The 144179-nt window shown below is 38.9% G+C and overlaps 2 protein-coding genes, 1 long non-coding RNA gene and 1 other non-coding gene across 9 annotated transcripts; 3 read left to right on the top strand and 1 right to left on the bottom strand.

Moving 5' to 3' along the window:
• Positions 1 to 2620: 2620 nt before the first annotated feature.
• POC1B (POC1 centriolar protein B) lies at positions 2621 to 105323 on the top strand. 6 transcript variants are annotated; one of them, XM_032644331.1, is made up of 13 exons: positions 2621 to 2788; positions 3457 to 3541; positions 23625 to 23796; positions 28297 to 28476; positions 47836 to 47943; positions 48074 to 48189; positions 49548 to 49681; positions 51773 to 51841; positions 52579 to 52731; positions 65822 to 65902; positions 97974 to 98210; positions 100269 to 100487; positions 103798 to 105323. In XM_032644331.1, the coding sequence occupies exons 1-13, from the start codon at positions 2774 to 2776 to the stop codon at positions 103900 to 103902; spliced, it is 1674 nt and encodes a 557-aa protein (XP_032500222.1). In that variant the 5' UTR covers positions 2621 to 2773; the 3' UTR covers positions 103903 to 105323. The 6 variants fall into 6 exon arrangements, 5 of the variants coding, with proteins under 5 accessions (XP_032500222.1, XP_032500223.1, XP_032500225.1 ...); XR_004351639.1 differs by having other exon boundaries at positions 2638 to 2788; positions 98495 to 100487; XM_032644332.1 differs by lacking the exon at positions 97974 to 98210 and having other exon boundaries at positions 103798 to 104945.
• Positions 3875 to 8949, top strand: LOC116760068 (polypeptide N-acetylgalactosaminyltransferase 4). Its single transcript, XM_032644330.1, has one exon. The coding sequence runs from the start codon at positions 4129 to 4131 to the stop codon at positions 5875 to 5877; it is 1749 nt and encodes a 582-aa protein (XP_032500221.1). The 5' UTR covers positions 3875 to 4128; the 3' UTR covers positions 5878 to 8949.
• LOC116761388 lies at positions 80707 to 80808 on the top strand. Its single transcript, XR_004351961.1, has one exon. It is a non-coding gene; the product is annotated as a U6 spliceosomal RNA (small nuclear RNA).
• LOC116760072 lies at positions 100292 to 103773 on the bottom strand. Its single transcript, XR_004351641.1, has 4 exons — positions 103481 to 103773; positions 102604 to 102732; positions 101743 to 101941; positions 100292 to 100369 (listed from the first exon to the last, which is right to left on the bottom strand). It is a non-coding gene; the product is annotated as an uncharacterized LOC116760072 (long non-coding RNA).
• Positions 105324 to 144179: the final 38856 nt, after the last annotated feature.

The following is a 144179-nucleotide window of genomic DNA, read 5'->3' on the forward strand; positions in this document are numbered from 1 at the left end:
AATCTAAAGCTCTGCCACTTCCTTAGCTGCGTACCCTTTTATTTTGTATCTATATGAGATGATGGATGTTCACTAAACCTACTGTGATAATCATTTCATGATGTATGAAAGTCAACTCATTATGTTGTATACCTTAAACTTATACAGTGCTGTAATTCAGTTATATCTCAACAAAACTGGAGAACATCATCTCAAACAGAAACTCCACACCCGTTAAACAATAACTCTCCATTCTTATCCCCATCCCCTGGTAACCTCCATTCCACTATCTCTCTCTATGAATCCATGTATTTGAGGTACCTCATATAGGTGGAATCATACAATATATGTTCCTCTATGTCTGGCTTATTCACTTAGCTTAACGTTTTAAGGTTCACCCATGTTATAACATGTATCAAAATTTCTTTTTATGACTGAATAACAGTCCATTTTATGTAGGTATCACATTTTGTTTATTGATTCACGTGTTGGATACGTGAATTATTTCCACTTATTGGTTATTGTGAGTAATGCTGCTATGAATATTGGCGTACAAGTACCTGTTCCAGTCCCTGTTTTTAATACATTTGGGTATATACCTAGGGGTTAACTTTTTGAGGAACTGCCAAACTGTTTCCACAGTGCTATATCCTTTTACATTCCCACCAGCATCCAGCATTATTTTTAAATATATTGCTCTTTTTAAAAAAAAAAAAGTCAAACCTAGACTGGGAATAAGTAGCAAAGCTTAGAGTCCTGCCACAGTTTGCTGATAAATTGCTGGTATCAACAATCTGGACACATCACCTCCTAAACTAGAGCAATGTTTCCCAATGTACACAGCTGAGACTCCCATGGCAATCACCTAAGGGGCTTATTACATCTATAGGGTCCTCGATCCCACCCCCTACATGCTGATTCAGCATTTTGGGGAATGAGGTCCCCTAAATCAGCTGTCCCCAACTTTTTTGGCACCAGGGACCGGTTTTGTGGAAGACAGTTTTTCCACGGGGGGTGAGTGTGTGTATGTGTGGCAGGGGAGGTGGGGGGAAGGTCCAGGCGGTAATGCGAGCGAGGGAGCGATGGGGGGTGGCAGATGAAACTTTGCTGGCTCGCCTGCCACTCACCTCCTGCTGTATGGCCGGGTTCCTAACAGGCCGCAGACTTGCAGCGGTCCGCGGCCCAGAAGTTGGGGACCCCTGCCCTAAATCATCATTATGCATGTTAAAATATGAGACTCAGAAACCTAGATTGTTGAGTTCTTTTTTTTTTTTTTTTTTTTTTTTTTTTTTTTTTTTTCTTTTTTAGCGTTACGCGGGCCTCTCACTGCTGTGGCCTCTCCCGCTGCGGAGCACAGGCTCCGGACGCGCAGGCCCAGTGGCCATGGCTCACGGGCCCAGCCGCTCCGCGGCACATGGGATCCTCCCGGACCGGGGCACGAACCCGCGTCCCCTGCATCGGCAGGCGGACTCTCAACAACTGCGCCACCAGGGAAGCCCGATTGTTGAGTTCTTAAAGGCAGGGAAAATACCTCAGTCACCTTTGTACTCCTCAGAGCCAAATATACAGGAGATATTCAACAAACATATACTTGAACTAATGTTGCAGTCTAAAGCTATTTCCTACTTGCTTGATTGCTATGTATAGTACTCATTAAAACGAAATTCTATCACTAGACAACTAGTTCATCTGTAGTTTTGGTGTATAGTTTATCTTTCATTTGCATAGAATGTGTATCTTACCAGCCGTGGTCTGTTATGCCATCTTATGCTGCCAAGAATCTTCTGTATATAGTTTTCAGCTGAGTCCTTCAAGCGTTGAGGCAGGGTAAAAAAGGGTATGGACTTGGAACTGGAAGAGCTGTGTGTGATCGTTGATAATTAAATAAGAATCAAGTTTATAATTTGTAAAGGTTGGTAACATTTTGTAACTCTATTAACTTCATAGTGTTGCTGAAGCTCAATGATATTCTGTGCAAGAAAGCCTACTGTAGCAAAGGCTATTGTTACTCTGTTGCCCAATAATTTAAACAAAACAATATGTTCCTTTCTACGTCTTCCTAAAAAGTTTAAATATGCTGCTGTATCAATTTGCTGCTCTAAAGCATATGCAAATGAGATTGGAATAGAAAACGCACAGCAGAAAAACATTAAGTAGATTCACAACATTAATTCATTCATCACGTTTATACAGTATCTACATTTATAACAAGCCAGGCATTCTGTGAAAACTTGTGATTAAATAAATTCAAGCCTGTCCTCCAGAGGTTTAGTTCCTTTGGGTATATTAATAAATAGCAAGCGGCCCCATTTCGCATCAAACTCTCTTGTGCGTCATAAGCTGTCTGGGACCAGCTTGAAATTCGCGCGGGCTGTCTCTTTAACGTGTAATAGAACTCTGATTGCATCGATCACAGGCTCATTATCCTCTCCCACCCATCGGTCTCTTTTCTATCCCGGTTACTACCCTCCTACTTGTGTCAAGTCGTGGGGAGCGCAGGTGTTAGTAAACGTTGGCTTTGATGTGTGCCGGCACCTGACCCCGGGACTTCCCGCTTGCCAGGTGGCGGAGCCCAGGCTCTACGGCGCGGGCGGAGCCTCGGGGCTCTGCTGGCCATGCCTGGAGCGCGGGGTTTGAGTGGGCCGTTGTTGTAGTGACCGCGAGGCGCTGCCGCTCCAGGCAGACTGTTCCGGGCGTCGCAAGGTTCCCCTTCCTACCTCGCCCCCTCCCTTCCCCCGATTCCCCACACGGGCAGGGGGAAGGGGGCAGGAGCCAGGAGCCAACCGCTCCCCCCATGGCCTCCGCCCCGGTAAGGACGGGCTGGGGTGCGCCTCCCCGGAGCCGGTCCCGCCGGCCGGGGAGCCAGGTCGGGGCCGCGCCCGCACCTGGCGGGAGATGGAGGCAGACGTCCTCAGTTGGGTCCCGAGCCGCTAGCTCCTCGCCCCTCGCTCCGGGGCGCCGGTGACTCGTTCTCTGCCACTGGGACACCGGGAGCGCAGAGCCCTGGCCGAGCTCCCGGGCACTCCTCCCCGAGTCCCGGAGCTCCGACAGCCCCGGCAGCTCCGTGGACCCCAGAATTCTCTGAGGGTTTCCGTGGAAAGCCTGCGTCAGAATCACCTGGGAAGTTTTTGAAAAGTACCGAAGCCCGGGCCCCGCCTCGCACCTGTGACTGCGTGCCAGCGGGCGGGGTCCCGGAACGTGCATTTAAATGGAGCTGCCCAGGTGGTCCCTCGCGTGCGCTCGGTTCTGGGAAGCGCGAGTGGAGGATTCGGCCGGCTCTGCTGGGGAAGTTGGCGCTCGGCGTCCCCCTGTAGCGGTGGCCGCGTGTGCTCGCGCGGGGCGCTCCTGCTCTGCACACCCACCTTCGATGCGGCCGCTCCCGGGCCGGCCTCCGGGGGAGGGGACAGCGTTGATGCCCGACCCCCCCAAATTCGAGGTCAGCATCTGCTTTCAAAACTTGACAACTTTCCTTCCCAGGAGGACCCCGTTCTGCAGCGTTATTTTAAGGGCCACAAAGCGGCGATCACCTCCGCGGACTTTAGTCCCGACGGCAAACAACTTGGTAAGTTTTCTTTTTTTCTTTTTGTAATGAGACGCTCAACCGGTCAGAACCCTTGCCTCCTGTCCACGCCGGGCCCCCGCGAGAACCACTGAGGACGTATGGGTGGAGGTGGTGTTGAAAGCGGCCGAGATGCATTCGGAGCCAGAGTGGGCCCGAGCTGGGGCCACCTTGGTCATCCGGGGCCACCTTGGTCATCCCGGCCCACAGCCCGGCCCCGCAGGGTCGTCTGTAGGCCTGCGCCTGGCCGACGACTTTCGCGAACTAACCACCAGGAGGAGTAAGTGGGAAGGGGCGGAGTTTGTCCTCGGCCCCGGGAGGGAGGGGTGTTGGCTGGAGAGTTTGTGAAAAGTTGTGAGACCAGCAGGAGGAAGTGGGGAGAGAGGCGTTGGGGCTGTTCCGGAGGCCGAGCGCGGGGTGGTCTTAGGTGACCCCCGGGGAGCCCCCGCGGCTGGAAAGGAGCCGAGCGCCTGCATGAAAGGAGGAACCTGCTGGGAAGTTCGCTTCTACCTGAGCCCGGAATTCCAGCGTCGGGTCCCGCAGCCCTTCCCCTGCGTGGTGGCTCTGGTGGCCGCGTCCGCGCCCCAGCAATGAGGATCCGGATGGCCGTGAGGTGGACGTGGGCAGGCAAAGGCTGCCTGCTGCTGGCACTTTTAACAGTGACCTATCTCCTGGTGGAACTCTCCATCTCCACTCTCCATGCCTCCCCAGGAGCCGGCCTTACCAGGGAGCGGGGCCCAAGACAGCTCTCAGACTCCGGGAAGAAAGCAGTGGATTTGTCTCGACCGCTTTATGAGAAGCCCCCTGCAGATTCCCATGCACTTGGGGAGTGGGGGAAAGCCAGCATACTCCAGCTCAAGGCGGGTGAACTGAAGCAGCAAGAAGAACTCATTGAGAGATATGCCATTAATATTTACCTCAGTGACAGGATTTCCCTGCACCGCCACATAGAGGATAAAAGAATGTATGAGTGTAAATCCAAGAAATTTAACTATAGGAGACTTCCCACCACTTCTGTTATCGTTGCTTTCTATAACGAAGCCTGGTCGACTTTGCTCCGCACCATCCACAGTGTTTTAGAAACTTCTCCTGCAGTCCTTTTGAAGGAGATCATCTTAGTCGATGACTTGAGCGACAGAGTTTATTTGAAGACACAACTTGAAACTTATATCAGCAATCTCGATAGAGTCCGCTTGATTAGAACAAATAAGCGGGAGGGGCTGGTTAGGGCCCGTCTGATTGGGGCCACTTTTGCCACTGGGGATGTCCTCACTTTCCTGGATTGTCACTGTGAGTGTAATACTGGTTGGCTGGAGCCACTTTTGGAAAGGATTGCTAAAGATGAAACAGCAATTGTTTGTCCTGTTATAGACACCATTGATTGGAATACTTTTGAATTCTATATGCAGACTGGGGAGCCCATGATTGGTGGGTTTGACTGGCGTCTAACGTTCCAGTGGCATTCTGTCCCCAAACATGAAAGGGAGAGGAGGAAATCGAGAATTGACCCAATCAGATCACCCACCATGGCTGGAGGACTGTTTGCTGTCAGCAAAAAATATTTTCAGTACCTTGGAACTTATGACACTGGGATGGAAGTGTGGGGAGGTGAAAATCTGGAGCTGTCTTTTAGGGTGTGGCAGTGTGGAGGTAAACTGGAGATCCACCCCTGTTCTCACGTGGGCCACGTTTTCCCCAAGCGGGCGCCATATGCTCGGCCCAATTTCCTGCAGAATACTGCTCGCGCAGCGGAAGTGTGGATGGACGGGTACAAAGAGCATTTCTACAATCGAAACCCTCCAGCAAGGAAAGAAGCTTATGGCGATATTTCTGAAAGAAAATTACTACGAGAACGGCTGAGGTGCAAGAGCTTTGACTGGTATTTGAAAAATGTGTTTTCTAATTTACATGTTCCAGAGGATAGGCCAGGCTGGCACGGAGCTATTCGCAGTATTGGGATCTCTTCTGAATGTTTAGATTATAATTCTCCTGACAACAACCCCACAGGTGCTAACCTTTCACTGTTTGGATGCCACGGTCAAGGAGGCAATCAATTCTTTGAATATACTTCGAACAAAGAAATAAGGTTTAATTCAGTGACAGAGTTATGTGCAGAGGTTCCTGAGCAAAAAAGTCACGTGGGAATGCAAAATTGTCCCAGAGATGGGTTTCCTGTTCCAGCAAACATTATTTGGTATTTTAAAGAAGATGGAACCATTTTTCATCCCCACTCAGGACTGTGTCTTAGTGCTTACCGGACACCTGAGGGCCGACCTGATGTTCAAATGAGAACTTGTGATGCTCTAGATAAAAATCAAATCTGGAAGTTTGAGAAATAGAAGAGCATAACAGCACTTTCTCGTCCTGAGCTGACGATAGCTTGAGGAACGTCAAAGAGCCTTCAGAGAGCCTCAGTGAAGATTAAGTTTATCAGCATTCACCCAATGGTCATCTGCAAGAGCTCTGTAAAAGCTGTGGATCATTTTGGTAAAAACACTGAAACTGGGTACACAGAGAGCTGCTGTTTAATATTTCAAGTGCCTTACTTATGGGTTTTATTTAAGAGCTTTGTCAATATGGTCTCTTCTTAATGAATTTGACTTGAGATACACAAAACATTTAAGTGCCAGACTTAATGTTAAAGAACGTAAAAGTCCATGCAAAACGAGGGATGATTTATTTTGATGGGTAAGTTCACTGCACATCTCATCAAAAAAAAACAAGAAAACAACTCAGAAATGTGCAGTTTGAGCTATTGCTATTTTTATTGTACATAGAATTTGAATTTCTTTTAGCCAGCACATTAAATTTTAGGTTTTGTTTATTTTTTTAATTCTAATTTTCCTTTACTCAAATAGAAATCAAGGAAAGTTAATCTTAAGGAGAAAGACCTGGTTTAGACATATGTGTCATTAGATGTAAATTTGAATGTAAGTTTAGAGGTCTTTTTAACATACAGACATCTCAGAAAAATATACCCATATCTGAATGAAATGAGAGATACTTACATTCCAGACTGCAAACTTGAGCTATTGGACTTAACTGATCTATACTGATACCTCACATCACTCTGATTTTGTAAGCTGTGCTCTCTGTGAACTTGTTTGTGTGTGTAGGGCATTTTCTGATTGCACTTCCTTAAGTTATGAATGTATTGGAGAGGGACTCATTCGGAATACTGTGCTTCTCTTTGTTAATGCTTAATCACTTAAAGTAAATGCTTAATCACTTAAAATTAACACAATAGAGGACAGCTGCATTTACTGAAATGTGTGAAACTGAAAGTGGGCCCACATCTACAAAGGCTGCAGGACTCTCCTACAGGCTTCTTGCTGATTAGAACTTTTAAGGATCAATTTTAAGAGATCGAGGGGAAAAGATAGCCTTGGCAATGGTGGATGCTGCCTTCCAGGTTGTTTTCTGCACCTAACCCTGAGCCTGGTGCTTAGGCAGCTGTCAGTAGTTGTGGGTGAATGACTGACTGACTGAATGGCTCAGCTGATGATTGTGACTTTGGTCAAGTCATTTGATTGACTTAGTTTGGGCCTCAGTTTCTCATCTGTAAAATGTGGGTGCTGGAGCAGGTCTTGAAGATCCCTCCAGCTCTGAAATGTTATGCTTGTACAGTCAGTCACTGTGCAATCTTTACAACACCTTTATTTCCTCCCTGCTAACGTAGGTAATGTTGTTGAGCAACGTTCAGTCCAGTTATGAAGCTGGAAAAAAAGAAATGGTTTTAAAAATTAAGTGAGCTGAGCTCAACTGAAGTGGTTTATTTTGGATTGAATGGAAAGTTGTGGTCAGTGTTTGTATTCATTTTATTTTGACAATTGCTGAACCAATTTTTGTTTTTTATCTTTAATCTTTCAAACTCTAAAAGTTATCTTTTGGGTTAAGAATATGAATATTTTCCAAACTAAATTATGCAAGAAGTAAACATACTTAAAAAAATTATTTTTACTGGTTTTATTCCAATGTTGTATCCAGAATTCAATCACAGGCTGAATTCAGAATTAAATCTTAATTAGTTCATTGTGGTCTAGATTTGTGAAAAATGCATGCTCCATAAAGCATCAGTCCACAGTACTCGGAAGTTGTTTTCGGTGTCTACTTGATGACTTGGAGAGTAGGAACTTTGCAAAATCTAAATTTAAGAAAAGTTTGTAGGATAACCATTTCAAAAAGTAAAATTGCTATGTATTTTGAATATTTTGTTTCTCTTTTGTTTCTTAAAAATGTGTTAATAACTTTCTGTATGTTATGTAGCAAAGAATTGTCCAGATTCCATGTGCAGTGTGCATGGCCCTGGGTACAATTTAGGAGGGTTTGTAATCTGCTCTGATGTGGTTAATTGGCAGCAGATATGCTCCTAAACCCACCCTCACCCCTTGCTCAGTCTGCCTTTTTGTCTTTAAAATCACCCTTTCTCTTTTTATTTATTTTTGTTGTTCTTCTTAGCCCCCTGTCAAATGGGAAACTAAGATTGACATATTCTAAATGTACTTACTGGAATTATTTTTATTCTAGAATCTTGCTGCTCCCATCGAAAAAAAAGGGAGCATTGAAAAGTAAAGCGCTTCATACTTTATTTACCTTTTGCCTAAATTGCAGGGTGTGACCTGTTAATCTTTTTGGAAGAAATTTTAGGCTAGTGTTTTATTTATATCAGTAACTTGGAATCAGTGGGCTGTTCATTCCTCACAGTAATGTAGGTAACGGAAGAATGAGACCCAATTTTCACATGTAGGCATTTCCAATTTAATTCCTAAAATACACTGTAAAACTACAAAGTATATTTTGATTGCTTACTTCTAATTTATTGGTACCAAAGCTCTCTTTTGCAGTAGATAATTAAGAGTTGATCTTTTAATTTATATGCTTAAAAACAGTTTTATAAAAAATTTGGTAGACAAGAAGTTTCAACTTTAAATGGTCACTATGTTATTTAGTGTTCAGTTCTATGAATATGTTGACTAAATAGTCATTTTTAGCAGCCATTAAAAAAAATGATAATCTGGTCATCTACAGGATCTCTATAACTCAGAATAACTTGTTTGTAAACGAAAATGTGTCTGTGCACCCAGTAGTAGGCTCCTGAGTATTCATTAATTGTTGGCAAATCTCACTTTTCTAGGTTGATGATAGGAGGTTATTTTTCAGTTGTGTAATTTTAGTTGGTTTAGGGGCTCAATTTTAATTAATAAAATACTTAGTTTTGACTTGTTTGTCCTTTTCTATTGATGTTTTAATAATGTTTTAAAATGAGCACAAGGAATGTGGAGGTTCAGATTAATCTCTTTTGAACGATGAATTTTTTTGTGTGTGATGAGCGGTTTCCATCCTTTTTTCCTTTTGTTAATGGTATTTGCAATATTGATTAAGACATATAAAATAAAATGTGTGCCTAATTACTTTTGCAAATGGATTCTGATGATTTTAGTCCCTGGGGTCACTCTTCCTGTGTACACATTTATTGATGGTAATAGAAGTAAGTTAGCTTGTAATTATTTTACTTATTTGACAATGCAGGCAGTAGAATATTTTAAAAAGTTGAATTTCATGTATTATCTTGCCAAGTGTCATTAACCAGCAAGTATTCTGAAGTGGTGTTAACACTACTCATGCATTAACTACTCATAAACAAACTGGAAATGATCGGAGATCTCTGGGACAAATTGGGGACACTATAGAAGGAGGCAAGTGGCTACGTGGGCACCTTAGCACAAATTTCAGAACCCTGGGCCGGAAAGAAATATGTCTGTCCTGTAAACTGCATAGCTTCCCATTTCCCTCAACCTTCTCTCTGCATCACCCTGTCCCTAAGTGCAATTCCTGTCCACTAGTAGCATCTCTGTCCCTCTTTTAGTGATTCCTGCCAAACACCCTCCACCCCTGCCTCTCCCTGGCCTGAAACACTGCCTGAGCATCACCAGCCCAAGGACTCCGCTTTGTATTTCAGATGTCTTATAGCCACGTTTAGGATATGTGTAGTCAAGCTAAACATATTTTCACTGATCTTTTTTTTTTAATGTACAGTTTAAAACGTTACTATAAATATGTTATGATCTTCCTAATAATGAGTAATATAATCTTGCCAGTAAGTTTCTAAGTGACTGCAACCCTATGCAGATCATTTCATCTCTCTGTGTTTCAGTTTCATGAACGTTAGAAAACACTGGAAAATCCGTAGAGACAATATTAGTGGCTGCCAGGGCCTGGGGGAGGCAGGAATAGAGAATGATTGCGAATGAGGATGGGTCTTTTTGGAGGGTGTGGTGGTGGTGATGAGAATGTTCTGGAATTAGTGACAATGGTTGTACAACCTTGGGCAAAACACTGAATTGTACACTTTAAAAGGGTGAATTTGTGGTATGTGAATTGTATCTCAATTAAAAAAAAGTTCAGGGGAGAAAAAGAGGCTGGAGAATTTCATGTGTCTCAGAAAAGATTGCTCTTTTCTCTGTCCCTCTGTGCATACTAGACTTTAAAACAGGCCAGCAGTACTTATTGTTGATACTTGAGTCATGCTGTAATTCAGCAGAATTAAGGAAGTTAGATAAATATGTGAATCTCCCAGCTTCGTATGAGGGTGCAGGTGGAAGCCAGTTTGTATTGGAGTTTTTTCTTAAGATTTCAAAAAAACCTCAATCCTTTTGAACAGGAGGTAGAGATTATTATAAAAGGTGAAACGAGTTCCCAGAGTATATAATTGTCTGTGGCAGAACTGAAGACTAGAGAACTCCTTCTAACTTGCTAGTATTCGGATACTACTTTTCCTTTTGTGCCCAACTTGATCGTTTTCCAGGCTGGCTGGGGAGGGATGTCTGCTGCAGGCCAGCAGTGTCCTCAGCTGTCTGATCATCATTCTAACCCATTTATTTACACTTATCTAATCCTCTTCATAAAAGGAATAGGAGGTACTCTACTTAGTACTCTTTTTTTTTTTTTTTAAAGTTAATTCTGCTATGTGTCAGGTGCTGTCTTATGCTTGGGTGTACATACAGAGATGTACAAAACAGGTGTGCTTCTTATGATGGTATGAAGAATTCACAGTCCAGTGATAGAGACAGATATTAACAAGTAAACATACAAATCATGTGCAGATACAACTTGAAACTGGAAAACAACCAAATGCTGTGAAGAAAAGGAACAGGATTCTTTGAGGGATGAAAACTGGGGCAACGTACTTAAGTTTATGGGGTCAAAGAACACTTCTCCGTGGAAGTTAGATTTAACTCAAGACCTGAAGAAGGAGCTAGCTAGGCAAAGACTAGAGACAGAATAGAATAAGCAAAAATCAAGGGTGGGAAAGAGCTTGTCCTTGATCAAGGAAATAAAAGAAGGCCAGAATGGGTAGAGCCTGTAAACAAAGGGAGAAAGAGAGCTTTGGGAGGTGAAATTGCAGGGGGAGGCAGAGGCAGCTTGAGTTGTCTTTGGAGGCTATAGTGGGTTAAACGGCGACCCCCCAAAAGATATGTCCATGTCCTAATCCCTGGAAGTTGTAAATGTGACTTTATTTGAAAGAAAAGGTCTTTGCAGATGTAATCAAGGATCTTGAGCAGGGATCCTCCTGAACTACCTGGGTGGGCCCTAAAATGAGACATACAGAGGAGATAAGAGGAGAAGGCCACATGAAGTCAGAGATCGGAATGATAGAGCCGCTGGCCAAGGAGCTCCTGGAGGCACCAGAAGCTGGAAAAGGCAAGGAATAAAATCTCTAGAGCCTTTAGAGGGAGTGTGATCCTGCCAACACCTTGATTTTGGACTTCTGGCCTCCAGAACCGTGAGAGAATAAATTTCTGTTGCTTTAAGCCTCCAAGCTTTTGATAATTCGTTATGGCAGCCACAGGAAACTAAGAGGGCATGTTTTAGGCTTTTGTTCTGAGAGTCATGGAAATTTGTTGAAGGATTTTAAATGAGGGAATGATACAATCTGATTTATACCTCAAAAAGATCACTCTGGTTACTACGTGGAGATTGAACCACTGTGAGTAGAGAAATCAATTAGGAGCTATTATACTTATATCAGCAGGAGATGATGGTGGTTCAGACTAGGATGGTGGTCTTCAAACTCGGTGATAGCCTGGGCAAGAGAGAAATTTGGGAGTTACTAGCATACAAATGGTATTTAAAGTCATGGGAATAGATGAGGTCACCTGGGAAAAACATAGAACAATGAGGGCAAATGGTCCATTTCTGAGTCCTAAGGCTCTCCAACCTTTGGATCAGAAGAGGAAATGACAAAAGAATCAAAGAAGGAATAGTCGGAAAAATAGGAGGGGAACCCATTATAGTAAGGTATTATGAAAGCCAAGGTGTAGATAGAGTGGAGTAAAAATGTAGAAGAGAGAGAAGAAGATATTAAATAGTCATTAGAAAGAGTGGGGAAGGGAACTATTATAGAATTGAGCACCACTGGGCAGTGTGGAAGATCCATGTGCAATCAGCGATCATGAATTTATAGTATTTCCAGTCTTCCTGGGAGTGTGTCTAGCAATTCTCACTGGCACAGATATAGTCTCAGAAAAGGCAGAGCGACTGGGATTTTGCCAGGGGAATTTAAAGGAAGGAGGAAAAGTCAAAGGATTGAATATATGTATAAGAAGGGGTTTATAATTTGGATAAGGAGAGAAGTGAGGATTATAAATCAGATAGTGAAATGAAGATAGTGAAAGAGAGCCTCAGTGGAGAACATAGGTCAATGGATTGGAGTTCTGGATGAGTTAGAAGCTCATCCAGAAAAGAAGCTATAAGAAAAGCATGTTGTCAAAGGGTAGTGGGTTTCATTTAGCAATCAGGGAAGTGTTGGTTCTGCTGGCGACAAAATCCAGGGTTTGACCATGGAATGGGCTGCTGAGGAAGCATGGAAGAAAAGGTCTTTGGAGAGGCCTGGTTGTCCCTTTAGTCTGAAATATTCTTCACCACCTCACTCTGGTTAGCTGGCTCCTTCCTGTGCTTCACGCCTCCACTTAAAATGCCGCTGATTACTCCATCTGAATAAAGTATTCTATGCCCATGAAAAATTCTCATGTGACATCCTGCTTTATCGTTCATGTCTCTTAGCACAATTTAAAGTGATATGCTTGCCTGCTAATTGACTTGTTTCCCTCTTCTCTGCTTAAATTTAAGCCTATACCAGGGCTCCCTGTTTTACAAATAAAGTAGCTCAGCACAAAGAGGCACATGGAAAAGTGCTGGCAAGATAATCATTGGTGTTTGCTTTGGGTGTTATCATGGCTAAAGCAGATTTTGCTGGGAGAACGGTGATAGGTGTACTGTTGGCTTTGGAGAAAGATATTTTCTTCCATTAAGATCCTGTGTCTGAGATGCAATATAGATTTTAGCACTTGAAAATGCTGCCCGAGTCAAGAGCTCTCCTGCAATTTTCAGATAAGTTTGTGACCTGCCAGCATATTTGATTTTGCATTTATTGAAATGTTCATTAAAACAATGCATCTACTGAAACCCAAAGAAGTTACTTAAATGAAATAAAGCTTCACACAAACTTAAATTAAAAAAAAAAAATTAAGCTCCCTATTCAGAGATTTTTGCCTGTATTGTTACTTAGGACTCTCCCCACCCCGCCCACCATGCCTTACATGTGGTAGGGGTGAGATATCTGTTGAATGAACTAATAATACCAGGAGTTAGAATGGAGAGAAAGACGGTGACCTGAGGTAGGTGAAGTGTGAAAGAGAAAATGATTGTTGCTTGAAAGGGTTGCAGGGAACTTGATGTACCCAAGCACAGTCAAAGTGTAAGTAGGTTAGTAGGAGGAGGGACTTTCAGAGAGGAGGATGTGTACACAAGAGGGATCATGTAGTGGGTGTTTCTCTGGCCCGTGGTAGCTTTGGGGAAGGAGAGCAGGCATGGGTACCAGGGTCAGCTAAGGGGCTATCTGGAGCATTATGGGAGAGAGTGCAGGGTAATTGATGACCAGAGAGGCTGAAGGCTTAAATTCTGGTCATGACTGGAGGAAACAGCATGAAGCATGGTGGATTTATACTCAGTAGCCTCTTGGAAAGTGGTGGGCTCTTGGGTTTCACAGGATGAGTTGGAAGATGATCAGAGAGGAGACGATGGGAAAAAATGACCACCTGTGAAATACCATCCCTCTTTATGCAGACAGAAACTGGAAGTTGAGCAACTTTGCTGAGGCAGTATAGCTAGTAAGCAGCAGAGCTTGGCTGAGCCTGACTTCCAGTCGGCCTCTGGAGCCACACTTTTCCATTAGGGCAGTTTCCCAGAGGGGCACACTTAAGTTTATACAAATGTTAGAAGAGTTTAAGAGCATTTTCATGTGACGTGCACAATCTGAGCTGCACTTTAGAAGTTTCCATTTAAAACGATATATTTTAACATTGATGTTGTCACCTTTTCCTCTTTTTGTGTTCAAGGTTACCCTGTCATTGATTCATTCCCTATTTAATCTGTGGGATGTTTGTAGAGTAAATGACAGTATAGAACAAGTTTATATCTCCTTTTTCTTTCTGAATAGAGGCAGAATGAAATTGTGAATTTTTAAGTTATTTTCCTCACAGTGAAACTATAGTTAAAGTTTGCCAGAAATTCTTTTTCTATTCTGGTTCTTGATGGCAACCTGTGTAGCAGATTTACTTAAGTTCCTCCTACTGTTATAGTTTTAAAAATTGCTCCCAAGCACTAAAGTAAGCTCGGGTACACACTGAGAGGCAGTAGCAGAGTGCAGTATTTCTCAGATGTCCACATAGAATGGACTGAGAAAGTGATCAAAAGTTCAGATTCCTGGGTCTCATTTCAGAGAATGTAACTTACTAGAAATACACGTTTTTCACAAGGTCCCCAAGTAATTCCAATGGGGATAATCAGTAAATCCCCAGAGCTTCTCCAAGCACTGGGTTCTTGGTTAAATGCCCCGGCTGTGGAGTCTGATAGACCCGGTTAAACACGGAGCTCTACTCCTTTCCACCTGCGTGACTCTGGGCAAGTTACTTCACCTCACCAAGCCTCATTTCCTCATCTGTAAAAAAGGGATAATGATAGTCACCTACCTCGTTGTAAGGATTATGTAAAAGGATGTTTACCAAGTTCTTAAAAGTACTCGGCCCACAGTGACAACTGAGAAGGGTTTGTGTTAAGATTGTCACCTCTCATCGAGATACAGAATTTGAATACGTTAAATTTCTCCACGTTGTCATTACTAAAGATTATTCTTAAAGCAGTCACAGCTCCTTTGAGACTCTGCTTACACCAGCAAGCTAACTACTTAGTGTCAGCTAGCAAGAAAATTATTCCCTCATTCAGACAGGAATTTTAAGTCAGTGCCATCACTTAATTATACTATTACATAGTGCTTGGATTGTACAAACTGTTCTGAAAGTATTAGATAGGGTATTAAAGTTTATCTAGTTACGGTTAGAATATTATCTTTTTATTGTGCAACCGTCTCCCTTCTGTCTGGGTTTATGGGTGTGTATGCCTGGGGATTACATTTTATTTTTCTTTTCTTAAAAAATACTTATAGTGAACTCCTTCTCTTCGATTTCCTTAGAAGATTTCCTTGTTTATATTTTCCTGAAGAAGGTGGTCCAGTGTTTCTGTTGTGAACCAAAGACCAGCATGAACCTGGAAATGCAACAGAAAGTACAAAATCATGGTGCCCTCAAACTAGAGAGCTGAGTTTCATTCTGGTAGTGGGTTTTAAAGCAGAACATAATGAGGGTAGGAAATATATTGAGGGACTTCTGCAATAATTGAAAAATTCAAGAATTTCTGTATGGAGGTGATTGAGTTATTAGGACTCTCTTGATTATGGAATGAAAAGACCTAAGAGGAATATAATCCAAATTTATAAAGTTGTGAAAGATATTATATTATGAACATGGACCTTTTTAGTAAATTCTAAAATATGTACTCTTTGACCCATCAATAATTCTTTTGGGCATTTATCACAGTGTTATTTTGCATATGTCAGAAGTGACACATGTACATTGCAGCATCATTTGTAAGCAACCTAAACAGGGTAGACTGGTTAAATAAATTAAGGTACAGCTACACCATAGAATACTATGCAGCTATTAAAAAGACTAAGGCCAACTTCTGCCTCCAGACACGATAGTAACTGGTAAGCAAACTTGCCCTCCAGCTGAAAACAACTGTAAAACGAGACGGAATATATGAGGCAACTGTTTTCGGGCGTTGAGCAAACAGGGAATGTAAACCGGTGATCCTTGCAAGAAGGAAACACCTTCTTGCAAGGAAGGTGAGCTCCTCCCTACTTGGCTTTCTCCCCGGGGGCACTCTTCCTGCTGCACAGCAGAGGTAGAGCAAAGCGGAGCAGAGGTCTTAGTTCTTCTGGTTGTGTCCGGGCTGAATGCGTGTGGCAGGGTTCCTGAGAAGCTGCTGCTGAGTGGGGTACGTGGCCTCAGATGTCTGTGGGGCCTGCTGCAGTTTTGGCTGAGGTGCAAGTTGAGAGACTGTGAGGTCTAGCGGAGACCCCTTCCTGCTGGGCTGAGAGAGGAGTGGTGAGCCCAGTGACCATGCCGGGCTAGAGCGCTCCAGCTCTAGCTCAGGCAAAGGGGAGATCTTGCCCAGCACCTCAGGCAAGACACCAGGGAGGCCAGGCCTTAGGCATCAGGACCACATCTGAAATAAAGGGCATGCCCGAAAACTAAATTTAAAACTGAAGTAGATTTGCTCTAACAAAGAATAAAACCAAGCCTGGCAAGATCAAAAGGAGTAAAACTGCACCCTGAACTCTAGTTAATAGCACCGCTTTCTGCAGGGGTGTGGGTTAGTGATTCTGAAACCGTTGGCGTGCTCTAGACTTGAACAAAAATATATTGAGTGTAACGTGAGCCAGATTTTTTACTGTGGGGGAAGAGAGTTATAAATGTAAGAAGAGGGAGGGCTGGAATGTATTTGGTGCTGTTAGATTGAATTAGAGTTATCAATATGAACTCATGGTTTTTAATATCTTTATCTTCATTTCTACATATTGATAGATACAGCTTTCTATTTATATCTACTTTCTTAGTTCTGCCTGCTGAGATTTCTATTTATACCTTATTTCTTAGTTCTGTTAGCTGTCACAGCAGTAGCAATGAGCAAACAGTTTCCAGATCTTGGTTTCTAAATACCACTCTCTATTAAGAGGAATCAGAGCTTCTTAGGGAGAAAAGACCTATTCCAGGGCTGGAGCAGGGAAAGTACATCTTGGAACATCTTGTAATTCTAGAAGTAAGGAAGTATTCAAAATGATGGACACATATCAGAAGGACACAGAGGCCAGCTTTAAGGGGCTCTTACTAGCCAAATCTGGAAAAATATGAGTCAAAATAAATAATGATAGCTTTGAATTATAACCCACTGAGTAAAATAATCTGCGTTCACACTGATATGAACAAGTATCTGAATAAGTAGATAAGCGGAGAAAAAGGGAAGATTCTTCCTTAAAGTTAACAAATTAAACATTAGTTCATTAATTAAACATTAATTAGTAAACCATAGAAAGAATAATGGGTTGGAAAATCATTGAAGGATGCTAAAATTAGTGGGTGATGGACTTCCCTGGTGGCACAGTGGTTGAAAATCCGCCCACCAATGCAGGAGACACGGGTTCAAGCCCTGGTCCGGGAAGATCCCACATGCCGCAGAGCAGCTAAGCCCGTGCGCCACAACTGCTGAAGCCCACGTGCCTAGAGCCCATGCTCCGCAACACACAGGAGAAGCCACCGCAATGAGAAGCCCGCGTACTGCAACGAAGAGTAGCTCCTGGTCTCCACGACTAGAGAAAGCCCTCTCACAGCAACAAAGACCCTACGCAGCCAAAAATAAATAAATTAATTAATTAAAAAAAATAAAATTAGTGGGTGACAGTTTATTGAGGAAGAGGATATTTATATAGTTTACAGTATCTCCCGACAAAATACTAATTAATTACAAAGTGGAAAAATACTAACTTTACAAGGCAAAAACTGCCTAAGCCAAGTGGTCAAAGTTAATCTCACCAGTACTAGGACAGATATCAAGCATACCCTGATATGATGCACTGATAAGGGCACAACAAAATTTTTGTGGTGTTCTTGTCAAAAGTGTATATCCTGAATCTAATGGCAAGGAAACAACAGGAAGAAAACAAACTCATTAAAAAAGAGATCAGATTTGTGATTACCAGAGGCAGTGGTGGGGGAAGGGGGATTTGGATGGAGGTCGTCAGAAGGTACAAGCCTCCAGATGTAAGGTAAATAAGTACTAGGGGTGTATAATTATAATTGACACTGCTGTACATTGTATATAAAAGCTGTTAAGAGAGTAAACTCTTAAGAGTTCTCATCATGAGGAAAAATATTTTTTTCCCTATTTCATTACTGGATCTCTATGAGATGGTGGATGTTCACTAAACTTACTGTGGTCATCGTGACATTTGATGTGTGTAAGTCAAATCATTATGCTGTACACTTTAAACTTATACAGTGCTGTATGTCAATTATATTGCAATAAAAATGGAAGAAAAAAAATCCAGAAAAAAAAAGTGATTTGACACACATATTTGCTTAAACACAGGGGAGGATACTCAAGAAAATGAGTATCCTCTCTTCTATGTGCTTAAACAAATATGTTAACTATGCCTCTAGGAAGGGAAACCAGGTGGCCAAGGGCTGGAAGGAAATTTGGTAAATACTCTTGTTAATACTAGAATTCTGCGTCATATACATTTGTTACCGTTAGAAAAGATAATTTAACAACAAATGCAATAATTGGGAGGCAGTACCACCTCTTTCCAGAAAAAGGTATTCCTCGCAAAGCAAACCTCCAGTTAACTGTAGTTGATTTTGGTTAAATCAATGAGAGAGCTCGGGTTGAGGAAAAAAAGTTATTGCTACTTAAGGTGACGCAATAACTGTTGGCCTTTTGGACATTATGGAGAGCAAACCATTAGTATGCTCTTTGTTGTCACCTCCAGAGACCTGACACTGGCCTAGGTGACTGTGGACTTTGTTCTTTCTTTTGTCCTAATGAGGATTTCTTGAAACAATAGATTATTGTTATAAAATATAAATACTTTTGTTTTTAAATGGGTAGATTTACTAGTTAAATTTTTAACTTCCTCCCTTTGATAGTTTATCTTAAAATAGATGAGTCAGATGATGGTTAGGTACAAGCTTTGACATTTTAAATGATGTGGTAATGTTTATAGAGGGTGTGGTTCACTAGAAGTGTATGAAAGCAAATTCCAGGTTGACACTGTACAGCATTGACACCAATAATCAAGTACCTTTTATTATTGTGGTATTAGGGTTTGGTGGCGCAGGGTTAAGGAAGTAAGGAGGGAAATTCAGTGTTGGTTTTCATAGTTTCCAATAAGAATGCATTCATGGGCTTTTTGTAGATTGTTAGTCTTTTTTTCTGTTTCCTTGAAATTTGGAAGAAAATGTAGAGTGTACCCTGAGCCACACAGTTGTAATTGGGACATCCCTGCTTCTAGTGTTTCATAATTATTAGGGCTTGGAAATGCCACGTTGCTGTAAGGTTTTGCTGTCCTTTAAACCATGCGTTCATCCTGCCCTCTCATCACTTCTCTTTAGCGGGTCTCAGGCTGGTAATAGCCAAGTGTTGCTTTAATGTAGCCATCAACTCTAAATTTATGATTTTTGAGCATCTAGTCTGCTTAAGATGTCCTTTTCCTTTTCTGACAAAATATGTAAAGGCTCAAGTCCTGTGGCACCTTCTCAGTTAAGTGTCATGTTCTTATTCCTCTGGCTCTGCCCTCTGCCCCTCCCCCCCACCCAGCCCATGCCACCCCCAATCAATTGTTGCTTCACCATGATCCTATAATAACATTTTTTCTGGTCCTTGTCATATTGAATATTAGTGACCCTGTAAACCTTCAATGAGTTCATGGATCAATTGTGTATATTAACTCTCTCCACTGCCTCCCTCCCATTTTCTCCTCAACCCACACCATTCCAGCTTTGATCCCACCACTTCACTGAAACAAATCTTGTTGCCAAGCCAACGTTTGATCCTCGGGCCTAGGGCTGGCTTCTTGGGCAAATGACCTGTATCGTTGCGCAGGTCTCATACTTGGTTTAATGCTCTGCTATCATGGTCTTGAAATTCTTAATGATTTCCTACAAGGGCCTCCACATTTACACTGGAACCCCCAGATTATGTAGCTGGTGTGTTCAGGCCTGATCTTAACCAGGTCTCTTCAAAGCACTTCACACAGCCCGTCAGCCTCTTGGAACACATCCTGAATTCCTGGACACCACAGTCTCCTTGCCCCCTCCCCCTCCATTTATGGCTCCTTCCTGTCTCTCCCTTCTCTCCAGGTTAAGTATCTGCACCGTCTTCTTTATCTAGACTCACGGCCTGAGTGATCCCATCCAGTTTCCAGTCTTTAATGTATTATCTACACTGTTGCTGCTGACAGTAACACAAATTAAAACGACAGTGATAATAGCTACATTTGAGCATTTTCTATGTGCCAGGCATGTCTTCTGAGTATTATTTCACTTAATACTTTAAATGCCTTAATTTCATTAAATCTCTCTAAGATTTACCTGGGTGTGCACGCCAAAAGCTGGGCACCTTTGTTTCTTTTCTTTCTTTCCCCTTCACATCTAATGTGTTTGCAAGCCTTGTGGACTCCCGTCTTTATATCTTGGTTTTGACTGCTTCTACCATTTCCACAGCCTTCAGCCTAGTCCAAACCACCACCTTCTGGCGGGATTATTACAATAGCCTCCTGAGTGATTTCCTTCTTCCCGCTGTGCGTACTCCACACAACAGCCAGAGTGAGATTTTTTGTTCGTTTCGTCTAAACATTTTATTAAAGTGTAAGATATGTACCACAATTGGACAGCTTGCAGAATTTCCACAACCGTGACATGCCCATTTTGCCAACATCCAGAGTAAGAAGCCCTCTTGTGCTCCCTTCTAGCCACTATCCTCCCTCCCTACCACCCACATGCTCTCTATGCTGACTTCTAACTCCATAGATTAGTTTTGCTGCTTCTTGAACTTCGTATAAATGAAATTTCATTACATATTAGGTGCACGGTATGAATATACCACAGCTTTTGTATCCGTTTTACTTTGATGGACAGTTGGGTTTCTAGTTTTGGTCTTCTTTGAATAGTACTTCCACAACATTATTGTACATGTCTTCTGCTAAACATGCATAAGAATTTCTGTAGGTATATACCTAGGCGTCAAATTCTGAGTCAGATGGTAAGTGTACATTCAGCTTCAACAGATTTCAAAACAATTTTCCAAGGGTGCTTAAAACGGCCAGCATTATTTGAGAGCTCCACTTGTTACGCATACTCACCAAGATTTGGTACTATTTATCTCTTTTATTGTAGCCATTCTAATGAGAGTGTAGTGATATCTTATTGTGGTTTTAATTTGCACTTTCCTAGTGACTAATGGATTTGAGCACCTTTTCATATGTTTATCGGCCATTTGCATAGCCTCCTTTATGAAGTGCCTATTTAAGCCCTTTGCCTATGTATTTGCCTGTCGTATTTTACTGCCTTTCCTTATTGATTTGTAGGATTCTTTATATATTCTTTATTATATGTTGGATAAATGTATTGTAAATATCTTTTTCGTCTCTGTGGTTTGCGTTTTCACTTGCTTGGCGGTATCTTTCAATGAGCAAAATTTCTTAATTTTAGTGTAGTACAAATTATCATTCTTTTCTTTTAGTAATTTAGTCATTTTCAGGTATTATCTAAGCAATCGTTGCCTACCCCAATGGCCATGAAGATATTCCCCTAAGTTCTCTCCTAAAAGCTTATTGTTTTACCGATCACATTTAGATCCGCAATCCACGCGGAATTACTTTTGTGTACAGTATAAAGTGTAGAAGTCAAGGTACATTTTTTTTCCTTGTGAATACCCAGTGGACCCAACATCATTTTTGCAAAGATCATCCTTTTCTCACTGTCAGAGCGGCAGTTTTCTTAAATCAGATCACAAGGTCCTGCTGCTTATAATCCTTCAGTGGCTGAGAACTAAATACACACGTCTCACCATGGCTCCTTGCTGGCATCAGCTTCTCTCTGGGCTTCCATCCCTTGTTCTCTTTTTCTCCCCTCCCCTGTGGACATGCTGGTCTCCTTGCTGTTCCTCAGGTTGACAAGTGCATGGCTGTCTCAGGCCCTCGCATGTGGAGCCCTCCTGCCCAGAGTGCTCTTTCTTCACGTCTTAGCCTGGATCACTCCTCGTTTCACTCAAGTCTCTGCTCGCATGTCCCTTCCTTGGAAAGGACCACTAACTACCCCATATAACATTAAGAATATGGTCAAAAGGTTTAAGCTTCCACTTATAAGTACTAGGGATGTAATGTACAACATGATTAATATAATTCACACTGCTGTCTGTTATATGTGAAAGTTAAGAGAGTAAATCCTAAGAGTTCTCATCACAAGGAAAACAAATTTTTTTTTCTTTTTCTTTAATGAGAAATATGAAATGATGAATGTTCACTAAACCTATAGTGGTAATCATTTCATGATGTATATCTCAAACCTGGAAGAAAAAAAAATAATATATAAAAGTCCTCTGAACATGTATGATATTATAATCTAATGAAGCATCTCCTGCTCTGTTGTGATTCCCTGAGGGCGCGAGGTTGTGTCTTACTCCCTTTTGTAGCTCTTGTTTGTAGCATAATACCTTAGAACTCAGAGTCCCCAATATAATGTACATGATAATTCATTGTTTTCCCTATTTTGTCCACATTAGCCCCAGATAATTCAAACCCTGATTTATTTAATAATTTGATGAGCTGTAATGGAATGTCAGCTTTTTGTACTTTTCAGAAAAGGGGGTAGTATACAGCTTATAAACCCACTTTAACTATTTTACATGGAAACATTGCATAGGCCAAGTCCAAATGAATTTTATCTATGGCTAAGGAACTTAGAAGGTTTTCAGTGACTTTATATTTCTCTTCTAACAGTAATACTAATTGTATTTCAAGTTTATAAAGTTTTTTTTTTCTAAACATTCTACAATCTAGACTTAGTGATTCTCATTGACCTGGTTCTTCTCACTGGGGCTATTTTGGGGCTACATGAATATATAAAATTTGGTTTTAGGGCAAGAGTTAGATCTATCTTTCATTTGTTTACTTCTTCATTCCTTGTTTAAGGCATTTATTTCCACTGTTGATTTCATTTGTTTTCCTTTTCTTAAAGCCTTAAGTTAATGTCTGAAACACATGACTCTTTTATTAATTGTAGAATGTGATAACAGAGCAAAAAGTGTGTTTTAAGATTACCTTATCTAGCTATAAAAGACATTACTGGTCAGGTAACAAAACTGGAAAGCAGTAGGTTAAAGTACTGTCACGGGTAAATTTTCTGAAGTTGATTACAGTGCTATTGGTATGTAAAAGAATATCTTTATTCTTAGAAAAATACACTTAAGTATTTAGGAATAAAGGTGCCATGATGATGAATTTACTTACCCCAGAATCGCTTAGGAAGAAAAAATTGTGTGTTTGTATGTGTGCCCACACATACAATGCTTGTGTACAGGAAAAGAGTGCGCACAGGAGCAAATTATAAACCAAATGGGGCAAAATAGTAACAACAGGTGGATCTGGTAAAAGGTATATTAATGTTCTTTATACTATTTTTATGACTGTTCTGTAACTGTGAAGTTGTCTCTGCATAAACAGTTTTAAAAAATCATTCTCATCCAGCCGTCTCAGGAGAAGCATTCAGTCCTTATGACATGAAGATTAAGTTACTTTCTCAGTCAACCTGAGAGAGACAGAACTGACTCCTACTCCTGTGTCTCTGTTGTATCGTGCTGCCTTCTTCTAGTAAATAGTCATTGAGTTCTAACCAAATACAGGGACCAATAATCCTGCTCTGTGGCTACATAGGACACAGCGAAGCTTGCATATTAGTGATGTGGCTTTGGGTTTCTTTTACAAATGTTTTTGCCATTACTTGGTCTGTCTCACAACCTCCAGGCCCCTCTGTTACCTGGACATCTTGTTCTTAGATATGCTGCCCATTGTAATGAGACATGCCTACATTTGTGTTTTAATACACAGTGGTTTTGTTCTTCTATTTCTTAATAGCTACCGGTTCTTGGGATACGTTTCTCATGCTGTGGAGTTTCAAGCCGCAAGCTAGAGCTTTCAGATATGTGGGTCACAAGGACGTTGTAACCAGCGTGCAGTTTTCTCCACTTGGAAACTTACTGGCATCTGCTTCACGAGACAGGACCGTTAGACTCTGGATTCCTGATAAGTAAGAGAAACAAACACCTGTTATGCTCTGGATTTAGAAATGTGAAAGAGTACTGGAGGCAGGCTGTTCCCTGTGCGCTTCTTGGAATGCCCACACCCCCAGTTACCTGCACATCTTTAGTCTGAGTCACAAACAAGGTGTACTGCCCTTGTCCTAAAGTCAGACTATTTCATTACCGTTTTTTCCTCATCTTTAACTCATAATTGTGTCTTCTGTTTGAAAACTATTTCTAACCATGGAAATATGCTTAATATGTCCTAAGGTTTTCTTGGGGCGGGGGGGGGGCAGTGGTTAGGAAGGGTGATGGTTATCAATCCCTTTATAAATCTGATGTAAGCTTTAGATCGTCTCCCTAGAGAGATATACATCAGCCTATCTAATCAAGATTTTACAGTTTATTAACCTACTACCACCCATCGCGGATCCTTGAGGGGACTTTGAATCTCTATTAAAAACCCCAGGGCGGGCTTCCCTGGTGGCGCAGTGGTTGAGAGTCCGCCTGCCGATGCAGGGAACGCGGGTTCGTGCCCCGGTCCGGGAAGATCCCACATGCCGCGGAGCAGCTAGGCCCGTGAGCCATGGCCGCTGAGCCTGCGCGTCCGGAGCCTGTGCTCCGCAACGGGAGAGGCCACAACAGTGAGAGGCCCGCGTACCACCAAAAAAAAAAAAAAAAAAAAAAAAAAACCCCAGGGCTAGCTATTCTTTGATGCATATCATTCATTTGGGCTCCAGAATTTTCTTGTTAAAGAGAATTTCTGGCAAATGTATAAACCTCATTGCATTTGTGCACAGTCCTATCCTGTCATAGCAAACCTCTCTATAAGAGGTTTTTTAAATCCTAGCTGATAGCCCATCTATTTTAAGCAATTATCGAGCCTTGATTATTTTAAAAGTTTTTAAACTCTTAATTATAAAGAATTTCAAGCATACATGAAAATAGAATGGGTGATGTGACAACTCCCTCCCCACATAACCATCCCCCATATCCAGCAGTAATCAGTGTTCTGTCAGTCTTGTTTCATCTGTTCCCCCGTTGCCACACACCTTTTTTTTTCTTTTCTGGAATACGTATTATTAGAACAAATCTCACACATCATATCATTTCCTCCATAAATACTTAGGATAATAAGAAACGAGTGTTTTCCTTCACTCTGTTGTGGCAGGATTTGATCTGTGGTATGTGCCCGAACAGGCTCAGGCACTCGCAAATGAATGAAAGTTCCAGGGGCATTTCCCTGCCAGTGGGCACTTTTTTCCTGCCACTACCCAAAGGATCTCCATGCTGAGAAATCTGAACATTATCCCGAGGCAGCAAACACTACTGAGGAGAAGTGACATATTATGATACTGCAGATGGGAATGTAGAGGGAATCGTAAGGACAAGAGGCTGATTTGGGGTCCAAAAGTGAAAGCATTTTTTTAAATCCTTCACTTTAGGAATTTAGGACTAGTGGTTTGTTATTCTCAGCACAGCCTCAGTCTCCCATCGCTAATTGAGGGAAATCTCAGTAAACTGCACAAGGGTAGATGAGGTAAAAGCACACTGAATCATTAACTTGTACTGGCTGATCTAAGTACAACAATTAGGCTTGTGTAGACACGTCTAGTTCCTCTTCCTAAATCAGATCATAGTGGGGCCAGGGCAATAGTGGGTCATGGCAAGGAGAAGGAAACTGATTAACCAGTTACCTATTGCTGCATAACAGTCCTCAAAACTTAGTAGCTTAATACAATAACTATCATTTCTCACAATTTTCTGGGTTGCCTGGATGACTCCTCTGCCCCATTGATGTTGGCTCTTACTCACGCAGCTTCATTAAGCTGGCAGCTGGGCTGGCAGGTCCAATGCCTCCCTCATACACCTGTGGCCTTAGTGCCGGCTATTGGCTGGGGCACCGTGGTCCTCCAGCACTACAAGGACTTCCTTACAGCATGGCAGCTGGATTCTAGGATGGTAAAGGCCAGAGCTGCTAGACTTTTTAAAGGCTGGTCCTGAAACTTGCACAGTATGTATCCCTTCTGCCACATTCTGTTGGTCAAAGTAAGTCACAGCACCAGCCGAGATTCAAAGGGAGGAGAAATTGATGGATTCCACCTCCCATGGGGAGGAGTGGCGTGTGTGCACAGGGATGAGGGGAATTGTGGGCAGCCAGATGAGCAAACACCAGAGCTGGTGACGGGAAGGCTAAGAAAGCATAGTAGGAACGAGTTCGGAGGCAGGTCTGGCCTGGCGTTCATCACAGTCGGCAGTCAAGAGAATTTGGGCGGAAAGGGCAGGTGAACGTGTGGGAGGTGGAAAGTCCGGGTGAAGGCAATGTAAGGAACTAGAAACCAGTTAAGCACCAGCACAACAAACACTAGGCACTCTTATCTCGGTTTCCTAGATGCTTCCTGTTGAGACCGGACCTGGATCTGGCCGTTGGGCCAGCCTGTAGCCGAGAGGAGCGGCTTTTAGAAAGAATGCAAGCAGGAAAGCCTCCTGCAGTATGGAGTGCAGAAGAAAGATCAGGGCAGACTTTGATGATACCAGCTGTCTCTTGACTTCCTGGCCATAGCAGATGCCAAGTCTTTTCTTTGTTTTCTCTAGGCTTTATACTTAAAATCAGGCCGTGCTGTACTCCTGACTTCTACTCAAAGAACTTTCCCTTGAAACCTCACTGACCTAGTAGTCCCTGAATGCTCCCTCCTATTTTTCTTTAAAATATTGATTTTAATTATTCTTGGTATGTCATATATCAGGTGATGGAGATTTATGACAAAGTCACCTCTGCCTTCTACAGGCCACTGGAAGGGAAAGCCAGGATGGATCTAAGAACCATTAAGTATTGACTCTTCCCAGCAGAATTCAGCAAAATGTACTGAGTTCTTTTTCCGTGCCTGACATTGTGCTAGATGCTGGTCTTTTAGAGATGAATAAGTCAACTTTCCTGTCCTCAAAAAATTACTGCCTAATAGGAGAGAAACAGGACTATTTTAAAAGAAAAATTGCTGTATAATGTAATAAGCAAAATAGCTATAATAAAAAGGGAACAATTAAGCCTGTCTGGGTTGGTCAAGGGGGCTTTGCTGGTAGGGGAAAGTAGTCAGGCTAAGAAAGCTGTAAGTACAAAGCCAGAGATGTGTTTGAAGCAGTGAGACTGTTGTAAGAGTACAAAGGTCAGTGCAGTGGCAGGATGTCTCGCCAAAGAGCTTGGGCGTTTTACTTTTTCTTGGAGAGCAGCCCATGACACGTTTACACTGCGATTTACACGCTTAGAATTATACATTTAGCAAGGCTGTAAGCACAGTATGTAGGTGACTGGAGGGAGATGAAAGATTAGAGCAGGGAGACCAGTTAAGAGGCTTTTGCAGTAATCTAGGTGAAGGATATTGAGGGTATGTATATCTACCTTAATGCAAGCATAGCTGGGATGGAAAGAAGAGGAGGGATTCAAAAGATATTTAGGAGGTGATAGCAGTCTCACTATCACATTAAATAGGTTGCTGACCTATCGGATGTTGGGGAGGAGCTGAGTGTAACTTCCAGGCTTCTGCAAATTCTGCTGCCTGATCTTCTTCAAACACTTGTGGTGATTTTTCCCATAAGGCATTACCTGTATAAATATGACTTTCTGAATGGAAAAATTGCTAAGTCTAAATGTAGTATAAAGTGAAAGTACCTTGGGAACTTGGAAACGCTGACACAAAGTAGCATTTCCCAAATGTCACCATTTAACTCCAGCACTGTCTACCAGCCTACCCCTAATTATGTCAGCATTTTTCCTGCTGCTTCTCCTTAAATGCCACACATTATTTTCTCCACCTTTTTTTCCTATTCTCTTTTTCCCACCCTAGCCAAGGAAAAAAAAAGTATCTGAAATTTCAAGGTGTTGAGAACTGAAGGATCAATATGTTATTACCATTTATCTTTTGTTTTGCTTATGAATGTAAGATTGGGCTCAGGGGTGAGCAAGGCCTTAGGTATACCTCAGGATCTCAGTTCGCATTGCTGGTGGGTGAAAGCAGGAAAGTCAGATCACCCAGGGACATTCTGCATAGAGGCAAGTGACACAGGGGACGTCTCCTCCTTCCCAAGCCAGACTGCCAGTCCATACAATTTCCACGTGAGCCCAGTTTGAAAACCCTACCTTAGAGCTCTTCACTTAATGAATCTTAGGTTTTCTAGCTGGCAGTTTATTTAAACTGTATGTTGCTCTCTCTAGAGGAGCAACAGGAACTTAAGATGCATGGTAGAGATTTGTTCAAAATATTATTCCGTAGCTTCCAATTAAAGCAAAGTCAGCAAATGCATTTCAGGGTGGGGACCACTAGGCTCTCACTTGTTTAGTGTCAGCTGTGACTTTAACAAAACCAGCTTGGAACACTGTCAATGAAGAGTACGGTACAACACAGCCTTTTCACACTTCTGTCAGTTTTTACAACAAACTATTTTATATGTTTCAAAGTCTGTATACTGATAATTAAATCAAATGTTATAAATATTAAACTGTTTGTCTCCAGGAGAGGGAAATCCTCTGAATTTAAAGCTCACACAGCTCCAGTTAGAAGTGTGGACTTTTCAGCCGATGGCCAGTTTCTTGCTACAGCTTCTGAAGACAAATCTATCAAAGTATGGAACATGTATCGCCAGCGCTTCTTATATTCTTTGTACCGACACACACACTGGGTTCGCTGTGCCAAGTAAGTGCAAAGTTTCACAGTAAGGTTTCCACATTTTTTTTTTCCTGCTATAGTCCATGTTTTACACCCCCAACTCCCAGAAAAGGAGATTGAGGGCAAATTCATTCATTCATTTGTTCATTCATTCAGCAAATATTTATTGTGTGCTTGCTACGTGCCAGGAACAATAGTAAACAAAACGGTCGAAAACTGCTGCTCTCATGAAGCTTATATTCTGGGGAGGGGAGACAGACAATAAACAAATGGGAAACTGGATATGGTAGGTCAGATGGTGGTAAGTGCTACGGGGAGAAACAGAGCTAGATGGGAAGGGGGGCTGCCAGTTTAAACAGGGTGTTCAGCGACTGCTCCCAGAGAGGGTGGCCTTTGAGCAGAGGGAGGGCAGGGAGTGAGGGCTGAAGATGTTTGGGAAAGGAAAGTCCGCGTGGAGGAAGCAGGAGTGAAGGCCCTCAGGCGGGAGCTGGGTCGCTGTGTAAGGACAAGAAGGCAGGGGTGGCCAAGAGTGCGGGGAAGCCGGGGAACAGCCCTGACGGGCACGCTGAGTAGATGCGCCATTGGAGCATGTTCATCTCTCTGACTTACAGTTTAACGGGACCCCTCTGACCACTGTGTGGCGAATAGACTGTCAGAAGTCAGGGCAGAGCCCGGAGGTGCAGGCTGTTGCAGTGGTTCTCATCCCGATTTGGTCCAGGGTAGTGGCCGTGGAGATTTTGAGAAGCGGTTGGATTTTAGATAATCCATACAGTTGACCCTTGAACAACACAGGTTTGGGCTGCAGGGCTCCACTCATACGTGCATTTTTTTCAGTAGTGTCGATAAATACTAGTGTATCACTATCACATTAAATAGGTTGCTGACCTATCGGATGTTGGGGAGGAGCTGAGTGTAACTTCCAGGCTTCCTTCCCCTACGGCCTCCAAAGAGACTTTTGTGAAATGCAAATCTGATTGTGCTCTTCCTCAGGTTAAAGCCACTCGGTGACTCCTGTCCAGGCACACTTGTCCTGCCACATCTGCTCTGCCTTCCTGTTACAAGCTCACCTTTCTTTCCTTTTCACCATTCACCTTATTGCAGCTACACAAGGTTCCCCAAGTGTGCGATGCTCTGTTGTGTTCTGTGCCCCTTCACATGTTGCCTGCCATACCTGGAATGCCCCCAATTCCACCCTCCCTTCACCAGCCTGCTTTGCATCTCTTCCTCTAAGAAGTGTTTCCGACTCTCCCAGGCAGAGCCTCTTATGATTCTTTTATGCCACCACATTACCCTGTTAATGAGGTCTGTTTGCCAGTTTAGGCCTCACTTCCCCATTAGACTTTGAATTACAAGTATTTTATTCATTTTGTATTCTCATGCCAGGGACCATTCTAAATTCTGTAAATACCGCAGAAAGTGAAACAGACAAAATTCCTACTGTCGTGGAGCTCCTTCTATCAGAAGGAGACAGAGAATAACCAAATATACTAGTGATATGTGCTCTGCAGAAAAGTGCTGTAGCAGGTAACAGGACAGACAGTGACGGGGATGGGAGGTGCTCTTCTACATATGGTGGCCAGGGAAGGCAGCTCTATTAAGGTGACATTGACTGAAGTGGGAGAACTAATAAGGTAGGTATCGGGGGAGAGTGTTGAATTTAGAGTCAGATACAGTGTGAGAGACACTGCAGAGTGTTAGTTATAGGGTGAGGAAGGCTCAGAGGAGTTGTGTAAAAATGTGGGTTGAATGAATCCATGAAAGGTTGACCGCTAATGTGCAGGTGGCTTTGGTGGGAGTTTTCGTGGGCTTCTTCAGGGAAGAGTCATTTCTGTGGATTTTTTTATACCAAATTCAGGAGTACTATACATGCATGTTATACATGAGGAATATTTATGTGGCTTCACTACTTTTTCGTTTTGTTTTATTTTTGATCAGATTGATAATTTTTATACTCTGCACACCTGGTCTTAATGGAATGCCTTTATTTTGCTGGTACCTTGTGGATCTGAGGGATTGATTGGTTGATTGATTTTTCAATCAGTTGTTTTCTTACTGTTTGGAGTGAGTGATTCCTGTGGAATTCTGCAGAGGCCTCTCTGGAGGAATGTTCTTTGGTAACAAATTTGGCTAAATTTAATGAATAAAGATTTCCTCTTTGGGCCGGCTTTCCATAGATGTGCTTGACAACATGAGTTCTTTCTCACACATTTATTACCATCTTTTTTCTTGACTCCTCTTAATGCAGATGGAGTCCAAGAGAGTTGGGAGGGCCTAACTGACCACTCAGGCCCGGCCTCTCAGTGCTTGTGCAGCTTCCAGTGAGAGCTTCGCCTTGATGGGGTCCTTCTAGTCCAGGACTTTCTTCTAAATGTCTGAAGGATCAGAAGTTCTGTTTTGGCCCGAGGTGAGAAGGCTCAGGGGGGAACTAAGTCAGGCTTAATAAACATAGGAGAGTCTGAAACAGAAGCCAAATTTACAATTTATTGACAGTGACAGCGCTAACCTTCAGAGGGGCTAGGGCATTTGCGTGCCTCGGTCAGGGCCTTCTTCAACTCTGTCAACAAAGTCAGAATAAGGGCTCAGTGGGCCCTGGAACTAAGGCAAGAAAGTTTGTTGAAAAAAATCTTGATGGATAGTTTTTTCAGGTTAGGGTAGTAAGATGGGCTTATCTCCTCCACATATACATACCTGCCAAGGAAACTGCACAATCAGTTCTGCTTGTCAGGTACTCTCGTCCCTGCTGGTCAGGTACTCTCGTCCCTGCTGGTCAGGTACTCTCTTCCCTGCTGGTCAGGTACTCTCTTCCCTGCTGGTCAGGTACTCTCGTCCCTGCTGGTCAGGTACTCTCGTCCCTGCTGGTCAGGTACTCTCTTCCTGGTACCTGCTGCTCAGGTACTCTCGTCCCTGCTGCTCAGGTACTCTCTTCCTGGCACCTGCTGGTCAGGTACTCTCGTCCCTGGGCCAGGCTGGAGACACCCTGATGGATGATTGCTCTTGCTCTTGCCTCGGGTGGTTCCTGGGCACCTCCTCTCTGTTGACATAGTATCTTTTAGGTGGTGCAGTAGAGCTGATTGGTTTCACTAGCATGTGATCCTGCAAACGTGACATAACTCCTCTGGGCCTTAGTCTGCTCCCTTATAAAATGGATACAAAGGGGTGCCTTCCTCAGAGAGTCATCCTGAAAACTGAACAAGTTAATGAATGTAAATAATGTCAGCTATTAACTACCCTCACACTCCAGCCTTTTCTCCTTGGAATTCTACTGGAGTCACCTTTAGGTTGTGTTCCAAAGTCATTTCACACATTTGCACGTAGTGTTTGGGGTTGCTGCTATGGGTAACTACTATTAACCTTTGAATGCATTTTATGTACTTAACTATAGAGGGTAACTTTATTTTTAACTGCTTGTGTCTGAAAATCTCTGCCTTTTAATTGGAGTGCTTAGTCCACTTAAATTTATGTAACTAGTCCTACGGTTAGATTTATTTTAACACTACCATCTTGCTCTTTGTTTTCTATTTGTCTCATTTGTTTATTTCTTTTTACTCCTTTTCTTTTGGATCAATCAAGTATTTCTTAGTATCCCATTTTATCTCCTCTATTGTCTTTTAATTTATTTATTTAAAATATTTATTTATTTGGCTGCCTGGGGTCTTAGTTGTGGCAGGCGGGCTCCTCAGTTGCGGGTCGTGGGCTCCTTAGTTGTGGCATGCATGTGGGCTCTAGTTCCCTCATCAGGGACCGAACCTGGGCCCCCTGCATTGGGAGCATGGAGTCTTATCCACTATGCCACCAGGGAAGTCCCTCTATTGTCTTTTTAGCTTTACTTTTGGTCTTATATTTTTGTTTAGTGGTAACCTTAGCATATCATAGCCTAGAATTAATTTTATGCTATTCTATATATAATGTTAGAACTTATAAAAGTTCTAATGTTAGAACTTAAAAAAATACATCTCCATTCACCCACCTCTTGACAGTTTTACTTCTACATATCATATATACCCATAATACATTAAGCAACCATTTTCTTCTAAAGAAACAAAACAGGCTTTTATATTTACCTTTTCCTGCACTCTTTTCCTTTGTGTAGATCCAAGTTTCCATCTAATATCATTTCTCTTCACCCTAAAATCTTCATTTACTGTTTCTTGTATCCCAGGACTCCTGGTAATGAATTCTCTCAGCTTTTTGTTTTTCCTTTTTAAAGGATATTTTTGCTGAGATGTAGAATTTTATTTCAGTGGATAATTTTTCTTTCATCACTTTAAAGATATCATTCCATTGTCTTCTGGTTTGCATTTTTTTTAAAGTGAAAGCAAGTCGTTTTTATCGTTATTCTCCTGTATGTAATGTGTCTTTTTTTTCTCTGCTGCTCTAAGATTTTTTTTGCTTAATCTTCTGTTTTTAGTGATTTGACCATGATGAACCTGGTTATGGTTTTGTATATTTTTCTTGTGGTTCATTGAACTGCGTGGATCTGTGGATTGATCTTTTTTCATCATATTTAGAAAGTTTTTCTCTTTTCTTCATACATTATTTCTCTGCCCTAATTTTTTTCTCATCTTTTTCTGGAACTCCAAATTCACATTTGACCACTTGATATTGTCCCATCATTTATTGAGGCTTTGTTCATTTTCTCAAACTTCTCTTCGTGCTTCAGTTTGCATAGTTTCTATTGGCCTGTTTTCAAGTTCAGTGGTATTTTTTTCCCTGCACTGTCCAATCTATTGTAAGCTTATCCATTTCTCTGATGAGATTTTCCATTCGTTTGCTCATTATGCCCATCTTTTCTTTTAAATCCTTGAACATATTTATAATTGCAATTTTAAAGTCCTTGTCTGTTAATTCTAACATTTATGTCATATCTTGATCAAAATTTTTTGCTTCTCTGTATTTTTTAAGTTTTTTGTTGTATGCACAAACATTGCTCAGTGTTTGAGAGTATGAGTTACTCTATCATCTTCTGAAAAGTGTTGGGTTTTGTTTTGGTAAACAATTAACTTTCTCCTGGCCTGGCCAGATTGTGTTGGATTTAGACTTTTTAGGGTGGATCCAGAGTGGCCTTTACTCTTGGGCTATAGTACTAGTGGACTTTCTAGGGCCTCAGCTGAATGCCTGGAGTGTTCAGCCAAATCGGTTCAGAACTTGAACATCTCTCAGTACTGTGTAACCTCAGGAATCTTTCTTTGGCTCACAGTCTCCATTGTTCTCTGCCAAGCCTTCTTGTCCTGTGCATTATCAGGTTTGTATTTGACCAAGACTCAGTGAGACTCCTAGGTAGATTTTGGGGGATTTCTGCTCTTCACAGGTCCTCTCACCTACCCTGCCCACAAAATTCCAGCCCTTTAGCAGTTCTGAATTCTAATTGCTATTTCCTCTGCTCAGTGAGACTGCAGCTGTTTCCTTGGACGCTGCGTCCTTATGCCATGCCTGAAAATGCTCCTGGGTAGAAACCTGGGATGGATTTTATGTTTGTCTCACTTGTTTTCTGTCTGTCAAGTTTCATAGCCCTGTGCCGTCTCTTGTCCAGTGCCTAAAAACAATTGCTTCATGTATTTTGCTGAGTTGTATGATTGTTTATGGTAGGGAAGTAAGTCTGATAATCATTACTGCTCCTATCCAGAACGTGCAGTTTTGCCGAAGGAATTTAGTGGAAACTGCCAAGCCAGTTTCAAAATTTGTACAGATGAGTTAAATGTGTGAAAAAATGACCAGAAAAAATTGGAAGAAATTTGTTTAACCAGCTCTCAGAACACAGTATAAAGCTATAGAAATTAAAGTGTGGTGATCATGGTACCACGTTAGGAAAATAGGTTATAGAAAGCTCAGATGCAGATCCATATATGTTTTCTGATAAAGCTGGCATTTCCAATCAGTGGGGAAATGGATGAATAGTTATTTAAAATGTTAAGATAATATTAAAGAGTTATTAAGCTCTATTTACAATAGCCAGGACATGGAAGCAACCTAAGTGTCCATCGACAGATGAATGGATAAAGAAGATGTGACACATATATACAATGGAATATTACTCAGCCATAAAAAGAAACGAAATTGAGTTATTTGTAGTGAGGTGGATGGACCAAGAGTCTGTCATACAGAGTGAAGTAAGTCAGAAAGGGAAAAACAAATACCGTATGCTAACACATATATATGGAATCTAAAGAAAAATGGTTCTCAAGAACCTAGGGGCAGGACAGAAATAAAGATGCAGACGTAGAGAATGGACTTGAGGACACGGGGAGGGGGAAGGGGAAGCTGGGACGAAGTAAGAGAGTGGCATGGACATATGTACACTACCAGATGTAAAACAGGTAGCTAATGGGAGGCAGCCGCATAGCACAGGGAGATCATCTCGGTGCTTTGTGACCACCTAGAGGGGTGGGAGACGGAGGGTGGGAGGGAGACGCAAGAGGGAGGGGATATGGGGATATAGGTGTATGTATAGCTGATTCACTTTGTTATACAGCAGAGACTAACACAACACGTAAAGCAATTATACTTCAATAAAGATGTTAAAAAAAAGAGATAATATTAAATAGTTATTTAATATATTAAAATAGTTGTTTTAGATGTAGTTAAGATAATTATGTTTCTATTTGGAAAAATTTAAAGTCGGATCTATATTGCACACCACACATTAACAAAAATTGTAGATAAATTAAACAACTAAACATTAAAAATAGTCTAAGTGATACTGCTTTTCCTTCCAATGCATGGACAGCATATTTAAATGAATGTAGAGGGTCAACAGAGCAATTATTTCTCCCTTAAGTATTTGAATTTTAAATGTGCCATGCACTTGAGTAATTAAAATTCTGTGTCTCTCTGGGCCTAGTACTTATTATGAGTTTGTCCCTGGAGTCCAGACCTACTCCATGTGGCACAGAGATGGTGCCCATTGGTGTAAGAAGAGATGAGTAGCTATATTTTCTGGACTATCGTTTATGATCATACATCTTGATTCACAGAAATATTTCATATTTTTAAGATATATCATCTATTGGGAGATATATTCATGCTTTAAAAATATAAATTACTCTAGTCTTTTTAGAAATCAATTTGCAAAATATATCAGGAGTCTTTGTTGCAGTGAGTCCACAACTATAAATCTATCCTAAATAAATACTCTTTTGTATTTAAAGGAAAAGCTTTGTATTTAAAGATACTGCTTTCAGTTTAATTTATAATGATGAGAAACTGGAAATAACCAAGTTTTCCAAATAAAGAAAACTGGTTAAAAAAATTTAGATTATTATTTAGCCACTAAAAGGAGAATATATGTAAGTAGTGACATAAAAACATGTTTATGTGTGGGGTAAGAAGGGCAAAATTCAGAATTCATGATTATAATATAAAAGATCTGTACACGAACAAAAGATAAAGTACCTACATACATAAAATATTACATGATTTTGTTTGGGTGCTGCACCGTGGACTTTTTTTACTTACTATATTTCCCAGTTTTTTTAAACAAGCAATTTGTCTTTAACGAGTAATGAAGAAAACATGTATCGTTTGAAATATCTACATATGCGGGTTGAGAAATATTTATTTTTAGTGGCAGGTGAATTTTTCTAAAAGTTCAAATTGTTATAATCCTGTATTTTAAAAAATAATGTGTGTTGTGGTATAACTTATGTTTCTTTAGGTGTCCTCAGGCAAAAAAAAGTAGCGGCTGATGAACGACTTTTCCAACTTTGTCTTTCTAGCATTAATTTTAGGGGGAAAATCTGACCTTAGTTTTCAGTGTTTGGTAGTGTTACAAGTGACCTTTGATCATCTGAATTGCAAAGATTTTTCTTTATTGCAGTAAACTATATATAATATGAAATTTACCATTTAACCACTTTCAAGTATACAGTTCAATGGCATTAAGTACGTTTATGTTGTGCAAATAATTGCAAAGATTTTAAACATCAGCGTTCATTGGCTGATGAAAATCCCCTTGAAAAGTTTTTTAATGCCCTACATATTTACTGAGGACCTACTCAGTACCATATACTGTGCCTGGGGATACAGCAGTGAGTGAATAAGACAGATGTTGTTTCTCTCTTCTTGGAGTTTACATTCTCTTAGGGAAGCAAACAGAATAATTGGTTGTAAATGTGACTGTGAGCTACTCTAAGATGCATACTGGAGAGCAGATCTACTGGGGGGAGGAGTTCAGGAAAGCTTTTCCTGAGGAAGTGACCCTGAGCAGAGACTTGAAGGATGAGTAAAATCCCCTTAGGTATTTAAAACTAGACAAAGAGGGCTTCCCTGGTAGCGCAGTGGTTAAGAATCTGCCTGCCAATGCAGGGGACACGGGTTCGAGCCCTGGTCCCAGAAGATCCCACATGCCGCAGAGCAACTAAGCTCATGTGCCACAACTACTGAGCTTGTGCTCTAGAGTCTGTGAACCACAACTACTGAGCCCACATGCTGCAACTACTGAAGCCCATGCACCCTAGAACCCGCACTCCACAACAAGAGAAACCACCACAATGAGAAGGCCACGCACTGCAACGAAGAGTAGCCCCTGCTCGAGAACTAGAGAAAGCCCGCGCGCAGCAACGAAGACCCAATGCAGCCAAAAATAAGTAAATGAAATAAATTAAAAAAAAAACCAAAAACTAGATAAAGAGTAGGGAGCGGTGTTTGAAGCAAAGGGAACAGCATGTGAGGGAACACCTGAGGCAAGAGAAAGACCCGAGAGAAGAGGGGTGTGATGCCAGGAAGAGTAAGGTGATGGAGATGAAGAGACAGGAGGACAGATCCTGGAGGACCCGGGAAGCAGTGGTAAGGGTGTCACTTTTTCCCAAGGGAAATGTGAAACCACTGAAAGGTTTTAATCAGAAAAAATTTATTTAAGATTTAAAGATCACTTTTATTGATTGTGGAGAATGGAATGTCAGCAGGGCCTGTTATGGTTGGAAGAGGAAGGGCCTGATAATGGATTGGAACGTGGCAGCAAGTGGAGGAGAAAGGAATCAAACTTGACTCCTAGGTTTCTGTCTTGAGAAACCATCTACTGAGAAAAGAAACGCTGGAGGAGCAGTTCGGGGAGGAAGATAATGAGTTCAGATTTGGACAAGTTCAGAGTCAGAGGTGCCTGCAGGATATCCAAGAGGAAACGCTTAGTAGGCAGTTGTACTTATGGGTGGAAATCCCGGGAGAGGAGTCTGGGCGTGTCAATGGTAAATGACCCAGCAATAATTAGCATGTTTCATGGCATACTTAAATCTTCTTATGTCTCTTTCATCTGCTTTTTGTCTCTCAGCAGTTATAGGAATGAATCCTGTTACTGCGACCAAAAGACGGTTTCTCCTCTAATGCTGACCAACACTTAAAAAGCATAACCGTTTTGCTTATTGCCTTGAACTATGTAAACCCCAAATCCCATCAAAGCAAACTCTGAGACTGCCAATTTTTTTTTTTTTTTAATGTCTGTGAAAGTTTTAGGCCTGAATGCAAGCCAGAATTTCTCATTATCCAAATAGAAAATGGTGGCCAGGGTAGTTATGAGTTTCACAAGGTTACATAGCTGGGCAGTTGCAAAATTGGCTTTAGAATTCAGGACTCTGCACTGACTGGGTAGTCTTATTTTCACTGCTTTTTACTGCTTTCCCCTCCTATTGAATAGCTGCTGGCTTCAGAGTACCACTTACTAATGATTTGTTTCTTAAGGGACATGGAACAGTGCCTACTCTGGTCTCAGAGCCCTGAGGGCCAAAAATGTAGGGTTTTGTTTTTTTTCTTTCTGTATTTCCTTCATTTTTTCCTTCTCTCCCACTGTTCCCTTTCTATCCTCCCTTATTTTTAATTTCTTTTCTGTTTTTTACCCTGCCCCCCTCCCCCCCCCACCAGAGGTGGAGCTGGTGAGTGTGGCTGACATTGGATGCTAAATAGATATCCTTCAGCCCCTGGAGTCCAGGTTGGTCCTCAGGGACGATATCTAGTTCCTAAATGTGGTGTATATAACTCTCAAATTATTCTTCTGTGTCCTCCTCCTGTTTGGAGGGCTGACGGTTGAGTCACAAGCTCTCATCTCAGAAGGCTTAGCCCTTCCTCCATGCAGCTGAGTGTCTGGCAGGGATGGGGGCTGTGTGTCCTTGTTCCTCCCCCACCAGATTTATTAAGATATAATTGACATATAACTGTATGTAAGCGTAAGGTGTACAATGTGGTGATTTGATACATGCATGTATATGTTGTATTTTTGTAGACTATTTAGTCTAATGATAAAAAATAGCCAGATGAAATTTTTGATTTCTTACGAAAGCACTTTAAAACTTCTCAGGGTTCATGCACATGTTTGGCTCGCTAATGAACGAATAACTCAGTGACTGTACTTATGGACATATAATTTTATATATAGTTTCAGGAACTCCATAGATTCAAAGTTAAAGAACTCCTGTTACATAACTTGGGCTACTCTGAAGGACATGTGAACCAGTTTTTCCAGAAGAAAGTTCAAGAATTTCCTAATTTTCTCCAAAGAGTACCAGTACATTTTAAAGGCTTGAATAGGAAGTAGTTAACTTCGCAAATGCCTTACACACAGTTCACGTCTGCTGATCCATTAGTCACTGTTGACTAATGTGACATCCATCTTCTTGACACACTTGCTGGAAGTTTTAAAAGGTGGTTAGGTGGTACTGAATTAGTGTTAGAAATTTTTTTTATGTCTTGATAGAAATTTTATATCCTCTTAACATTCTTCAAATTAATAACCCCATCAGATATTGTTTGAGCCCTGACAAAAAAAGGACTATCCTTTCCTGATCAAAGTCAGGGCAAAGAGAAGCCTGTTTTATTGGCACGAACCTATATCTGATGTATCTAATTAAAAATAAATAAAAGGGAGGGGCTTCCCTGGTGGCGCAGTGGTTGAGAGTCCGCCTGCCGATGCAGGGGACACGGGTTTGTGCCCTGGTGCGGGAAGGTCCCACATGCCGCAGAGCGGCTGGGCCCGTGAGCCATGGCTGCTGAGCCTGCGTGTCCGGAGCCTGTGCTCCGCAATGGGAGAGGCCACAACAGTGAAAGGCCCGCGTACCGCAAAAAAAAAAAGTAAAAAAAAGGGAGAAGATACAAACCGCCATCCTCACTTTCAACCCCTCCAAAGGCGAAAAGAGCCAACAGAGTTTATGCGTGGATTATACACAGTGTCCAGAGCAAGTGAGAGGACCTAACCCTGACCCCCGCTTTGGTCGTGCAGAGGGGGGGGAGGTAGAAACGCCCCCCTCAGGCACCGCCTTCTTTCATCCCAGTGGGCTTCTCCACTCCCCACTTATCTGAGGTTCACATTCCCTTCATTTCTCTAGTGCTGGGGAAATTTCTCCCAGGCTATGGCCCCTCCTGCTTAGGATGAATTTCTGGCTGGTCAAGATACCTTCTTTTCCTTAATTCACAAGTTTCTTTAAAATCCTGTTTCTTCTGGTAACTAATTGGCACCTTTTTGTTACCAACTCTGTTCTTACCATTATCTAAAATTATATTATTTGTGTGCCCTCCCTCCTTCCTAGTATGAAAGCCTCATGAGAGTAGGGGTCTTAGCAGGCTCCTTCACTGTGGTATTCCTATTACCTAGGCCAGTGACCAGTGCCTGGATCTGGCGGGTGCTCAGTATATTCGAATGAGCCAGTGAATGACTATCTTCCCCATAAACTCCTCAAGGACACTGATCGGGTATGGCAGCAGACACAGAGATTTTTGTTAAAGGATTGTCTAGTGGTTAGCCTGTCAGGCGGAGCCCAGTGATATAGCCTCCTAAGAGCATCGCCTGTGGTTTTTCTCCACTTTAGAACTTTCTGTGGTTACACAAGCCACACAGAACTTCCTGTGCTCTACTTTGGCCGGTAAAAGAAACTTTCCTTTCTGTCAGAGACGTAAACAGAGTGGCTGAGAGATCTGGCTCTGGAGCCAGACTGACTAGTTCACATCTTCCTGGCTGTGTGACTGGCAGTTACTGACCCTTTATGTGCCTTGGTTTATTCATCTTTGAATGGAGGCCAGCAATAGCAATTGTTTTGTAGGGTTATTCTGAGGATTAAATGAGTTGCTACAGGTAAAGTGTTAAGAACCATTCTAGGACACAGATGCTCAGTAAATGTTGACAGGGTAATAATGATGATGATGGTAGTGGTGGTGGTATTTGGCCAATAATATCATAGAATGAGTATATTTGTACTTTGCTTTTAACCTAATCCTTCCATTCTATTACATTTTTTTCATCATTGATTTCTTAAAATGTCAGAATCAACTCATCTCCTAGAAATATTCTTATCATTTAGAATGCTCACATTAAATAATTTTTTAGAAGAGAGTTTATTAATAAACACAATTTGATTTCTTATATTAGTTGTTTACAATTACTATGTAAAGTTTATTTTCATGGGGATACTGAATAGGTTTTTCTTCCCCAGTGTCTATACAAAATAAGTTACATCTATTTGGAGCATTTCTGTAAAACTGTCTTTCATATTTGAATCTTCCTCACATATTTTCCTAAAGGAAAAGATTAATAAAATATTATGATAAAATCAAGCTGAACTGCCAAGTGTGGAAAATATTTCCTTGCAAGGTTATTTTCTTGAATTTTTAAAAACGATTTCACATAGAACTTAATTATGCATCTATGTTGCTTTTAAAATATGGTGAATTCATAAATTCCAGATTGAAAGCTTCTGTTAGGAAGAATTATTTGTCGGCCAACCTTAAGAATGGGAGGGGCAGGGGAGGGGACAGTGAGAAAACAAAAAGAAAAACCTTCACCTATAACCCACACCCTTAGTTAATCACTTTTATAGTAATCTGGGCAGAGAGGGAAACTACAAATAAAATTGAAACATAATCGGTCTGTGACCTAAATCTCTTTTTGGTTTTTGTTATTGCTAAAATATTAATAGCAAAATTACTGTTCACAGTTTCTTTGTTTTTTTTAATTTTTGAATTTTATTTAATTTATTTTTTTTATACGGCAGGTCCTTATTAGTCATCAATTTTATACACATCACTGTATACATGTCAGTCTCAATCGCCCAATTCATCACACCACCACGACCACCACCCCTCCCCCCCCCGCCGCTTCCCCCCCTTGGTGTCCATACATTTGTTTTCTACGTCTGTGTCTCAATTTCTGCCCTGCAAACCGGTTCATCTGTACCATTTTTCTAGGTTCCACATATATGCGTTAATATACGATATTCGTGTTTCTCTTTCTGACTTACTTCACTCTGTATGACAGTCTCTAGATCCATCCACGTCTCAACAAATGACCCAATTTCATTCCTTTTTATGGCTGAGTAATATTCCATTGTATATATGTACCACATCTTCTTTATCCATTTGTCTGTCGATGGGCATTTAGGTTGCTTCCATGTCCTGGCTACTGTAAGTAGTGCTGCAGTGAACGTTGGGGTGCATGTGTCTTTTTGAATGATGGTTTTTCTCTGGGTATATGCCCAGTAGTGGGATTGCTGGATCATATGGTAATTCTATGTTTAGTTTAAGGAACTAGTTTAAGTTAAGTTTAAGGAACCTCCCTACTGTTCTCCATAGTGGCTGTATCAATTTACATTCCCACCAACAGTGCAAGAGGGTTCCCTTTCCCCACACCTCTCCAGGATTTGCTGTTTGTAGATTTTCTGATGATGCCCATTCTAACTTGTGTGAGGTGATACCTCACTGTAGTTTTGATTTGCATTTCTCTAATAATTAGTGATGTGGAGCAGCTTTTCATGTACTTCTTGGCCATCTGTATGTCTTCTTTGGAGAAATGTCTATTTAGGTCTTCTGCCCATTTTTGGATTGGGTTGTTTGTTGTTTTAGTATTGAGCTTCATGAGCTGTTTATATATTTTGGAGATTAATCCTTTGTCCCTTGCTTCGTTTGCAAATATTTTCTCCCATTCTGAGGGTTGTCTTTTCGTCTTGTTTATGGTTTCCTTTGCTGTGCGAGAGCTTTGAAGTTTCATTAGGTCCCATTTGTTTATTTTTGTTTTTATTTCCATTACTCAAGGAGGTGGATCACAAAAGATCTTGCTGTGATTTATGCCAAAGAGTGTTCCTCCTATGTTTTCCTCTAAGAGTTTTATAGTGTCCAGTCTTACATTTAGGTCTCTAATCCATTTTGAGTTTATTTTTTTGTGTGGTATTAGGAAGTGTTCCAATTTCATTCTTTTACATGTAGCTGTCCAGTTTTCCCAGCACCATTTATTGAAGAGACTGTCTTTTCTCCATTGTATATCCTTGCCTCCTTTGTTGTAGATTCATTTACCATAGGTACGTGGGTTTATCTCTGGGCTTTCTATCTTGTTCCATTGATCTGTGTTTCTGATTTTGTGCCAGTACCATATTGTCTTGATTACTGTAGCTTTGTAACATAGTCTGAAGTCAGGGAGTCTGATTCCTCCGGCCGTCTTTTTTCCCTCAAGACTGCTTTCGCTTTTCAGGGTCTTTTGTGTCTCCATACAAATTTTAAGATTTTTTGTTCTAGTTCCCTAAAACATGCCATTGGTAATTTGATAGGGATTGCATTGAATCTGTAGATTGCTTTGGGTAGTAGAATCATTTTCACAATATTGATCCTTTCAATCCAAGAACATGGTATATTTCTCCATCTGTTGGTATCATCTTTAATTTCTCTCATCAGTGTCTTATCGTTTTCTGCATACAGGTCTTTTGTCTCCCTAGGTAGGTTTATTCCTAGGTATTTTATTCTTTTTGTTGCAGTGGTAAATGGGAGTGTTTCCTTAATTTCTCTTTCAGATTTTTCATCATTAGTGTATAGGAATGCAAGAGATTTCTGTGCATTAATTTTATATCCTGCAACTTTACCAAAGTCATTGATTAGCTCTAGTAGTTTTCTGGTGGGATCTTTAGGATTCTCTATGTATAGTATCATGTCATCTGCAAACAGTGACAGTTTGACTTCTTCTTTTCCAATTTGTATTCCTTTTATTTCTGTTTCTCCTCTGATTGCCGTGTCTAGGACTTCCAAAACTATGTTGAGTAATAGTGGTGAGAGCAGACATCCTTGTCATGTTCCTGATCTTAGAGGAAATGCTTTCAGGTTTTCACCATTGAGAATGATGTTTGCTGTGGGTTTGTCATATATGGCCTTTATTATGTTAAGGTAGGTTCCCTCTATGCCCACTTTCTGGAGAGTTTTTATCATAAATGGGTGTTGAATTTTGTCAAAAGCTTTTTCTGCATCTATTGAGATGATCATATGGTTTTTATTCTTCAATTTGTTAATATGGTGTATCACATTGATTGAATTACATATACTGAAGAATCCTTGCATCCCTGGGATAAGTCCCACTTGATCATGGTGTATGATCCTTTAAATGTGTTGTTGGATTCTGTTTGCTAGTATTTTGTTGAGGATTTTTGCATCTATATGCATCAATGATATTGGTCTGTAATTTTCTTTTTTTGTGGTACCTTTGTCTGGTTTTGGTATCAGGGTGATGGTGGCCTCATAGAATGAGTTTGGGAGTGTTCCTTCCTCCGCAATTTGTTGGAAGAGCTTGAGAAGGATGGGTGTTAGCTCTTCTCTAAATGTTTGACAGAATTCACCTGTGAAGCCATCTGGTCCTGGACTCTTGTTTGTTGGAAGATTTTTAATCACAGTTTGAATTTCATTACTTGTGATTGTTCTGTTCATATTTTCTATTTCTTCCTGGTTCAGTCTTGGAAGGTTATACCTTTCTAAGAATTTGTCCATTTCTTCCAGGTTGTCCCTTTTATTGGCATAGAGTTGCTTGTAGTAGTCTATTAAGGTGCTTTGTATTTCTGCGGTGTCTGTTGTAGCTTCCTCTTTTTCATTTCTAATATTATTGATGTGAGTCCTCTCCCTCTTTTTCTTGATGCGTCTGGCTAATGGTTTATCAATTTTGTTTATCTTCTCAAAGAATCAGCTTTTAGTTTTATTGATCTTTGCTATTGTTTTCTTTGTTTCCATTTCATTTATTTCTGCTCTGATCTTTATGATTTCTTTCCTTCTGCTAACTTTGGGTTTTGTTTGTTCTTCTTTCTCTAGTTCCTTTAGGTGTAAGGTTAGATCATTTATTTGAGATTTTTCTTGTTTCTTGAGGTAGGCTTGTATAGCTATAAACTTCCCTCTTAGACTGCTTTTGCTGCATCCCATAGGTTTTGGGTCATCATGTTTTCATTGTCATTTGTCTCTAGGTGTTTTTTTATTTTCTCTTTGATTTCTTCAGTGATCTCTTGGTTATTTAGTAACGTATTGTTTAGCCTCCATGTGTGTGTGTGTTTTACGTTTTTTCCCCTGTAATTGGTTTCTAATCTCATAGCGTTGTTGTCAGAAAAGATGCTTGATATGATTTCAATTTTCTTAAATTTACTGAGGCTTGATTTGTGACCCAAGATGTGATCTATCCTGGAGAATGTTCCGTGCGCACTTGAGAAGAAAGTGTAATCTGCTGTTTTTGGATGGAATGTCCTATAAATATCAATTAAATCTATCTGGTCTATTGTGTCATTTAAAGCTTCTGTTTCCTTGTTTATTTTCATTTTGGATGATCTGTCCATTGGTGTAAGTGAGATGTTAAAGTCCCCCACAATTACTGTGTTACTGTTGATTTCCTCTTTTATAGCTGTTAGCAGTTGCCTTATGTATTGAGGTGCTCCTATGTTGAGTGCATATATATTTATAATTGTTACATCTTCTTCTTGGATTGATCCCTTGATCATTATGTAGTGTCCTTCCTTGTCTCTTGTAACATTCTTTATTTTAAAGTCTATTTTATGTGATGAGTATTGCTACTCCAGCTTTCTTTGGATTTCCATTTGCATGGAATATCTTTTTCCATCCCCTCACTTTCAGTCTGTATGTGTCCCTAGGTCTGAAGTGGGTCTCTTGTAGACAGCACATAGATGGGTCTTGTGTTTCTATCCATTCAGCAAGCCTTTGTCTTTTGGTTGGAGCATTTAATCCATTCACGTTTAAGGTAATTATCGATATGTATGTTCCTATGACCATTTTCTTAATTGTTTTGGGTTTGCTTTTGTAGGTCCTTTTATTCTCTTGTGTTTCCTACTTGGAAGTTCCTTTAGCATTTTTTGTGGAGCTGGTTTGGTGGTGTTGAATTCTCTTAGCTTTTGCTTGTGTGTAAAGCTTTTGATTTTTCCATGGAATCTGAATGAGATCCTTGCAGGGCAGAGTAACTTGGTTGTAGGTTCTTCCCTTTCATCACTTAAAGTATATCATGCCACTCCTTTCTGGCTTGTAGAGTTTCTGCTGAGAAATCAGCTGTTAACCTTATGGGAGTTCCCTTCTATGGTATTTGTCATTTTTCCCTTGCTGCTTTCAATAAGTTTTCTTTGTCTTTAATTTTTGCCAGTTTGATTACTGTGTGTCTCAATGTGTTTCTCCTTGAGTTTATCCTGTATGGGACTCTCTGTGCTTCCTGGACTTGGGTGGCTATTTCCTTACCCGTGTTAAGGAAGTTTTTGACTGTAATCTCTTCAGATATTTTTTTGGGTCCTTTCTCTCTCTCTTCTCCTTCTGGGACCCCTGTATTGCCAATGTTGTTGAGTTTAATGTTGTCTCAGAGGTCTCTTAGGCTGTCTTCATTTCTTTTCATTCTTTTTTCTTTATTCTGTTCCGCAGCAGTGAATTCCACCATTCTGTCTTCCAGGTCACTCATCTGTTCTTCTGCCTCAGTTATTCTGCTATTGATTCCTTCTAGTGTAGTTTTCATTTCAGTTATTGTATTGTTCATCTCTGTTTGTTCTTTAATTCTTCTAGGTCTTTGTTAAACATTTCTTGCATCTTCTCGATCATTGCCTCCATTCTTTTTCCGATGTCCTGGATCATCTTCACTATCATTATTCTGAATTCTTTTTCTGGAAGGTTGCCTATCTCTGCTTCATTTAGTTGTTTTTCTGGGGTTTTATCTTGTTCCTTCATCTGGTACATAGCCCTGTGCCTTTTATCTTGTCTATCTTTCTGTGAATGTGGTTTTTGTTCCACAGGCTGCACAATTGTAGTTCTTTTTGCTTCTGCTCCATAGTTTCTTAATAGTCTAAAATTTTTCATTTTCTTTTCAGCCTTCTGCTCTTCTATCTCCATTCTAAAACGGCACTTAAGAGAGAAAAAGAACCTTGGAAAGGATTTTAAAGGGAAAGAGTATAAAAGCAGTAGACAAGATGTCTGAGAATTTTCTCATTTGTTTGTTTTTGTTTTGATGTTGGGGGTAGGAGTTTATTAATTAATTTATTTATTTTTGCTGTGTTGGGTCTTCATTTCTGTGCGAGGGCTTTCTCTAGTTGTGGCAAGCGGGGGCCACTCTTCATCGCGGTGTGCGGGCCTCTCACTATCGCGGCCTCTCTTGTTGCGGAGCACAGGCTCCAGACGCGCAGGCTCAGTAGTTGTGGCTCATGGGCCTAGTTGCTCTGTGGCATGTGGGATCCTCCCACACCAGGGCTCGAACCTGTGTCCCCTGCATTAGCAGGCAGATTCTCAACCACTGCGCCACCAGGGAAGCCCTCATTTGTTTTTTAATGGGGCATATGGATAATAGGTGTGTCTCTGAAGGGACTTCAGTTTTGTGTAAATGAGTTGTCCTCTTTTCAATCTGTTGGAGCTCTCTGGCCTCCCCAATCCAGGAAGTTACAGGCTTGAGGAGTTGGTTCTTTTGTTGATGATAGCATTCAATTTTAATTCTCAACACACCAGTTCTTTTCTTACAAAAAGCCTCACTGTAGAGTTGCTAGGATGAGTAATAGATGCTCTCTTGGGTCATATGGATACACCAGAAAATGACAGTAGAAAGAAATAGAGAATACTTTTAAAAAACAAAAGTATTTTTAAATACTTTTTAAAAACTTGGGGCTTCCCTGGTGGCACAGTGGTTGAGAGTCCGCCTGCTGATGCAGGGGATACGGGTTCATGCCCCGGTCCGGGAGGATCCCACGTGCCGCAGAGTGGCTGGGCCCATGAGCCATGGCTGCTGAGCCTGTGCGTCCGGAGCCTGTGCTCCACAAAGGGAGAGGCCACAACAGTGAGAGGCCCACATACCACAAAAAGAAAAAAAACAAAACAAAAAACAAGGTACTTGGCTTGGAAGCAGTGCAGACCTCAGACAGAAACTACCTTGAAACTAAATTATTTAAATATAAAAGAATAAAAGCTTAAAAGATTCTCAGTTAGTCTATATAGTATATTTTCATCTTTTTAATGGTCTATCAGTGTCTTTCGTTATGCTTATTTTTAGTTGGAAAAGGTGTTGGTAGCAGAATAGGAGTTTGCTGCATGGTGTGCCAACACTGGCCTAGGGTATTTAATATGTACATGCATGTCATGTGTATGTCATTGTGGGGGTGGGGGTGATTGTCAGGAGCCTTCCATAACAATTATCTTTCTTATGCTTTCCAGGTTTTCACCTGATGGAAGACTAATTGTATCATGTAGTGAGGATAAAACTATTAAAATCTGGGATACCACAAATAAGCAATGTGTTAATAACTTCTCAGATTTTGTAGGGTAAGTCCATTCTCTTTTTGCATTTATATGGGTTAGTTTGCTATGGAGACATTTAATTATTACAATTCAAATAAAGAAATGAGAGTAAAGAGAAATCAAAATGTTAGACCATCTTATTCTTTTCTCCTAGGTTTGCAAATTTTGTGGATTTTAACCCTAATGGTACATGCATAGCTTCAGCAGGTTCTGATCATACCGTGAAAATCTGGGATATAAGAGTGAACAAGTTACTCCAGCATTATCAAGGTAACAATTTCCATAACAAAATTCAGTTGTAAAATGGGCTCCTCTAGGAAGTTCTTACGCTGACAGACTATCCTTCTCAGTGTGGCTTAGCCCTCTTAATGAGAAAGATGGGCTGACTTTGAACTAACTAGAGAAGAGTTAGCCCCTATCAGCAGCATGGTCCAAGGAGCTGGAGTAGAGGCCAGCGTACAGAATGGGGTGGAGGGACCTTAAAAATGATGCTAGGGCTGTAAAAAAAAAAAAAAAAGAAGAAAAAAGGTTACTGTAAGATTTTCAAACTTTAGTTATCTGTTTAGTTTAGGCCCATGTACCGCAAAAAAAAAAAAGAATCCAGGATAGAAGTTGACTCAGAAGGAGATACCTGAGTACAGATAGGTGTTATAACTGGTAGAAAACAACATCCTACTGTGCCCATATATTGAAGTTAAAAGAGAAATGAATTGATTTTTTAGTGTATATTAGATTTATATTAAATCCACATTTCCCTTTCTTTTTTTTTTTTGGTTTTTTTGTTTGTTTGTTTTTTGCGGTACGTGGGCCTCTCACTGTTGTGGCCTCTCCCGTTGTGGAGCACAGGCTCCGGACGCGCAGGCTCAGCAGCCATGGCTCACGGGCCCAGCCGCTCTGCGGCATGTGGGATCCTCCCGGACCGGAGCATGAACCCTTGTCCCCTGCATTGGCAGGCGGACTCTCAACCACTGCGCCACCAGGGAAGCCCCACATTTCCCTGTCTTAATAACTATAATGTAGCAGACACTGTGCTAAATCCTCACAACAGCCCTAAGAGGTATTACTATTACCTCCACTTTAAAGATAAGGAAACTGAGGCTTAAAGGGGCTAAGTTACTTGCTAAAATATTGATAGAACTGACATGGGACTTTCTGTTTATAAAGTACATTTTTATAAAATACATTGATGAACAAACTTTTGATCGCTGTGTTATGCTGCCTCCTATTGGAAGGAGGTTGTCCAGAAATGAATTCTCAAGCTGGCAAGACTGCCCTTCTCCAAATATATCTCCATACTCTTCACCCCTTGACCCAAGCAACTAACTGGTAATTAAATTTAGTTTAAGGCTAAGATGTATACCTTATGTGAGCTGGTGGTAACCAATGGTTGCTTATATTGGTAATATATCTGAAGATTTTATAGTTACGTGTTTATTAAGATCATTCTTCCATGACACACTCTCATTTGTAAAGCTATTCTGTGTCATGAGCTATGTGGAATTTTGGTTGCTGTGGAGACATTGCCCCTAATTGATTCTTTCAGTCTGGTATTGCTAATAGGGTAAAGGGGCATCTCTAGAATTAAGAATTATTCTCTGAACATTTTGCTTTAATTTTCTACAAATCAGTTCACAGCGGTGGAGTTAATTGTGTGTCATTCCATCCTTCGGGTAACTATCTCATCACTGCTTCTTCAGATGGTATGCTTAAGATTCTGGACCTCTTAGAAGGAAGGCTTATATATACACTTCAAGGACATACGGTATGAACAGTAAGATTTTTACTTCTTAAATAATATATCTTTAAAAGTTTTGATCCATTTTATTATATGGCTTTATTATTTTTCCAAGTGTAGCACACATTGCTGCTACCACAATGTGTTTTTTTTTTTTTTGCTTCCAAGGCTATGTTTTTTATTTTAAAATAAATATTATTTCTCTTTAAATAAATATTATTTATTGTAATTCATGTCAAAATCAATGTGTATCTTTCAGTGGACATTAACTTAATCCTTTACTGCTATCTTCCTCAGTATGTAGTATAGGTTTGACTGGGTAAATAGTGATGGATACATGTTTTTCTTCTGATCTTTCCCCTCATGTGGAGGCTGTCCCACTAGCTTTGACCCTCTTAGCCTCCACACCCCCTCACTCTCTCCTTTCACTAATCTGATTGGCGAGTTTAGAAGGAGAAATTTGACAAGTCAAGCCCAATGCCTTCTACTCTTGGAAGCCTGTGCCTGTCTGTATGGTTTTCCTCTGATATTTCTTGTGGGGAGGCCTGCCCTTGTCCAGCCTTGCCTGTGACTGGGTACTCAAATCTGACTCATTCTGGGATTCAGTTCTAGAAAGCCCACTTGCCCACAGATAAAGCCACATTTTCTCTTTATAAGCCTTCATCAGTAAGAAAGGTAATATTTCTTTTGTCTTATTTTTCAATTGTTTTAGGAACCCAGTGGGGAAGTGGGGTGCTATCTATTGAGCCTGTTCAATCACACACACACACACACACAAACAAACACAAACACACATATACACTAGTATATAATGTACTAAAGAAAAACTTTTTAAGTGTAGAAACTATCTTTCCTTTCTGGGTAAATATTCAAACTTCTCTAAATTTTTTAGAATGCATCCTCTTTTTTTTTAAATAAGATGTACTATGTACTTCCTTTTAACCAAGTATAAGTTATTTATATCCAGAAATAGAATGGGTTTTGTGGTCTAAGGGAGAAGTTTTTTTTTTCTGCCTTCATGTATCCTGCCGGACTTCCTGCTTGCTTTATCATTTGTTCTGCAGCTGTGTTAGAGTGAAGCAGAAATAGACACTAACCAGCTCAGATATATGTGTACCCATGGATTTAGGCTGGATGAACAACAAATAAAAGTGGCCAAAGATTAAAATATCCATGGATGAAGGACAGAGTAATAGAAAAAAGATAAATAAAATAATTTAGGAGAAAAGCACTACACATGAAGATGGAATATTTCACAGTCTGGAGGTGAAGGTGTTTATGAGGCTATAATAACCTGAGTCTGTGGGATGGTCTACTTGAAAAATAGATGTTTTTCCCCCAAGATTTTCTTGCATAGATTAAGGACATATTAAAAACAAACAGTATACGCATATTTTTGAAATGAGGAAGATTTACTCTTATCTTGACTGAAAATTGACCTAGAGGTCATGTTGTGACTGTGCCGGGTATAGTCTTGTCCAGCTCCACAGCCATTGCTCCATTTCGTGTTCCTGTTACCTCTCACCCAGATAATTGCAGTAACTTCCTGACTGCCCTGCAACCATTTGTTCTGACTCCAACTCATCGTTCTCACAATCGTGATATCAATTTTCATCAATCACAGCTCTTCTATCCATGTCCTGCTCTTAAAACTTTGAGTGGCTCAATATTGCCCACATGAAGGGAGAGCTCAGCGAAGCCTGTTGTGGTCAGGAAATAAGCTTGGTTCGTGCAGCCTCATTCCCGTCACCTGCAGAATTGTCATTCAGTTTCTGCTAGTGATTTGTTGAATAAAGAATCCAAAGCCAGAAAATCTTAACAGAAATTCTTACTAACTTACCTATGCACAAGCTTTTCTTTAAAGGGGAGAAGAGTGTATTTTCTCATTTTTATTAGCATCTCTTTTTTCACTTAGTATCATTTATAGATGTTTTAATGTAATTGGGTTGACTCTTTGATTCTCTTTGCCTGCATAAGTTACTAACAGCTGGATATGTTCTCAAGACATTGCATAAATAGTCTGCACAAGTTAGGATGAAAAATTAATACTCACGGCCCTCTTGGCCATGAGAACACATTACCAAGTAAGTTTTTCTTTTATCTCCCTTTATTTCTTAGGGGCCTGTCTTCACTGTTACATTTTCAAAAGGTGGAGAGCTGTTTACATCAGGAGGTGCAGATGCACAGGTTTGTAAATCTCTCGGCTCCCTCTTTGATTTGGATAGGGGAATGGAATCTGAGACCTCACCTAAGATTTTTACAACCAGCTAGTTTGTATATGTTAAGATGATTATCAGTGAGTTTATATTTTAATTTAGTGCCAGGAAGTCTGCTATCTCATAGCTGAAATACTTCCAGTTCTGATAGTTTTTGGAACTCAAATAGCAGTTATTTTCTTTTGCTCATCTTTACACTTAATTATAATACATAAAACTGACACTTACTGAATACCTAATATTGGTGTGGCCCTTTCACTTGAATTATTGCCTAATCTATTGTCTGTATGCCTTGTTTTTCAAATGTTGATTAAGCTCCTTGAGGATGGTAAAATTAAATTGTTTGTATAGCAAATCTGCATTTATTTGAAATGACCAAAAGTCATTCAGAGCCAGATTTATTGAATAAGGTGGACAGTAAAGCCAGAAACATGATTTTGGGCTTTGGGAAAAATAAAAGAGGATTTTAAGGTAATAAGTTATTTTCTTAATATGAATTTTAAACTGGACATAAAGGCAATTTGAAATGCTAAATCTCTCCCTATCACCCTTTAAAAAAAAAAGTGTTGAGATGTAGTGTTGTCAGAATATATATCTAGCCTTCCTGACTATTTTGAGAGACAATTCTATATATTCATTTTTTTAAAAATTTACTTCTACTGCTTGTACATGCAAGTCAATAACTGCCAACCTGATGAATTTTTATAGGTCTTATTGTGGAGGACTAACTTTGATGAACTGAATTGTAAAGATGTTATTAAAAGAAACCTCAAAAGATTACACTTTGATTCACCACCACATCTTCTCGATATCTACCCAAGGACACCACATCCCCAGGAGGGGAAAATTGAAACTGTTGAAGTGAGTACTTTGTGCATATTTGCCCTACCATTTGTTAAGTGTACACTTTGGGGCTGTTGGTCAACTAGATGCTTGAAATTATACTTAATTAGATGAAACCTAGTCCTGCTTTAAAACAGCAGCACTTCAAGAAACAATTATTTTCACTAATAAAATAAAACTATAAATAAGGTAGTGTGTAATAGTACTAAAGCCTCTCATATTTGCTTCTTGAAGATTTAGAAATAAAACTTAAAAATTGTGTTAATAATAATGGAAATGAGGAATCAAATCTAAGACCTCTGATGACTGTAAAGTCTGAGCTGGCTTCATATTCTAGACATGTTTAGGGAGCTCATGTGATGGCTGTCATGAGAGCAGGGCTGAAGGGCAAGAATTTTTAGAGCAGTTATTGAAATAGGTATCTTGAAGCCCTTTTACAACAAAAAAATAAAATAAAAGGTCTTATGAACAGTAAAAAGAAGAGACTTAAGCATTAAACCTAATAGTTGAGGCCATTTTAGTGTTTGCCAACATATATTTTCAAGTATATAATTATCTGTTTAGCTGTAAATTTTTGTTGGCAAGTTCCCTTAGGTCCTATAGATTTAAATGTTCTACTCTCTTCAAAGAAAAGAGTTCTGTCTTTGCTGGGTACTTTGCTGGTATTAGTCTATTTCTTTCCATTTTGCATGATTCTTTTTTTTTTTTGGCTGGCTTGTGGGATCTTCGTTCCCCAACCAGGGATTGAACCCGGGTCCACAGCAGTGAAAGCGCCGAATCCTAACCACTGGACTGCCAGGGAATTCCCATTGCATGATTCTTCTTAAGTTGTTTTTTCTCTCAGAAAGAGCAGATATCCGGAATTACTATTATCTGTTCATCTGAATTTTTTTTCCAATCACTGGCAGAGTCTTTCTTTGCTTTTCAAGTAGATATTTAAAAATTCTTAAGATATTATTCCTGAGTGGCAGTTCACAGCCACCTCCTGCTTGTTATTCATGCTGTGGTTCCAGACCCCCTTCTGTGGTCTCTGGCTTCCTTACCCTGTGTCAGTTCTTTAATTTTGGTTTCCTTGGTCTTAGCCTTTTCTCTTACCTCAGGTATTTCTTTTAGTCTCAGGTTTTGTGTATGTGCGTGTGCATGTGCACGCATGCATAAATTTAAGTTTTTAAAACTTTTAATTCTTTTAGACTGTTTTTTAGATTTTGTTTAATCTAGCCACATTTGGGGGATTTCTGTCCTTGTTTTTCAATGGTAGTGTTTATTTTCAGTTCTTTGCTATAATTTTTGTCCTCTCCGACTTCCGACCATCTTTCCAGACCTTCTAACTAAAGTGTTTACCATTGTGCTTTACTACATCTTCATGCCACTTATTGTATTATCATTTCCCCCTCTTTCATTTCTTTGAAAGAAAGAATGTAATGTAATTTGTGGCTCACCACATTTTTGTTTCTGTTTCTGCAATTATGGATGCATTTGTTGATCCCCTGTGATCCCATGCATTCACATCAAATATATGTGAAATATATTTTAACTTGAGTTTTCTTGTTTTACCTAAGCTGGTTTTATTGACTCTTGGTGTTTTATATTCTAGTATTTCTGTAGCTTAGCTGGGCCTGATCAGCAACATTGCTGCTGCCCTCTCATCTGCTTAGCCACCTACCTTTCCAGTGTGGTAGGTGACAGAGCTGCAGGCTGGGCCCAGGTCTCTTTACTCCTAATTCAGTTATACTTCCATGACATCACACTGCCTCAGCACTGAGGATTCAAGCCATTTTCTCTGTGATTTACTCTCAGCCCCAGCTCACTTAAGAGTGCTAGACTTACTTTTTTTTTTTTTTTTTTTTTTTTACGGTACGTGGGTCTCTCACCGCTGTGGCCTCTCCCGTTGCAGAGCACAGGCTCCGGATGCGCAGGCCCAGCGGCCACGGCTCACAGGCCCAGCCGCTCCGCAGCATGTGGGATCCTCCCAGACTGGGGCACGAACCCATGTCCCCTGCATCGGCAGGCGGATTCTCAACCACTGCGCCACCAGGGAAGCCCTAGACTTTCTTTAAAGTGTCAACAAGTTCTCTAAGTAGCTCTTCTCTGACAGTGGAGCCAGAAAGCAGTAAAAGCAGCTGGGTTGCTTTCTATGGCTAGGTCAAGATGACCCAGGCCATGCAGAGCCACTCTCAACCCATATTTTTCACATATACCCTTAAAAAATCTATTAAAAACTGGCTTTTCATCTTGGAGTTACACCTCAGTTACACTATACAGAATCTTGAACACTGTGACTGAATTACGTTTGTTGCCTTAAGAAAGTCAGCCTCTGTGTACAGTTTAAATTAGCTGTACACACTCATACATACTCACTGAATGGGGACTGAAATAAACTTATAGTAGCAACTGTAGTATCTATCATTTATCTACCACAAAAATTTTAGAAAATGGCACTTCTGAGAAAGTGAATGTCAGTTTCTAATCCTAGGGGATCAGAGACCAATTCATAAAGAGTCATTATCCATTTCTTTCCCTTATCTTAGTTACAGAAGATGATTGGGGGAACCAATGCTCTGTCTCCCTAAGCGTAAACAAGTAATTATGATTTACCACTCTAAATATGGTTTGTATACAGGACAGTGATGAGAGAAATGTCCCGGGAGTGTATACAGATTGTGCACATAGATATTCTCTACAACTCTACTTACTATTTTTATTTTTCATATTTACCAAAAGGCTTGGTTCTTACTAGATGCCAGTACGTAATAGAGAGTATTGAACATTTATTAAATATCAGTTACTACCTGGGCGCTTTACATTTATTATCTGCTTAAATTAAGTATACAGTATGACTTAATATTTGTCAAAATTCAGAGTTTGTGATATGAAATGCCAGAGATTTTATGATATACGATTCTGCATATGAACAACCAACTGTTCGTTTTTTTTTTTCCCTTAAAATCTCTTATAATAAAGCAAGGGTGTAAAGTTTTCTGGACAGAGAACATCTTTAATGTTATGAACAAATAATTATTAAATATCAAATTATTTTTTAAAGTAATGTCTGTGAATCCCTCATAGAGCCAAAAGACTATAAATTTTTAAATATCATTTAGAATAGAATAGTATGAATCAGAAGTTGTACTGTGCTCATTTAAGATTAGCAAATTTTACTTTGAAATACTAAATTTGATGGATTAGATTTTTTTTTTTCAAAGCTTTAGGCAAGGTCAGCTTACATATGTTACTTTGGAAATATTTGGAAACTAGTAAACCTTTTTTTTTTTTTTTTTTTTTTCTCGATACGCCGGCCTCTCACTGCTATGGCCTCTCCCGTTGCGGAGCACAGGCTCCGGACGCGCAGGCTCAGCGGCCATGGCTCACGGGCCCAGCCGCTCCGCGGCATGTGGGATCTTCCCGGACCGGGGCACGAACCCGTGTACCCTGCATCGGCAGGCGGACTCTCAACCACTGCACCACCAGGGAAGCCCCATCAAGCACCATTTTTATCCCATGAGAAATTGAGGCACATGTGAATTAAATCTTTTTTTTTATTTTTAAATTTAATTAATTTTTTTTTTTAATACAGCAGGTTCTTTTTCTTTTTTTTTTTTTGTGGTACACGGGCCTCTCACTGTTGCGGCCTCTCCCGTTGCAGAGCACAGGCTCCGGACGCGCAGGCTCAGCAGCCATGGCTCACAGGCCCAGCCGCTCTGTGGCGTGTGGGATCTTCCCGGACCGGGGCACGAACCCGTGTACCCTGCATTGGCAGGCGGACTCTCAACCACTGCGCCACCAGTGAAGCCCAGCAGGTTCTTATTAGTCATCAATTTTATACACATCAGTGTATACATGTCAATCCCAATCTCCCAATTCATCACACCACCACCACCACCACCACCCTGTGCCTTTCGCCCCTTGGTTTCCATGTTTGTTCTCTACATCTGTGTCTCAACTTCTGCCCTGCAAACCAGTTCATCTGTACCATTTTTCTAGGTTCCACATACATGCGTTAATATACAATATTTGTTTTTCTCTTTCTGACTTACTTCACTCTGTATGACAGTCTCTAGATCCATCTGTGTCTCAACAAATGACCCAATTTCTTTCCTTCTTATGGCTGAGTAATATTCCATTGTATACATGTACCACATCTTCTTTATCCATTCGTCTGTCGATGGGCATTTAGGTTGCTTCCATGACCTGGCTACTGTAAATAGTGCTGCAATGAACATTGGGGTGCATGTGTCTTTTTGAATGATGGTTTTCTCTGGGTATATGCCCAGTAGTGGGATTGCTGGATCATATGGTAATTCTATGTTTAGTTTTTTAAGGAACCTCCAAACTGTTCTCCATAGTGGCTGTATCAATTTACATTCCCACCAACAATGCAAGAGGGTTCCCTTTTCTCCACACCCTCTCTAGCATTTGTTGTTTGTAGATTTTCTGATGATGCCCATTCTAACTGGTATGAGGTGATAGATACCTCATTGTAGTTTTGATTTGTATTTCTCTAATAATTAGTGATGTTGAGCAGCTTTTCATGTGTTTCTTGGCCATCTGTATGTCTTTGGAGAAATGACTATTTAGGTCTTCTGCCCATTTTTGGATTGGGTTGTTTGTTGTTTTAATATGGAGCTGCATGAGCTGTTTGTATATTTTGGAGATTAATCCTTTGTCTGTTGCTTCATTTGCAAATATTTTCTCCCATTCTGAGGGTTGTCTTTTCGTCTTGTTTATGGTTTCCTTTGCTGTGCAAAAGCTTTGAAGTTTCATTAGGTCCCGTTTGTTTATTTTTGTTTTTATTTCATTACTCTAGGAGGTGGATCACAAAAGATCTTGCTGTGACTTATGTTAAAGAGTGTTCTTCCTATATTTTCCTCTAAGAGTTTTATAGTGTCCAGTCTTACGTTTAGGTCTCTAATCCATTTTGAGTTTATTTTTTTGTATGGTGTTAAGGAGTGTTCCAATTTCATTCTTTTACATGTAGCTGTCCAGTTTTCCCAGCACCATTTATTGAAGAGACTGTCTTTTCTCCATTGTATATCCTTGCCTCCTTTGTCGTAGATCCATTTAACATAGGTACGTGGGTTTATCTCTGGGCTTTCTATCTTGTTCCATTGATCTATGTTTCTGATTTTGTGCCAGTACCATATTGTCTTGATTACTGTAGCTTTGTAACATAGTCTGAAGTCAGGGAGTCTGATTCCTCCGGCTCTGTCTTTTTTCCCTCAAGACTGCTTTCGCTTTTCAGGGTCTTTTGTGTCTCCATACAAATTTTAAGATTTTTTGTTCTAGTTCCCTAAAACATGCCATTGGTAATTTGGTAGGGATTGCATTGAATCTGTAGATTGCTTTGGGTAGTAGAATCATTTTCACAATATTGATCCTTTCAGTCCAAGAACATGGTATATTTCTCCATCTGTTGGTATCATCTTTAATTTCTTTCATCAGTGTCTTATCGTTTTCTGCATACAGGTCTTTTGTCTCCCTAGGTAGGTTTATTCCTAGGTATTTTATTCTTTTTGTTGCAGTGGTAAATGGGAGTGTTTCCTTAATTTCTCTTTCAGATTTTTCATCATTAGTGTATAGGAATGCAAGAGATTTCTGTGCATTAATTTTGTATCCTGCAACTTTACCAAAGTCATTGATTAGCTCTAGCAGTTTTCTGGTGGGATCTTTAGGATTCTCTATGTATAGTATCATGTCATCTGCAAACAGTGACAGTTTGACTTCTTCTTTTCCAATTTGTATTCCTTTTATTTCTGTTTCTCCTCTGATTGCCGTGTCTAGGACTTCCAAAACTATGTTGAATAATAGTGGTGAGAGTGGACATCCTTGTCATGTTCCTGATCTTAGAGGAAATGCTTTCAGGTTTTCACCATTGAGAATGATGTTTGCTGTGGGTTTGTCGTACATGGCCTTTACTGTGTTGAGGTAGGTTCCCTCTGTGCCCACTTTCTGAGGACTTTTTATCATAAATGTGTGTTGAATTTTGTCAAAAGCTTTTTCTGCATCTATTGAGATGATCATATGGTTTTTATTCTTCAATTTGTTAATATGGTGTATCACGTTGATTGATTTGCATGTATTGAAGAATCCTTGCATCCCTGGGATAAATCCCACTTGATCATGGTGTATGATCCTTTTAATGTGTTGTTGGATTCTGTTTGCTAGTATTTTGTTGAGGATTTTTGCATCTATATTCATCAGTGATATTGGTCTGTAATTTTCTTTTTTTGTAGTATCTTTGTCTTGTTTTGGTATCAGGGTGATGGTGGCCTCATAGAATGAATTAGGGAATGCTCCTTCCGCTGCAATTCGTTGGAAGAGTTTGAGAAGGATGGGTGTTAGCTCTTCTCTAAATGTTTGATAGAATTCACCTGTGAAGCCATCTGGTCCTGGACTTTTGTTTCTTGGAAGATTTTTAATCACAGTTTCAATTTCATTACTTGTGATTGTTCTGTTCATATTTTCTATTTCTTCCTGGTTCAGTCTTGGAAAGTTATACCTTTCTAGGAATTTGTCCATTTCTTCCAGGTTGTCCCATTTATTGGCATAGAGTTGCTTGTAGTAGTCTCTTAGGATGCTTTGTATTTCTGTGGTGTCTGTTGTAACTTCTCTTTCATTTCTAATTTTATTGATTTGAGTCCTCTCCCTCTTTTTCTTGATGCGTCTGGCTAATGGTTTATCAGTTTTGTTTATCTTCTCAAAGAACCAGCTTTTAGTTTTATTGATCTTTGCTATTGTTTTCTTTGTTTCTATTTCATTTATTTCTGCTCTGATCTTTATGATTTCTTTCCTTCTGCTAACTTTGGGTTTTGTTTGTTCTTTCTCTCTTTCCTTTAGGTGTAACATTAGATTGTTTATTTGAGATTATTCTTGTTCCTTTAGGTGTCAGGTTAGATTGTTTATTTGAGATTTTTCTTGTTTCTTGAGGTAGGCTTGTATAGCTATAAAGCTACTTCCCTCTTAGAACTGCTTTGCTGCATCCCATAGGTTTTGGATCATCGTGTTTTCCTTGTCATTTGTCTCTAGGTATTTTTTGATTTCCTCTTTGATTTCTTCAGTGATCTCTTGGTTATTTAGTAACGTATTGTTTAGCCTCCATGTGTGTGTGTGTTTTACGTTTTTTTCCCTGTAATTGATTTCTAATCTCATAGCGTTGTTGTCAGAAAAGATGCTTGATATGATTTCAGTTTTCTTGAATCTACTGAGGCTTGATTTGTGACCCAAGATGTGATCTATCCTGGAGAATGTTCCGTGTGCACTTGAGAAGAAAGTATAATCTGCTGTTTTTGGATGGAATGTCCTATAAATATCAATTAAATCTATCTGATCTATTGTGTCATTTAAAGCTTGTGTTTCCTTATTTATTTTCATTTTGGATGATCTGTCCATTGATGTAAGTGAGGTGTTAAAGTCCCCCACAATTACTGTGTTACTGTTGATTTCCTCTTTTATAGCTGTTAGCAGTTGCCTTATGTATTGAGGTGCTCCTATGTTGAGTGCATATATATTTATAATTGTTACATCTTCTTCTTGGATTGATCCCTTGATCATTATGTAGTGTCCTTCCTTGTCTCTTGTAACATTCTTTATTTTAAAGTCTATTTTATGTGATGAGTATTGCTACTCCAGCTTTCTTTTGATTTCCATTTGCATGGAATATCTTTTTCCATCCCCTCACTTTCAGTCTGTGTATGTCCCTAGGTCTGATGTGGGTCTCTTGTAGACAGCACATAGATGGGTCTTGTTTTTCTATCCATTCGGCAAGCCTGTGTCTTTTGGTTGGAGCATTTAATCCATTCACGTTTAAGATAATTATCAATATGTATGTTCCTATGTCCATTTTCTTAATTGTTTTGGGTTTGCTTTTGTAGGTCCTTTTGTTCTCTTGTGTTTCCCACTTAGAGAAGTTCCTTTAGCATTTGTTGTAGTGCTGGTTTGGTGGTGATGAATTCTCTTAGCTTTTGCTTCTCTGTATAGCTTTTGATTTCTGCATCTAATCTGAATGAGGTTCTTGTTGGGTAGAGTAACCTTGGTTGTAGGTTCTTTCCTTTCATCACTTTAAGTATATCATGGCACTCCCCTGTGGCTTGTAGTTTCTGCTGAGAAATCAGCTGTTAACCTTATGGAAGTTCCCTTCTATGGTATTTGTCATTTTTCCCTTGCTGCTTTCAATAAGTTTTCTTTGTCTTTAATTTTTGCCAGTTTGATTACTGTGTGTCTCAATGTGTTTCTCCTTGAGTTTATCCTGTATGGGACTCTCTGTGCTTCCTGGACTTGGGTGGCTATTTCCTTACCCATGTTAAGGAAGTTTTCGACTGTAATCTCTTCAAATATTTTCTCGGGTCCTTTCTCTCTCTCTTCTTCTTCTGGGACCCCTATAATGCAAATGTTGTTGAGTTTAATGTTGTCCCAGAGGTCTCTTAGGCTGTCTTCATTTCTTTTCATTCTTTTTTCTTTATTCTGTTCCACAGCAGTGAATTCCACCATTCTGTCTTCCAGGTCACTCATCTGTTCTTCTGCCTCAGTTATTCTGCTATTGATTCATTGTAGTGTAATTTTCATTTCAGTTATTGTATTGTTCATCTCTGTTTGTTCTTTAATTCTTCTAGGTTTTTGTTAAACATTTCTTGCATCTTCTCGATCTTTGCCTCCATTCTTTTTCTGAGGTCCTTGATCATCTTCACTATCATTATTCTGAATTCTTTTTCTGGAACGTTGCCTATCTCTGCTTCATTTCATTGTTTTTCTGGGGGTTTATGTTGTTCCTTCATCTGGTACATAGCCCTCTGCCTTTTCATCTTGTCTATCTTTCTGTGAATGTGGTTTTTGTTCACAGGCTGTAGGACAGTAGTTCTTCTTGCTTCTGCTGTCTGCCCTCTGGTGGATGAGGCTATCTAAGAGGCTTGTGTAAGTTTCCTGATGGGAGGGAGTGGTGGTGGGTAGAGCTGGGTGTTGCTCTGGTGGGCAGAGCTCAGTAAAACTTTAATCTGCTTGACTGCTGATGGGTGGGGCTGGGTTCCCTCCCTGTTGGTTGTTTGGCCTGAGGCAACCCAACACTGGAGCCTACCTGGGCTCTTTGGTGGGGCTAATGGCAGACTCTGTGAGGGCTCACGCCAAGGAGTACTTCCCAGAACTTCTGCTGCCAATGTCCTTGTCCCCACGGTGAGCTACAGCCACCCCCTGCCTCTGCAGGAAACCCTCCAACACTAGCAGGCAGGTCTGTATCAGTTTCCCCTGGGGTCACTGCTCCTTCCCCAGGGTCCTGATGCGCACACTACTTTGTGTGTGTCTCCCAAGAGTGGAGTCTCTGTTTCCCGCAGTCCTGTTGAAGTCCTGCAACAAATCCCACTAGCCTTCAAAGTCTGATTCTCTAGGAATTCCTCCTCCCGTTGCCGGACCCCCAGGTTGGGAAGCCTGACATGGGGCCCAGAACCTTCACTCCAGCGGGTGGACTTCTGTGGTATAAGTGTTCGCCAGTCTGTGAGTCACCCACCCAGCAGTTATGGGATTTGATGTTACTGTGATTGCACCCCTCCTACCGTCTCATTGTGGCTTCTCCTTTGTCTTTGGATGTGGGGTATCTTTTTTGGTGAGTTCCAGTGTCTTCCTGTTGATGATTGTCCAGCAGCTAGTTGTGATTCTGTTCTCGCAAGAGGGAGTGAGAGCACGTCCTTCTACTCTGCCATCTTGGTTCCTAGTCTGTGAATTAAATCTTAAAGCTAGTAAGTAACAACATGAGAATTCCAACCCAGTCACTCTGGTTCCATTCTGTACCTTTAACTATTTTGATGCAGTGCTTCAGTAGAATAAAAAGTTAATTTCATCCTGTTAACAGATATTGGACATCGTACTAGCTTTAGAGTGTGAAACAGTGAACAAGATGGGCATGTTTCTTGCCCTTCAGAATTTGTCAGAAGCAGGGTTTGTGCTCATGGACTCCTCAGTACGATGGATACACCAGAACCTCAGAGTGGGATGGTATTGGTGAGGTCGTGTATACTAACCCTCTCTCGTGCATGAATCCCTTGTTTGGTGATGGAGAACTCAGCCTCTCATAAGGCAGCCAACCCCATTTCAAGGCAACTGTAGTTATTGAAGCGTTCTTTCCTTTAATAAAAATGGAGAGATAGTACTGTTAATATTCATGGAGGTTAGCTTGCAAAGAACTTAACTGTAAGTGTCACTGCCTCAGCATATTTTCTTTGCAGAGAAGACTGTAAACTTTTACTTAGTAAGAATTTCCTGCTCCATTTAATGTATATGGCAGCAACTGTGGTACAATACAGTAAAATATTGTTACATCAAAAGTTTCCCAGCTCGTAGAAGCTCAAGGATTTCTCTACGAGAAATGCTGACCATTTCCATGTGATTTAGTGGTTTTTTGAGCAATTCTGGTTTCAGATGGCAAAACCAGGTTGTATTTTTCATTGGTAAACAATTTCATATCTACACTAGGTGGCAGTAGATAAATGAGAATAATGTGTCTGCAAGCACTCTTTCTGGACAGCTGGCCCAAGATTAAAAGGAAAGCGAGTCAGCCTCAAGTTTCTTAACATTGCCTCGACTCTGGACTGGAGCTCATAGGAAGAAGGTTGTGCGTTCTGCTCTGTGGAATGGCCAGAAAGAAACATAGGTGTTGGTGGGCCAAGCAGGTAGTCCTACATGGTTCTAATTCCTCCTTCACTGCAGTGTGGGGATTACTGGGAGTGTACATCTCTACTTCTGACACAAGTGGCTGGATAGATGTAAATGCTTATTAATATTTCCAAAACTACAGCTGTACCCATCAAGCTTGATAAGTGCTGTTAAAATCATTCCACTCCTCTTACTACAGTCCCTGACTGTTGCAGTGTTGTCCTCACTGTTAACCCCTACTTTATTCTTGATACTCTACATGTTCCTGTCAGATTGATCTTTCTAAAGCACATTTTAGCCTCCAGTTTTTCTGTGCCTTCCCAAATTCCTTCACCCCTCACAATTTGACCCTTGCCACCCTCTCTTGTCGCTGCCCTGTGCAGCAGTATCGTGTCAGCATTCTGCCTCTATGCTCAGGGAGGCTTGTAACCTCATCTCTCTCTCTTTTTGCTTTTGTTTTATAAACCTTTTCTAAAGGAGCCATCACAAGGTCTGTTTCCTCCACGAGAAGCCTTTCTCACTAAGTGCTCAGTCAACAGTTTCTCCTTTGAGGTTCGTCAGTATGCTTTTTGCTGGTAGCATTTATTTGATACCAAGTTCTGCTATCTCTCTTGCCCTTTGTTTACTTCTTTGTATTCATAATGTTTAGTAAATAAATGGTGATCATGTGGTTTCTTTCCCTTTTTGTTTTTCTGAATTCTGAAATAATCTCCCTCAGAAGTAGTCACCACTCTAATTATTCCCTTGCTTTTCTTTTAAAGTTTACTATTTATGATTGAATCAGTAATGAGATATTTTTTCATTTTGGATAGTTTTAAACTTTATATAAATGGAATCATACTGCATATATTTTACTATAGCCCCCTCCTTTATTTAGCATTAAAATCCTGAGGTTCATGTGCATGGATTCTGAATTCATACATTCATATGTTGTTGCACATAGTTGTATTTCATTCATTTTCACAGCTGTATAGGATTTCAGTGAATTTACTACAGTAGTAATTCCCATGATTATACATTTATTCTACTGTTGATAAACAGGTGGGGATTTCTGATTGTGGTTTGTTTTTCTAATTAATTTACTGTTTATTGACATATAGTTGATTTACAGTGTTGTGTTAGTTTCTGCAACACTGTGGTTTGTTTCTGTTTTTGCCATTACAGTGTTGCTCTAAACAATGTCAGCATCATTGAGCTTTCTAGCTTTTGCAGTCTTGTAGGTGTTAAGCAGTATTTTGCTTTAATCGTCCCTTTTCTAATTACTACTAATGTTTCTGAAAATCTCTTCATATTCTAGATAACTGTTAGGTTTTCTATAATTTTTTCCTTAGGATTGCTCTTCTTTTCACATTGATTTGTAGGTTTTTCTTATATATTTTAGGTATTTGTCCTTTTTCAGTTTCAGATATAATATCTCCTCCTATTCCATTATCTGATTGTTAACTTTGTGGTAACCATTGTTAAACAGAAATCCTTAATTTTGGGGTAAACGGATCAATTTTTTTTTAATTTATTTAGTTTTTGCCTTATGGTTTTACTTTTGCAGCTTTTAAGATATTCTTCTCTACCCTGGGTCAGAAAGATATTCTTACACATTTACTTCTACTAACTTTGTAGTTTTAACATACCGTTTAGGTTTATAATTTATCTGCTGTCCATCTTTGTATGTAGTATTAGGCAGGGATCTATTTAGTGATCCCGTTTTCTTAGGTACAAGTCATCCTTCCTCTATTGATTTGTGGCACCATTTTTCCTTTGTATTTGTTTTCCATATATACAGGGCTTTGCTTCTGAACTCTTTATCGGATTGCTTCCTATTTTTTAAAGACTTCTTTAATGGCTTTATATGAGTTTTTTTTCTTTAAAGGTCATATGCATTTTTGGGGTTTTTTCCTGATGTATTTAAAAATTTCTATGGCATTATAAATTATGATTTTTAAAAATTTACATTTTCTGTGTGCTGAAGTACAGACAGGTAATTGACTTTGTATATCAATTTTGGATCTAGTAAACTCTTAGTTTTAATGATTCAGCAGTAGATTCTTTTAGGATTTCTTTATAGATAATTATATATGAATGACAATTTTTATTTCTTCTGTTCTAATTCTTACATCATAATGCTTTTATTTCCTTTTCTTGTCTTACTGAACTGGCTAGGACTTTTTTCTGCATCTTTTGAGGTGGGTCATTTCATTTTATTTTTAAAATCCCTTAATAGGTGAATCCCATTGATTTTCTAATGTAAAAGCAACTTTTTATTCCTGGGATAAATTCAACTTGCTCACAATGATCTTTTCTTATATATTGTTAGATTTGATAGGCTAATATTTTATTTAAAATTTTTGTATCTATGCTAATATATGGATATTTTCATTTTAGAATATATTAGGAAATACCCTCTAGATTATTAGAAATGGCATCCACTTTCCTATGGTATAAAAATCTAATATTAGCTTTTTTTAATGTATATATACAGATTAATCCAAAGCTTGATGTAGTCGATTTGCAGACCTCTACTCCCCCTGTTGTGGACATCCTTTCTTTTGATTCTACCACAGTAAGTTTTCTTTGGCATTTAAATGGTATTTAATCGTTTGGCACAATCCATTTTCCTTAAAAAGTGTGTGGGAGGGCTTCCCTGGTGGCACAGTGGTTGAGAGTCTGCCTGCCGATGCAGGGGATACGGGTTCGTGCCCCGGTCCGGGAAGATCCCACATGCCACGGAACGGCTGGGCCCGTGAGCCATGGCCGCTGAGCCTGTGCGTCCGGATCCTGTTGCTCCGCAATGGGAGAGGCCACAACAGTGAGAGGCCCGTGTACCACAAAAAAAAAAAAAAAAAAAAAAAAAAAGTGTGTGGGAGAGAACATAAAAAATGGGCTAAATAGCCTAACACCTTAGCATAGAAAAAACCTTGTACAAAAGTCATATTTACAATGTGTCTAAATAACCACAAGGGGGAGCAGTACCAATTTCTAGAAAAGCTTCGATTTGAGGACCTTGAGCTCAGTAGAATCCATACCGTCTCATCTCCTGTTAAGGTGCCACCCATGTGACATTTCACTTGCTGTCACAGAACAGATTTCCTTCTTTGGTAATTGCCTTTCAGAGGTGCTAAACTTACGTCTAGTCTCCTTAGAAGGTGTAAGAAAAGCAGTCATTTCCCTTTGTTCGTCTCTTGAAGGATAATCCAGAAATTAAGAAGTATTTCTAACACTTGCAATTTTGTTTTAAAAAATTTCATACATATAATTTATTTACTAAGTGTATCCAAAGACTTCAAAAATTGAGAGTTTTAGCATTTCAATTTGAGTCTGCTTAATCTTTGCAAAGCAGATTATTTCTGCCATCAATTCTGCTAGTCAGGGCAAAACTAGTTATAAGAACGAATGGGAGGACTTCCCTGGTGGTGCAGTGGTTAAGAATTCGCCTGCCAAAGCAAGGGACACGGGTTCGAGCCCTAGTCTGGGAAGATCCCACATGCCGTGGAGCAAGTGCTCTGCAACGGGAGAGGCCACAACAGTAAGAGGCCTGCGTACCGCACAAAAAAAAAAAAAAAAAATTAACTAGACATCGAATTCTTGCCATAGTGCTTAGCTTGTAGTAGGTGCTCAATACTTATGTTCAATAAATTACTCAAAAGTCTCACTGTTGAAATTTACAAATTCTGGTGAGTTGGGTGTTTGCCCCACTGGTGAGAGGAGCAAAAGATAGGTGGTTTTTGAGATGTGCTGCCTTCTTGTGAGGTAGTTGGTAGACTAAAATTGGGTGTTTCTGGCCTAGAAGATATCAGAGATCATCAAAAATCTTTGATCGGAGCTTTGAGACTCACTCTCCCTGCCAGTACCCTTTGAAATTTGCAAAACCTCATGACCTGAGGAATCCATGTGTTCTCAATAGTGTGCTATGGAGGTGGGCGTAAGTGCCACCTAGCAAGCGATAGCAGGGTGTCTGTCCCTGGATGGTAATGCAGAAGTGCCAAAGTCAAGTGTCTATGTTATAGAACCCTAACTCGGGAATACAGGGTACGCAGGATTTCAAAAAGACAGTTCTTTTTTTTTTTTTAATTGAAGTATAGTTGATTTACAGTGTTGTGTTAATGTCTGCTGTACAGCAAAGTAATTCAGTTATACATATATATAATTCTTTTTCATATTCTTTTCCACTATGGTTTATCTCAGGATATTGAATATAGTTCCCTGTGCTATGTAGTAGGACCTTGTTGTGTATGCATTCTATATGTAATAGTTTGCATCTGCTAACCCCAAACTCTCAGTCCATTCCCCCCCTCCCCCTTGGCAACCACAAGTCTGTTCTCTACAGGGAAGACAATTTTTATAATAAACGTGACACGTTTGCAGTTGTGTTACAAAGCAGAATAATAAGACTGAAGAGTACAGTTATTACCCACATAAGGGATATTATTAGGCTGAATTATATGATATTGCCATTTTGTAGGCAAAAACGATCTAATACATATCAGTGATTTCCCATGGTTCAGCCCCACACATAAGCACTAAAAGGAAGACTCCACTGTTACTTTGAGTTGTGTGCTTGATGCTACATAAAAATAAAACAAACAAAACAAAAACTTGTTTGCTATAAATTGGTTTGGAATTAGGCTAATGATGTCCCCCTTAGATTTTTTTACAATCTGGAAGATAGCTGCTTGCCTCCTGGCAAGACATAAGGACTCCTGATTTTATTTATTTTACTGACACATTTTCTGAAGACAGATATTCATGAAGCATTTAGATTTTTATAAAGAGTATCTTTAAAGAGCTTTCCTTTAAGTTTTCAATGTATGTGTCTTTCTTTTAGCTCACTGATAGATGATAAGTGGTTAGAAAACTAAAGCGCAATCACTGTAATTGCCTTTCCATTAATCTAGTAGTAATTCTTAATCTGTCATCTCCTCTGTATTGGCTGCTTTTCTTTTGCTTCTGCACAACAAATCAAACATAAATGTAAAGGAGATTTGTTTCTATTCTGGCATGAAGCACTATTGTGGTGTGAACTTTGCATGTAATTATAATGAAAAAACACAGAGAAGTATTGGAAGCAAAAAAGAAAAAAAAGCAGTATTTACAGATGGTTTTGGTTTTTGTTATTGTGGTTACTGTTTATTTTGGGGATTTGTTTGTTTGGTTTTTGCAGACTGGAAGAAAGTTTCTTTAGAAATTCATTTTCATCAAGATGAGATGTAAAAAGGTTACTCTTTAAACCTTAATTTGTGAAATTTCTTAGGATAAAAGTAGGTTTTTTTATGGTGTAAGAAATAGTTGGCTTCTGTTCCTGTTTTGACTTGATTTAATATTACATTCAGGATGATTTCTAGATCTAAGTGTATTGATATCTATGCTCTGATGCCTTCTTACAACAGAGAAGAAATTATGGCATACAGTGTAACAGTTGGTATCTTTGTGGCTTGCACTTGTGTCTCTAATGCCAGGCAGGAAATTTGATACAATATTTAGGGATCAAAGTAAGCTGTTCCCAGTCTGCATTTTTAAAGCTTTGTTGTAAAAAAAAAAAAAAAAAAAGTTTCTGTAAAGGGATATACTGGCTGTCACATAGACATAGTTTATAAATGTTGATCTCAAATTTCTGAATCTTATTCCAATTACGTTGTCTCTTGCTATTTGCTGATCTTTTAAAGATTATTTAGTTCAAGATTCCCATTGAGTCTTTTAATGTTTTCATTTATTCTATTAGATAGACTGAGGTTTTGTCATCAAAATTGTACAAGGCATTTAGCGCATGTGGTGTAGCTACATCCTCAGCTCCTCTCTTCCCAAAAGCAAATAAGACAGTAATTTCTCTTCTGTGTCCTAATATAAAGTGGTGTTTATTTTTAAAATACTAACTAAACGGAACTTATTTAAAATACTCTAGGATTATTAAAATTGTTATTTTTAGGTAAACTATATTCCTAGGTTTTGATGTATTTTATTACTATTTGTCCAACAAATGAACATAATGAAATTGATGATCTTGCTAGTATTACTCTGATTGACTCAAAACGCTGGACTCAGAGAACTCAAAGAGTGTCCTTGCCTTTACTCTGGCAACTGTGTAGAGTATGAATGTAATATTTATGCCTTTCTTTAGAATTAGGGACAGTTTTCAGGTTAAATTAATTATTTACAATAAACTGAGAATCTGAAGTTATATCATAGAAGAAAATCAAGGTCTACAGTCTTTTCTTGCTCCATCAGTCAAATATTTAAAGCCACACTGCATGGAGGCATCATATGATATACTGAAGACAAGCTGGCCGCCTCACCTCAAGAAACTTACAGCCAAGCCAGAGAGAAATAACAGTGTAAGAAGTAAGTGGCAGTTTCAAGATACTAGATGCTAAGGGTATATGATTGTCAAAGGAAAGGTTGTTAACAGAAGGATTCAGAAAAGGTCATGAATGGGCTAGAGGAAACTAGAAGACTTCTCTAGCAGAAAACATTTGACCAGTTCTTGACCTGACTGAAGATGGGTAGGATTTTGATAGAGACATTCCAGGTGGGGAAAGCAAGGTATAGGTAGATGCCTTAGAAGTAATTGAAAATACAATACGTACCATGGTAATAAAAGTGCAGCCGTCTAATCTGGAGTCTCTGCGTTGCCTAACTCAATGGATAGCAGATGTGGTAGGATGCTGGGAGCATACCTACTCACACACATTTTTAGCTCTCAATCAGTACTTCTTGAGTAACAAAAAATACCTGCCCCAGAGAAGCCTACATTGTATATTCTAGAGGAGGAGACAAGCAATTCACAGATTTAAAAAAAGTAGAGCATATAGTATAGTAGACGGAAACAATGCAAAGGTGTAAATAGCACCGAAGTTAGGTAGGAAGAAGGGTGCATTTAGATAGTATGGCCAGGACAAGAGTCATGTGAAAGGTGACATTTGTGGAAGGAACTGAAGGAATGACAGTGAACAAGTTAGATGACTATCTGGGAAGGTACTCCAGGCCATGGGAGCAGTGCCGGAAGGCCAGATTGGGAGTGAGGAGCTGCCACTGGAGGGTTTCCTGCAGAGAAAGGGGCATAATCTCATGAGTGTTTTAACAGGGTCACTCTGGCTACTGTGTTGAGAATCAGCTGGGGGTGATGGCGGAGGGGAGCAAAGAGACCAGTTCGGAAGCTAATGAAATCGTCAGACAGAAGGCAGAAGTGGCTTGATCCAGGGTTGTAGCAGAGGAGGTGGTGTTAAGCGATCTGATTCCGGATGTATTTTGAAGATGGAGCCAATGGACTGGATGTCCGCTGTGGGATTCCCTGTCTCCTTTCCCCAGGGATAGTAAGGCGCAGCCCTGAGTAATCTCAGGGTGGCCCAGCTTATCTCCTGGCTCAGCATCATTTGGCCAGAGGGGTTGCTGAGAGAAAAAAAGATTTGTGATTTTCCTATCTTCTTTTCTGGGATTAGGAAGGTGATCGGCTGAATCAAAGCAAGAGAGGCTGTGCTGTTTCTGTGACTTTGAGAAGCACAGTGGTAAAACATAGTCCTCCTTCCTAGGTGTCCTTTAGGTTTGCATTTTTCAGCGATGTTTATTGGTTTCCCTTTTGGAAAGGCTGTCGCATCAGCCTATTTTTAGGAAGAAAAAAGTTACCCACTTTCATGGAGATTGTCATATGATATATGCTCTCTGAAAAATATTGATATATTGATAAAATAAAAGGACATACAAAGAGTAAACTTACAGCTGCAGAGAGGATATCTCCATGGTTGTTGTGGCAACAGTTCGTCCTGGTTACTGGACAACATTGCGTAACCAGTTCAGAGCTATTCCAGTTCCTAACTGCTTATGTAAGCAAAGATTTGGAAGGACTTACTTGAAAGAACACAGTGTATGAAACCTAAATGTTCAAAACTAAAATTTGTAACTTGAAAGTGTAAAATGGGAATATGTGATGCATTGTCCCCAGATACCTCATTTACCTTTCCAGGAAAATCAGTAAAAATCATGTTGTGCAAACCTCCTGCTTATACTGCTTTTCTATATGCTAACATTCCTGCATTTACATAGAAACAGCTTCTAAATTTGGAGGTAGGTGAAATTCTTTTTTAAGTGTTTGAACTTTGCAACAGTTTATAAGGTAGCATTTGATTTGTAAATTCGGGACATATGATTTCTGAAACTAGATATGTTTGTAACGTTGTTGTTGCTTGCTAAGCTTAAGGAGACAGATGTTCATGGTATCTTTAGGCATCAGTTCAGTGGCCCTGGGGACTTTTCTCCTGCTCCCACTTGAAGTGTTTGAAAGAAAATGAACACAGGCATTTGTAAAATCCGCCTATGGACTGTACACAGAGGTGCTTTCCACAGTTTATCCTCATTTTATTATCCTCATTTTTTATCCTCATATTTTTTTATCCTCATTTAGTCTTAATTTCAAATGATAGTGAATATGTCAGGTGAGATACAGTGCTGCTTTTTTTCTTTTTTTAATCCAGTGTCTCAAAAAGTTAAGATGCTTAGTAGGAGTAAAAGATGAATTCTTATCAGGGCTGAGAAATAATTTTGAAACATTACCCTTTGAAATTGAAAGAAATAAAGTAATTAAATTGTCAAAGCATTTTAAAAATAAGACATACATGATAAAACTAACAGAAGTAAATAAGAAAAAATACACCTCCACAAATCTCTCACCCTTTAGAATAGAAAACACATTTATGGTTTTTTCAGATACAAGCTATTTTAGAGATAGAGAAAACATTAGAGAGGAAGAGACGATTTCCAAATTAGTTGCATCCTTGCTTTAGAAGACATCATGACCTATATGTTATAAGAACTACCAACAGTTGTGAATGTGATAGCTGACCTTTAAAAAAAATGTGTTTTGGGGATTATAGAAAGAAAAAAGAAGCAACTAAAACTTTTAGTCTGTTAAAGGAACGTGGCTTTTTTTTTTAAAGCTGATTTACTAAGATAGTACCATTGTAAAAAGAGAGTAATAGTGTGAGTCAGAGGGTTTCTTTTTTCCTCCAAATAAAATATACTTTTTGATAAAAATCATAATAATCATAAGTCCCAAATGTTTAACTATCCTTAACGACTTAACTAATTTGAGTTTCATTCCCTTTAAGTTTCAAGGTCACCGAGAAAGAAAGCTTACATTAATGAGTGTTTCCTTTTACCAAAAATTTTATACTAAGTAAATTTTTAAGCATAGTCCTAGTTAAAAATTCATGCAGTGAAACTGGTCTTTATAACCTGTTGACAAAAGTGATTTAGGACTTAAACTTTTCTTTATGAAATGTAAAGAGGGAGAGAACTCTACAAAAGGATTTTATAAAACATGCTATTTGGGAGCCCAACAGAATAAATACGTTTTTTAATTTCCTTTAGAAAATTAGCACATTTCTGGGAACTGGAGGTTTTGATGTTCCAGGTATTATTTCTGCCTTCCAACTTCCTGAGCTACTGTATTTCTAAACTGCTGCAGTCATCTGGACTGTCGCAGGCCTGGGAATCTAAGCCGCATCCCCGGTTCCCACAGTTGAGACTGAGGCGTGCAGAAAATGCCTGACAGCCTCAGCCCACACACCCAGTAACAACTGGTTCCTTCCTCTTCCTGTGGAAGAGCAACATCCTCTGAGATGAGAAGAAATGCACCCTGAGGAATGCAGGAACAGCAGTGAGTTTTTCACACAGGAAATTACTAGGGGAGCATTCTGCAAAGTGCTTGTCTCCTGGACTGTCAGCCCATAATGAGCTTCCTGCTGACCTGGAGGATGGTTTACTATGGAGCTAAATGCCGTTGGCAGGTCTGTCAGAGTTGCCTGGAAGATAGTGAGCTTCCCTTTCAGCTGTTCTGTACATTACACCCATCTGGTTTTGAGTAATTTGGTGCTGCTTATACAGTGAAGCTAGTTGGCTTTGCTCCTTTATTTAGCCACCTGACAGCTAATTGTTCGGTGGAAGTAGTCAGCAAGTCTGCTGAAATGAATTTTTTCAGTCAGTTCTTTGTGCTTTATGAAGTCAGGTTATGTAAACTATATTAGGACTTCAGAGGGATTAAAATCCTCATAATCTGAGTGAACTGGCGGCTGATGCCCAGTGCTGGTTCTTGCCTAGTTCCATCTATGTCTTTCAGTCTCCTTGCTTTTACCTTCTGAAACAGTCAGGCATCAGTAAAAGATACCACACTGTGTGCACAATCATACATCCTTGAGCATACAGAAAACTCTGCTGCTTCAAACCAGCCAATCCACCAACCCCTATAATTTAAAAATTGAGACTGACTTGGAATGACTTTTACAACTGAAGAATGTTCTGGTATAATTTTTTTTCCCCTAATTCCTACGTATTTTCTTTTTCCTTTACTTGAGATAATGATGGCCACTGTAAAGCCCAGTTTTTATATCATATGTTCTTTTAAAACTGCTTTCCAGATCACTACAGAATTTTGGTGGGTTTCAGCATTTATGGTGGCAAAATTCCTTTACTTTTCATGTATTTGTTTGGATTATTTTACTGAAGCACATAAGAGTTACATGTTGTTTGTTTTAAGTTGAAGGGGAGATGGAGAAAAGGAATGTCAGGCATTTCCTCTTCCTTTCAGAATGTCTTTTTAATGAACATTCCTCTTCCCTCCTATGAACAAACCATCTCAACTCAGTGAGGGGCCTCTAAGTGTCTAACAAACCAACTTCTTTCCTTTGTTCCTTCAGCCCTAGAGTTAGTTGCTTCATGCATTTACTATTTCTCCTCACCTCTGTGATCCCTTTTAGCCTTTGCAGACTTCCAAACCTTTTTAACCAGTTCCCTATATTAAATTCTCTCTGCTAAAATTACTGTTGTGGTTTCTGTTTTCCTGCTGGATCCTGAATGATCATCCTAAAGATCCTAAACCATCCTAGAGAAACAGAAGTACAGAAAAAGACTTGTATCCAAGGATGTTTATTTCAGCATTACTTATAACAACAAATGGACACAAGTCAAATATCCTTTAAGAGAGTATTAGTTAAATAAAACTATAGTACATCAAGTGATGGAATATTATATAGCCATGCCATGTTTAACAACAGCTAAATGCATGTGTATGATTCTGAATTTGATTCTGGGTCAGTAGAAGAATTGCTATAAAGAACATCACTATGCCAGTTGACAAAAATTGAGCATGGGCTTTACCTCTTTGGTAGGGCTTTGTAGTTACTTTTCTTTTACTGCTCTTCCCAGGTCCCCAACCTCACCCAATGAATTATTTTCTTTTTTTTTTGTTTGTTCTTTTTTTTTTTTTTTTTTTTAAAGAAAGAGTATTCTTTGTGGCAAGAATTGTGTGTGCCTAAGGTGTCTTTGGTGGTGTTATTGCTATTCATTCTGGTGTGTGCAGATATTATTTCCTTTGTGGAATAGGTGATAGTCAGTTTCCATCAGATTTGGTTACAGTGTGAATTTTATGAAGTGAATCCTATTTTTCCATTGACTTTTATTTTTAAGCAGAGCTGTGTTTTCTTGGTAAATATTCTGTTTATTGGGCTGGAAATCTTATGGGCTACGCTTGAAAGCATGCCCAAATCCATAATTACAGTGTTACAGTAATAGTACACCTTGTTCCCATAGCTGAAACTTCAAAAGACATTTTGTAATTCACTCGGAAAGTTCTTCTGTTTGAAGCTACAGGTTCAGTAGAATGAATCTGTGTCCCATTTTGTCCATTCTATAAGGTTGATATTGTGTAAACTAAATTCATTTTAAATGACATCTAGCATCAGGCAAAGTACCAGAGTAAATATTATTCTAAATTCAGAAACAGTGCATTTTAGGGATAATAATTAATCATCTAATGAAATTTTAATTATTTGTTGATAAATAATTACTTGTTTTAAACAGAACTGGAAATGCATTATTTTAAGATAAAGTGAAGACAGTTGTGTGCTTTGGAAAATCAGTTGAAATTTTGAAGATTTGACTAAGAAATGCACTCTCCCAGATTTGTACTTTTAGAAAATTCTGTGTACTTTCTGTAAAATTCAGTACACAGTAAAATTACTGAAAAAAATTCAAGCTGTTAACACTATTTAAAAACTTTGTTCTTTTTCAAGAAATCGTTTATATATGTTCTGTGAATTATAAATGCCATAAAACTATGGCTGTTTTACATTTTGGGCACTAATCTATCAGAGTCACACCCTCTTCCTCCCAACTCAGGGAAAACAACCTCTTTCTGATATACAATTAAATGACACGAAAAATTTTTAACAAATAATATGTTTTTTAAAATATCACCATTTTTTAAATTGAGTAAACTGATGTTTATGACACAGAATTGAGGAAAAAAATTTTCTATTTAAAAATAAATTATCTCTTCCCTGAAATGTATTTGAAACTTTTTATTTAGAGAGCAATAGTTTTCCCTAAGGTATTATATGATTAATATTTTAATCAAGCATTAGGATCTTGTTATTTCTGTTACTATGTGCTATGATTATTTTTATGTACTTATTAGTCAAGCGAAATGACATTCCTGGGGTTTATCTCAAATTATGTTTTATTTGTTTATTTTTAGTTTTGCTTTGGCACTTTTTCCAGGCAGTTCTCTTGGCAACAGTGGCATTGCTTCTACTTGTCATGTTTTATGCAATTAAGCTCTTCCAGTATATTCCCCATCACAACTTATTCCATGCAAATGTTCTAGCTGTTGTATCCAGCCATTAACTTATATAATTTTTCCTACAGTATTTTTAGTCAAAATTATTTTCCTAAATGTAAAGGAAAAATGAATTTTATGAGAAGCTAAACAATGAAATTTGAATGGAAAAAAATCAGAATGTACTGAAAGTTTTTGTCTTTTCCTCCTGCCTCTACCCTTCCTGGTGCCAGTCCTCACACCAGGGTGGGAGATTTGGATCTGACCACATTAACTAGGATTTGCTTTTTTTCCTCTGCTGCTTATATACCTGGCACAAGAAAATCTGGAGTACTAGTAGACTGTATGTGGAGACTGTGGCCAACCAGCTTGTTAGAGTAGCGAAACGAGTACATATGGAATTAATTACTCTCCTGCCATAGCTCTGCAGACCCCAAATGAGTAAATCTTGGCAGGAATAGAAAATCTTTCAGAGTACTAACCACAGATGAGCTGAATTTCTGCAGGAGCTGAGCCCAGGGCAGTGAACCTTTGGTGTGCAGCATCACGAAGGGAAGTGACTCAGCCTAAGTTAGGGGCTGACTCAATAGACATTGTTCATTCATTTCTCAAAAATGAACATGCCAGGCACTAGATAGGAGTAGGGGGTTGAGAGGGAGGAGGATGAATGTGGGTTATAATGATAAGCAAAAGCTATCATGGAAAGTTACATAGTACAGTGACAGTATGAATTGTGGGCATTTGACTAAGTCAGGAGTATAGGGGAGGCGAAATCAGAGAAAGTTTCCCTGAAAAAGTTGTTTTAAGCTGAGATATAAAACCTTGCTATTCAAAATGTGGTCCATGGTTTGTTTGAGCATCACCTGGGAGCTTCTTAGAAATGCAGAGTCTTGGGTCCCACCCCAGACCTACTGCATCAGACTCTGCATTTTAATAAGATCCCCAGGTGATTTATGTGTTCATTAAAGTTTGAGAAGTGCTGATCTAAAGCTTCAGTAAGAGTGGATGTGAGAAGATTAGGAGTAGTGGCGTGTTCTAGGCAGAGGGAACTGTGTGTGCAAAGACTGGCTTGCAGGAACCTTGGTATGCTCTAGTGACTGAGAAGAGGGCTGGAGCCCAGGGATAGGCAGGAGAATGTGGTATCAGGACAGCCAAGAGAGGAGTGTTTAAAGAAGATGGGAGTGTCGACATTGCTGAAAGCCAAGAGAAGGATTTTTATAATAATCAATTCAGCAGAAAATTTTGGTTACCTTTTGGAGAGCTTTTTCAATGGACTAATACAGGTGCGAGCCAGTAGGAAGTGAGTTGAACAGTGAGTGGAGGGGGCAGGATGAGCAAAGAGACAGCTAGAATAGATTATTCTTTCTTTTATTGAATACATTTGCTGTGCGTCTATTATATACCAAGCAATGAGAATGCACAGATGAAAGAGTCCAATAATAGTGGTAAATGCCTAAGTTGCTATGGGAGTACATCAGTGGAGTGGTTAAATAAGGAGTGTGTGTGTGTGTGTGTGTGTGTGTGTGTGTGTGTGTGTGCGCGCGCACATGAGCATGTGTGTGAGTGCTAGAAAATTTGGGTGGGGGACAGAAAACTTAATCAGAGATAACTTCCTGGAAATGGTTGAAACTTGAGCTGTTTCTTTAAGAATTTGCCTACCATTATGGAGAACACGGACAGAGTTCAGCATTTGTATAGGTGACAAGGCTTAAGAGGGGATGGTGAATTCAGGGAACCATGACAAGAGCAAATTTGAGTTTTAGGACAGTTACTCTAGAGATGTGATAAAGGAGGGGTTAGAGGGAGGTGAGGCTGGGAGGCATGAAAATTAGGAGGCAAGTGCAGTCATAATCTAGATACGGAGTGGGGGGGTGCTTGATCTTGAGCAGTAACATGGGGGAAATGAAGAAGAGGAGACTGAGCCGTGAGATCTTGAAGAGAAAGAGTTAAGTTCTGTTTACTGATTAGACATGGGAGAGGGAAGACTCTAGAATAGCTCCCAAATTTGAAGCTCCTGAGTAGATAATGGCACTGTTTACCAAGATAGGACAGAGACAGGTCTTGGGTATGGAGCATCCAGGCAGAAGTATAGATCTGGGAATCTTTAATTGATTGATCAAGCCGTGAGGTCCCACAGGGTGATCCCTGAACTGCAGCTTCATACTAAATACGGTAATGATTATGACAAATAGATGATCACCAGTAATCTCATCTCATTCATCAGGAGTGGTAATTAGAAGACTGTTTGCTTGAATAATGCTGGTTATTTGGTGAATACTGTGACTGAAATATAAAGCAGATAAAACTGGTTGCATTTAATGGCTGTAAGTAGCAGACGTGCATTAGTGGTGTCACGGCTTCCTTTTTTAAGAACTTCCTGCTTACTCCTCTGGGTATGTGTTTAGTGTAGATAAATTTTCATGATTCTTAACCACACTTTTAATAAAGTTACAGAATGTAGTTCATATTCTCTTTGACTCATGACATCTGTGAAAAATATTTTTGAACTTTATGGTAGCATTTGAACATTAATTCTCCTGGACCATTTTCCCCATGATAATTGGTTTAAAAAAAAATAAAAGAAAGGAAAATCTTTCTTTATAAAGACAGTCATTTTAAAATTAATTTTTTAATTGAAGTATAGTTGATTTATAATGTGTTAGTTTTGGTTATATATATATATACATATATATATATATACACACACACTTTTTTTTCAGATTCTTTTCCCTTACAGGTTATTAAAATAATATTGAGTATAGTTCTCTGTGCTATACAGTAGGTCCTTGTTAGTTATCAGTCATTGTTGTTATCCTTTGGTTTCTGAGTTTCTTCCACCAGCAAAATTAGAGAGGAGCAAAACATCCATATCTTTCTATATACAAAAATGTAGGAAAGAAAAATATAGTATGTCTATCAAACAGTAATGTTGTTATCATGGCCTCTTATTTATAATGAAGTATTTGTTACTTCATTATAACAAAGTATTAGTAGAAGTATTTTCTACTCATAAGCTCTTTGTCCTGAAGATCTTATGCCATAAGTTTTCAACTATGTCCAGTTATATAATCTTTATCAAGGGGTTAAATATTTCAGATGAGATTCATAGATTTAAATGCTTGATGTTAGATTGGCTTCCTGTATTATTATTAGGAAATCATTTTTCACGCATTAAATGATGGGACCAGAATTTTAAAAAAGATGTTGTATCTTTGTTTACTAAGTGTTTTTAAAAAGTATTATGTACATTTCTCAGGCAGCTGCCTGAAAATGGAAACTTTTTTCTTTTTTAACTATATCTGAAAATGTCTTAATATTTTGTGTTGGATTTGCTGAACAGTGATTTTCATTTTAAATGTATATTCAGCATATGCTTATCCAGTTACTACTTTATTGAGTATGGCTTGTTCATTTATTTTTTTGAACTTCCACCTGCCCTTAAGTAGCCTGTTAACTTATTTGAGAAACCAGACATAGAAGAATTTTTTTTTAATTTGAATATAATGGATAGAAAAATACCTTTAATTCAACAAATTTTATTACTTTATGTATGCCTTACACATAGGAGGCACTCACCATATTGTCAACTATCCAAAAGAAGGTGAGCTATGGCTTCTGCCTTCTAGAAAAGTGCAATTTAGATTTTAGTGGAGTTGGGGGGAGGACACAATTTGATAATATTGATAATGATAGGTAACTGATCACAAACTATAGATTAAACTCTTTACCTGTATTCTCACAGCAACCTTATAATGTAGCCCAGGGTTATTTTCTTCATTTTACAGGTGAGGAAACTAACACTTAGAGAAGCCAAGTAATTTGTCCAAGGTCATACAGTCAGTACACAGAAGAGACAAGATTAAACCCAAGTCCGTGTGACTTGATGCCCCATTAATTTAGCGCCATATTATATGATAGCATGGATAATTATACAGTATCACAAACAGCAGAAATGCAGGGAAAATTGATAATTACCTTTAAGAAACAAAATTGAATTTTTCTAGAGATCTAGAACAGGCAAATTGCATCTATTTGGGGAAGATGAGGAAAGACTTCATTATTTTGCAAATGCAAATTGAAGTGAACTTACATAAAGTGCACTGTGTATACTGAGATCTCATAGAAAGCTTTCACTCTCTGTCTTCTGAATGATATAATGAACAATAAATAGAAGAGTGGTTCTCAATACCCAGCTGTGAGTATACATTACTGTTATAATCACAGTTTTATCATTAATCGTACTAGAATGTTCACATTATGCTAGATGGTGAATAGAACATAAATAAATGTAATATTTGCCCTCTAAAAGATGTTCGGAAAAGCTTGCCAGTTTTCTGGATGTAGCTTTGTTAAATGATTGGATAAATTCCTGCCTTAAAATTGCCTCTTCATAGTATTAAAACACAGTAAAGAAGCTAGTCTTATTGAAGTGAGCAAAGCATGAGTTACTGTGTATGTGCAATTAAAAAAAGAAATTATCTCATGACTTTTAACACACAGCTCACGTCTCCTGAACTCGGCACTTGAAGGGTTTTGAGGAACAGAAAATAGGCCTGTAAAAAAGGTCAAAGAATGGCATTATTTATCTTAAGAGAGCAAGCCCAGGAAATAATTTTTCATAAATTTATTCTAAATAATCCTGACTCTGTGATAATTTTGTGTTTCATAAAAATAATGAGGATAGTTATTTGAGGACAACATTTGGCTTGTTGGTTTGGTCGGCTCTCCGTGTACATTATCATGATACTAAAATGGTGGTGGTGTATTTGCTTTTGCAGCACGTATACTAAAATTGAAAAGATACAGAAAATATTAGAGTGGCCTCCACGAGAGGATAAGTTGAAATTTATTAAATGTTCCACGTGTTTTGGAATATTATGTTTGTAGTTAGGGAGGCTCAGTGTCATAAAGACGTTAGTTCTCCCTGAATAAATCTACAAATTCAAGGCAATTCCAATAAACATCCTATTAAGGTTTTTCAAGAAACCTAAAAAGTTGATTTTATGGCATACATGGAAGAGCGAAGGGCCCAAAATAGGACAATTCTGAAGAAATTTGAAGGTTGGGGACTCTTTAAGCTCTAAGTGTGATATTGTTACACAGAGAGACAAAGAATCCACAATGGAGAGCACATAAGCAGACCCACACAAGTGCAGATGGTTGGTCTATGAAAGGCCTGATTTTGTAGACCCATGAAGATGGGTTTGTCACTAAGTCAACTGTTCAATAAATGTTGTTTCATATAGCTAGCTATATGAAAAATAAAAAATTATGTTCTTACTTTTAACCACAAATGAAATCAATACCAGATGGGTTAAAGGCTTAAGTGTGAAACCCCATACTTCAAAACTTCTAAAGGAAAACAGAAGAATATATTTATGTATTCTGGGTAGGCAAGGATTGCTTAAGCAAAATATAAAATGTACGAATCATAAAAGAAAAAGTTTAATAAATTTGACTACATTTAAAACAAAAAACTTCTGTAAAAAATCCCATAAAAGTGAACACAATCCACAGAGTAGGGGATGTATTACACATATAAACAAAGTATTGGTATCCATAATATATAAGCAACTTTTTAAAATTTTTATTGAAGTATAGTTGAATTACAATGTTGTGTTAATTTCTGCCATATAGCAAAGTGATTCAGTTTACATACATACATACATACATATATATATACACACACACACACACACATTCTTTCCATTATGGTTTATCACAGGACATTGAATATAGTTCTCTGTGCTCTACAGTAGGACCTTGTTGCTTATCCATTCTCTATATAACAGTTTGCATCTGCTAATCACAAGTTCCTACTCCATCCCTCCCCCACCTCCCTCTCCCCTTGGCAACCACCAGTCTATTTTCTATATCCCTGATTCTGTTTGTTTCATAGATAGGTTCACTTGTGTCATATTTTAGATTCCACATATATGTGATATCATATGGTATTTCTCTTTCTTACTTTACTTAGTATGATAATCTCTGGTTGCATCCATGTAGCCACACATGGCATTCTTTTTATGGATTAGTAGTATTCCACTGTATATATGTACCACATCTTATTTATCCATTCATCTGTCGAAGGACATATAGGTTGCTTCCATGTCTTGGCTGTTGTGAGTAGTGCTGTTAAGAACATAGGGATGTATGTGTCTTTTTGAATTATAGTTTTGTCTGGATATATGCCCAGGAGTGGGATTGCTGGATCATATGTAGTTCTATTTTTAGTTTTCTGAGGAACCTTCATACTGTTTTCTACGGTGGTTACACCAACTTACATTCCCAGCAACAGTGTAACAGGGTTTCCTTTTCTCCACATGCTCTCCAGCATTTGTTATTTGTAGACTTTTAAATGACGGCCATTCTAATTGGCGTGAGGTGGTACCTCATTGTTGTTTTGATTTGTATTTCTCTCTATAGAAGGAACTCTTAAATATAAATTAGAAAAAAGAAGCAGACCAACTAAAAAGTGGACAGAGGACTTAAATAGGTAATTTGCAGAAGAATGATCAATATACACATAAAATATGCTCAAGTTACCAATAATCAAGGAAACAAACAATGAAATTAAAACCATGGGATACCATTTCCTGCCCATAATTTTGTTAAAATTTAAAATGCCTGACAATCAAATATTTTTGACTTTGTAGAAAAAGGGAGGATTTTCTTTTGCTCATGGAAGAGTAAGTTGATTCTACCATTTGGGAAAGTATCTGGTAAAACTATAACTGAACTATGACACGTTAGAGGAACTCACCTACCTGTGTACAGGAGACATTTATAAGAATGCTTACTGTGGAATTCAGTGCTAGTTAACAGTACAAAGGACACATAAATTGTGGAATACCCAATCAATGGAATACTATTTGGCAAGGAAAATAAGTGAAGTAGACCTACCTGCAACACCATAGACAAACCCAACAATGTTGGTTAACAGAAAATACTAAAGAGATCTAATACTATTTTATGTGAAGCTTGAATACACACAAAAGCAATACTGCTGCTTAGGGATGTCTACCTATGTGATAAAAGTAAAGGGACATAGATTGGGATGATAGACACTATTCAAGATGGTGGTATCCTTTAAGAGGGAAAGGCAGGGAGATAGATCATAAAAGGGTATACTTTGTTTCTTAAGGTAGGGGAGAGGGTTGCTTTATTATTCTTATATCTCTTCATTGAATTTAAAAAAATTTTTACTTTATTGTAGTTGATTTACAATGGGTTAATTTCTGCCATACAGCAAATTGATTCAGTTATACATATATATACCTTCTTTTTCATATTCTTTTCCATTATGGTTTATCACAGGGTATTGAATATAGTTGCCTGTGCTATACCGTAGGACCTTGTGGTTTATCCATTCTACATATAATAGTTTATATCTGCTAATTCCAAATTCCCAATCCATTCCCCCCCCCACCCTTTTGGTAACCCAAAGTATGTTCTCTATGTCTGTGAGTCCGTTTCTGTTTCATAGATAGGTTCATTTGTGTCATATTTTAGATTCCACATATAAATGATACCATGTGATATTTTTCTCTTTCTGACTTACTTCACTTCGTAGTTTTATTTTCAACGAATTTTTGAAAGCAAAATTGGAACTTAAAAAATCAGTTATTATGAGATAAAAAGAGGGATTACAGATTCATTCAGAAATGTTAGTGTTGCAGTGAGGTTGCATTGCTTATTCATGCCTGTATTAATTTCACTTGATTGCTGTTCTGTATGCAAAGAAGGGGGCAGCTTTCTGAAAGGTGAACAGATGGCTTTTTTGAGACATGATGTGGGTGAAACTAAACCAAGTGTGGTTTTCCAAGTCAAACTTCAGTTTTCTCCAAGATGTAATCCTTACTTGAATGTAAAATATCTGTTAAAAAAGTACATCATTGTACAATATAAGTTATTACCTGCCTCAGAATTTAGATTCACACATGCACACACCTTTTTTGAACATAGTAAGGTATCGCTATAAATAATGGTTGATTTCTGCCCTTGTCATTTCAGCAACTTGCATAAAATATTCTTGTTGATTCTATATGGAAGAGATAATAAGAATGAATCCCTTATTCTGTAGGCCTTTGGGGTATAACAGCAGGATTCACAAAAGATGTAATGACTACTTGTTTTCTCTTTGGAATTTACAGAAAGTTTTATTGGTATTCTACTTGTCTAGAACACTGGGATTAGAATTTTTAGTTTTATATTAACTCAGAAGAGAGAGTACTAATTCTAGTTCACTGACTACCTGCTGTCTCCCTCCACCTCCCCCAGATAATTCTGGTAAGTACTTTATCATTAATTAAAATTTACCTGGTGCAGTGCACAGTTGTAGACTCAGCATAAGGCATTACAAGACAAATATTCCTTTAAGGGATTCATAGTTTGTGTTTGCCTAATCATGTAAATAGTGAAACATGAAAGGAAATTTTTGTACAGATTTTATTTGTCCTAGCTGTATCCTACCTATTCATGGCTTCAAAAGTAATAAGCTTCTCTGGAGATGATAGTAAAGATTAAAGACAAAGATAGACAGATTTATGGCCTCGGCTGTCATTTTCAAGGGCACTGAATTAATCACTCAGATTTCCTACTTGATAGTTGCATTGGGGCGGGGGTGTTTTTCAAGTCTTCTGACAAACATGAAACGTCCAATTTGGTTTGAAGAAGAAAAATCAAAGCCCTCAGTAAAACCTTATCCCCAAAGCCTCTTTTTCTCTCTTTGAGAAAAAGATGTATGATTTTTCCCAAGGGATAAACAGAAGGCTTTCTCAGCTCAGCGACTTTAGTCTGGGAGACACAAATTTCACATGACATTCTCTGATTTTATCCTAGAAGTATTTTTAAATCAATGAGACTGGATCAGGTGGGTATGTTCCTACAAGGATATACAATACACTGTGCAGATGTAACATAGAAGAGATGTGGTTTTCTTCTTCAGGATCAACAGCCTTTTCTTCTTAAGAGTTTTAGAAATTGGGAACGAATCCTGCCTGTGTTGTGGTCCTGTGACAGCCCCACATGGGTGACTCCATAGCTCTTCATTCTGTTTTTCTGATTAATCCATCCACTTCTTGGTTAACACTGGCTTTTGATCTCAAAGACAGAGCAACACTCTGAGTCACTTCTGAAAGACAGCCATCCTCTCTTGGTCAGGATTCTCAGATGAACTCAGTGACTGTCTAAATCCTTTGTGTTAATGGTAAACTCAGTGTAAAGCCTCCCACGCACTGGCCACCACTTCCTCTAGTCCTTCAGTTTTGATAACTCATCAACCCCAGAAGGACCTCCAATCCACTGAGCCTCTGCCTTTTCATTGCCCACCTTCTGTGTCTGTGTGTCTCGCCTTTATGGGCTTAGATTCTATAGTCCATCATCGTAGCCATACCCTTGCCCCTTTCTCTCTCCTTTGTACTCACCCCAAAAAACTTCAGCCTGGTTAAATCTTTTTTTTTTCTGCCTACTCTGTACCTACACCCAAGCAACTGAATTCAACTAGACAGCCATGCTGACTGATCTCCCTTTAAATTTATTTATACAAAGCTCCAGGGGCACTCAGTACTGCCTAGCAATCCATTTACCAAGTAGTTATCTCCTCAGCGTCCTGTGACATCAGTGCTCTCTTTCTGTTCGATCTTTTCCATCAGCCCACGTTTGTAATGTATTTCCCATCTTTAAAAAGGAAAACTTCATTTGACCCCTCATCCCTTTCCAAGTCCTGTCTCATTGCTCTGCTCCCCTTTATAGCAAAACTCCTCGAAAGAAAGGCATATATTCAGTCTTCATTTCTTCACTTTCTACTCTTCTGAATCCACTTCAGTTAAGCTTTTGTCCCCACCATTCCACTCATGTCAAGGTCCCAGTATTCATCCGAATCAGCCTTTCTATAGGACTTGGTCTTAGTGATCACTCCCTTCCCCTTGAAACTTTTTCCTTACCTACCTTTGGGTCCAGTACCCCTCCTACCTCATGGGTCGCTAGTCACCTTTCCTGCTCCTTCTCTTCCTGCCTTCTAAAGTCTTCGCAGCTGTTCTTTTGTTTGGCTTCTCCCTCTTGTTTGATCATAGAGCCATGGCTGTAAATAGTTATATGCCGGATACCCCAACTCCAAGGGAACAGAAGCTTCCGCAATTGGTACCCTTCCAGACCTTGCCTTATGTACCTCTTCACCTGGCTGTTCGTTTGTATCCTTTATAAAAACTGGTAAATATATGTATATATATTCCGATAACTCCCAAATTTATATCTTTAGCCCCAACCTCTCCACAGAAATCTAGAATCATATATTTCCAATTGTATTCATGATTCTTCCCCTTGGAGGGCTCATAGGCATCCCAAACTTAACATGCTCCCAATTTAAAAAATGCATCATCAGTGGAGCTAAGTCATAATGTAACACCTTGCCCAGCTTTATTTTTCTTCATAACCATGGTTACTACCTGACATTACATCACATATCTATATATTTATTCACTGGAATATAACCCCATGTCAACAGGGTCTCTTTTTTTTTTTTTTTTTTCTTTTGCGGTACGCGGGCCTCTCACTGTTGTGGCCTGTCCCGTTGTGGAGCACAGGCTCCAGACGCGCAGGCTCAGCGGCCACGGCTCACAGGCCCAGCCGCTCCGCAGCACGTGGGATCTTCCCGGACCGGGGCGTGAACCCGTGTCCCCTGCATCGGCAGGCGGACTCTCAACCACTGTGCCACCAGGGAAGCCCAACAGGGTCTCTTTTGTGTAATCATTTCTTGTGTTAGGCAGAGCAGTGGTCCGTAAAGATGTCCAAGTTCTCATCCCCAGAATCTGTGAATATGTTTCTTTACACGGCAGAGGGGCTTTGCAAATGTGATTAAGTTAAGGATCTTGAGATGGGGAGATTATCCTAGATTATGGTCCAATACAGTCACAATGGTCCTTACAGAGGAAGAGGGAGGCATAGGAATCAGAGAAGTAGAGATTGGAGTGATGCAGCCTAGAGCCATGAATGTAGGCAGCCTCAGGAGCTGGAAGAGGCAAGGACAGATTCTCCCCTGGAGCCTCCAGAAGGAGCACAGCTCTGCTGACACCTTGATTTTAGCCCCATAAAATCTATTTGGACCTTCAGAACTACAAGATAGTAAGTAAATTTGCGTTGGTTTAAGCCACTAAACTTGTGGTAATTTGTTACAGCAGTGGTAGGAAACTAATATACTCCTATATCTCTGGCACCTAGAATTTTCCTGGCACATAGGTGCTAAGTAAAAACAATTTTGTTTGAATAAATGGTATGTCTTCATTGTTTTGTATCCCATATAAAGATTATTGGAATTTCTAATCCCTATTCTAATTGTTATTGTTGAAGATAAATGATCCATTCTTTCTTTGAAAAGCAATATTTGCTTTTATTTTTGTCCAGGCAAAAGGTATTTTTTGTTATCCTGGTCTGTTTCAGGCAGGCATTTTATAAGAGTGTGTGTGTGTGTGTGTGTGTGTGTGTGTGTGTGTGTGTAGTGATTTAAAAAATCTCAGAATGTCAGGAATGGAACAGACTCTTAAAGGGCATTCAGTTTGAATTTCCTGATCCGATGTTTGTATACTTCTCACAATATCCCTGATAAGTGATCATCCCTAGTCTACTTTAGAACCTTCAGTGATGGGAAACTCACTTTAGCTAGAGGGATCAAGACCACTTTGGGATAGACTTTGCTGACTTTGGTCTGTTTTGTTCTCTACTTACAGAATTAAATCAAAACTAGAAAGGTTAAGTATAAGCCCAAACTGACTTATTTTAACCCATTTATTAAATATGTATCTGCAGTTCAGGTCACTGCTTATCTGTACACGTGAAGTACCTCCTTTTGCATGTTCACACTTGTCAGAAGATCCTTATGCTATTTCACCAGAAACCATCAAATACACTTTTGGGGGATAAAAATCAAGAAGTGATTTGCAGTTAAGTGATAAATGCTTCCATTACTCCCTCATTATGCCTTTGAGGAGGCCTAAGATAGTAATTTTTAGTAGAGAATCGTACTGGCTTGACTTTGAGTTTATATCAATAGTTCTCTCCAAATACTGTCAAATTATTAATATTTACATTTTGAGGATGGCTCAGCAGATGCAGGACGGTCAGTTGAATTCAGTTCAACAAATGTTAAGCCCTGTATGTGACTCATGCACTATGCTAGGCACCTGAGGAAGAAAGATGACCAAGTTATGGCTCCTACCCTCGAGAGTAATCCCCATGACCTGGTAGGGAATATTAGACATGAAAGCACAAATATAATGAGAAGTGACGAATGCTCTACCAATGGCATGAACAAAGACTTATGAGAGTGTATGGTGTTAGAGAATGTTCTAATTTCACTCCTTTACATGTAGCTGTCCAGTTTTTTCAGCACTACTTATTGAAGAGACTGTCTTTTCTTCATTGTATATTCTTGCCTCCTTTGTTGTAGGTTAATTGACCATAAGTGCGTGGGTTTATTTCTGGGCTTTCTATCCTGTTCCATTCATCTATATTTCTGTTTTTGTGCCAGTACCATAGTGTTTTGATGACTGTAGCTTTGTGTATAGACTGACGTCAGGGAGCATGATTCCTCCAGCTCTGTTTTTCTTTCTCAAGATTGTTTTGTCTATTCTGGGTCTTTTGTGTTGCACACAAATTTAAAAATTATTTGTTCTAGTTCTGTGAATAATGCCATTGGTAATTTGATAGGGGTTGCACTGACTCTATAGATTACCTTGGGTAGTATAGTCATTTTGACAATATTGATTCTTCCAGTCCAAGAACATGGTATATCTTTCCATCTGTCTGTGTCATCTTTGATTTCTTTCATCCGCGTCTTGTAGTTTTCAGAGTACAGGTCTTTTGCCTCCTCGAGAGTGAAGTGGTGCCAGTGATTAGTTCTGACTTGCCAGCCCAGACAGTTGAGTGGGTAAGTAGGAAGGGTAGTAGAAGGGGGAGAGAAGAGGCGAGGAAGAAAGAGAATAAATATAATGCATGAACTTCCATATGTAATTGGGCACCACAGTATCTTGAATGTTTCATTGTTAATGATATAAATAGTAGTAGTTTAAATGTGTAGACCTTGATTACATTGTTGAATGGTTAATTTCCCAATAAAAATTTACTTGCAAATGCCACAGTTTTCACTTTCTGTTGATGCATTAAAAGAATTCATTCTCTAATGTGACAAATGAAACTTTATGCATTAAAATTAATCATGGCATTTAAACAACCTGTTAAGAGTCGTTTGTCCCCAGAATGTGACAGGTTTTATATATAGCTCTCAGGACTATCAGAGTAGTTTGCATCAGTCAACTCTGTATTTTTTACTCTATTATATATGTTCAGAGGGAAAGTGGAGCCTTTTAACCTGTAGAGATAAGGATTTCTTAGCCACACACATTCATTCTGTGCACTTGGTGAGGCTGTATTTCCCATCTTTGAGATGGCAACCATGAGTTTATCCAAGGAGAACTTAAGCGTGGTAACTGCCCTGCCATCCATTTGAAGGAATTGGTTCCCTGGAGAACTGTAAGCTCCGTGAAGGAAGGTACCATATCTTATTTGTTCTTTGCTGTAGCTTTAATGCCTACGTATAGGCGGCCTTCATTTGCTGAATCAATCAATGAATGTTATTGTTACCCTGCTGTACTTCAAGTGTCTGCAAAAAAAGTAAGAGGTAAGGGAACATGTGTGATTTCTTCCTTTTATGGACTTCCAAAGCATTTGTTCTGTTCTTACAGTCATTTGCTTGTGTTTCTTGCTTATTCACTGCCGGTATATGCCAGGCACTGCAGGGGATCCCGGCCTTGCTCTGTCTTAATTCTCTCCCCATAATAGAGACTCCTCCTTGATTGCTGGTATCACATTGTACTCACATTTAACATTGGTAAATGCTTAGTATAATGTCAGTGTTCAGTAAGCATTCACCCAAAAAATGAATATTAGCAACTCTGAAGTAGGAGAGGACCTCAATGTACTGGGAGCAAGCAGGTATTGCAGCCTCATTTGCTAGACTTTTAATAACCCAGAATCTTAAACATATTTTTTCCCTTTTCATTTTTTTTTAAAATTTTATGAATGAGAGCATTGAAACTTCCCCAAGCTGTGCATCTTGTTCTTTTCCTGTACAAACAGGAAGCAAAGGCAGGCTTGGTCGGTGGGAAAGAATCTGCTCATATCTAGGTCCAAATAGCTTTGAGAGACCAGAGAACAGATCTGTCAGTTGGCTAATGTGGGATGGAGATCTCGTACTTTTTTTCTCTCTCTGCCCATACCCTTTTCCCTTTTCTATTCATCTTTATGTGTCATATGATAGTATATATATATATATATATATATATATATATATGTATATATATATATACTTTTTTTGGGGGGTCCCAAACAAGAAAACTATTGTTAAGGTTATTCGGATCTTTTTCTGCCTAGACTGTCTACGGCCTTAAATCTTTCTTTGCCCATTTCCTACTGCCCTTTCTTCACTAACCACCCTGACTGCAATCCCCCAGGGTTCGATGACCAATTTGTTAATTAGATTGAGGCCTTTTCCCACGAAGGGCCGGAGCTGCTACTACAATTAGTTATATTTGCGACCATGTGTGTACATACTTAGGTATGTTGTGATCCGTGTAAAAAAGACTGTCCTGGTCATAGAGAGTTTGGTTTCCATCTGTGAGAGCGGTGATAAACTCTGCATGTGAGTGGTTAACATATTCAAAAATATTTATGTTTCTGCTAAATCCAGGGAGTACAGTGGTCAGAAGAGTAGGCATAGCACAGTCTAGTGAGGGAGACAGACAATAGAGAAGGAAAAGACAACTCTGATCAGTTACAGAAGAAGACATCAGGAGGCCATGGTAGCCAGTAGACAGACCACCTTCATTAGGGTGGTCAGGGACTACTTTTCTGAAGATGTGACAATTAAGCTGAAATTTGGAGATCAAAAAAGATTCAGTCATGCTAGGAGGGCAGAGATGCTAGGAGGGCAGAGAAGGCACAGCAGAAGCAATGTTAAAAAAAAAAAAAAAAAAAAGTCTGTCTTTTGAGCAGGAATTATTTATTTTAAGGTGAGGATGGCTGTGCATGGCCATCCATACAATGTCCCCAGTCAATGAAGTGGCTGCCTAGGACCAGGATGCAGACTGTGATTGTGAGACAGGACTTCTTGGTGAATTCTTCAGATATTCCATACTCACTTTTACACTGCTTTCATTTCATTGTTTGCCACCAGCCAATAGCTGGGGACCCTGGTAGATAAGTGCTGTAGGTTGTTTTCTAAGTTCCCTTAGCTCAGGACATGAATAAGTAGGTCATAGGTGCTTCTGGGCCCAGCTAATGAGTGGCATTAAAAATCCTTTATGTGAACTTGTTCTGTGATCTATGATTGCTAGGAGTTTTGCTTCTGAACATTTCAAGGACAGTTTTAGATTTTCTTCATCACACAGAGTTAAGTAATTCAAAGCATTAGTAATAGGATTCTTTGGGGGGTGTGGATTTTAATGAGTGCTTTCTGCCCAAAAAAGTCATTTTCATTCAGGTATTTTAGGTTCAGACCCTAATATTGTCAGGTATATCACAAAGGTGGAAAACTGTGGGTACAGAGCATAACTGCTCAGAGACCAGGATGGTTTTGGAGATAAACATAGGCTGGTATGCAACAAAACAAAAGTAGAAAAGATAAGGTACCAAATAACTGAAGGTACCAGAACATAAGCTTTAGGAGAGCAGAGTCTTGGGGCCTGCCACCCACTGCTAGGTTCTCACCATTGAGATCTGCGCCTCACACAGAGCGAGGCTCCAGAAGTATTTGTTAAGTGAACAAACAAAAAGAACCTGAGCAGATACACTCAGCTGGGTAGGAGTAATAAGATGTGTTTTATGCATATTTTAAAATAAGTTTGAACTGGGGGTGGTGGATTTTGAGTTTGTTTTTATTATTTTCAACAGATGATGAATTAGTAAGATTATGACAGAGGGAAATTTGAAAGTTTTCATCTTCCTAAAAATGGATGGGAAGATCATGCAGAACAGTGGCTTTGATCCCAAGGTTACAATACCCAGAGTGCTTTGGCATCTCTTAGATCTATGATTGGTTATGTTTCATACACCTTTCCTACCTGTGTGAGCTTGGGCGAGTTATTTAGTCTCTCTGTATCTCTGTTTCCTAGTTTGAAAAATGAGAATAATAGTAGAACAGAACGTACCTGATCGGGTTATTGTGAAGATTAAACCAGTTAACATGTGTAAAGCACTTGAAACAATGCCAAGTACACAGTAAGCTCTGTACTTGCTGATTGTCACCATCATCATCACCACCACCACCATCATCATTAGAAGTACACATGCCATGTTTGAGGTACCTTCTGTCTGGAACTCTCATATGCCAGTGACAACCAGGAATGAAAAACTGATTAAAAATTTTTTTTAATTCTGTGATTTCTGTGATGCATATATTTGGATTCTTTGTTCTTAAAATAGCTTTAATGAGGTAATTCACATACTAGAAAACTTGCCGTTTTAAAGAGTACAATTTAATGATTTTTAGAATATTCACAAAGTTGTGCAACCATCACTGCTGTCTAATTTTAGAATATTTAATCATTCCAAAAATAATTTTAGAGTATTTTCATCACCCACATACCCATTACCGACCTCTGCCCATTCTTCCCTCCTCCCAGCCCCTGGCAACCACTAATCTCAGTCTGTCTTCCTGTATTTGTCTATTCTGACTATTTCATACATATGGAATCACATAATATGTGGCCTTTGTGTATGGCTTCTTTAACTCAGCCTACTGTTTCCAAGGTTCATCGTGTTGTAGGATGTATCAGTACTTCATTCTTTTTTTGTGGGTAACTGATATCCATTGTAAGGATAATACCACATTTTGTTTTTCCATTAATTATCACAACATTCTGATGTATATAGGTTGTTTCCATTTTATTGGCTATTCTAAATAATGCTGCTGTGTATTCATGTACAAGTTTTAGGTGGATATATGTAAAGGATGTCATTTCTCTTGGGCATATACCAAGGAGTGGAATCACTGGGTCATAGTAATTCAATGTTTAATGTTTTTTTCTTTTTTTTTTTTTTTGAGGTACGCGGGCCTCTCACTGTTGTGGCCTCTCCCGTTGCGGAGCACAGGCTCCGGACGCGCAGGCTCGGCAGCCATGGCTCACGGGCCTAGCCAGTCCGTGGCATGTGGGATCTTCCCAGACCAGGGCACGAACCTGTGTCCCCTGCATCGGCAGGTGGACTCTCAACCACTGCGCCACCAGGGAAGCCCCTGGGTTGTCTTTTTATTGTTGAGTTGTAAGAATTCTTTATATGTTCTCATACAAGTCTCTTATCAAATACATGATTTGCAAATATTTTCCCCAATTCTGCGAGATTTGTTCCCACTTTCTTGTTACCTACTGTTAAAAAATATTTATTTATTTGGCTGCGCCGGGTCTTAGTTGAGACATGCGAGATCTTCTTTGCTGCGTGCAGGGTCTTCATTGTGGCATGCAAACTCTTAGTTATGGCACGTGGTATATAGCCGCCTGACCAGGGATAGAACCTGGGCCCCCTGCATTGGGAGCATGGAGTCTTAGTCACTGGACCACTGGGAAGTCCCTCTTGTTGTCTTTTGAAGCACAAAAGTTGTATGTTTTGATAAAGTCCAATTTGTTATTTTGTCATTTGTTAGTTTGGTATTGTATCTAAGAAGCTTCAGTCTAATCCAAGGTGAGGAAAATTTACTCCTATGTTGTCTTCTAAGATTTGTATTGTTTTAGCTCCTGTAGTTAACTTTATGATCCATTTTGAGTTAATCCTGTACATGGTGTGAGGTAGGGGCCCAAATCCATTCTTTTGAATTTAAAAACACAGTTTTCCCAGCACAGTTTCTTGAAAAAGACTATTATTTTCCATTAAATTATCTTGGCAACCTTGTCAAAAATCAATTGACTGTATATGGAAAGGTCTATCTATTCCATTGATCTATATGTCTGTCCTTATACCAGTCCCATGGCTGTCTTGATTACTGTAGTTTTGTAGTGAATTTTGAAACTGGGAAATGTGAGTCTTGAAATGTGTCCTTCAATATTCTTTTGGCTATTCTGGGTTCCTTGCATTTCTATATGCCTTTTAAGACCCCCATGTCAATATCTTTTAAACAGGCAGCTGGGATTTTGATGGGGATTGTATACCTGTATATATCAATTTGGAGAATATTGCCATCTTAACAATATTAAGTCTTACATTCCATGAACATGGGGTATGGAATGTCTTTTCATTTATTTAGGTCTTTAATTTCTTTCATTGATGGTTTATTTGTAGTTTTTGGTATATAAGCCTTGCACTGTTTTTGTTAAATTTATTCCTAAACATTTTATTCTTTTTGATGCTCATGTAGACTGAGTTGTTTTCTTAATTTTATTTTTAGATTTTTATTGCTCTATGTTCGGAGGGCTTATTTGTTTTATTGTGGTAAAATATACATATCGTAAAATTGACCATTTTAACCATTTTTAAGTGTACAGTTCCCTGGCATTAAGTATTCACAATGTTATGTACCCATCACCACTATTTTGAGATCTTTGTCATCATTTCAAACAGAAACTCTGTCCTCATTATGGGTACATAAGCTCCATGTTTCTTCTCCCCTCCAGCTCGTGGTAACCTATACTCTCTCTGAATTTGCCTATTCCAGGTACCTCATATTAATGGAATCATATGGTATTTTCTTTTGTGTCTTGTTTTCACTTAGTATGTTTTCAAGGTTCATCCATGTTGTAGCATGTAGTAGAATTCTATTTATTTTTATGGTTAAATAATATTCAGTTGTATGTGTGTACCACATTTTGTTTATACATTTATTTGTTGATTGGTACTGGGTTGTTTTTATCTTTTGACTATTGTGAATAATGCCACTATGAATATTGGTGTACAAGTATCTGTTCAAGTCCTTGCTTTCAGTTCTTGTGGATATATACTCAGGAGTGGAATTGCTAGATTGTATGCTAATTCTGTGTTGCAACCTTTTGAGGAATAGCCAAACTGTTTTCCACATCAGGTGACCACTTTATATTCCCACAGCAATGCATGAGGGTTCCAATTTCTCCACCAACGCTTATTATTTTCATTTTTTAAAGTAATAGTTTTTTATTTTATATTGGGGTATAATTGATTTACAATGTTGTGTTAGTTTCAGGTGTACAGCAAAGTGATTCAGTTATACATATATAATCTCCATTCTTTTTCAGATTCTTTTCCCATATACGTTTTTACAGAATATTGAGTAGAATTCCCTGTGCTATAAGTAGGTCCTTGTTGATTATCTATTTTATATATAGTAGTGTGTAGATGGTAATCCAAAACTCCTAATTTATCCCTCCCCCTGACCTGTCCCCTTTGGTAACCATAAGTTTGTCTTCAAAGTCTGTGAGTCTGTTTCTCTTTTGTAATTAAGTTCATTTGTATCATCCTTTTAGAGTCCACATATAAGTGATATATATTTATCCTTCTCTGTCTGACTTACTTCACTTAGTATGATAATCTTTAGGTACATCCATGTTGCTGCAAATAGCATTATTTCATTCCTTTTTATGTCTGAGTAATATCTCCTTGTATATATGTACCACATCTTCTGTACCACATCTTCTTTATCCATTCATCTGTCGATGAACATTTAGGTTGCTTCTGTGTCCTGGCTATTGTAAATAGTGCTGCAATGAACAATGGGGTGCATGTACCTTTTCGAATTACGGTTTTCTCCAGATATATGCCCAGGAGTGGGATTGCTGGGTCACATGGCAGTTCTGTTTTTAGTTGTTTTGTTTGTTTGTTTTGTGGTAAGCGGGCCTCTCACTGTTGTGGCCTCTCCTGTTGCGGAGCACAGGCTCCGGACGTGCAGGTTCAGTGGCCATGGCTCATGGGCCCAGCCACTCTGCGGCATGTGGGATCTTCCTGGACCGGGGCACAAACCCGTGTCCGCTGCATCGGCAGGCGGACTCTCAACCACTGCACCACCAGGGAAGCCCTGTTCTTAGTTTTTTAAGGAACCTCTATACTGTTCAATTTTTTATAATAGTTTCAGAATAGTTTCAGAAAGACAGGTATTAACTCTTCTCTAAATGTTTGATAGAATTCACCTGTGAAGCCATCTGATTCTGGACTTTTCTTTGTTGGAAGATTTTTAATCACAGTTTCAATTTCAGTACTTGTGATTGGTCTGTTTATATTTTCTATTTCTTTCTGGTTCAGTCTTAGAATATTATACCTAAGGATTTTTCCATTTCTTCTAGGTTGCCCATTTTATTGGTATAGAGTTGCTTGTAGTAGTCTCTTATGATCCTTTGTATTTCTGTGGTGTCTGTTGTAACTTCTTTTTCATTTCAAATTTTATTGATTTGAGGTCTCTCCTTTTTTTTCCTTATGAGTCTGGCTGAAGGTTTATCAATTTTATTTATCTTCTCAAAGAACCAGCTTTTAGTTTCATTGATCTTTTCTATTGTTTTCTTTGTCTCTATTTTACTTCCCCTCTGATCTTTATTTCTTTCCTTGTACTAACTTTGGGTTTTGTCTGTTGTTCTTTCTCTAGTTGCTTTAGGTAGAAGGGTAGGTTTATTTGAGATTTTTCTTGTTTCCTGAGGTAAGACTATCACTGTAAATTTCTCTGCTTTTGCTGCATCCCATAGGTTTTGGAACATCGTGCTTTCGTTTTCATTTGTCTCTAGGTATTTGTTGATTTCCTCAGTGATCCATTGGTTGTTTAGTAGCATATTGTTTAGCCTCCAGGTGTTTGTGTTTTTTAGTTTTTTTCCTTGTAGTTGATTTCTAATCTCATAGCATTGTGGTCAAAAAAGATCCTTGATATGACTTCCATTTTCTTAAATATACCAAGGTTTGCTTTGTGGCCCAGCATGTAATCTATCCTGGAGAATGTTCCATGTGCACTTGAGAAGAATGTCTATTCTGCTGCTTTTGAATGGAATGCACTATAAATATCAATTAAGTCTATCTGGTCTAACATGTCATTTAAGGCCTGTGTTTCCCTATTGATTTTCTGTCTGGATCTGTTCATTGATGTAAGTGGGGTGTTAAAGACCCCCCCCATTATTGTGTTACTGTCAGTTTCTCTTTTTGTGGCTGTTAGTGTTTGTGTTTGCCTTATATACTGAGATGCTCCTATGTTGGGTGCATATATATTTCAATTGTTATACCTTCTTCTCAGATTGATCCCTTGATCATCATGTACTGCCCTTGTCTCTTGTAACAGTCTTTATTTTAAAGTCTGTTTCTTCTGAGATGAGTATTGCTACTCCAGCTTTCTTTTGATTTCCATTTGCATGGAATACCTTTTTCCATTTCCTCACTTTCAGTCTGTATGTGTCCCTAGATCTGAAGTGGGTCTCTTGTAGACAGCATATATGGGTCTTGATTTTGTATCTGTTCAGCCAGTCTGTGTCTTTTGGTTTGAACCTTAAATTCGTTTATGTTTAAGGTAATTATCTATATGTATGTTCTTATTGCCATTTTGTTAATTGTTTTGGATTTGTTTTTCTAGGTCTTTTTTCTTTCCTTCCTCTTTTGTTCTCTCCTGTTGTGATTTGATGACTAACTTTAGTGTTGTGTTGGGATTGCTTTTTCTTTTGTGTGCGTGTGTATCTATTGTAGATTTTCAGTTTGCCATTACCATGAGGTTTTGATATAGCCATATATATTATATAATATATATATCTCACATACAAGATTGTTTCAAGTTGCTGGTCTCTTGATTTCTAATGCATTTCCAATATATCCTACATTTGTACTCTCCTCGAGATTGCTGGTTTTGATATCATATTCGTATGTGGATGACTTCTTACCTTTATGTTTGCCTTTATCAGTGAGCTTTCCCATTCGTAATTTTCTCATTTCTAGTTGTGGCCTTTTCTGCCTAGAGAAGTTCCTTTAGCATGTGTCATAAAGCTGGTTTGGTGGTGCTGAATTCTCCTAGCTTTTACTTGTCTGTAAAGCTTTTTTTTTTTTTTTTTTTTTTTTTTTTTAGGTACGCGGGCCTCTCACCGCTGTGGCCTCTCCCGTTGCAGAGCACAGGCTCCGGACGCGCAGGCTCAGCGGCCATGGCTCACGGGCCCAGCCGCTCCGCGCATGTGGGATCCTCCCAGACCGGGGCACGAACCCACGTCCCCTGCATCGGCAGGCGGACTCTCAACCACTGCGCCACCAGGGAAGCCCCTGTAAAGCTTTTGATTTCTCCCTCGAATCTGAACCAGAGCCTTGCTGGGTAGAGTATTCTTGGTTATAGGTTTTTCCCTTTCATCACTTTAAATATATCATGCCACTCCCTTCTGGCCTGCAGAGTTTCTGCTGAAAAATCAGCTGATAACCTTATGGGGATTCCCTTGTATGTTACATGCTGCTTTTCCCTTGTTGCTTTTAGTATTTTCTCCTTGCTTTACTTTTTGTCAGTTTGATTAATGTGTCTTGTTGTGTTCCTCCTTGGGTTTATCCTGTATGGGACACTCTGTGCTTCCTGGACTTGGGTGACTGTTTCCTTTCCCATGTTAGGTAAGTTTTTGGCTATTATCTCTTCAGATATTTTCTCAGGCCCTTTCTCTCTCTCTTCTCCTTCTGGAACCCCTATAATGTGAATGTTGGTGTGTTTAATGTTGTTCCAGAGGTCTCTGAGAGTGTCCTTATTTCTATTCATTCTTTTTTCTTTAATATGTTCCATGACAGTGATCTCCAGCAATATATTCCAGCTCACTTGTTCTTCTGCCTCATTTATTCTGCTAATTGATTCCTTCTAGAGTATTTTTCATTTCAGTTATTGTATTGTTCACCTCTTTGATTTTTAAATCTTCTATAGCTCTTTTTTAAACATTTCTTGTGCCTTCATTCTTTTTGTGAGATCTTGGATCGTCTTTACTATCATTACTCTTTTTTTTTTCAGGAAGATTGTCTATCTCCACTTCACTTAGTTGTTCTTCTGGGGTTTTATCTTGTTCCTTTGTCTGGAATATATTTACCTGCCGTTTCGTTTTATCTAACTCCTGTGTTTGCAGTCTCCGTTTCTGAGGCTGCAGGTTTGTAGTTCCTCTACCTTCTGGTGTCTGCACCCTGGTGGGTGAGGTTGGTCTAGGGGGCTGTGTGCAGGTTTCCTGGTGGGAGGGACTGGTGCCTGCCCACTGATGGGTGGAGCTGCATCTTTTCCCACTGGTGGGCAAGGCCATGTCAAGGGGTGTGTTTAGAGATGGCTGTGGGCTCAGGATGACTTTAGGCAGCCTGTCTGCTGATGGGTGGTGGTGTGTTCCCACCCTGTTGGTTGGTTGGCCCGTGGCATCCTAGCACTGGAGCCTGCAGGTTGTTGGGTGGGGCCAGGTCTCAGTGCCAAAATGGCGACCTCCAGTAGAGCTCATGCAGATGAATATTCCCCGGGGCCTCCACCACCATCGTCCTTGTCCCCACAGTGAGCCACAGTCAACCCCCGCCTCCCCAGGAGACCCTCCAAGACCTGCAGGTAGGTCTGGCCCAGGCTCCTGTGGAGTCACTGCTTTGCCCTGTATCTCAGTGCACATGAAACCTTGTGTGGGACCTCCAGGAGTGGAGTCTCTGTTTCCCTCAGTCCTGTGGAGCTCCTGCACTCTAGCCCTACTGGCCTTCAAATCCAAAAGCTCTGGGGGCTCCTCTTCCTCCTGATGCCAGTCCCCCTGGCTGGGGGAGGGCCTGAGATGGGGCTCAGAACTCTGCCTCCTGTGGGAAAACCTCTGTGATATAATTATTTTCCAGTTTGTGGGTCACCCACCTGGTGGTTATGGGATTTGATTATACTGTGAATGCACCCCTCCTACTGTCTTGTGTGGCTTCTTCTTTGTCTTTGGATGTAGAGTATCTTTTTGGTAGGTTCTCATCTTTTTTTCGATTGTTGTTCAGCAGTTAGCTGTGATTTTGGTGTTTTCATGAGGGGAGGTAAGCTCAAGTCCTTCTACTCTGCCATCTTGTCTCCTCCCCATAGAAATCAAATAATCCTCACCTTAATGGATGTGACTTTTTAAAAATCAAGAATTAGCATGTAACCACCTTTTTAATGGTAGAACACCTGATCTTTCAGACAGATACATACAATTTTATTGGAAAAAAAATCAAGGAAAATCGTGAATTTCGTCCATCCTTTTTTAGCCTTTTTTTCCTTCTTATAATTGTAGTTTCCATAATTTGCTGTAGTTGAAGATGAACAATTAAAGCTGGGCTTTTAAAAGAGGAACATTGAAAACTTTTTAATATTATATCATTTTAAAGTTTGGAAAATATAACTCTTCCTATCTTTTCTATGGTGTCAAAGACAACGGAAACCACTGTTCATACTCTACCAGACAAGGGTGAAGAGATCTGCGGATATTTCTTGAACCCTTCTTTAATGTCATCAGAATGTTCACCTACAACCTTGAAAAAGAAAACAGAAGAAATGAGTGACCTCCCTTCTGAGAATCAACGAAGCATACCACTCGCTGTGACCGACGCATTGGAGCATATTATGGAACAGCTCAATGTTTTGACACAGGTGGGTTGGCGCACTTTTCACTTAGTCGCAAGTTTTTCTTTCTTAGCAAGGCAAGTTCAAAGGTGGTAGTTAATACAGCAGCACCTGCTGTGCTGAGCCGCTCTAAACCTAAGGCAAAGTCAGAGCCCACACACACGTATGCATGTGTGCACACACACACTGTACTCTATCTAGCATCTGAGGCCCACAGGCAAATAGGGGAGACCATGTACTTCATGCTACAAATGTATTATTTGATTTTGGACAGTAATGTTTTGCCGTAAGAATTTTTGATGCCATGTATTCAGATTTGGACATTATCAAAGAAATATTTAGGGCAATAAGAAAAATGTATTGGGATTAATCATTTCGGTTAGAATGAAATTTTGGCATTGCTTTAGTTTTTCACTCTGAAGAAGTTCTCTCTGTCCAATGTTTAACTTCCCTCATTCCAAAGCTCCTTACGTTGATGCTCTGTTCTTCTGGAGGTGAGGTTTCCACATTCCCCTTTTAGAATATTACCCAGTCCTTTGATGCCAGTATACTTTTGCAAGAAGGGATACCATGGATCTTAACATATCAAAGGTCTTCCAACTCTTGGTCAGGAAATACAGATGTCATTTAATGGAAGCGGTGTATTAAGATGGATACATCAGAGGTTGCCCTTCCAGCTCTGCTCAGTGTTTCCTTTGAAGAATTCTTATTGTTCCTCTTTGATAAACAGAATGAGGATCCAGAGCAGACACTGTCCTAAATTATACAGAAAGAGGCTATAATGTGAACTAGAGAAGACGTCAGTTACTTTTGTAGAATAAATATTTCAAGTTGAAATTGCTCATGCATAGAAATCATCTAATTCTTATTCTCAACCCTGGCTGTACATTCTAATCGCCAGGGCAGTTAAGAATCATCCAGACGTCCAGTTCTCATCTCCAGAGAATTCAAGGCCCTGGCATCGGACTTTTAAGGTTCCATTTTGGGTTAAGAGCCAGTAATTAAAATTTTTACCCTTTAGATAACATCTCAGGGCCTTGGAGTTAAGGGATGTGGATGGATGTGGGTCATGACAAATTGTGAGAACAAGCCTTGTGAGACCTTGGAGTCGTAAGATCTGTTCAATGAAAATCATAGGAAAATCATCAATTTTTGCTCTGCAGTATTGTGCTAGAGTGTGTGTTTATCAGACTTTCCTTTCCTTTAAAAGGCAGTTTTTCTCTCAGCTTCATGCCAGCTTTAGTTTTGGTTGGCCTGTTTCCCAGGGCCCTGGCTTCCTCACCTGCACTGTCACATTGGTGGCAAGTCCTCTTTAGGGTCTTTCCATCTTCTACTCTGTCAGCTTCGTGACTCATTTTGCCTTCTTTAATGGATCACTTTAAACTTTATTGAAAGTCTGTAATTTTTTACTTTTAATTTCCTTCAAATATGAAAAGTTAAAAGCAGGCACAGCACACTTGCAAAATGGGAACAGTGTGAATCTGTGGGCAAATAACAAGTAAAATAAACACATTCAGATTCACTTTAATTACAGATGACTGAACATCTCCTAACCCAGTGGACATCTCCTAACCCAGTGGCAGTGCTTATAATTCAGTACAGATTGTAGTATCACTTTCTCATTATAACTTTTAAGATGGTTGGTAGGTGAGTGGAGTTAACCAGGGTTAAAGGTGTTGATGATACACATATCAAAAGCTTCTGCATCTTACATTGTGATAAGTATCAGGCAAAATGCTTGGCACATAATAGGCACTCAAGAAATAGTAGAAAGTATTATCAGCATTGCCGTTAATTTCAATGAATCATGATCTATAGTATGGAATATGAGAGCAAAAACTATTAGATAGTTTTTTTTTTTTAAACTGATTGATTGCCTTCAGAGGCTGGTAGGGAATCAATTGTAACCAAGCATTTATTATGCTGCTTTTCCTATATGACCTGTACTACCAGGTAACCAAATAATATATGAGAGAAGTGTCTTGTATAAATTATCTCAACTAATACATTTTTTAAGTGATGGAATTAGAATATCACTGGCAATCTCTAAGAATCGATAGATCTAGACATTAAGTAGCTACTGACAACACAGAAAAAGAAGCAAATGTTATTATTGTACCCTCAAAAGAAAGAAGAGTCTTACCAAGCCTTTGAATCCAGCTTCCAATTTACATAAAATACAGAGGGTAGAAGAACAGATTAAACTGTACCCAGAGTACGCAGTCCCTAAAATCCAGACTGGTAGAGGTGCTGCAGGTCAAATGGCCTGAACCTGTCCAAAGACAAATTATAAAGAAAATAAATGGAGTGAGTAGGGATCTGTAGATTAAAAGACTTTAAATGACATCAAATCTTGAAAATGGGTAAGATATAGTGTCTAGGGATGTACACTTGAAAGATAAAACTATAAAGACCTGCAGAAAAGTGAGTATTATAATGGTCAGAATAGGGGCTATTATGGGGGAAGGTGCACGCAAGGCACTCTGGGGTGGCTGGCAGAGTTCTAGTTCTTGACCTGGGTGTTGGTCATAAGCGTGCTTTTCTTGTGAGAGTTCATTAAGTGCCACATGTTTTTCATGCAACTTCCTGAATCTATTTTATCGTATAGTTTTTTTAAAAGATAAAAGACTGAAGATGAAGTAGTCTATCACTATTAGATTTAAAAGTAGTCGCACGCAGGTGTGTAGTTATATACTCACTCACAAGCTGAAGGAGTTAGAATATCTAAGATTCACGAAGTCCTGTGTGGCAGGCACCAGCTTAAGCATTTTACGTGCCGTATTTCATTTAGTCAGTCTTCCTAACAACCCTATGAGTTGCTGTCATCTTCTGGGTGCAGAAAGGGGTAGCAGTCATTATATTTTCAAAGTAAGCTAGGTATCCAGCCGTCTAGGGTAATATAGGTATGGTCCGTCATGGATTGATTGTGACAGAAGGACCAGTGATGCCATTTAAGTAGCAGTGGGGTTATGTGGCATTCCATCCCCACCTCCCCCATCCCATGTCACCTGTGACACTACCTAACATGCCTCATGTGGCCTCTTCTCTGGCAGCAATGCTTTAGAAGATCAGACTTCAGAATTGCCTACAGAGGCTTGATCATTTACTCCATTTTCCTCAAATGGTTCCCTTTTTTTTCTTTTCCTCAAACTGCTTGACAGTGCTTTGCCTTGTGTTAGGGCACAGAAGCGGGGCAAGTTCTGGGGTTCATTTCTGAGCCAACCTCCTGGCGAAAGGGTGGCATTCCAGTTCTGAAAAAGATCAGTGCTGAGATTATCATCATCATCCTCACCACCAGGTCACCAGGCATTGATTCTTTTGTCCTCCTTTTTTGCAGACTGTTTCAATCCTGGAGCAGCGACTGACTTTGACAGAGGATAAGCTGAAAGACTGCCTTGAAAATCAGCAAAGGCTTTTCAATGCTATCCAACAGAAAAGTTGAACAGAAAGATATGAGCAGAGGCACGAGAAATGTACACGTACCCAGGAAGGTAGTACAAGATGCTTTATGCAACACAACCATGTGCTAATTATCATGGCATTTCTTAAAAGGGTGAGCAACAAAAGGCAGAAAAGGCATAATTAAGGACTAATTTAAACACACAAATCAATGCCAAGGACTAATTCAAATCATTACCATTTATGATTGCAGTAATAAAGTGATACACGTTCAAGTGGCTCTGTATTTTCCCCCATATTATTTTAAATGTCAGTTTTCATTAATAGTCCAAATCCTGCTAGTAAAGTCGTCAAATCTCTGTATTTCACTGTTACTCCAAATTGACCATGTTCAGGCAATTCCTTAAACACCTGGTGTACTTTTTTAGTGTAAACTACCCTTGGAGTGAAATAATTCACTTACCTCTAAAACAGCATTTTGTATGCAGAGAATGAATTAATGATCTGATTTGTATTTCTTTCTGTTAAAAAAAAAATTCTTTACCTTATCTATGCCTTGAAAAGATGATCTCATAGAACTCCCAAACCGCAGAATTTCCACAGCAAGAATACACTTACTTTAATTAGCAACAGCACATACAGGACATACGGCAGGGGGTTTCGATTTAATTTATGGTGTACATTGTTCATTGTTTATTCTTTGACCAACCTAAAAGAAAATGAAGAGTTAGAAATATGTAAAGTGCACAAGTCTGCTTCCGTAGGTGAATGCACTGAATGATTTGGGTTGTATCCAAACCTGTGATCTCAGTTTACGAAGATTAAGTTAGTGCAGAATCCTCAAAACCCAGAACGACGGCAACAGCAATATTTAAAAATATACACACATGTATGTTCACATTCTTCAGAAATGTTTAGGGTGATTTTGTAGCTGAATATAAGTACTTTAAAAGAACATTTGCATCGTCTTCCTATTTTTTTTTAATGAATTGTGATTTGAAACAAAATGAAAATGAGCCAGGCATTCTAAAAGATCTTCGTTTTAAATTAAGAATTTTATCTTAAACAAAATAAGAGATTAAATTGAAAAAAACTGAATTTAGTTTGCATTTCTGTTAACCTATATCTAGAACAGAAGGTAGGAGAAGGCAGTCCACATTTATGATGCCTGTAGGCATATCATGGGGAAAATACTGTCTATGCTTTGGAAAAGAAAAAAGTCCTGTTTATCTAGGAGTCTATATTTAGAAATTTCTCAAAGCAATTTTGATTGTATTGTCATCTCGTGTGTTTTAAGTGACTTTTTAGATAACACTAAGTGTGAACTTCTAGACAGTTTCAAGAGTTTATAAGACTAAGTGGCACTGTATTTTATCACCTCATTGAGAAGACTAAGAAATGAAATGTCCTACCAATTTTTATCTACTTTTTTAATGCTTCAAACAATAAAGACATTTTACCTTTTAAAAAGTTGTTTCTTTTTAAATGATTAAAATCTAGAAATGCTAAACTTCTTATCTAGCTCACTCACCTTTAACCTTCATAACAATCTCCTGGAGAAGTTGTCAAAACAGTTCTGGCCCTTTGCCCCGAGTTTATGATTCACTAGGTCTGGTCTGGTGAGGCCCAATAATCTGCATCTCTAACAAGCTCACAGGAGATGTAATGCTGTTGGCCTCAGGCCCACACTTTAGAAACCACTGGCCAGCTATAGCCACTTCCTGCAACGTGGTATTGCCACACCTTTTACAGTCATAGAACTTTATAAGTGATATAAAAACAGTGAGGATGTAAGTTTAAAAGCCTTGACACTTTTTCAGGAGGGTTATTTTATAAGCCCCCCAACACCTCTTTTATGCTTTTGAGGCTTCTTTTCGTCAGATGCCAGCCTCTCATCTGTCCTAGCTGCATGTTCACTGCATGATCAACATCTCCACTTGGACGACATGGCAGGCAGCCTCTGAGTATGTCCACAGCCAAACTCTGCTGCGCCTCACCCCCACCCACAGCCAGCTCCTCCCCTCGTCTTCCCATCTCCATAAATGGCAACTCTCCTTCAAGGCGCTCAGGCTGAAGACCTCAGAGTTATCCTTAAATCCTTGGTCTCACTCTCCACTCCCATTCCTTCAGCAAATCTCATGAGAACATATGAAACACCTGATCATTTCTCACACCTCCATCAGCCACCAAAACCCAGGCCACCATCATCTCTTACCTGGATGTCTGCAGTGCCTCTTAACTGTCTCCCACTGTCACCCTTGCACAGTAGGCCACAGTGGTTCTTGAAAAGCCTGAGTTCATACCATACGACCCAGCAATCCCACTACTGGGCATATACCCTGAGAAAACCGTAATTCAAAAAGAGTCACATACCACAATTTTCACTGCAGCTCTATTTACAATAGCCAGGACATGGAAGCAACCTAAGTGTCCATCAACAGATGAATGGATACAGAAGATGTGGCACATACATACTCAGCACATACATACTCAGGAATATTACTCAGCCATAAAAAGAAATGAAATTGAGTTATTTGTAGTGAGGTGGATGGACCTAGAGTCTGTCATACAGAGTGAAGTAAGTCAGAAAGAAAAACAAATACCATATGCTAACACATATATATGGAATCTAAAAAAAAAAAAAAAAGAAAATGGTTCTGAAGAACCCAGAGGCAGGACAGTAATAAAGACACAGATGTAGAGAATGGACTTGAGGACATGGGGAGGGGGAAGGGTAAGCTGTGACGAAGTGAGAGAGTGGCATGGACATATATACACTACCAAATGTAAAATAGCTAGTGGGAAGCAGCCTCATAGCACAGGGAGATCAGCTCTGTGCTTTGTGACCACCTAGAGGGGTGGGATAGGGAGGGTGGGAGGGAGACGCAACAGGGAGGAGATCCGGGGATATATGTATATGTATAGCTGACTCACCTTGTTATAAAGCAGAAACTAACACACCATTGTAAAGCAATTATACTCTAAAAAAGAAAGAAAGAAAAGCCCGAGTTCAAACATGTGGCTCTTCAGCTCCAAACCCTTCAGGACTTCCCACCTTAGAGTAAAAGCCCAAGACTTGACAGTAGTGATGTGCTCCTAACCTCTTCACCTTAGACCTCCCCTCCCCCTTGGGGGTCACCCTTACTCACTGCCCTCTGGCAGCAGTGGCCTCTCTGCTTCCCTTTGTAGAAGCAAAATGGTTCCCACCTAAGGGCATCTGTACTTGAGGGCATTTGTACTTGCCATTTCCTCTGCCTGGAGCTCTGTCCCCAGGTATCCCTCGTAACATTCCAGCCCTGCTCACATTCTGCCTCTTCAGAGGTGCTCTTCCTAACCGGCCTATATGGAATAGTAACCCTCCATTCACTCCCTCTGGTATATAGCTCTGGTACAACACAGGTTGCAACACAGTTACAGTCCTGCCTCTTCCACTGTGAACCGACCTTCTCAAAAACCAAGCACTGTCACCTTTATATTCCCCATCTACCACAGTACCTCGTTCATAGGCTGAGCTCAACAGATAGGTGTCCAAAAACAATGCTCAACCTAAAAGTTGAGAATTATGTTTTATCCAGTGGGCTTACTGAGATAAGCCCAAGATACAGCTTCTCAGATAGCTCTGAGGGATTATTTACAAAGAGGTTAAGACAGGAGCCAGGATATAAAGGAGTTTTGCAAACAAAACAATACAAACAAACGAAACAAAACAAACAAAACGAACAAGAACAGGTAGTCAGAACATCAAAAGATTACTGTTAGAGAAAAACCAGACATCTCAAGTTAATGAACTTTAGCACTTTTCCATGTATGGGAAGATGCAAGAGTCTGGGCTTATTGAAATTATTCCTTTGATATGCACCTTAACTATCTAGGGCCAGTATCCTGTTTTTCTCCATCCTGAATTCCCCTCAGGGTGCACAGTTGGTGGCTGCAGTGGCTGCAGCATCCTTTGTTTACTGAAATGCTGGTAAGTTCTATGTCCACAACGTTTCCTATTGGTCATAAATTCAACCAACATTTGGGAGGCATTTAATGACCAATTTTGTCCCACAGTGCTAGGAAGGCTCATTCCTAGATCAGGCGAAGACTGTGTGATAGGCTATTCAATCCGCTCATTTTTTGGATTAGGGCTATTGATCTTCTAAAATTCTCTGGATCAGCTGGTCTTACTAGACTATTATGATCCAGGTAATGTTTTCCTTTGTTGCTTCTTCCCATATCTAGAGTTGCATGCACTATTACAATTATTCTATGTAGTTATATATGATCCACTACCTCAAGACTTTTAGCCATCATTAATTTTGTCAGAGGCCTGGTTATACACTGGGTAGTGTAAGAGATAACAATCCTATAAAATAGAATAAGTAATATAGCTAGTAACATTAATAAGGTCATAGTACAGCAAAGAGAGACACAAGGTATAAATAATTTGAAAACAACAAGAGAGCAAATTAAAACAATGATTAGTATAACTAGTTATAATCTGGTTGCAATAAGCCATCAAGTCCACAGGGGAGCCACCTGGAGAAGCCAAATTCTGGAAGAATCAGGTAGAGAGAAAAAGCTAAATGTTTCATAATCATTTACAAAAGTATACTTTATCAACTTGTTGCAGGTCACAGTTAGCATAAGAGGAAAGATTTTCTGGAAAAGATTAAAAGGCAGTATATTTCAGAAGAGAGTCTGAATAAAATTGTCTTATGTATCAGTTCATTCAGTCCCATGTAACTAATTCCTGTTGATCTGGATGAAGTCATCAGGTTTTTTTCATTAGAGTTTTAAACTTTCCTACCCAGTTCAGTTGTATGATATAAAAGTTATCAGAAACCCTAATTTATCAAAAAGTCCTTTTTATGAATCTTCCTGAAGATCCTCATTTTATAAAATCAGAGTAAAACAATGATTGATTTTAAATGACAAAGATTTAAAATGGTATTGCTAAAGATCTGATTACAATGCAATTGACAAGAAACTTGGGATATTTTTGTGACATACAACATTTTGGGATAATAGAATTATGACTGATAACATAACAGGACATATCAGATTTTTAGGAATTTCATATAAATTTTGGAATATCTATATTAATGACATTTACCCATACAATATAACCTAAGGTTTGTCTCCAATCATTTAACAATGCTTCAAGTAATTTAACATACCAAATAAGCTTAATTAGTTTAACATTTCTCTAAGGTGCCTCAGGGCTCCTCTGAGGCATCCCTGAGTTAGCTGGAGGTCAAAAGAACTTCAATTAAATTTGATATTTGAGAAGTCTGTCAAAAATATCAAAAAGGTTTCAAGACACTTGGTCAAATAGGATCATAGGTCACTGTGAAACAGTACTTATTTAACATAAGTGACAAAGTATTTCAAAAGCAAATACAAATCACTTAAAGGAACACAATCAAAAGCAGTATTCCAAGAAAAATTTGTTCCCTTAACAAAGAGAGGAACCAAATCCAGTCCTGCACCACCCCACTTAACAAAATCCATTTACCTAATTAAATTTAATCTCAGCCTAACCATGCACAAAACTACTTTTCAGGGCTCCCTTTCCATAAACCTTTCATGACTTTCTGAATCCATATGAGTTTGTCCCGTATTTTTCCATCAAGAACAAGCTCTAGAACAAAAATCACTCTTTTCACTTAACAAAAGGTATTTCCATTCCTCATACCTTCTTTTACTGAAGACACACATCCTATTTTCCTTGCATACTGAAATGTTTCCCTCACTTTTAGTAGCTTTAACTACGTATTACCACTTTAACCCTTAAAAACCTTAATCTCTAGCAAAAACTGACAAGCAGCAAGTAATTGTGAACTCTGTCATACCAGCATTTCCTGATTGGAAAAATCCATAACCTCCAGAAACATACGTCTTCTCATAGCATAATTTCCTTCCTCTTTCCCTCTCATAAGGATACAAAGGTAGGTAATTTTAGACCTGCTTAGCACTTAATGTTCCAGTATTTTATCTTATTTGAAATGACTTGATATTCAATAATTTCCCATCATTTAACTTAGCAAAACTCAAGTTACCAGAAATCTGGAGAAACTATTTTAGACAGACATACCCCAAATATAATTCCTAAGGAGTTAACCTGAAAACTCATTTACTTTTGTTTTACAAGTTATGAAAATATACCAAGTTAACTTTTTCTTCTTGCTGACAAACTCTCCAACAGAAATAACATGACCTTACTGACCTTCAGTTAACCTAGGTACAATAAAAAACATGTCTATATTGATAAACCAACAAGCCTAAGCTAGCTTTAATACCAGATATTAACTTAATATTGGATATTTCTTGGATCATGTGAACCTCAAATTCATTCTGACCAGTTTCTTTTATATTTAGAAATATTTTATTTGTTAAGTGCTTACTTTCAAGTCAAACAAAGCTCTTCTATAAATTTAATTTTGATATTTTCTGGAGGTAGAGATATGTTATATGTATAATATACAGACATAAAAAGACATAATTAGAAATCTCATAGCTTCACTTTAACAGTTATGAATCAGGCGTTACAATATAAACTTAGATATAAACTTACAATATAAAATAAGTTTATGAACAATATAAACTTAGTTTATAAATAATAGTTTAAATAAGTTAAACTTATTTGCTCTTTACTCTTTACTCTTTTCCACAAAGAGTAAAGTAAGGGCTTTACTCTTTGTGGAAAAGACGTAAGATTTTTATTTGTCCTTGATAAACACTTAAGGAGGATATGATTTAGATTCTAGGTGAGGGAGCCTTTCCAGTTGTTCGAGTTTTAAAAGGCCACTTTTTCCCTTTTTCTCTCCTTGGCTTCAGGTTCTTTCTGATTGAACTGATAAGGCTCAGTCCCAGGTCATTGTGGGTTATATCTAAATTTCTGATTTGTAGAGATTTGCAAGACAAAGATAGCTGCTTTTAATTCTCCAAAGAACTGGTCTGCCTCCTAAATGATATTAAAAGATTGATTTGCCCAACTATATTTCCTTTCACTTGCTTTTTTCATATAAGTGAGAAGATTTCCAACTAAACTGAAATTCAAGAGTTCTGTGTTCTAGAATTTTAGTTTCATTTATCAAGCCTTCAAAAGCTTGCACAAAGCATTCAACTAAGTCCCTCTTTCTGAGTGCACAGCCTTAGACCCAGAGCAAAGTTTCTGTTGTTGTTTTTTTTCTTTTATTAGCCCCTGAATATTACCTTGCAGATTTTACTTTATATTGTACAGTCTCAGGTAACCCCATTGGTTTCCTTAGTATGTTTAATCAATGTTTCCTGAGAGACAGATTCACATGCCCTGTCTTATAATACCAAGCAGGGGAAGCATTCCCCAGTGAGATATACTGTTTATCCCACAATATAATTAGGCAAAAGAGATGTAACCATCTTCAATAAAGCATATTTAAATATACCAATTTTTATAAACTTTCATCTCAATTCTATCAACTCTTACATGTTTAGCTTTTAGTTTCAATTAGGACACAATAAAAAAGCCTTGCTGTTACAAGGAGTCCTAGAAGCTTTCCTTTCTTTTTATTCCTGACCATTTATCTGTTTTTGTATAAAAGGCTCTGGGGTCCCCAGTGAGGGGTTGAGCCAAGGGACTCAGGCCCTTTCATCAGTCTTTTAACTTGACTTTAACTAGGCCTAACTGTTGCTGCAAGTAATTGTTCATCAAATATCTCAGAGTAATTTTCTTCCAACATTTTTAAGTATATGTATAAGCTGGGAGAAAAAGAGCAAACTCGTTTGGAGTGCTTTAACGTTGGGAACCAAAAAGAGGGTCTCTTTGGGTCATCCAACCTTAGGTATTGTTGTATCAAATCTTTGTTTTAATACCACTGATGTCCATTTAATTTATCCCAATGCTTAATAACCATCTAAAGACTTCTTTATCCATTTGGGACAAGTACTTTTAAAATTTCCACCTCGTTGGGAGGAAGTCTCTAGACTTTCCTTCAGTTTTTTCTTATTCTCTGTTAATCAACCTATTAATAATCCTACTGTTTTTATTAGCATCTGTGAGACTCATTGAGGGGAAGTGGAGACCACAAATAAGGCTTCCCAAACCGTTTTTCTGTTTGTTTGTTTTAAATTAAGGGAGTTCTTAGGTTAACCACTAAATATTTTTTCCACCTTCTAATTTTTTCTATAGTTACCAATGAAACAGCTGTTAATAATGAGAACTCTAAAAATTTACCAATTTAGAAGTTTCTCTAATGTAAAGGATTCATCATTCAGCCATTAATGAGATCTCTTAATATCTACTCAAATCAATAAGATGCAAGAGGCATTCCCAGAAGAGACTGGGAAGGATGCTACCTATACAAGATTCAGAAAGTTTACTCCCAAGAAATGCTTCAAATAATTCTGAAAGCTCAGGGGGGAAAAAAAAGCCGTGGCACAAGGATCCAGGATTCAAGAGGGATGTAGCAAAAAACAGTGAGCTCTGGGCTCAAAGGAGTTGGTTTCCTTATTTTAAGAGCAAAACAAAACATGTTCGAGACAAAATGGTGGAGTAGAAGGACTTGAGCTCACCTCATCTCATGAAAACACCAATATCACAACTAACTTCTGAACAACCATCAATAAAAAAGAATGGAACCAACCAAAAAAGATATTCTATATTCAAAGACAAGAAATCACAACAAGATGGTAGGAGGGGCACTTTCACAATACAATCAAATCCAATAACCAGCGAGTGGATAACCCACAAACTGGAAAACAATTATATCAGAGGTTTTCCCACAGGAGTGAGAATTCTGAGCCCCATGTCAGGCTCCCCAGTCTGAGGGTATGGCATCAGGAGGAGGAGTCCCCAGAACATTTGGCTTTGAAGGCCAGCAGGACTAGAGTGCAGGAGCTCCACAGGGTTGGGGGAAACAAAGACTCCACTCCTGGAGGGTCCACACAAGGTTTCATATGCACTGGGATGCAGGGCAAAGCAGTGACTCCACAGCAGCCTGGGCCAGACCTACCTGTGGATCTTGGAGGGACTCCTGGGGAGGTGGGGGTTGACTGTGGCTCACTGTGGGGACAAGGACGATGGTGGTGGAGGCCCCGGGGAATATTCATTAGCGTGAGCTCTCCTGGAGGTCGCCATTTTGGCACTGAGACCTGGCCCCACCTAACAACCTGCAGGCTCCAGTGCTGGGATGCCTCAAACCAACCAACCAACAGGGTGGGAACACACCACCACCCTTCAGCAGACAGGCTGCCTAAAGTCATCCTGGGCCCACAGCCACTTGTAAACACACCCCTTGACATGGCCTTGCCCCAAGGGAAAAGACCCAGCTCCACCCATCAGTGGGCAGGCACCAGTCCCTCCCACCAGGAAGCCTGAACAAACCCCTGGACCAACCTCACCCACCAGGGTACGGACACCAGAAGCTAGAGAAACTACAAACCTGCAGCCTCAGAAACGGAGACTGCAAACACAGGAAGTTAGATAAAACAAAATGGCAGGGAGATATGTTCCAGACAAAGGAACAAGATAAAACCCCAGAAGAATGACTAAGTGAAGTGGAGATAGACAATCTGCCTGAAAAAGAATTAAGAGTAATGAGAGTAAAGACGATCCAAGATCTCACAAAAAGAATGGAGGCACAGACTGAGAAGATACAAGAAATATTTTAAAAAGAGCTAGAAGATTTGAAAATCAAACAAACAGAGGTGAACAATACAATAACTGAAATGAAAAATACTCTAGAAGGAATCAATTAGCAGAATAAATGAGGCAGAAGAACAAGTGAGCTGGAATATATTGCTGGAGATCACTGTCATGGAACATATTAAAGAAAAAAGAATGAATAGAAATAAGGACACTCTCAGAGACCTCTGGAACAACATTAAACACACCAACATTCACATTATAGGGGTTCCAGAAGGAGAAGAGAGAGAGAAAGGGCCTGAGAAAATATCTGAAGAGATAATAGCCAAAAACTTACCTAACATGGGAAAGGAAACAGTCACCCAAGTCCAGGAAGCACAGAGAGTCCCATACAGGATAAACCCAAGGAGGAACACAACAAGACACATTAATCAAACTGACAAAAATTAAAGCAAGGAGAAAATACTAAAAGCAACAAGGGAAAAGCAACATGTAACATACAAGGGAATCCCCATAAGGTTATCAGCTGATTTTTCAGCAGAAACTCTGCAGGCCAGAAGGGAGTGGCATGATATATTTAAAGTGGTGAAAGGGAAAAACCTATAACCAAGAATACTCTACCCAGCAAGGCTCTGGTTCAGATTCGAGGGAGAAATCAAAAGCTTTACAGACAAGTAAAAGCTAAGAGAATTCAGCACCACCAAACCAGCTTTATGACACATGCTAAAGGAACTTCTCTAGGCAGAAAAGGCCACAACTAGAAATGAGAAAATTACGAATGGGAAAGCTCACTGATAAAGGCAAACGTAAAGGTAAGAAGTCATCCACATACAAATATGATATCAAAACCAGCAATCACGAGGAGAGTACAAATGTAGGATATATTGGAAATGCATTAGAAATCAAGAGACCAGCAACTTGAAACAATCTTGTATGTGAGATATATATATATATATATTATACATATATATATATATATATATATATATATATATACATGGCTATATCTCAAAACCTCATGGTAACGGCAAACTGAAAATCTACAATAGATACACACGCAAACAAAAGAAAAAGCAATCCCAACACAACACTAAAGTTAGTCATCAAATCACAACAGGAGAGAACAAAAGAGGAAGGAAAGAAAAAAGACCTAGAAAAACAAATCCAAAACAATTAACAAAATGACAATAAGAACATACATATAGATAATTACCTTAAACATAAACGAATTTAAGGTTCAAACCAAAAGACACAGACTGGCTGAACAGATACAAAAACAAGACCCATATATATGCTCTCTACAAGAGACCCACTTCAGATCTAGGGACACATACAGACTGAAAGTGAGGAAATGGAAAAAGGTATTCCATGCAAATGGAAATCAAAAGAAAGGTGGAGTAGCAATACTCATCTCAGAAGAAACAGACTTTGAAATAAAGACTGTTACACATGACAAAGGACACTACGTGTTGATCAAGGGATCAATCCAAGAAGAAGGTATAACAATTGAAATATATATGCACCCAACATAGGAGCATCTCAATATATAAGGCAAACACTAACAGCCATGAAAGGAGACACTGACAGGAACACAATAATGGGGGGGAGGTCTTTAACACCCCAGTTACATCAACGGACAGATCACCCAGACAGAAAATAAGGAAACACAGGTCTTAAATGACACATTAGACCAGATGAACTTAGTTGATATCTATAGTATATTCCATGCAAAAGCATTAGAATAGACATTCTTCTCAAGTGCATATGGAACATTCTCCAGGACAGATCACATGCTGGGCCACAAAGCAAAAATCAGTATATGTTAAGAAAATCGAAATCTTATCAAGCATCTTTTTCAACCACAACACTATAAGATTAGAAATTAACTACAAGGAAAAAAACTGTAAGTAACAAACACTTGGAGCCTAAACAATATGTTACCTAACAACCAATGGATCAATGAAAAAATCAAAGAGGAAATAAAAAATTACCTAGAAACAAATGAAAACGAAAACTTGATGATGCAAAACCTGTTGGATGCAACAAAAGCAGTTCTAAGATGGAAGTTTACAAGATACAATCTTACCTCAGGAAACAAGAAAAATCTCAAATTAACAACCTAACCTTACACCTAAAGCAACTAGAGAAAGAACAACAAACAAAACCCAAAGTTAGTACAAAAAAGGAAATCATAAAGATCAGAGCAGAAATAAACGCAAAAGAGATGAAGAAAACAACGGAAAAGATCAATGAACCTAAAAGCTGGTTCTTTGAAAAGATAAACAAAATTGATAAACCTTTAGGCAGACTCATAAAGAAAGAAAAGTAGAGGGCTCAAATCAATAAAATTAGAAATGAAAAAGAAGCTAGAACTAACACAACAAATACAAAGGATCATAAGAAACTACTACAAACAATTATATACTAATAAAGTGGACAATCTAGAGGAAATGGACAAATTCTTATAAAGTTACAATATTCCAAGACTGAACCAAGAATAAATAGAAAATATGAACAGACTGATCACAAGTACTGAAGTTGAAACTATGATTAAAAAACTTCCAACAAACAGAAGTCCAGGACCAGATGGCTTCACTGGTGAATTCTATCAAACATTAAGACAAGAGTTAACACCTATCCTTCTGAAATTATTCCAAAAAATTGCAGAGGTAGGAACACTCCCAAACTCATTCTATGAGGCCACCATCACCCTGATACCACAACCAGACAGAGATATCACAAAAAAAGAAAGTTACAGGCCAATTATCACTGATGAACATAAGTGCAAAAGTCCTCAATAAAATACTAGCAAACCAAATTCAACAATACATTAAAAGGATCATACACCATGATCAAGTGGGATTTATCCTATGGAAGTATTTTTCATTATCCACAAATCAATCAGTATCATACACCACATTAACAAGTTTAAGAATAATAACCATATGATCCTCTCAATAGATGCAGAAAAAAGCTTTTGACAAAATTCAACACCCATTTATGATAAAAACAATCCAGAAAGTGGGCATAGAGGGAACCTACCTCAACATAATAAAGGCCATATATGACAAACCCACAGCTAACATCATCCTCAATGGTGAAAAGCTGAAAGCATTTACTCTAAGATTAGGAACAAGACAAGGATGTCTACTCTTGCCACTTTTATTCAACATAGTCTCGGAAGACCTAGCCACAGCAATCAGAGAAGAAAAAGAAATAAAAGGAATCCAAATTGGAAAAGAACAAGTAAAACTGTTACTGTTTTCAGATGACATGATACTACACGTAGAAAATCCTAAAGATGCTACCTGAAAATTTCTAGAGTTCATTAATACACAGAAATCTCTTGCATTCCTATACACTAACAACAAACGATCAGAAAGAGAAATTAAGGAAACAATCCCATTTACCATCACACTGAAAAGAATAAAATTCCTAGGAGTAAACCTACCTAAGGAAGGAAAAGACCTGTACTCTGAAAACTATAAGACACTGATGAAAGAAATCGAAGATGACACAAACAGATGTAAAGATATACCATGTCCTTGGGTTGGAAGAAGCAATATTGTCAAAATGATTATACTACCTAAGGCAATCTACAGATTCAATACAATCCCTATGAAACTACCAATGGCATTTCTCATAGAACTAGAACAAAAAATTTTTAAATTTGTATGGAAACACAAAAGATCCCAAACAGCCAAAGCAATCTCAAGAAAGAAAAACAGAGCTGTAGGAATCAGGCTCCCTGAACTTCAGAGTATACTACAAAGCTACAGTCATCAAAACAGTATGGTACTGGCACAAAAACAGAAATATAGATCAACAGAATAGAATAGAAAGCCCAGACATAAACCCATGCACCTATGGTCAATTAATCTACAACAAAGGAGGCAAGAATATACAATGGAGAAAAGACAGTCTCTTCCACAATTGGTGCTGGAAAAACTGAACAGCTACATGTAAAAGAATGAAATTAGAAGATTCTCTAACACCATACACAAAAATAAACTCAAAATGGATTAGAGACCTAAATGTAAGACCAGATACTATAAAACTCTTAAGAGGAAAACATTGGCAGAACACTCTTTGACACAAATCGCAGCAATATCTTTTTGGATCCACCTCCTAGAGTAGAGTAATGAAAATAAAAACAAAAATAAACAAATAGGACCTAATTAAACTTAAAAGCTTTAGCACAGCAAAGGAAACCATAAATGAAATGAAAAGACAACCCACAGAATGGGAGAAAATATTTGCAAAGGCTGCGACCAACAAGGGATTAATCTCCAAAATACACAAACAGCCCATGAATCTCAATATCAAAAAAACAAACAACCCAATTGAAAAATGGGCAGAAGTTCTAAATAGATATTTCTCCAAAGAAGACATACAGATGACAAAAAAAGCACACGAAAAGATGCTAAACATTGCTAATTATTAGAGAAATGCAAATAAAACTACGATGAGCTAGGGAATGTGATCAAGATAAAGGAGTTGTAGGAAGTGAAGCTCACCTTCTCCCGCAAATACATCAAAAATACATCTACGTGTGGAATGTTTCTCACAGAATATCTACTGAACACTGGCAGAAGACCTCAGACTGCTGAAAGGGCAAGAAAATCTCCACGTAACTGGGTAAGACAAAAGAAAAAGGAAAAAAAATAGTAAGAAAGGAATCGGGATGAGAACTACACTACTGGGAGGGAGCTGTGAAAGAGGAAAGGTTCCCGCACCCTGGGAAGCCCCCTCACTGGCAAGGAGATCAGCCAAGACAGAAGGAGAGCTTCAGAGCCTCAGAGGAGAATGCAGCAGCTGGTTTGTGGCAGCCAGAGTGAAGGAAGGACTGTACAGATGGTCAGGGCCGCCGCCCTGCATTCCCCAGCCTGAGAAACATGATCACCAGTGTGGGCTGGGTGCTGGAACTCAGGCTTTGGAGATCAGACCTGGGGAGAAGACTGGGGTTGGCTGTGCAGAAACAGACTCGGGGGCGGGGTGTGCTAGAATCTGGCATGACAGCAACTGAGGGTTTACGCAGAGGAAGCCTGGGCCACCTTAGAGGCCAGATGCCATTGTTTGGGATTTGCACGAGGGGAGGGTCAGGGCCCATCACTGCAGCCTTTTCCCCTGTGCGCATGCTCACAGAGGGCAGGACACCACCTGCAAGGGCCTCAGGGGTGGTCGCAAGCCACTGCTGCCTCCCTCCCAGACTCCAGGAGTGGTTGTGAGCTGCCTCTGCTCCAACTGCATGCTCTGGGGGTGCACCTGAGCTGCCACAGCCACTGAGAATCCCAGTACCAGTCATCAGCTGATGCATCTGCACACCTGCTATTAAGGGAATAACAAACAGCACACTCTGGGGAAAGCCCATTGCTAGTGGGCAACAGGCATCCATACTAAAAAAAACCCTCACACCAAATGTATTAAACCCACACAAGCTACACAGGGACGCCCCCACATATAAATAGTCCTCCAAGACCGCAGGAGATAATTGTTTCTCCTAAACTCACAGAATAAGAGAAATATAAGTATAATGAAGAAGCAGAATTCCACTAAAGGAAAAAACAATGAAACAGACCTCTTCAGTCTAATAGACACCAAGTTCAAAAAGGAGATAACGAAAACACTGAAGGAATTATAAAGGCTATCGACAGAAATGCAGAGTACTGTAAAAAGGAACTAGAAACTATAAAGAGGGACCAAGAAAAATTAGAAAACTCATTTGCAGAGATGGAATCTGAGCTAAAGGCAATGAATAGCAGAATGAATAATGCAGAAGAACGAGTAAGTGACCTGCAAGATGGAATAATGGAAATCACCAAATCAGGGCAGAAAACAGAGAGCCAAATGAAAAAAAAATGAAAACAATATAAGGGACCTATGGGATAATATAAAGCATGTCAATCTGTGCATATTAGAAATTCCAGAAGGGGAAGAAATAGAAAAGTGGGTCAAAAATGTATTTGAAGACATTATAGCTGAAAACTTCCCAAACCTAAAGAAGGAAATATATACAGATACAGGAAGCACAGAGGGTCCCAAACAAGATAAACCCAAGAGACCTACACCAATACATATTATAACAAAAATGGCAAAAGTTAAAGAGAGGATTATAAAGGCAGCAAGAGAAAAAGAGTTAATTACAAGGGAACCCCCATAAGGCCATCAGCTGATTTCTCTACAGAAACGTTGCAGGCCAGAAGGGAGTGGCAATATATATTCAAGTCCTGAAAGAAAAAAATCTGCAACCTAGGATATTCTACCCAGCAAGATTACCATTTAGAATAGAAGGAGAGATAAAGCATTTCTCAGACAGAAAAAACTAAAATACAGCAATACTAAACCTATCCTAAAGGAAATATTGAAAGGTCTTCCCTAAATAAAAAAGAAGAATCTATAGGAAAATCACAATTGGAAAGTAAATTACTTAATAAGCCATTACACAGATTTAAAAAAAGATTTCTGTGAAAGTGATGATAACCACAATGACCACCAACAAAAGGATGAACAAGAAGGTGTAAAAGAGGACATCAAATCATAAAATGTGGGGGAGGAGAGTAAGTAAATGTAGATTGTTTTCCTAGAATGTGTTTGAGTCTATATGACTACCAGTCTAAGGCAAGTAGATAAAGGAAGGGGGTAACATAGTTGAAAAACAGGGTAAACACAAATCAAAAACGCAGATTCATAAAAACCAAAAATAAGAGAACATAAGTTTAATACAAAAGAAAATCATCAAACCACAAAAGGAAAAAGATAAAGAAAGGGACAAAGAAGAAATGTAAAATCAACAGGAAAACATGGTTTAAAATGGCAATAAATACATATCTATCAATAATTACACTAAATGTCAATAGATGAAATGCTCCAATCAAAAGACACAGAGTGGCAGACTGGATGAAAAAGCAAGAGCCTACAAGAGACCCACTTTAGGGCAAAGGACACACATAGATTGAAAGTGAGGGGATGAAAAAAGATATTTCATGCAAACGTAAATGACAAGACAGTGGGGGGTCACAATTCTCATATGAGACAAAATAGACTTAAAGACAAAGGCCATAAAGAAAGATAAAGAAGGACGTTATATTATGACAAAAAGATCAATACAAGAAGATTTTAAACTTGTCAACATATATGCACTTAACATAGGAGCACCCAAATACATAAAACAAATACTAACAGATATAAAGGGAGAAACTGACAGGAATACAATAAAGTAGGAGACTTTAACACCCCACTCACATCAATGGACAGATCTAGACAGAAAATCAATAAGGCAACAGAGATCCTAAATAATACAATAGAACAGTTAGACTTAATTGATGTTTTCAGGATATTACATCCGAAAAAACAGAATACACATTCTTTTCAAGGGCACATGGAACATTCCCTGGGACTGACCACATATTAGGGCACAAAACAAGCCTCAACAAATTTAAGAGTACAGAAATTATCTCAAGCATCTTTTCTGACCACAACATCATGAAACTAGATATTAACCACAGAAAAAAGAAATAATAGATGCAGAGAAAGCTTTCGACAAAATTCAACACCTGTTTATGATAAAAACCCTGCAGAAAGTAGGCATACAGGGAACTTTCCTCAACATAATAAAGGCCATATATGACAAACCCACAGCCAACATCGTCGTCAATGGTGAAAAACTGAAAGCATTTCCACTAAGATCAGGAACAAGACACAGTTGCCCACTCTCACCACTCTTATTCAACATAGTTTTGGAAGTTTTAGCCACAGCAATCAGAGAAGAAAAGGAAATAAAAGGAATAAAAATCGGAAAAGAAAAAGTAAAGCTGTCACTGTTTGCAGATGACATGATACTATACATAGAGAATCCTAAAGATGCTACCAGAAAACTACTAGAGCTAATCAATGAATTTGGTAAAGTAGCAGGATACAAAATTCATGCACAGAAATCTCTAGCATTCCTATACACTAATGATGAAAAATCTGAAAATGAAATCAAGAAAACACTCCCATTTACCATTGCAACAAAAAGAATAAGATATCTAGTAATAAACCTACCTAAGGAGACAAAAGACCTGTATGAAGAAAATTATAAGACTGATGAAAGAAATTAAAGATGATACAAATAGATGGAGAGATATACCATATTCTTGGATTGGAAGAATCAACATCGTGAAAATGACTCTACTACCCAAAGCAATCTAGATTCAATGCAATCCCTATCAAACTACCACTGGCATTTTTCACAGAACTAGAACAAAAAATTTCACAATTTGTATGGAAACACAAAAGATCCCGAATAGCCAAAGCAATCTTGAGAATGAAAAACAGAGGTGGAGGAATCAGGCTCCCTGACTTCAGACTATACTACAAAGCTACAGTAATCAAGACAGCATGGTACTGGCACAAAAACAGAAAGAGAGATCAGTGGAACAGGATAGAAAGCCCAGAGATAAACCCACGCACATATGGTCACCTTATCTTTGATAAAGGAGGCAGGAATGTACAGTGGAGAGAGGACAGCCTCTTCAATAAGTGGTGCTGGGAAAACTGGACAGGGACATGTAAAAGTATGAGATTAGATCACTCCCTAACACCATACACAAAAGTAAGCTCAAAATGGATTGAAGACCTAAATGTAAGGCCAGAAACTATCAGGCTTTTGGAGGAAAACATAGGCAGAGCACTCTATGACATAAATCACAGCAAGATCCTTTTTGACCCACCTCCTAGAGAAACGGAAATAGGAACAAAGGTGAAAGGATGGGACCTAACGAAGCTTCGGAGCTTTTGCACAGCAAAGGAAACCATGGACGGGACCAGGGGACAACCCTCAGAATGGGAGAAAATACTTGCAAATGAAGCAACTGACAAAGGATTAATCTCCAAAATTTATAAGCAGCTCTTGCAGCTCAATAACAAAAAAACAAACAACCCAATCCAAGAATGGGCAGAAGACCTGAATAGACATTTCTCCAAAGAGGATATACAGACTGCCAACAAACACATGAAAGAATGCTCAATATCATTAATCATTAGAGAAATGCAAATCAAAACTACAATGAGATATCATCTCATACCAGTCACAATGGCCATCATCAAAAAATCTGGAAACAATAAATGCTATAGAGGGTGTGGAGAAGGGGGAACACTCTTGCACTGCTGGTGGGAATGTCATTGGTACAGCCACTATGGAGAACAGTATGGAGGTTCCTTGGAAAACTACAAATAGAGCTACCATATGACCCAGCAATCCCACTACTGGGCATATACCCTAGGAAAGCCATGATTCAAAAAGAGTCATGTACCAAAATGTTCATTGCAGCTCTATTTACAGTGGCCCGAGATGGAAACAACCTAAGTGTCCATCATCGGATGAATGGATAGAGAAGATGTGGCACATATATACAATGGAATATTACTCAGCCATAAAAGGAAATGAAATTGAGCTATTTGTAATGAGGTGGATAGACCTAGAGTCTGTTATACAGAGTAAAGTAAGTCAGAAAGAGAAAGACAAATACTGTATGCTAACACATATATATGGAATTTAAGAAAAAAAAATGTCATGAAGAACCTAGGGGTAAGACAGGAATAAAGACACAGACCTACTAGAGAATGGACTTGAGGATATGGGGAGGGGGAAGGGTAAGCTGTGACAAAGTGAGAGACTGGCATGGACATATATACACTACCAAATGTAAGGTAGATAGCTAGTGGGAAGCAGAGCACAGGGAGATCAGCTCGGTGCTTTGTGACCACCTGGAGGGGTGGGATAGGGAGGGTGGGAGGGAGGGAGATGCAACAGGGAAGAGATATGGGAACATACGTATATGTATAACTGATTCACTTCGTTATAAAGCAGAAACTAACACACCATTGTAAAGCAATTATACTCTAATAAAGATTTAAAATAAATAAATAAGAAAAAAATGGTTACATGGAGACTAACTCATGCTACTAACTAACATGCTACTAAAAAAACCAATGGGTCAACAATGAAATCAAAGAGGAAATTAAAATATACCTTGAGACGAATGACAGTGAAAATACAACCGTACAAAATCTATGGGATGAAGCAAAAGCAATTCTTAGAGGGAAGTTCATAGCAATAAAGGCCTGCCTTAAAAAACAAGAAAATCTGGGCTTCCCTGGTGGTGCAGTGGTTGAGAGTCCGCCTGCCGATGCAGGGGACACGGGTTCGTGCCCCGGTCCGGGAATATCCCACATGCCGTGGAGCGGCTGGGCCCGTGAGCCATGGCTGCTGAGCCTGCGCGTCTGGAGCCTGTGCTCCACAACGGGAGAGGCCACAACAGTGAGAGGCCCGCGTACCGCCAGAAAAAAAAAAAAAAAATCTCAAATAAACAACCTAACCTACCACTTAAAAGAATTTGAAAAAGAACAAACAAAACCTAAAGTCAGAGGGAAGTTCATAGCAATATAAGCCTTCCTCAAAAACAAGAAAAATATCAAATAAATAACCTAACCGACCACTTAAAAGAATTTGAAAAACAAGAACAAACAAAACCTAAAGTCAGCAGAAGGAAGGAAATAATAAAGATCAGTGAGAAAATAAATAAAAGAGATTTTAAAAAATAGAAAAAAAAATCAATAAAACCAAGAGCTGGTTCTTTGAAATAATAAACAAGATCAACAAACCTCTGGCCAGGCTCACCAAGAAGAAAAATAGAGAGAACCCAAATAAATAAAATAAGAAATGAAAAAGGAGACATAAAAACTGATACAGCAGAAATACAAAAAGGCATAAGAGAATATTATGAATAATTATATGCCAACAAATTCAACAACCTAGAAGAAATGGAAAAGTTTCTAGAAACATACAGTACACCAAACTTGCATCAAGAAGAAATAGATAGGGCTTCCCTGGTGGTGCAGTGGTTGAGAGTCCGCCTGCCGATGCAGGGGACATGGGTTCGTGCCCCGGTCTGGGAAGATCCCACATGCCACGAAGCAGCTGAGCCCATGAACCATGGCCGCTGAGCCTGCGTGTCCGGAGCCTGTGCTCCGCAATGGGAGAGGCCACAACAGTGAGAGGCCCGCGTACCGCAAAAAAAAAAAGAAGAAATAGATAATTTGAACAGACCGATCACTAGAAGTGAAATAGAACCTGTAATTTAAAAACTCCCTACAAACAGAAGTCCAGGGCCAGATGGACTTATTCCACCAAACATACGAAGGAGAACTTATACCAATCCTTCTCAGACATTTCCAAAAAATGCTGAGAAGGGAACACTCACAAAGACATTCTATGAAACCACCCTGATAGCAAAACCAAAGACACCACCAAAAAAGAAAGTTACAGGCCAATATCTTTGATGAATATAGATGCAAAAATTCTCAACAAAATATTAGCAAATGGAACCCAACAACATATTAAAAAAATCATACATCACAACTAAGTGGGATTCATCCCAAGTTTACAAGGATGGTTCAACATATGCAAATCAATCAATGTGACACATCACACAAATAAAAGACAAAAACCACATGATCATCTCAATAGATGCAGAAAAAGCATTTGATAAAATTCAATATCCATTCATGATAAAAACTTTTTTTTTTTTTTTTTGCCGTACACGGGCCTCTCACTGTCGTGGCCTCTCCCGTTGCGGAACACAGCCTCCGGACGCGCAGGCTCAGTGGCCATGGCTCACAGGCCCAGCCGCTCTGCGGCATGTGGGATCCTTCCGGACTGGGGCACGAACCCGTGTCTCCTGCACCAGCAGGCGGATTCCCAACCACTGCGCCACCAGAGAAGCCCCATGATAAAAACTCTTACCAAAGTTGGCAGAGAGGAAACATATCTCAACGTAATAAAAGCTATTTATGACAAACTGACAGCCAATATAATACTCAGTGGTGAAAAACTGAAAGCTTTCCTGCTAAAATCTGGAACAAGACAAGGATGCCTACCCTCACCACATCTATTCAAAAGAGTATTGGATGTCCTGGCCACAGCAATCAGACAAGAAAAAGAAATAAAAGTTATCCAAATTGGAAGGGAAGAGGTAAAATTGTCATTATATGCTGATGACATGATAATATATATAGAAAACCCTAATGACTCTACACAAAACCTGCTAGAACTGATCAACAGATTCAGCAAGGTAGCAGGATACAAGATTAACATACGGAAATTGGTTGCATTTCTTTATACTAATAATGAAATATTAGAACAAGAATGTAAAGAAACCAATATCTTTAAAGTCACACCCCCAAAGATAAAATGCTTAAAAATAAACTTGACCAAGGAGGTGAAAGACTTATATGCTGAGAACTATAAAACATTAATAAAGGAAATTGAAGGTGATTCAAAGAAATGGAAAAATATCCCATGCTCTTGGATTGGAAGAACTAATACTGTTAAAATGGCCATACTACCTAAAGCAATCTACAGTTTAATGTGATCCCTGTCAATTATCCAAGACATTTTTCACAGAACTAGAACAAATAATCCTAAAACTTACATGGAACCATAAAAGACCCAGAATTGCCAAAGAAATCCTGAAGAAAAAGAACAAAGCAGAAAGCATAACCCTCCCAGACTTCAGACAATACTACAAAGATACACTAATCAAAACAGTGTGGTATTGGTACAAAAACAGACATATGGACCAATGGAACAGAATAGAGAGTCCACAAATAAACCCATACACCTACAGTCAATTAATCTTCGACAAAGGAGGCAAGAATATACAATGGGAAAAAGACAGTCTCTTCAGCAAGTGGTGCTGGGAAAGTCTGACAGCCGCATGTAAATCAATGAAGTTAGAACACTCCTTACATAAAAATAAACTCAAAATGGCTTAAAGACTTAAATATAAGACATGATACCATAAAACTCCTAGAAGAGATCACAGGCAAAACATTCTCTGATATAAACTGTACGAATGTTTTCTTAGATCAGTCTCCCAAGGCAATAGAAATGAAAATAAAAATAAACAAATGGGACCTAATCAAACTTATAAGCTTTCGTACAGCAAAGAGAACCAAAAACAAAATGAAAAGACAATCTACAGAATGGGAGAAAATATTTGCAAACAGTGCGACCTACAAGGGCTTAATTTCCAAAATATACAAATGGCTCATACAACTCAACAACAACAACAACAAATGAACAACCCAATCGAGAAATGACCTAAACAGACATTTCTCCAAAGAAGATATACAGATGGCCACTAGGCACATGAAAAGATGCTCAACATTCCTAATTATTAGAGAAATACATTTCAAAACTACAATGAGGTACCACTGCACACCAGTTAGAAAGGCCATCATTAAAAAGCCTACAAATAACAAATGCTGGAGAAGGTGTGGAAAAAAGGGAACCCTCTAACACTGTTGGTGGGAATGTAAGTTTGTGCAACAACTATGGAAAACAGTATAGAGTTTCCTCATAAAACTAAAACTAGAGTTGCCATATGACCCAACAATCCCAGTTCTGGGCATATATCCAGACAAACCTATAATTCAGAAAGTTACATGGACTCTATTGTTCACAGCAGCACTACTCACGATAGTCAAGACATGGAAACAACATAAATGTACACTGAGAGATGAATGGATAAAGAAGATGTAGTACAGGTATACAATGGAATTCTAGTCAGCCATAAAAAAAAGAATGAAATAATGCCATTTGCAGCAACACAGATGGACCTGGAGATTCTCATACTACTAACTGAAGTCAGACAGAGAAAGACAAATACCATATGATATCACTTATATGTGGAATCTAAAATATGACACAAATGAACCCATCTATGAAACAGAAACAGACTCACAGACATAGAGAAGAGACTTGTGGTTGCCAAGTGGGAGGTCAGCGGGGAAGGATGGAGTGGGAGGTTGGAGTTAGCAGATGCAAACTGTTGTATATAGGGTGGATAAACAACAAGGTTCTACTATATAGCATGGGGAACTATATTCAATATCCTGTGATAAACCATAATGGAAAAGAATATATATCTGAATCACATTGCTGTACAACAGAAATTAACACAACTTTGTAAATCAACTCTACCTCAATAAAATACTCCAGGTTCAATACTCCAGGTTCCTGGAGACAACCTATGAGATGTGTGGACACCTGACTTTACCAGGATGTTTTCCTTCTCAAAGACTACACTCCACCTCCAAGAATTTGACAAAATTACCATTTAATCTGAGCTACCCTGTGATGGCTCCAGAAGCTTGTGCTTCAGGTTGGCAAGTCTCATCTGTGACTCTGTACACATCTGTCCCTCCAGAATTTGATGAATCTGTTGGCCCTTAGACCTCAGTTCTCTAATGCGTCCAAGAAAAGCTGATCTTTTTCATTTTGCTCATTTTCTTCTTCTAGGGACCTGAGTGATGACTTATAAACTTTATAAGTGTAACTAATATGAAAAGTCCTAGAAATTTGATATGTATCTTCCAAAAATAAATGTACTTCCCTCAGATTTAACAATGTTAAAATATAGCTTCCCTCTAACATGCTTGGGAATTACACCTCTAAAACAGTGTGCATTTATCATGCTATCCATCCAGAAGATCTAGATTTAAATTTAGTAACATTTTAATAAAAAGGACCTATGCTGATCTTCACTATGCCAGTAGCATTTGTTGAATGGCACCACCTAACACCATACTCATAAGATATTCCTGATTTTTCTGCCCTCAAATATTATGACTGTCCTTTCAAATCATTATCTTGAACTATCCTTTTAGTAACTTCCTCATATTACATAATACATGGGAGGGAGGTCTGTACATAATGTAGCCAGTCTGTTCTAGAACTTACATGAGTTAAAAGGTGGTCCAAATTAATAGTTTAAATAGATGAGACTACATAAGGTGAAATATAACAAACCTCTGATGAGGAGAAAAGGCAGTACATTTGGCATGTGTTATAATAGTATGAGGCAGGTACTCCTTAATTAATGACATAAACAATGTGTTGAACTATTTGACAGGTCGTAGTAGCATTTATAGATGTAGAGGTGGTGAAGATAGTCTTGAGAGACAAAGGAAAAGATGTTCAAAACAAAACAATGTTACAAGCCAACATTCTAAGTGCAAGGTTGCTAGGCAATGGGGTACACACGTGTGCTAAGTCAGCTGCGCAAATTGCTAGAGCAAGAAATTTAAATCATTTAATGGTATTTCTGGAAAGTTGAAAATTCCCACCTGTGGAGTTTTAAAGAGACTGGCAAAGAGTGAAGCCTTTTATTATTTGTACAGTTCAGAGAAAACTGGTTTTACACAAGGGGGCAGCATGAACAGATGAGCTCTAACAATGCTGTCTCATCTTCAAGTGCAGGATGGAAGGTGGAAATAGGAAGTGCTATCATCAAAATCCAGGGGAAATCTGGGAGCAATGCAGACCAGAGATGTTCTCAAAGGTCTTGAAGTCAGAGGTTGTAGACGTGAAGGAGAAAGCACACATCACCATCATCAGAACAAACCTGAAAAGTAATTCCTGCAATTTGGACACTAAAAAACCTCAGGCCATACAGGATCTCCTAGTGAATGGCATTAAGACTCATAAGGGAGCTGTGCATTGAATCAGTTCTTGCACAAGAAGAATGTAGAAAGAGCAGAGAAACCCACCAATACCTCGGGAGTTCAAAGAAGTTTCCTCTACTCTGTCTACAGGTCCAGTTTTGCAAAAAGTAGGTCCGACAACCAGATAATATCTTTTCCTGGCATATTTGTATACCTTTGTGTTTATTTCTTGTCCAGTAATTTACCTCCAGGAAATCATTTCATTTACCCTTGGCCAATAATCAATCCTAAAGAAAATTTACCCTCAGGAAGAGACAATGATGAAAAATTTCCCAGTCAGTTGAGTATAATTCCCCAAAGTACCCACACAATGGTCTCTGCCTTGAGGATACATCATAGTTTGGAATCTGTTTTTCTTTTTTTTTGGAGCAATTTTATTTATTTATTAATTAATTCATTCATCCATTTACTTATTTTGTATTGAAGTACAGTTGATTTACAATGTTGTTTCTGGTCAAAGTGATTCAGTTTTATATATATATATATATATATACATATATATATATACATATATATGTATACACACACACACACACACACACACACACACACATATATATTCTTTTTCAGATTCTTTTCCCTTATAGGTTATTACAAGATACTGGGTAGAGTTCCCTGTGCTATACAGTAGGTCCTTGTTGTTTGTCTATTTTATATATAGTGGTTTGTACCTGTTAATCCCAAACTCCTAATTTATCCCTCCCCCACCCCCTTTCCCTTCTGGTAACTATAAATTTGTTTGCTATGTCTGTGTGTCTCTTTCTCTTTTATAAATAAGTTCATTTGTATTATTCTTTAGATTCCACATATAAATGATATATTTGTCTTTCTCTTTCTGACTTCACTTAAGATGATAAACTCTAGGTCTATTCATGTTGCTGCAAATGGCAATATTTCATCCTTTTTATGGCTGAGTAATATTCCATTGTATATATATACCACATCTGTTTTATCTATTCATCTGTCAGTGGACATTTAGGTTGCTTCCCTGTCTTGGTTTGAATTCTGACCTTTCTGAAAGTTTTAGCTGAATGGGTTTAGCTGTATTTTCACTAGCTAAAACTGGAGTCTTACTTTCTTTACTCCATGAAGGACCAACAATGATTATTTAATCTGATTGCCTTCTTTTTACCTATTTATCTTTGCTTTTGAGCTTAGATAACTTTAACGTACTGTGCTATATTTTATCCCTGTGATCTCCTGGTGTCAAACACATGAAATAAAAAATAAGCAAAATCCAGAGCATCTCATACCCCTCACCTCTGTCATTTCTGCAAGGCCATGGTGGAGATATACTCTCATTGTTCCATCCTGCAGACTCTATCTACCATTGCTCTTTTTCGGTCCCATGATTATGTTTCTTCCTGGTCCTAAACCTGACAGACACCCTCACCTAGAATAAATGTGTTACCTTGAAACTCATTTAGTAAGGCTTGATTATGTTCTAGAGATCTACCTGGTCTTCTCCTTTCAAACGTGAATGGGTTCATCAAAACACCTATTCTAAGTCTCTCAGTCATCAATTTTCTCTCCAATTTTTTTTTCTACTTCTGATGTATTACATTCAGGTTCTTCTTTGATGTAGTAATCACCTGAATATATTCTTTCAGAGTGCTTTATTGAGAAATAATTTACATGTCATAGACTACAGATTTTCACTGTAAAAATCAATCAGTATTACCATGTGTATACAATGTAGCCCATAACCCATCAAGATATAGAATACACCATCACCCAGAAAGGTCCCTCATTCCCCTCCCCAGGAAATCATTGATCAGATTTCTATAGTCCTGCCTAATCTCCATCTTCATAAAACTGGAGTCCACAGTATCTATTCCTTTTTCTCATTCTTCATAATTTATTTTAGAATTTGCATATTGCTCTGCATATCATTCTTTTACTTTTTATCCTTGTGTCTCAGAAATCTGATAAGATGCTAAGCCATAGGAAGAGAATCTGATTAAGATGCAAGACAAATACTTGCACCTGTAATTCATGAAGCCCTAATACTACACAGAACCCAGTATGATTAGAGGACCATAGCACCAGAATACCCACATAAGGTCAGGGTCTATTTTTAGGTAGACAGAATTCCCAATTATTCACTAGAAATGAACAAAATGCTTAGCATGTAGGAGATCATCATTTTCTTAACGAAAATCCACCAATGGGATGGGCTAAGTGAGCAGCTTCAGTTGCCAAAAACTCAAAGTTTGGTATAGGACTTCTGGAAGGATGGAATGAAGAACTCAGAAAATTCTCTCCTCCAACAAAAAAACTATGAAACTCACAAAACTATGAAATTATCAAAGACAACTATTTTAGAGTTCTGGAAATTAATTAAAGGAGAACAACAAATATGAAAAATATTTACTCAAGAAAAAGTACTGAATGTTGCTAAAAAAAAAGCACAGCGTCTGCGCTGTCTGACTTGGGGCTGCTTACCGTCCTGCCCCATCCCTGAAGACCAGCAGCCTTGCTGCTGATGGAGTGGGCTGACTTATTTGCAGCTGTGCATAAAAGTCCCATATCAGGGATGTTTTCAAAATCAATAGTAATTGATTGATGGCAAATGATGGGGGAAAAAAGAGAATCATGGCAACCCAAAATGATCATACTGCTGGACCAGGCAAGAGATTAGTCAAAAATTTAAGGGAAATGGGAAAGATGAAATAGTCCTAGACAACTCTGGAAACCTCTGGTGTATTCCTGGGGATCTGGAAGGCTGTGCATATGCAGGGCTGCAGTAGGGCCAGGAAAGACAGAAGAGGGCATTGGTTACCCATTTGCTCAGGGCTGATTGTAAACTGCATGCACTTTGAATGCATATTGCAACCCACACGCAGATCTCCTAGGGCAAGATGTTTGTGCCTTGTTGACTCGAGTTGTTTAAAGAAAACTGAACAATTTGTGGTTGACTACTAAGCTATGCTGACTCAGGGCTGACCCTTAGGAAACCAGCCTTAAAAATGAAAACAAGAATTAAAAAATAAAAACCAAAAACTGAGAAGAGGCTTTAGTGGCTGCACCTGCAGGGAACAGAGACTCTGTAAATTTATTACAGTAAATCACTAAATGAAAAACAGTTTTCTGAGCCCCTCATTCAAAATAATAATAATAATAAAGCAAAAAACAGAAACAACAGCTGCAGGGAGTAATCAAAATTCAAATCTCTTACACTATAATGATCTACAACATCCAATTTTTCAACCAAAAAATCTATTAGATAGAAAAGCAAAGAGGGAAGGATAGCCTATAAATATAAAGAAAATAATGGAAAGGGCCAGATATTGGCCTTAGTGAAAAAATACTTAAAATCAGCTATTATACATATGTTCAAATAAGAAAAAAAATTTTTTAATTAGAGTATAATGACAATAAAACACCACAAAAAAAGGCTATTGATAAATAGAGAAAACTTCCTTTAAAAAAAGAAAGAAATTGAAACTCTGGAATTAAAAGTTATAAAATAAAAGAAAAATTTACTAGCATGACTAGGCTATAGATTTGACCTGAAGGAAGAATAAATCAGTGAATCTGAAGCTAGGTCAGTAGTTATTATTCTTGCTGAGGAACAGTAAGAATAAAGAATAAGGAAAATTAACAGAGTCTCAGAGACCTACAGAATTCCACTATTACTAAGACATATAATGGGAGTTGTAGAAGGCAAAGAGAGAGAAAAAAAGCACAAATTTAATTTGAAATTGTATTGGCTGAACACGTCCCAAATTCAATGGGAAAACAAACAACAAAAAACTAACTTATACATCCAAAAAGCTCAAGAAAGTCCAAGTAGAACAAATATAAAGAGATTCACATCTAGATACATCATAGGAAGATTATCAAAAGCCAAAGATAAAGGGACAATCTTTAAAACTGGCAAGAGAAAAATGATCCACCAAGTAAAGGAACCTCAAAATGATTAACAGCTTACTTTTGATCAGATGTGATGGGGTTTAGAAAACAGTGGGATGACATATTCAAAGTGCTGGAAGAGAGAAAAAAGACCCAACAAAAACCCTATATCCAACAAAACTATTCTTCCAACAAGGAGGCCAAATAAATGCCTTCACAGGTAAAGACTTAGAGAACTGATTACTAGCATACTTGCCTCAGAAGATAGACTAAAAGAAGTTTGTAGCTGAGAAGAATAGCAGATGGTAACTTGAATGCTCATTAAGAATTAAAGACACACAGACTACTCGTAAAGGTTTCTACAAAGGTAAACATAAGAATATAAGTATATATTATACAGACCTATATGCAGGAGGAAATTAGTGTTATAGGTTGAAATATGTCCCCCCCCACCACCACCGGCCGCAATTTCCTGTGTTGAAGCCCTAAGGCCCAGTACATCAGAATGTGACCATATTTGGAGATGGGGCCTTTAAAGAGGTAATTAGGTACAATGAGGCCATCAGAGGGGTCCTACTCCAATCTGAGTGGTGTCTTCATAAGAAGAGAAAATTTGGATACACAAAGAGACACCAGGGATTCATGAGGACAGAGGAAAGGCCATGTGAGGACACAGAGAGAAGGTTAAGTCAAGGAGAGCGGCTTGGAAGAAACCAGCCCTGCCAACACCTGGATCTTGGACCTACAGCCTCCAGGAATGTGAGAAAATACATGTCTGTTGTTTAAGTTGCCCAGTCTGTGGTACTTTGTTATGGCAGCCCTCACAATCTCATACAATTTTCTATAATCATCTCAATAGATAAAGAAAAAACACTCAACAGAATTTAATATATTAATTATAAAAATTATCAGGAAACTAGGAATTTTAAAAAATGTCATGAACTTTATGAAGGCATAAAATAAAAACATACATGTAACATTTAAACTTAATGGTGAAAGATTAAGTCCATTGATCAAGAACAAAATAAAAGGGCTTCCCTGGTGGCGCAGTGGTTGAGAATCTGCCTGCTAATGCAGGGGACATGGGTTCGAGCCCTGGTCTGGGAGGATCCCACATGCCGCAAAGCAACTAGGCCCGTGAGCCACAACTACTGAGCCTGCACGTCTGGAGCCTGTGCTCCGCAACAAGAGAGGCCGCGATAGTGAGTGGCCCCCGCTTGCCACAACTAGAGAAAGCCCTCGCACAGAAACGAAGACCCAACACAGCCAAAATAAATTAATTAATTAATAAACTCCTACCCCCAACATAAAAAATAAAGAATAAAATAAAAGATATCTGTAACTTTAACCTCTAGTTAACATTTTACTGGACCTGCTAGCAGTACCAAAATGGAGAAAAAAGGGGGGAAAAAAAAAGAAACGCAGGTTCAAAAGAAAGACAAAACTTTCTGTGGTCACACACAACATGATAGTCTATAAAGAATATACCAAATTACCTACAAAATAAACAACAGGAACAAGACAAGTAAGTTTAGTAAGGTTCCAGGGAACAAGTTAAAGAAACAAAACTAATTTTTACATACGTTATAAAACATTTGGAATTGAATTTTTTTTTTTTTTTGCGGTACGCGGGCCTCTCACTGCTGTGACCTCTCCTGTTGCGGAGCACAGGCTCCGGATGCGCAGGCTCAGTGGCCATGGCTCACGGGCCCAGCCGCTCCGCGGCATGTGGGATCCTCCCGGACCGGGGCACGAACCCGTGCCCCCTGCATCAGCAGGCGGACTCTCAACCACCGCGCCACCAGGGAAGCCCTGGAATTGAATTTTAAAACAAAATGAAATGCTTAAAAGCAGTGGGGAACATGAAATATTTAGGATACAGTTAGTAAAATATGTAATATGTGTATGCCAAAAATAGAAATTATTCCTAAAGTTAATGAAAAAATGAATGAAGTGAATTATCAAGATTCAGGAGAAAATCTAGATGATCTGAGGTTTCTGGTAAATTTTCAGATATTACACCAAAAGCCCAATTTATGAAAGAAAAAAGATACACTGAACTTCATTAAAAATTAACTTCTGCTCTGCAAGAGGCACTGTTAAGACAATGGTAAAATAAGACACAAACTAGAGAAAATTATTTTCAAAGTGCTTATCTAATAAAGGAATCCAATCTAAAATATACATCAAACAATTGAAGCCCAACAATATAAAACCAAAAACCCAATTGAAAATATCCAAAGAAGATATACTCAGGCTCAATAGCTACAAAAGGATCTTCAACATCATAGGTCATTAGGGAACTGCAAATTAAAACAAGGAGAGACCACTGCACACCTATTAGAATGGCTAAAATACAGACACTGACAACACCAACGCTGGTAAGGATGTGAAGCAACAGGAACTCACTGATAGGAACGCAGAATGGTGCAGCCACTTTGCAAGACAGTTTGACAGTTTCTTACAATAATAAACATACAATTACCATGCCGTCCAAAAATCCATTATCCTTGGTATTTACCTAAATAAACTGAAAACGTATGTCCACACAATAACCCACACATGAATGATTATAGCATCTTTATTCATAATTGCAAAAACTTGGAAGCCAACAAGGTGTCCTTCAGTAGATGAATTGATTAGTAAACTGTGGTCCACCCAGACAATGGAATATTATTCAGTGTTAAAAAGAAACGAGCTATCAAGTCATAAAAAGATATGGAGGAAACTTAAATGCATATCACCAAGTGAAAGATGCCCATCTGAAAAGGCTACACACTGTATGATTCTAACTCTGACATTCTGGAAAAAGCAGAGAGAGTTAAAAACCCAAAAAAAACCCAGGGGTTTCCAGGGGCTTAGGTGGAGGGAGGAAGGTGGAGCACAGGGAATTTTTAGGGACAGTAAAGCTATTCTCTTTGGTGCTTTAATGTTGGCTAAATGATGTTAAGCATTTTTCAACACCCCAAATACTGTACAACACAAAGTGTGAATCCTAATGTAAACTGAGGATTTTCAAGGGTGGATCAACGTGGGTTCATCAATTGTATCAAACACATACCACTAATGCAAGATGCTGATAAACTGTCAGGAGGAGAGGGGTGTACAGGGACTCTACGTGCTGCTTGACTCTACTGTAAACCTAGAACTCCTCTAAAAATAGTCATTTATGTGTCAAAACATAATAGGACAACTCCTGAACCACAGGATTACATTCAAAAATCTCGAAAACAGTATGCTGCACGAAGTAAGCCAGAAACAAAAGAGAACACGATATACGATCCATTCATATGAAATGAGAGAAACATAAATCTGACCGAGAGTGATAAAATTAGATCCGGGTTTGTTTGCCTGCTGCTGGGCGGGTGGGAGTGGTGACTGCAATGAGAAACAGGGAAATATTGGGAGATACAGAAACTCTCTGTCACTTCATTCTGTGCTGCTTACATAAAAGTGTATTTGTGTCAGATTTTTACTTAACCTAATATTAAGAATTAAGGGGCTTCCCTGGTGGCGCAGCGGCTGGGAGTCCGCCTGCCGATGCAGGGGACACGGAATCGAGCCCTGGTCCGGGAAGATCCCACATGCCGCGGAGCGGCTGGGCCCGTGAGCCATGGCCGCTGAGCCTGCGCGTCCGGAGCCTGTGCTCCGCAACGGGAGAGGCCGCGATAGTGAGAGGCCTGCGCACCGCGATGAAGAGTGGCCCCCGCTTGCCGCAACTAGAGAAAGCCCTTGCACAGAAACGAAGACCCAACACAGCCAAAAATAAATAAATAAAAATAGAGGAATTCCTTTAAAAATTAAAAAAAAAAAAAATTAAGATGAGGCAGTCAAAATGCATTTATAATCTATTAAATATTTCAAATGCTGTGAACTTAGACATCCAATGTGGTGGCTATGGCCAGAGTTCAATTAGATAATATTTCATGTTTTCCAAATTAATTTAAAGGTAACTTTTCAGTGAGGATGATTAATTTTATATTTTCTGATCTAGTTCTCGTCCTTCCTCCAAATTCAATATAATGACTTTAAGCGTAAAATGTATAAAACTAAGTATATTGGCAAGAAATTCTGTTTATGGTGATAGGAAAATGGCTTGCATTGGACTCATCATTCTGCCAATAACAATTAATCAAAGTTTTTAAAAAATACATATTTCTGAAGGTGGGGAACCAAACAGAAGAATGTGAGGTGTCAACATCCTTATGTAAAGAGAGGGAAAAGTGGATGAGATGGGCATATATATATCTGACCATCACCTGAAGGCACTCCCTGTGTGACTGCACAAGTAACCTTTGGGAAATCAGACGCTGACCTTCAGCAGAGTTGTGACCCTGTAAATCAAGGGTGCCCATCTGCAAAGAAGGGGGACACAGAAGGCTGAGCTCAAAAGTCAGGAAAAATTCCCTTAAAATCCTGGCCTGACTGCTAATTGCATCAATTCAGTGTGAGACTCAAAGGATCCTAACAGAAAAATCCCTGGAAAGCTAAAATTGCTGAGCAGAGATTTCATGAGTTTCCCTGGACTGAAGAAACAGACTGGAGATCTGATCAGCTGACTGAAATAAAATATCATTCACAATAGTATTGAAAGACAAATTACTTCAGGATGAGGATGACAAAGATGTGATACCTGTACCTTAAAAATACGAATATATTTTTTTCTTCTCTTTTGTCTATTCCAGGCATTATGTTCCAGAAATTATATAGTTTATATATATCACAATTAATCATATTGATACCAATTACAAATATTAAATTAGTATTAATTATATCATGATTACATATTATTTATCTATTACTATTAGTTACATATATTATATATAATGATATAACTTCTGTATTATAATGCCTGTAATAAAAGAAGAAAAAGTGGAAGATTTGTACTATATCAAGATTTTTCCTGTATCTACTGATATCAGAGTGTGATTCCACCATATGAGGTATTTAAAGTGTCAAAATCATAAACTCAGAAAGTGAAATGTTGGTTGTCAGGGATTGGAGGAAGAGGAGATGGGCAGTTTTACAGCAGGAAAAGCGTTCAAGAGATGGATGCTTGGTGATGGTTGTCAACATTATGAATATACGGTACCTTCTATGTTATATGTATTTTACCACAGTAAAAAAAAAATGGGGGGAAAAAAAGGAAAATAAGGGAAAATGTGATAGTAGCCAAAGAAGAGAGACAGATTAAAGGGAGAAAACAGTCTAGAAATTGACTTGCATATATGTAGCATATATGTAAACAAAAGTGATGAAGAAATTCAGTGGGAAAAGAAAATATTTTCAATGAGTGTTGGTGAAATACTTCGATTCCCATATGGATAAAAATGAATTTCAACCCTCCACCTCCAATGATGCATACAAATCAATTCAAAATGATTTAAAATGTAAGCACTAACCATAAAAGGAAAATGATTAAATTATGCTGCTGCCAAATTAAATATTCTTCTCAGAAAGAGCTAAACAAGTGAATGATAAGCACATTAAAATGCCCTCAGCATCATTAGGATTAGGGAAATACAATATAAAACCAAAATTAGACATCATTAGTGCACAGTAAAATAGCTAAAATCTGAAGGAAACTGCCACACCAAACGTTGGTGAAGATGTGTTTAAAATGGTACAAACACTTTGGAAAACTGTCAGCCTGTGTCTTAAAAGTTAAATATACACAACTTCAATAAACCAGCGATTTCCCTGGACACGTATATAACCCGGAAAGAGAAAAATGCATGTCTTTAAGAAGCATTACACAAGAATATTGATAGCAGATTTATTCATAATAGCTGCAAACTAGAAATATGCCAGGTAACTATGTACAGGTGAGTAAACAACAACAAAAAAAACCACACAGTGAGACTCAATAATAAAAAGGAAAAGAACTACTGATAAACAGCAATATAAAAATTCTAAAATTATGAAGAATGAGACAAAGGAGTAGATACTGTGCATTCCAGTTTTATGAAGATGTAGAGTAGGCAAAACTATAGGAATTTGATCAATGATTCCTTCTCAGGAAGGGAGTGAGGGAACTTTTTGGGTGATGGTGTATTATATATCTGAAGGGTTGTGTGCTACATTGAACACACATGGTAATACTGATTGATTTTTACAGTGAAAATCTGCATTCTATGACATGTGATTTATTTCTCAATAAAGCTTCCTGATATAAAAGAGACATAGTCAAGTGATTACTACACCAAAGAAGAACCTGAATGTGATATATCAGAAGGAGAAAAAAAAGAACTTGGGGGAAAAACTGACAACTGAGAGATTTACAGTAGGGGTTTTCATGAATCCATTCAAGTTTGAAAAAAGAAGACCAGTAAGATCTCTAGGATATAATCAAGCCTTATTAAATAAGTCTCAAGGTAACATGTTTATTCTAGATGAGGGTGCCTGTAAGGCATGGTACCAGGAAGAAACCTGCTCAACAGGACCCAAAAAGAGAACGGTAGATGGAGTCTGTATCTGGGAACAATGAGAGTGTATCTCCACATTGGTTTTGCACAAATGATGGAGGTGAGGGGGGATGGGATGCTCTGGACTTTATTTTTTATTTCATGTATTTAACAACACAAGATCACAGGGGTAAAATATAGCACAGTACATTAAAGTCATCTAAACTAGAAAGCAAAGAGAAATAGATAAAAAGAAGGCAATCAGATTAAATAATCATTGTCGTTTTTTTACGGAGTAAAAGTGAGACTCCAGTTATTGAGTGAAAATAAGGCTAAACTTATTCAGCTAAAACTTTCAGAAAGGTCAGAATTCAAGCCAAGACATGGAAGCAACCTAAATGTTCACTGACATCTGAATGGACAAAGAAGATGTGGTGTGTGTGTGTGTGTGTGTGTGTGTGTGTGTGTGTGTGTGTGTGTGTAATGGAATACTACTCAGCCATGAAAAAGAATGAAATAATGCCATTTGCAGCAACATGGATGGACCTAGAGATTATCATACTAAGTGAAGTAAGTCAGACAAAGACATATATGATATTACTTATATGTGGAATCTAAAAAACAATACAAATGAATTTATTTTTAAAACAGAAAGAGACTCACAGACATAAAAAACAAAATTACAGTTACCAGAGGGAAAAGGGGTGGGAGAGGGATAAATTAGGAGTTTGGGATTAACAGATACACACTACTACATACAAAATAGACATACAACAAGGTCCTACTGTATAGCACAGGGAACTATACTCAGTATCTTGTAATAACCTATAAGGGAAAACAATCTGAAAAAGAATATGTATATAGAGATACATATGTATAACTGAATCACTTTGCTGTACACCAGAAACAACATTCTAAGTCAACTATATCTCAATATAAAATTAATTAATTAAATTACTCCCCTTTCAAAAAAAGATTCCAAACTATGATGCATCATCAAAGCAGAGGCCACTGTGTGGGTACTTTGGGGAATTATATTCATCTGACTGGGAAATTTTTCATCAAACAACTATCGCTGTCTCTCCCCAAGGGTGAGTTTTCTTTAGGCTCAATTCTTGGTCAAGGGTAAATAAAATGATTTCCTGGAGGTAAATTACTGGGCAAGAAACTATTTAATAAACACAAAGGTATACAAATATGCCAGGAAAAGATATTATCTGACTTTTGGAACAACCCTCTGCAAACTGGACCTGTAGACAGAGTAGAGGAAACTTCTTTGAACTCCCGAGGTATTGGTGGGTTTCTCTGCTCTTTCTACATTCTTCTTGTGCAAGAACTGATTCAATGCACAGCTCCCTTATGAGTCTTAATGCCATTCACTAGGAGATCCTGTATGGCCTGAGGTTTTTTAGTGTCCAAATTGCAGGAATTACTTTTCAGGTTTGTTCTGATGATGGTGATGTGTGCTTTCTCCTTCACGTCTACAACCTCTGACTTCAAGACCTTTGAGAACATCTCTGGTCTGCATTGCTCCCAGATTTCCCCTGGATTTTGATGATAGCACTTCCTATTTCCACCTTCCATCCTGCACTTGAAGATGAGACAGCATTGTTAGAGCTCATCTGTTCATGCTGCCCTCTTGTGTAAAACCAGTTTTCTCTGAACTGTACAAATAATAAAAGGCTTCACTCTTTGCCAGTCTCTTTAAAACTCCACAGGTGGGAATTTTCAACTTTCCAGAAATACCATTAAATGATTTAAATTTCCTGCTCTAGCAATTTGTGGAAGTTAAAGCAGCTGACTTAGCACACATGTGTACCCCACCGCCTAGCAATCTTGCACTTAGAATGTCGGCTTGTAACACTGTTTTGTTTCGAACATCTTTTCCTTGTCTCTCAAGACTGTCTTCATCATCTCTATACCTATAAATGGCACTACGGCCTGTCAAATAGTTCAACACATTGTTTATGTCATTAAGGAGTGCCTGCCTCATACTATTATAACACTTGCCAAACGTACTGCCTTTTCTCCTCATCAGAGGTTTGTTATATTTCACCTTATGTAGTCTCATCTATTTAAACTATTAATTTGGACCACCTTTTAACTCATGTAAGTTCTAGAACAGACTGGCTACATTATGTACAGACCTCCCTCCCATGTATTATGTAGTCTGAGAAAGTTACTGAAAGGATAGTTCAAGATAATGATTTGAAAGAACAGTCTATTTTTGAGGGCAGAAAAATCAGGAATATCGTATGAGTATGGTGTTAGGTGGTGCCATTCAATAAATGCTACTGGTATAGTGAAGATCAAAATAGGTCCTTGTTAAAATTTTATTAAATTTAAATCTGGATCTTCTGGATGGATACCATGATAAATGCACACTCTTTTAGAGGTGTAATTCCTAAGTATGTTAGAGGGAAACTATATTTTAACATTGTTAAATCTGAGGGAAGTACATTTATTTTGGAAGATACATCAAACAAACTACTAGGACTTTTCATATCAGCTACACATGTAAAGTTTATAAGTCATCACTCAGGTCCCTAGAAGAAGAAAATGAACAAAATGAAAAAGATCAGCTTTTCTTGGACGCATTAGAGAACTGAGGTCTAAGGGCCAACAGATTCATCAAATTCTGGAGGGACAGATGTGTACAGAGTCACAGATGAGACTTGCCAACCTGAAGCACAAGCTTCTGGAGCCATCACAGGGTAGCTCAGATTAAATGGTAATTTTGTCAAATTCTTGGAGGTGGAGTGTGGACTCTGAGAAGGAAAACATCCTGGTAACTAAAGTCAGGTGTCCACACATCTTCATAGGCTGTGTCTCCAGGTGCCCTACCAGGTTTTCACAGTGAAAACCGAGGAACTTCTCACTGTGGCTGTGTCAAGAGTGAGGAAGAGAAACTATCATGAAATATGGTCACTGCATTTTCCATGATAAAAGCTTACACTCCAGGAAAAAAGTGTTCTGCCAGAGTCTTAACCCAGCTGAAGGAAAGCCATCTTCATATTCCACACTTCATATTTGACTGGAGAAACACCTGTGAAAGTCTCAGTCCAAAGACACAAAGCCACATGAATACTGATTTGGTTATAATATTATAAAATGCATTCCCTTCCCCATACCTCAGCATCACACCAATAGAGTCGGATATAAAAACTGTAGATCCCACAGAAAGAATTTCAAGATGCAGTTTCTCTTTGAGGGGGAGTAATTAAGGAAGCTCACAGTCAAGAGACCTGAGTGGAATTCGAAACCCACAAATATTAATTATAGCACAACTACCAGCCAGATTGTCATAAACCCTCACACAAAGGTCTTGTTGATTTTACTTCCTATTACCTGATACAAAATATGGGGCTTTCAACAACAACAACAAAATTACAAAGCACGCTGGAAGGTAAAACCAAGAGTCATGATAAGGACAATGTTAATAATAATACAATCTGTGTTAAGAAATACTACAAACACTTCTATGCTCACAGATTTGGTAACTTAGATGAACTGGACCAATTTCATGAAAGACACAAACTACCAAAACTTTTACAAGATGAAATATAAAATCTGAATGGGCCTATCACTAGTAAAGAAATCAAATTAATAATTAATACATTTTCAGAATAAAAGAAAGCAGCATGCCTCCATAGGTTCACTGGCAAATTCTACTAACAATTTAATGAATAAAAATGCCAAAGATCTGTAAGCTTTTCCATAAAAGAGAAGCAGAGGAATCACTTCTTAACTCATTCTATATGTCTGGGTTTACTCTAATACAAAAATTAGATAAAGAAATTATAAGAAAAAACCCTACAGATCAATATTTCTTATAACTATATATGCAAATACCCTCAGCCTAATACTTACAAAAATTATATATGTGTGTATGTATACATCTGTATAGATAGATAGATTTAGACATCATGAACAAAGGGGATGTATTACAGGTATGTAAGAGTAGTAAACATCCAAAATTCAAAGTAACCCATCACTCAGCAGGCTGCAGAAGAAAATTATATAATCCTATCACTGATGCAGAAAATAGCACCTGGGGCTTCCCTGGCGGCGCAGTGGTTGAGAGTCCGCCTGCGGATGCAGGGGACCTGGGTTCGTGCCCCGGTCCAGGAGAATCCCACATGCCGCGAAGCGTTTGGGCCCGTGAGCCATGGCCGCTGAGCCTGCGCGTCCGGATCCTGTTGCTCCGCAACGGGAGAGGCCACAACAGTGAGAGGCCCGCGTACCGCAAAAAAAAAAAAAAAGAAAAGAAAATAGCACCTGGAAAAAAGTAAAAATTCAATAAAAAATATCACAGTAAACTATTAATAGAGGGAGAAATTTTCAGCTTGATAGTAAATATCTATAAAAAGGCTAAATATAACATCATATTTAATCCTGAGAAAGTACATGATTTTAGCCTAAGATCAGGAACAAGACAAGGACGTCCTATTCAACAACATGCTAGAAACCTACCTAGAACAATAAGATAAAGGAGGTGAAATGTTTAGAATTTGAAAAGAAAAATAAAACTGTCTTTATGTGCAGGTGACATAATTGTTTATGTAAAAAAATCCCAAAAAGTTGATAAAATATTTCTATAATAAATGACAATAGCCAGGTTGCAGGATGTAAAATCAATTTGCCAAAAATAAACAGCTTACCTAGATGCCAGCGATGAACAATGTGAATTTGAAATAGAAAAAAATTACATTATCACCAAATCAAGTTAAATATTTAGCCATAAATATTTATAAGATCTACATCTGGAAAACTAGAAATCTCTGATTTAACAAGTTATACATAAATGCAGAGCAGTCTGTGTTCATGGACCCGCAGACATTATCTGAATCATTATTAGTTGAGATGATAAATTTACTGTAGATGGAGATGCCTTGGGGCAAA

Source organism: Phocoena sinus, chromosome 10 (assembly GCF_008692025.1).
Source record: "Phocoena sinus isolate mPhoSin1 chromosome 10, mPhoSin1.pri, whole genome shotgun sequence".
Classification (NCBI taxonomy): domain Eukaryota; kingdom Metazoa; phylum Chordata; class Mammalia; order Artiodactyla; family Phocoenidae; genus Phocoena; species Phocoena sinus.

Bases quoted from the DNA above. Each gene is read 5' to 3' on its own strand.
- POC1B (XM_032644331.1), top strand. The intron at 23,797-28,296 runs GTAAGAGAAACA...GTTTGTCTCCAG, and splicing joins AGACTCTGGATTCCTGATAA to GAGAGGGAAATCCTCTGAAT. The intron at 65,903-97,973 runs GTAAGTTTTCTT...TTTTTTTTTTAG, and splicing joins TTTCTTTTGATTCTACCACA to GTACGCGGGCCTCTCACCGC.
- LOC116760068 (XM_032644330.1), top strand. From the start codon at position 4,129: ATGAGGATCCGGATGGCCGTGAGGTGGACGTGGGCAGGCAAAGGCTGC.